The sequence below is a fragment of the Schistocerca gregaria genome, chromosome 2 (genome assembly GCF_023897955.1).
Source record: "Schistocerca gregaria isolate iqSchGreg1 chromosome 2, iqSchGreg1.2, whole genome shotgun sequence".
Classification (NCBI taxonomy): Eukaryota; Metazoa; Arthropoda; class Insecta; order Orthoptera; family Acrididae; genus Schistocerca; species Schistocerca gregaria.
Window position 1 is genome coordinate 758,446,145 of NC_064921.1, and position 144,179 is coordinate 758,590,323.

General features: G+C 40.0%; 1 protein-coding gene and 1 non-coding gene across 2 annotated transcripts; one reads left to right on the forward strand and one right to left on the reverse strand.

Annotated features, from left to right (window-relative positions):
* The first annotated feature begins 45,018 nt into the window (after positions 1–45,018).
* On the forward strand, positions 45,019–45,092 carry Trnat-ugu (transfer RNA threonine (anticodon UGU)). The gene has a single exon. It is a non-coding gene; the product is annotated as a tRNA-Thr (tRNA).
* A 906-nt stretch (positions 45,093–45,998) lies between these two features.
* Positions 45,999–111,190, reverse strand: LOC126334962 (uncharacterized). The gene is made up of 5 exons (XM_049997733.1): positions 110,897–111,190; positions 95,983–98,219; positions 94,578–94,793; positions 82,940–83,165; positions 45,999–56,522 (listed from the first exon to the last, which is right to left on the reverse strand). The coding sequence occupies exons 2-5, from the start codon at positions 98,078–98,080 to the stop codon at positions 56,462–56,464; spliced, it is 2,601 nt and encodes an 866-aa protein (XP_049853690.1). The 5' UTR covers positions 98,081–98,219; positions 110,897–111,190; the 3' UTR covers positions 45,999–56,461.
* Positions 111,191–144,179: the final 32,989 nt, after the last annotated feature.

Below are 144,179 nucleotides of genomic sequence, written 5' to 3' on the forward strand. Positions count from 1 at the left end.
GGACACTGGTGTATCTGAATGGGTTAAACATTAAACTTACGAACTTCACAGCAAAAAATTCCGTACAGAAACACTGGCTGAACTTTAAAAAATATTGGAAATAATGTAAAACAGGGTCGCCCACGGTGGCCGAGCGGTTCTAGGCAGTTCAGTCCGCAACCGCGCGACTGCTACGGTCGCAGGTTCGAATCCCGCCTCGGGCATGGATGTATGAGATGTCCTTAGGTTAGTTATGTTTAAGTAGTTCCAAGTTCTAGGGGACTGATGACCTCAGATTTTAAGTCCCATAATGCTCAGAGCCATTTTGTAAAACAGGATAACAAAAATAGCACTACCTAAGCTAGAGCATTACTAACATTTCTTCAAACAAATACTGGTTGTTCAACGTTTCAATTAGTGGTCTACGACGCTTCGTGCGAGGTTTATCGACAAATGAGTTTCGGACTAGCTTAATGTGAACAATCTCAGTCGACATTATCATGATGCAGATACGTGGTAATGCACAGCAAAGTACGCTGGAACAGAATGCGTGAATAACAATCCTGTGTCAGCTCATAACAGGTCAAATGTGGTTTCATAAAGCAATATTACGACGACTGTATTCTTCAGTATGACAGCAGAAGATGGCTACGATCTATTACGCCAGTGATCTGCTGTTTTCAGAACTGCATACTCAAACGCAGTTAATTCCAAACAGTATTATTATTTCCAGAACAAAACTGCAAACGATTAATTTTCCCCAGGAGACTAGCAGCGCGGTTGTGGGTCCCTGGCACCGCGTCCTGTACCATGTAGTAGTTGGTATCTGTGTAAAGCGTCTCTGACAACAGGCGATAAATATTAGTAAAAATAACTGGTGTGCTAATAGCAGTAGACTTATAATAGTTGCGCTAATGTGTGGTTCAGGTGACAGTCTTCTGGATAACCTAGCTTGTGTAACGTAACCAGAAAAACTTCAAGGGATGTAGAAATCACTGGGTGCACATCACAGTGTTTTGAAGTGTTTGATGCCGGCCGCGGTGGTCTCGCGGTTCTAGGCGCGCAGTCCGGAGCCGTGCGACTGCTACGGTCGCAGGTTCGAATCCTGCCTCGGGCATGGATGTGTGTGATGTCCTTAGGTTAGTTAGGTTTAAGTAGTTCTAAGTTCTAGGGGACTAATGACCACAGCAGTTGAGTCCCATAGTGCTCAGAGCCATTTGAACCATTTTGAAGTCTTTGATGTTGCGGTTTTCAGTCCGAAGACCGGTGTGATACAGATCTCCACGCTAGTCTACGTTGTTCAAGCCTCTTTATCTTTATCCCACATCAGTTTCAAACTGTTGCTTTGGCCTCACTCTACAATTATTTTGACCCCATCACTTTCTTCTTCTGCCAAACTGACGGTTCCTTGTCGGGGCGTGTGCTACTAACTCACCTTTTCTTTTAGTCAAACTGTGCAGTAAATTTCTTTTCTCCCAAGTTTGATTTGGTATTTCCTCACTATAGCAAAACTCATCGACTCCTTTAACCCTTAACGTCCCAAGTGCGGTCATTGTTACTCTCTTGCTAGTGCACAGGGGTGGGGATTACAACATTGTCTAGTTGTTGTTTCACGAAGTGCAGTGCTTACCTTTGTCAGTAGTCACTTGAGTGTGATTTCGATCTATACTATTACTACTTATTTTGTGCTAGCGGTCTCTGAGACCGCATCTGGGACTTTGCGTTATGGATTCAGTAGTCAGGACTTCGTCTGTTGTTTGTATTACGGACCCTCACTTTGAAGATACTGTTTTAAAATGGTTTGAGTAAGTTTAGAAAGCGATTTTGGATCACATCGTGGCAACGGAGTAGAAGTGAATATAATTCAGGATAGGAACAGTGAGGAAGTGAAGATGATTTTTTTTTTTGCCCCTGTGAACTCCTTGAGTGAATCAAGTAATCAATGAGGGGAAGATAGAAGTGTAGGGACTGAAGCTTTAGCTAAAGGTTCTGATATAAATATGTTTAGTCGAAACAAATATCATTGATCCTTGCAGACTCTTCCAACGATGGCCAAGGGCATTTCTTTCCTGCATGCAGGACATAAATAGGACGAATGCGTTTGTCTTTCACAGTCCCTACAAAGCCAATTCTCTGGTCAGTCGTTTTAATTTTCTGAAGAAGCTGGCAGACTCGTCGGTGACACCACAGTCAAAAAACCAAGAGTAGAAATCGTGGTAGAACCATTGGAAAAATGCAAAATATGTTGCACCTGTCACCTGATAAAGAAGAGAAAGACGCCTTGTATTTGCCACTGATACAAGAAGCCAATCTAATTTGAATTCTCTACAAAAATTTCTAGTATGTGCAAGGAAAACATTTGAGAAGGAAACCAAAAACCTGGAAAGTGCCAATATAATTTTCACTTTCTGAATGTTTTATGGCTGTTTTTTTTAATATTTATTATTACACGAATAATAAACAACAAAGTAAAGCAAAAAGTAAAATTTAGAGTTCAGAGTATGTAAGTTTTCATAGCAGTAACATTATCATGCAATATTATGTTAAGTTTGTGCAGTTGTCAGTTTAGATGCGTTTTTTCTTAAAAATAAACTTTGAAATTTATTTAAATATATCTTTGCGTGATATTAATGTAACATTTTACTTAAAAAACAGAACTGTGGTACTGAAATTGCTGAATGGAATGTTTATGGTTATTTAAATATAGCAATCTGTCAGACCGCATCTATGACAGTGGGTGACAAAAAAATGATATGGGAAGCTAAGGATAAGTGTTTCATTTCCTAATCTTATACTCTCAATATGTCTTCGTTTAACTGGACTACATTCCGTTATCCTTGTTTTATAGTTGTTGGTGTTCATCTTTTAACTTATTGTCAAGGCACTACTCACACCATTTAGCTACTGTTTCAAGTCATTTGTTGTCTCTTTGACAGAATTATAACGTCGTCGGCAATGCTTAAGTTTTCATTTCTTATCCCTAAGCTTTAACTCCATTTCCAAATTTCTATTGGCTTTCTTTATTGCTAGCTTAGTGTACAAATTGATAGCATCAGGAAGAAGCTACGACCTTGTGTCCTTTCTTAACCACCGCCTCCCTTTCATGTCCTTTGACCCTTACAACTTAAATCTGGTTCCTGTACAAGTTGCAAATAACTTCTAACTTTCTGTATTTTTAACCTTGCTACCTTTAGTCTCAAAGACAGTATTGCAGTCAATATCGTCAAAAGCTTATTCTAAATTTACAAAAGCTATAAATGTAGGTTTGCCTTTGTTTAACCTATATTTTAAGATAAGTCATAGGGTCACTATTGCCTCATGTGATCCTACATTTTTCTGGGACCCAAATTGTTCTATCCAGATATAGGTTTCTAATAGTCTACCCATTCTTCTGTAAATAATTCGTGTCAATGTTTTGCAATATTGTACTGATAGTTTGTTAATATTCACATCTGCATTCTACTGAGCAATGTGGCGAATGGTTAGCACACTGGACTCGAATTCAGGAGGACGTCGGTTCAATCCCACATGTGACCAGCCTGATTTAGGTTTTCCGTGATTTCCCTAAATTGCTACAGGCAAATGCTGGGATGGTTCCTTTGAAAGGGTGTAAAGTGGTAGCTTGAATGCATGTTAATTAAGCACCTTACATGGGCTTTCATATGTCGTAACAAGTAGATGGATATGTCATTGACATACTTCGGTGGTAGTGAGCAAATTTGCCTATCAAACTGTACAGCAGGTAATACCAAAAGGAATGACACTCGATTCGATGGTATTAATACACCGAACCCAAATCCTGCATGTCAGTGAGCAAAAGGTGAAAAAAAACTGCTGGAAGAAACGTTTTAGTTTGGGGGCAGACGCCAGTTACGGCATCATGGCCCACATACAACGAAAGGCTTCTAACAGGGGCTGGTGACCCACCATAAGAGAGACAACTAACACGCCGGGCGATGCAGCGAGGGGACCAGGTAGCGGTCCAGAGAAAAATGCGTTGGAGAATTTCCAGATGGATACAAACAACCCAGAGACGCAAGTGATCATGTGAAAGGCCAATGGTAAGCTCGTGATGTACGCTTGTAACTTTTAGGCGTCAGGAGCGGTCACAAAATGTCCGATTGGAAGGAGTAAAAGTTGCGATATTTTGACGCAATTTATAGGTAGGCCCTCCATACTACGAAAGGAACGCTCCCATTGGTCTGAAAAAGCTGTGACGTGAAGCACTAAAGGACACGGGTGGGGGACGATTAGCTATGAAAGACACAATACTGAAAATAGAACAGGGCGCATCGTGCTCTGCGCAATGCCAAAAGAGGAATTTTTGTGTGAACACTGCGTTCAGTTTGGCTGACATTGAGGTAGAAATTAGCTGAAGAGTCGTTGAGCTCCGACAGTCGAGAAACGAAACAGCCACATAGTTAATTGTTCTCTTGAGAACTGAGAGGGCGTTGAAGTATACACACTGCTCCATCTATGCACGTGTATATCGCCATATTTTCCAGACTAGGGATGATTGCACGTTTTCTCGCCTAAAGAGAAATATAGGACAGTTTCAGCTAATTAAAATCAGTAAAGATTTTGATCAGCTTTTTATAGGATTTTCAGAGGGCGATAGTAGCCAGACAGCCAACAGCACATCACAGCTAAAGGTAAATGCCGCTGGAAGAGGCGCAAAATTGTTGGATCACCATCGTGTGTCCACTGAGAACATGAGCAACGTTGAGTAATCATACTTGATTGTCATCCTAAATAGTACCGAACTTAGAACCTGAATCGGATGATTTGTCGTAATATTGAATAACACAGACAAGGCTTCACTGTCTAGAAGTAAGAAAAATCTTGTAGAGACCCTTCTATTTAAATCAGACATTGTTGTGTTCAGTGTTATTCCTGCTACACAGTACATAATACGTAATCATGACAACAGTCCTCAAATTGTCATGCCACAATCTATGACCCATGTGCTTCTTTGAGAAAAATAGAGAAATTAAACAAATTTTACAACTAAACACTGATGTGCTCTGTCATAGAATAAGGGTCCAGTCCTAACCCCAAAAAATGTATTCTAGTGACGCTAACGCACTCACAGGGTATTTTTTCTGATGTCTGACGAATGTGAAGAGGAGTGGAGTATCAGAGGGTCATGGCCTATTTCCTTCCCCAACCTACCCCATAGCAAAGCCCCAGCTCTAAATAGCAGTGAACGGTTCAGGTCAATGGGAAATATGGAATCAGTGTCGACAACATACTGTTCCATGACCATGTTGTTTTAGTAAATGTTGTCTCAGATCAACGAGCGCAGTACCAGCCAGACGTGGAGTGCCCCTGATCTGAAGTCCACTGACGAGCTTCATGCTGTATCACACCAACCACTACTGATGGGAGAGTTCATGAACTGCCAGCAGCACTGCAGTACCAGGTGCTGTACTCTCTGAGTGCGGGACAGAAGACGACGACCAGGATTCCTGATGGATCACCGACGGTACGCCTCAGCGCATCTGGTTGCAGGGCCTGCCAGGCGGGCAGTACTGGGTTCAACGCCTTCCATCGTGGATGGGGAGGTCCAGAGAAGAAGAGGCACGGAGTGGGATCGAGTACACTCCCTCAGCCGGCAGCAGCTATCCATGCTGTACCAGGCTGGGCTAAACATCCGTATCGACGCAAGAGGAACGACATTTCGCTAGGACGCAGGCGCAAGGACTGGTGCAGCGTCCGACAACGAGAGTCTTTCAGTGACCAGGGCAGGAGGCAGCTACGGCCAACAGTGCACCACCCTTTGTAAAGTTGTCACAATAAACGATTCATTGAATAATCGTCTTTTCTTAGCGCCATGAGTGCTTCCAAACGATTCCTCACATCGTGCAGAGGCGTCATCCATCCGGCCCCTCTGTAGTGCATTTTGCATTAGCTTGAAACGTCCCCTTAGAAAAATTAATGAATTACTGTGCTGATAAACCTCTTACATTATTTGTTTTACAAACAGCTGAGCAAAACTGAACGTACTCAGACATTACTCACTTTACTTATTCTGATCAACACTAAATTGAAACACAATATTTTTTGGGCAACGCAATCTTTCAAAAATCCCTACAGGAGGCTGGCTCTGACTAACATTAACCTATACGTTTCACAAATCACTTACCTCACAAAAATCTTCGTTACTCGAACTACTGCAATACAGTGAGCGCCACTACTGCCAGCTAAATAAAAGATTCAAACTACTGAAGGCACAGTTAGCAAATGAAAGATTTTGATAGAGAACAAACAATGTATTTACCTTAATAGTGTTCAAAAGCGATAATATATATATCAGTCCATGATATCAAATATTACAAATTTACTATTTCTGATGGACACACGTCCAGATCGTCAGCTCTCAAAATTCCGCCATCTCTCTCCCCACATCCACCACTGCTGGTGGATCACCTCCAACTGCGCTACGCTACATGCTGTTCACATCCAGCTGTCCAACACTACAATGGCAGACAAGAATGCAAACTAGCCACAGACTGCACATAGCACAGCCAGTGATTTTCATACAGAGCGCTACGTGGCGTTACCAATAAGAAAACCTAAACAGCCTACTTACATAGCCCCCATGCTCCCGACACAAAATTTTACAAATTGTTTTGGGCACTGATCAATACATATTTGTTAAATTTTTTCACAATTATAATAACAAAGAAATCAAATGCACACTCTTATTGATACAATGTTGGTCAAAAGCTAAAATTTTCTCACAGTCCATAAAGACAGTCCTGATCATTCATCACAGTAAAATAGCAGTGTTTTTCTCAAAGTCTGAGCAGTAAAAGAAAATGCACACAGAAGTAGTGGATTTCCATACAGTCTTGAAGAAGTAGTGTTTCCTTCCAACGGAAATACAGTACTGACTCTTGACATGCAGACAGGTAATGGGCCACAACAGAGCAAACCCACAGAAGAGTTAGTCAAAGTTTTGAAAAATATTGGTAGGTAGGTCATCACAGAGCAGACCACTGTAGTCCTGGTAGAGAGGATGGTATTGGTGAGTCACCAGAGGTGCAGACCCACTGCAGTCCTTGTAGAAATAATGCTATTGGTGGGTCATCAAAGGTGTAGACCCACTGTAGTCCTTGTAGAGATGGCTAGCAGCCATCCATTGTGACTGTGCAGGTGCACAAGCACCATAGAAGAGTCTGGTGGACAATATAGCAAGTCCATGAAGCACCACTTGTGCACTCACAATTTTTTTTTTTTTTTGAAATCTCCTTAGACCCAGCAATGCTGTTATCCAGTCCTTTGCTGAATTATTAACACACGTGGGAGCACTAACAGTCCTCTTTTTTTCACATATTGTGCATATACTATGACAAACAGAAACGTCTGCAGTGAAATGTAACTTACCTGTTACTTAATTTGATGAACTGGTGTCAATTACAATTTTATAACATAAGAATACAATAACAAAGGTACAAAATACATCATTAAAGAACATAACAATACAGATAACATTTGTAGTAATACAGGCTTTACAAAAGAATCGAACTAACATATACATCAGTGTTACAGGAATTATGACATAAGTAAATACATAAAAGATAAGAATAGCTTTTGAAACATCAACTTCACACATGAGCATTAAAACAAAACAGAATAAATAATGTCTAAACATCTTTACAAAGTAAATAACACATTATTAGAAAAAATATACAACATATCTCTTATCAGATAAACACATAAAGACAGGAAGAACACAAGTACCCAAAGGTACACAAACACATAGTGGGATAACACAAGGAAAGGACAAGGTTTGTTTTACTGCAGTATTTTGGAAACAAAACTTTCTTTACTTCTTGGAGATCTCCCTTCGTTCTCCATTATTTCCAAAAAGTCCTATCTATACCTGTTTTCTGTACTTTTTTCGTATAACTTCTCAATGCATTTCTTCCAATTCATCGCAACTCATTCTCTTATATAGTCTACCCTCTCTTAAGCTAACTTAAATCTACTGAGCTCAGATGCATAAACTAAGGGACGAGGCAGTGAAGCAGCACAAAACAATTAATACAACAGCAATGACAAAAAAATGCAAATTGGCAAAGCAAGCAGCAGTATATCTAAATTAGCAAAGCAAACGCAATATTACAACTAATATAAGGCAATGTGCAGCAAACAAGAAAAAATAAATCAGTAGTAAAACTGGCTTAACAGAGTAATACAAAGTGATATTTAGTAGCACTGTGCCTAGCAAACAGCAGCAGCAAATGCAATAACTAATATCTAAACATGACAGAGCTCAAGCAGAAAAAATAGTACACTACAGACAACAATGCAGATAAGGAAAATGTCTATTCACATTTTAATGTCTATGTCATTAAAGTGGTGCACCACAAAAACTTATTCTACAAAAAATTACCAAGTACTTGAAAAGAAAATTGTGTATTCAGTTACTGTTACTAGTCCCTTCTTATTGTTCTTTCCTTTCCAAGTGCTCCTTTTTCGAAGAATGTGGATCATAAAATTATTATTTAATAGATCTGTTGACAGAAAGTTTTCACATTAGCAAATGCATTTTATTTTATTTTATAAAACCAATGCTGTAACACAGCTGACAGCCAGATATCAAATGTAATAAGCAACTATCTAAAGCGAAGCATTAAAAATATCATTCAATAGTCATGTGGTATTTCATAAGTTAGTATAAATTCTCTCAACTCTCGTAGAAAGAAACTTGTCATAATCAGGTGTGCAGATGTAAGAATATTTCCCAACGGTTCATAAGCACTTCAATAAGTAGCTCAAAGTACAGAATATTTCCAAGTAATGAGCGTCTCGTATTTGCGATGCTTTCTACAAAGGAATGTCAATAGCGATGATATTCCCCTCTTTTTTCTCCACCTAATGGCTGTTTCTCCAGGCGGCTGGCACAGCTGGCCGCTCACAACGCATTACGTCAAGCTCACTTGGCTTTCTTACCGAAATATTTACACAGCAGTTTGCTACAGTGACAGTTTGATACAAATAAAATTTCACAAGTCGAGAAATTACAGTAGAAATGTGTAGAAACAAAATCCTATAAATAAAAAAGTGTCCAAAAACGTTTCGCTGGCATTGTGATACATTCACGCATTTACATATGAAACGTCCCCTTAGAAAAATTAATGAATTACTGTGCTGATAAACCTCTTACAATATTTGTTTTACAAACAGCTGAGCAAAACTGAACGTACTCAGACATTACTCACTTTACTTATTCTGATCAACACTAAATTGACACACAATATTTTTTGGGCAACGCAATCTTTCAAAAATCCCTACAGGAGAATGGCTCTGACTAACATTAACCTATACGTTTCACAAATCATTTACCTCACAAAAATCTTCGTTACACGAACTACTGCAATACAGAGAGCGCCACTACTGCCAGCTAAATAAAAGATTCAGACTACTGAAGGCACTAACTACTGATTGGCACAGTATATATCAGTCCATGATATCCAATATTACAAATTTACTCTTTCTGATAGACACATGTCCAGATCGTCCGCTCTCAAAATTCCACCATCTCTGAGCACTATGGGACTTAACATCTATGGTCATCAGTCCCCTAGAACTTAGAACTACTTAAACCTAACTAACCTAGGGACATTACACAACACTCAGCAGAGAAAATCCCTGACCCCGCCGAGAATCGAACCCGGGAACACGGACGTGGGAAGCGTGAACGCTACCGCACGACCACGAGATACGGGCCCGCCTTCTCTCTCCCCACATCCAACATTGCTGGCGGCTCACCTCCAACTGCGCAACGCTACGCGCTGTTCACATCCAGCTGCCCAACACTACAATGGCAGACAACAATGCAAACTAGCCACAGACTGCACACAGCACAGCCAGTGATTTTCATACAGAGCGCTACGTGGCTTTACCAATAAGAAAACCTAAACAGACTATTTACAAGGGAAGTGGTAGCTGACTGGTCTGTGTTTCCGTGCGAAATCGTGTGCTCATATGTGGTTTCAGTCTGCCGTGGAACGATGTATCCCAGCGGGAAATGGATGAGCGTGGGCCCATGTGTAATGCTACGTCCGTCGGTGTGCGAGAAGGGTGAAAAGACATTCCAAAACGATCTAAAATTATGATATAGAACTCATAGAATTTTTTTTACTTATGTGGCCAACAATAAAGAAACCAGGAATAAGAAAACATTCTGCACAAGTTCATAAAATGACAACAAAACATTGTGGCATTTCTGAATCGACTGCATTCCGTGTTAACACTGTAGTAACATCACATAATCTCTAAATACCTGCACATGTTTAGATTATCCAAGCAAAGGATAGAAATAAAACGGAAATTACGGAATTTGGCGATTTTGACAAAAAGTTAATGCGTAGAACAGTACTTCGAACTACGACATGAGAGAGTATCCGACGACTAGAAATCTAAAGAGTGATTACCGAGAAAAAATTAATTATTCTGGCTCAGAGACCTCCGTTCTTTGTCTTCTCCGCTCACTTGGTTTTTGATTCAGAAAGTGTGATGATGAACAAACCTTTTTAATGGAATGCAGCGACATGGCAGCAGCAAGACGGAAGTTTTGTGTCAAATGCACTTACTGCCTGATGAGGACAACAGTCTTGTAGTATACTTCGTTAAAACTTGGTTTTCACAAAACCGCACGCAAAAGTATGTTTTGCTCGACTTGAACGCAAATATTGGCCTGAAAGTACCAACAGATCTAGCTGCAAATAAATTTTTGGGAGGTAGCGAATATTCTCGGTCCTATCAAGGTGAGCTGTCGGAACTAAAATCCTGGCGGCGTCACATAAAAACTAGCGCGCTGTCGCGCACGGAGTCTCTCGTAAATAAAATGCGTTCACACATGACACGGAACCATGGTGATGTCCCAGATGTAACCAAAATTAATTTCATAGCTTTCTTAACAACTTTCTCGCTGGAAGTTTCTACCGTTTCCAACTAAACGCAAATTCATCAGCGTAGTAGTTTCACACCTCTTAACGGTATTTTGTTTTTTTTTCTTTTTTTTATCTCGGGATACTTTTATGTTTTCATTATAAAATACGTATCACATGCATATAAGAACTTCGAGAATGTTCATACATTATTTTCAGTCTAAATATGTTTGTGGTTCTGTTTTTCCACAGGCTAAAAAAAATCATTTTTTTCAAAATTTCTTGTAATGTTAGTTTTTTTCCCTTACCAGCTGGCAAGAATTTTCTTTTGGAAAGTACTCCCTCATATTCTAGCCTAAAAATAGAGATGTATAATATTTTTTCGGAATTTACACTAACATTTAAAATTATCAGTAACTGGCAGTGTTGTAGGGCAGTGGTATGACCTTCAGGTCCCTTTTTTTAGTGACGGTCACAATAGTAACAGCCGTTTGGGGCACCAAGCTGAAAGGGGCGCCAAATGCAGGATATGTATACGGTGCGTATCACAATTAGTAGCGAAATGTGACACGGGTGAAAGTGCACGAGGGAAATAAGGGTTGAGTGGGGGGTGGGGGGGTGGGGGGGGGGGTGGGGGGGGGGGTAGGGAGCGTAAAATGAAAAAAATGGCTCTGAGCACTATGGGACTCAACTGCTGTGGTCATCAGTCCCCGAGAACTTAGAACTACTTACACCTAATTAACCTAAGGACATCACACACATCCATGCCTGAGGCAGGATTCGAACCTGCGACCGTAGCAGTCGCATGGTTCCGTACTGCGAGCCTAGAACCGCGAGACCACCGCGGCCGGCGCGTAAAATGAAATGTTGTTTGTGTAGAATAATGTTCTTGAACCTGCCCTGATTATTACATGCTTTTTGAAGTCTGACGGTGTGCCTCATGTATCTTGCACACTAGGCGGAATAGTAATGTCATCGCTGGCTCTCGGAAAAATCTCAGTTGTTATGAAGGAATGTCGTCTACTCAACAGCCCTTTTTTCGACGTAGGTGTTTCAGTGCTTTGGCTAACTGTTCTCGTAGTATCGTATCTCCCATCTCATCTTCAGTTACTGCCTCTATTCATCCTACAACAATGTCTTTAAGATTGTTTCCCTAAGATAAACTTGGTACATATTCCTTCCATCTGTCATTCTTCCATTCGTTACTTAGAACTGCGTTATAGCTGCAGTCTGGTTTCTGTACGAGCTATAGATATTTTTTCGCTCCGTCTTTTTTTTATCCTAGAGAGTTTCAGACTTTCAAAGAAGATAACCCAGTTAATATCTTCTAAGATAGGTCGTACGGCCAGTATATTCTCGAATGCTTCTACATTTTTTCCGTGACCCAACTGATTTTCTTCGGATAGGCTTGTACTAGGACTAAGCTGTGCATTGTTCTATAAATAACTGGCGTCAGCGTTTTGCAACTATTACTGATGGTTTGGTGATATTTAGGTACATCTATCATCAACTGTCTTGTTTGGAACAGGAACAGGAATTATTAGGTTCTTCTTGAAGTCAAAACATACTTCGCCTCTCTTGTGTATCTTGTCAGGTAGAATAGTTTTGTTATGCCCCGCTCTCCCAAATATTTAATAGTTACGAAGATTGGCATCTACTCCAAAGAACTTGTTTCGACCTGCGTCTTTCACCGCTCTGTCAAAATTTTCTCTCAGTAGTATCTACCATCGCATCGTCATCTACTACATCTTCTCTCTGTATAACGTATTCGTTTCCCTCGTATATCCCCTCTATATATTCGTTCCACCTTTCAGCGTTCCCTCCTATGTTTGAAAGTGGCTTGACGTCTGAGTTCTTAATATTCGTGCAATTGCTTCTTTTTTCTCGAAAGATCTCTTTAATTTCGTTGTAGTCATCATCTATCTTTTCCTTAGTCATACCTACTCCCTCAATCTTACGTTTCTCGTCCAGCTATTTCTGCTTTGTCATTTTACTCTTTCTGTCAGTCTAATTTTCTAGATGCCTGTATTCCCTTTTGCCTGCTCCGTTTTCTGCATTTTTATATTTTATCCGATCGTCAATTACGATTCAGTATGTCGTGTGTTATAGAAGAATTTTTCCTGGGCTCAGCCTTTTTAACTATTTCTTCTCCGCTGTCTTCACTATTTCATCTCTCAAAGCTACCCATTCATCTTTTATTGCATTCCTTTCCCCTCTTTCTGTCAACCATTACCAGTGCCACCTTTAAAACTCCTAAAGCCTTTTGTCCTTTCAATTTATCAAAGTCACGTTTGGTTAATATCCTAGCTTTATGCAGTTTCTTACCTTTTAATCTACAAATCGTAACGAACAAATTATGGTCAGAGTCCAAGACTGCCTCTGGAAGTGTTTTGCAATTTAATATCTGATTCTGAAATTTTGTCTTATAATTATGTAATCCATCTGAAAACGTCCGATGTCTCTAGGTCTCATCCCCGTATACAGCCTTCTGTCATCTTTCTTAAACCAGCAATGATTAAAGTATGCTCTGCTCAGAATTCTATCAAATGGTTTCGTTCTCATTCTTTTCATACAGTCCATATTCCATTTTTTTCCCTATTTGTTCCTTACTTTTCCTGCTACCGAATTCCAGTCGCGAATCAAAATTTAATTCTCGTCTCCCTTAACTATCTTAATAATTTCCTCCATTTCATCACACACCCTTTCAATGGTCTGATCATCCGCGGAGCAAAGGTGCCATAGGAGACTTTAGCGACAACTGTAGACTCTTTTAAGGTGTCATAGTTATATTTTGTATAGGACGACAGCGCGTGGCGTCATTAAGCTAAGCGTTGTTTACACCATTCCGGAACCTATTAAAGACACTAAAGTTAATTTCGGTATCAAAAGAAGTTTCGACGTAGAAAGCTGACGAGAAAGACCGAGAACGAGGATAAAACGATGTGGCAGAGGCAGCTGACTGCCAGGCGGGGTTTTTAGTTGGCATTTCGTTAACTTTCGCCTGTTCCGGCCTGGTGAATTCAGGCGGGCAGTTTCCCTTCCCAGTATCGGCCACTGCTGAGTCGCCGTGGTTTATTAGACGTCGGGATTTCTAATTCCTTGGCTTCGCAGCGCAGCGCAGCGCAGCATACATGGCGCCTACAACCACAGAAAACTCTGGTTCTACGTAAAATCATCAAGCGGGTCGAATGCCGCTATTCAGTCACTCGTCGGTCAGTCTGTTGTGGCAATATAAGATAGCAAAAGGAAGGCTGAAGTTTTAAATTTCCCGTTTAAAAAAATCATTCATGCAGCAGGGTCGTTCAGTCGGCAAGTGCTGAATTGTCTTTCGGAAGCACACATGAGCGCGACATCGTGTGACACACGATGTTTCGAAGCGCACGCAATCAGTTGGTTTGTCACTTCCGTGCAAAGTGGACGCAGATTGCGGTTTCTGTCTGAAATGTTGACCATCGCTGTTCAGAAACATTTTGTGTATCTCCAACTATGTATCCACACCCCTTGTTGTTTTGCGTGGCGCTATCACAGCACTGGCCTACACTGATGTTTTAAGCACCTTCTTGCTTCCCACTGTTGAAGAGCAATTCGGGGATGGCGATTGCATCTTTCAACACTATTGAGCACCTCTCCACGGCATGTGGCGGAATGGTTACACGACAGTAACATATCTGTAATGGACTGGCCTGAATCCTAGAGAACACCTTTGGGAAGTTCTGGAACGCCGACTTCGTCTCAGGCCTTACCGACCTACATCAATACCTCTCCTCAGTGCAGCACTCCGTGAAGAATGGGCTGCCATTCCGCAAGAAACCTTCCAGCACCTGATTGAACGTATGTCTGCGAGAGTGGAAGCTGTAATCAAGGCTAAGGGTGGGCCAACACTGTATTGAATTCCAGCATTACCGATAGAGGGTGTCACGAACTTGTAAGTCAATTTCAGCCAGGTGTCCGGATAATTTTGATCACTTAGTGTAGATGTAGAATACATTTTGCTCAACTTCAATGAAAATAGTGGCCTGAAAATACAGTACCCAGAGTTACAGTCTGTACAGAATACCATGGCCGGTAGATTTGGAATAAAGACATGTCGCGACTCCTTTCCTCCCAACTATCAACCGATTGTCATGTAAAGCATATTTGTTTAAGGTGTCTGAATTATTTTTCGTCAGACAAGTTATCAGATGCACATCTAGAAGATCTCGCCTCTAAGGACCCGGTAAGTGTTACTATGCCTACTGAGGAAAACACGTTCATACCGTTTAAAAATGCTCACCTCTAGAAGCGACGCCCATTTGTGGCATATGCCGACTTTGTATGCTTCCTCATTCCTGTGACCGGCTGTGAAGAAGACCCTACAGCCTCACAACCACCTTTACAGAAAAAAGCGTACCATATGGGGCAGCATACCAAATTGTCTTATGATTCGAGTCTTAATCACTACAAATCTTATGTCGGCGGTAACCCTGTGGTTTGGCTGCTCACTGAGCTCGGAAAACTTTCATGGGAGGTTGATAAGCTTTACAACGGCAAGGTTCCCATGACCAAGTCGAAGGAGACGGAAGATTTCTATAATAACGCGGTTGACGTCATATTTGTGGGCTGCTGTTAGAAAAGCGGTAAGTCCTCGTAGGGACCAATGTCGTCTTACGGAGAAGTTCTGTTGTGAAGCTCACAATACCTGCTATTTGATATACCAGCTACCAAAGCACATACCCGTTTTCTTCCTTAATTTAGACGGGTATGACACTCACTTTCTAGCTGAGCACTTGGCTGATTTCGGTTACGAGAAAGATCAGGTCAGTGTCCTATCTGAGAGCGTCGAGAAATACATTTTATTCCTCTCCGCTTCCTTCATACGCTACGTTTTATGCAGGCGCCACTCCAGAAACTTGTTGAAACTCTACCTCGGGAGAACATGCACATAACTCGAGCTGCATATCCTGACGAGGAAAAACTTCATCTTGTGGCTAGGAAGGTTTTTTTCCATATGAGCATGTGGATAGTATGGCGAAACTTAAAGAAACCAGACTACCTGACATAACTGCATTCTCAAGCAACCTTACAGGCGATGAATGTAGAGTATGAGCATGCCGTGAATGTCCAGTGGGAATTCAACATCTCCACTTTAGGAGCGTATGCACAGCTTTACATGGACACAGAAGTGCACTTGCCTGTGGACATTTTCGAGAAATTCTGGAGTCTATGCATGAGCACATATTCTACGGATCCCTCCTTTTATTACACGACACCTAGGTTGTCTTGGGACTCAATTCTCAAGAAAACGAAGTGCAGCATTGAATTTTGATCGATGCTGACGTGCTTCTTTTCTTTGAGCGAGGGATCCATGGGGTACTTTGCAAATGTATCCACAGGCACGTGAAGGCAAATAATCGACAGATGAGTGATAGGTTCAACGCATCTCTTGATTCAAGTTACATAATGTACCTGTACGTAAATAACTTATACAGATACGCCATGCAGCAATCACTGTCGATTGGTGAGATTCAGTGGGTGCCCGAAGACAAATGCAAGGGATTAGGAGGAAAAATCATGGGGGATACGGTGGCTGATTCTGATGTAGGATATGTGGTGGTGGTGGAACTCACATTCCCTATTACTTTTTATGATGCGCACGCTGATTTGGAGCTATGTCTAGAGCTTCACTCCAAAACTGACGACAACGCTGGAGAATAAGAGGAGATACGTTATTCATTATCATAATCTCCAGTAGTGTCTCAGCTTGGGGATGGAGCTGATTAGAATTACCCCGGCTATCTCTTTCGAGCAGTCCCCCTGGTTGAAGGAGTATATATATGAGACAGAGAACTTCAGCGACATGTAAATTTGAGATTTTTACAAATTAATGAATAATTCAATTTTCTGTAAAACAATGGAGAATTTTAGGGAACGACGTGAAATTTTGATTAATAGCGAATGAGATGGGCGTTATGGCGTAAGAAAGTTCATTGCCAGACCAAATCTTAAGTGCGTCACCACATTCAATAAGAGCTATGTTGCTGTGGAGGTGGCGAAGACTGCAGTAGAGTTCACGAAACCTATTTATCTGGGGATGTGCATACTAGACCTGTTCAAACTCCACATGTACCGCTTTCATTATGAGCTTGCGAAAACTCATTATGCACTTCTAAATTACGTTATATAGATACAGATAGCTTCATCTATTGGGTGAAGAACTGTGATCCATATGAAATAATGAGGCACCATGGTAACGAATTCGACACGTCCTCATACACGGATGATAATTCTTATGGTATTGTTCCACAGAACAAGAAGGTTATCGACCCTATAAAGGACGAGGCGAATGGATTGCCGATCGTGGAGTTTGTAGGTCTGCGATAAAAAGTGTATGCACATCGCACAATGGAATTTGCCAACCAGAGGCGCACTAAGGATGTGCATCATATGGTATCGAGAGCCCTCTCTGTCGCAGAATATTTGCGGTGCCTGTACAGCAAAGTTCACGGTGCTCAGCTGCCGCACATGGTGTGGCATACTTGTTTGTAATCGATCAATGGGACATGAGGTGTACATTGTGCTGCAGTCTAAAATCGGCCTGTCACCTCATGACGATAAAAGGGTCATTTGCGATGATATGATGGGATTAAAACTCTCCCGTATTCACGCTATTCACTTGTAGCAAGAGAAGGGGTGGGGGACTCTGATTGAGTGAGACAATGAGAGAGAGAGAGAGAGAGTATTCTCGACTAGTGTTACTGTTGTAGTGTGTAAGTTAAAAGTATCTATGCACTGAAATAGCAGAGTCAAATAGTACCTCAAGAATGCTATAGTGTAATCTCAAGAATTGAATTGTAATCTCAATAACTGAATTGTAAACTCAGGAACGGAATTGTATTTGTGTGAACTGAATAACCGAAAAAATTCCTTACCATACGTCTTTGTTGTTATTGTTTACAAAAAAAACTATCCCCTATTGGATTATATGACATTAGTTTTTCTGAAGATGAGTTCTGTTAAGGAGGTGAAGTTTAAAATAGAAGATAACAAAATATATAGAATGGCTGCATGGAATTACGCCTATCGTGCAGAATGAATTGGGTTATAGGAGCAGGAGGCTGACCACGTCTGCTTACAAAGACATATAGGAAACATATCTAAAATTATATCTCCTGTGCTTGAAGAAAACCACAGACGTCGCAGCTGGGTAAAACTGTACACTGTCAAAGCAGGAACTGGGTGAAGAGAAATCATACATATATTATGCTGTAAAAATTCCTTTATTTCTCATTCAACTTAAAAGTAATTTTATATTTTCATAAGCAGACACAGCAGCACTGTTTTCACACCTCTTGTTCTTCCTGAATCGTTGCAGAGCAGGACACATGTTGAATTCCAGCTCTTGAATAGCAGCGAACTCCAAGATTAGATGCATCCCCAATATCTTCTCCTTCCCCTTCACGTAGATGACAGTATCCGTGTGGTCAAATAATCAAAGCGACGCCATTATATCTTTATAGGGTATATCAGGATGATTCTATTAAATTCCATGGTAGAAATATGTTAACCACTTTGCACTCTTCCATGCATTAGCGCACTTCACATCCCTGAAAGATCTAGCTGATGCAATGTTTTTTTGAAAATTTCTTTATTATTCCAGCAGCTTCCGTATATGCTACAAATACAACATTTTTAAATATGAACTGCCTACACTCATCATCGAAGAAACCCTGAGCATCTACAATGATCTTCACATCTTGAGATGCCATTGTGGGATACTCTCGGTATGGCACAGCACCTATTCATTTATACAGCTCGTTGCTATATAAGCAACGAGCCCAGTCCTGTATGGTTTCCAGTGTAGTCCTTTTCCGATGGGTTGCTTTTCCATCATGCGGTTATGTGTTTTTGCCCCTTATAACTACACTTGGGAGTTTTGTGCGTTCGTGACTGTCAGAGCAATAGCCGCAACACCACCAGCTTGTGAACCAACTGCTAAGAGAGCGGAGAGGGCTGGGATGAGGATCGGAAGAAAACCACCTGATGTCTTGGGTATTGGTAGAACTCGAGGTGTTTTAACCGATCCTCTTCTTCTTCTTCCCGCACCTTTCTGCTTCAGAGCACTTTTAGCTGCTTACATCACTATCAAGATACAGTTGTTTACACAACCCTTCTTCTTCTTCATCATTGTCTTCTTCTTCTTCAGTGAATGACGTGTAGCATTCATAACTGGCTTGAAATTCATCGCTCCTAATCCCAACTTAATTTTCCCATGCGTGGTTTTATCAGTTACAAATACTGCAATGCATTGATCTATACCAATATCCTTTGTTCTATATACCAATATCCTTAGTTTTGTGTATCGCCTTAGTCTTATCATCTAAAATCCTGTCTTGGGAGATATTTATTTACAGCGTATGCCATGTCGTTCCATACACGCTTTGTTGAGCAAATTAACCCCTCCTGTCACCTCATGGCAAGAATTTCTAAAGCTTTGTTCCAGGTCCATAGTAGTATATCCCAGAGTGCGTAATTCCATTGGGAGTTTGTCTAGAATACCACCACCTCCTCTAATGTGCCTCTTAGCACGCATATTACGCTACTGTGCCGGTGTGCTCTATGCACCCCATTATATATCAAATCATCAGCGTCAATCCCTGACATGTTATGAATCACTCCAAGAGAAACATTTGGTTCAGAGCTCTTCTGCGTTTCCTCGGCGTAGAAGCAACCTGTAATTTCTTCACCTTTACCACCCTTCAAGACGTTTAGTTCTAGGATTTGTACTTTGCACTTTGGAAACTGTAACTATCTCTGTTGACCAGTTTCTCAAATGCCGCCTTGTGTTTTGAGATACGTACCAAATCACCTACATTAAATTTCTGTTTACGTGTATGGAGCATTTTAATGCGATAGTGTGCCGAACCCATGAATCCATTATCACGAACATCGATTGGTCTCATGTTTATTGTGCTATGTTTGGGTACGATTGTACTGAGAATTATTTCTGGGAGTGTATCTGTTAATTTGCATGAGTCGTGAGGATTAAAACGCATCCACATTTGACCTTTTATTGTTCTGTTCAGATGTTCCACGATACTCGCCTTCAGGTGGGTGAATATTGAGTAGTAATGTATTCCATACCGCAGCATCACGGTCTTGAAATACCTATTGTAAAACTCTCCACCGTGATCGGTTTGGAGTTTGTCCAGCCATCGATTCATTCCTGACTGCAGCAAACGCTCAAACACATCCGCGAGATTTCTTCTCGTTTTGGTTTTAACAGGTAATGCCCAGACAAATTTCGAGTATGTATCAATAACCATTAAAAATTATTTGAATCCATTACTCTCATGTGAATATTCCCTCATATTTACAAGATCAGCCTGCCATAAGTCATCCAAACCTTTAACCATAAAAAGCTTAAGAGGGTATGTTTTGTGTGCTGGTTTGTGAAATTCTCGACTCACTGTCTCCATACTTATTCGATGATACCTCTCTCTCTAAGCTCAGAGATTAATAAACAATCTCCCTCGGAGCAGCTGTATTACCTGCAGCAGTTGATGAGCAGACATAGTCGATCTCTTAGCTCGTTTGGGTCGTCATATACAATGCGGAATTCGATTGTTCACTGCTTTATAGTCAATGTCAATACCATCGCCACTGCCGCTGCTGCTGTTGTTTTCACCATCAAGTATTGGTTTTATAATGGTTTTATATTTCTTGTTGCTCGGGCTTTTTGCGATATTATGTACATCAGTATTTCACCGTTCATTTACCCATTATTAGCTGAATAATTTATGGGTTTTGTCGTGGCTCTTGGAAAAATTAGCCGCATTAAGCCAGGTGTTCTCTGAAACCACTTATCCCCAACCTGTATTGTGTCATCAGTTACATTTATAGGCTACGTATCCATCATGTACAGTCTTCCTCTGCTGACGCCGAATGTCCTGTCTATCTAGCCTGGGACGTGACAATGTACACTAATCAGACGTCCCTGCAGCGTGAGGCTTTATATAGCCGCTCGTCCCCCTTCTCAACAACAAGTGCCTCTGCTTCTAGTTTCCCCGCGGTAGTCTCGACCCTTTCAGTTAAGTTGGATACTTTCTTACCGATTTCATTAACTAACTCATTGATCATTCTGAGACGAGGCCGGTATACGTCTATAGTTCCCTGTGCATACCCCAGCTTTATACACGACAGCCTGAATTTTCGCATCCATGTACAAGCGAATGTTCTGTCTGTGTACAACCACTCTCTTGGGTTGAAAACTAGACATGAGCGCGAGTTTGATGTACTCACCTCTCTTACCGCGCTATAAACACAGAAACTCTTGAAAGTGGTAAATGTGTTTCAAATTCAGATTGTCTTGTTTGAAGGCTATAATGATATTTGCATTATCCCTGACCAGCCGTTTCGGTATTCTAGAATATGTTTGGCTTAGATAAAATACATCAGCACCCATATAACGACCGAAACCGAAATATTTTCCACAGCAACATCGTCAAACATAAACACAATCTTTGGTTTCACTTTTTCAGGTGGGGGGAATATCGCCAATTTCACGGAATGTCGTGTATGTAACGCCTTTTGCACTGTACAGTATCTCCTGTAATAGTTGTTTTTTGGGCTGAAACAGTGTGTTTGAAAATATGCAAACATGTTCAACTCGGACTCCGTCTATGTGTATTAGCAGTATCTTGAGGACATTAGTCTTGCCACAGCTGGATGGACCTACAGTAATTGCTCACGTATTACCAGGAAGCAGTATTCCATTCTTCTTCTTCTTCAGGTCTTCGTTTTCGTCTTCACATGACCAGTAATTGATAACAAAGTCATGATGCTTCACCTACCCTGCTATGATACTGACTACGTCAGGTTTTGATGTGCGATGGGCTTTTATACAAAAAATGAACGCTAGTAATAATAATAATAATAATAATAATAATAATAATAATAATAATAATAATAATGTAGCAACTATAGCGTAATCAACTTACAGAGTGAGCTGCAATAGCTACATCCTACATTATATAATGATGGGGTAGTTAAATAACAAAAACAACAAAGATTTGCGATTATATCTATTTTATTTACTTATCAGCAATGATACACAGCCTGCATTACATGAGCAGCAACAGCAAAAACAACAAAATCATTTTTATGGTATTTCTCGAATAACTGTTTCTTGTTTGCAATAAAATCAGCATGTATTTCTCTCAAGCTGACCGAAGTTTCTTTAGCTTTTGAACCATATTGAAGTACTGTTCTATATCATCTGCATGCACACTATACATACGGAGGTAGTTCATTATGTCTTTAAACACAGTTTGAACACTAGTCAGTCCATAATTCAGTCTTTACAGGACAAGGGATAGTACTGTCCGTAAACCAAACAAGTTTGTAATGGTGGAGTGTTGCAGATAAATGAATCGATCTCCAGATCTCACCATGACTGTCACACTGTTGTACAATGATGTTATATAAGGCGACAGACCCACACAGTAAATATCCAGAGATGGATAATACTCAGAAGTCATCTGCTCATTGATGTGATGTTCTGTACGACTCAGTTCATCCCATTCCCGCTCCATAATCTGCACTTTAACACTTCTTGTCGCATTTTCAAACTCTAACACAACATGCCAGTCGATTTCCATTGATGCTTCTATAATAATACTGGATTTAATGGCTTTATACCGCTAGCTGTTAAATCATAAGCTGAAGTAAAAAGCAGAGGATCACGGGGGGAGGGGGGGGGGAATCGGCAGCTTTTCATCCACCACATCAACACTCTAACACTCTGTCCTTGTAGTAGCATCGAGCACCGGAATGTATGGGATGGTGCACACATCGGAGACCAGTACTGATCTGAATCGTGTGGTGTAGGGCACCCCACACAGTTCTTCTGAGAGTTGGGGAACTGCTGGGTGTCTAAATCAGTGAGCAGGACAGACAATACCAGCTCGTTGTCTTGCTCCATCGTTCATTTTTTGTATAAAAGCCCATCGCACATCAAAACCTGACGTAGTCAGTATCATAGCAGGGTAGGTGAAGCATCATGACTTTGTTATCAATTACTGGTCATGTGAAGACGAAAACGAAGACCTGAAGAAGAAGAAGAATGGTGCTGCTCCCACTGCAGATGCTGATCCTGACAGACCAGAGTTTGCTGCAAGTACCAGCGACGCGATGGTGGTTGCTGCTGGTCCAGGCACCCCAGAGGTTGCTGGACAAAGAAGAAGAAGAAACAATAAGAATCCATGGACAATGCCATAGAGTTGAACAAAGAAAGGGAACTGCTACATGCAGTAATAGCACCGATGACATGTAATGAGTACTTACTTTTACGATTCTTCTGTGATGGAGAGGCAGAAGAGGATCTCGACTGCTGGCGACACTTCATGGTTCTTCTTCTTCCAGAGACTGACAGCAACTGGGAGTGGTGAGCTATCGCACTCGCCTTATATTCCCCCACATCAAGATCACATTACTGGAAATGAATTCTTTATTAAGTTCAGCAGTATTTCTGGAACGATTCACAATGAGAAATTTGTCTTAGAAGGGCGGAATTCTCCCATGCATCAGTATTCCGCAGGCGTTTAGTAGGTGAATGGTGCTTTGTTTGTGGGTCGTCCCAACCGCAACCGACAGCGTGTGCAGGGCCGGCAGGACAAGAGGAGAGACAGAGAAAGAGCACGTGTTTCGACGGGAATTTCACAGATGCTTTTGTTCGAGGATTAGCATGACAGCCGGTCTGTCAGTCGCAGGGCCTGAGCCGTCGCCCCTAGACAGCCTTGGGGCGTGTCGCTTTGCAGAACCCCGAGTGAGCTGTCTGTGAGGTGGCGGGAGCCAGCATGGGGCGCAGCCCAGTGGGCAGTGGACAGTGTGTGCTTAGCGATCGAACGATTTTTAAAAGCATAATTACGCGTGAAGGGTGCTTCATGATGGTATTCCTTGTACGATCAGAATAAAAAAAAAGCAATCGATGTAATTACTTCTTTACTAGACTTGCATCTTTCAAAACAGCAGAGAATGATGAGCTGCAAACTGCATTTTTTAATGATTAAACTGTATACCCTCTGCTATATAAATGAATTTCCTGTCATGAGATCCTCCCTCTCCACCACATAGCCTCCAATATCCAGGTAGGGGAGGGGGACAAGGGAGGGGAGAGTTGGGGAGCTTCCCAGAGGGGGAGAGGTTAATTAATTGATCAATTTAATTAAGTTGCCAATCTAATTGATTAGAATGAGAGGGTTCTATTCGAATAAGTCAAGCCTGGAAGTGTACCTTCTAACAACCCTATCACAACAAAAGTCAAAATTTAATATTGATTGTGGTGTTGCTCACGCTGCTAAATACTGCATTTTCGGACAACAACAAAGTTATTATGTGGCAGGTGTCATTATAGCACAGTTAATAAAGTCATTTAATGTAATAACGAATAAACTAGGCACTCATCTTTTCGTGTTTCCCACGCTGGTCTTGTTGTAAAATCATGGCTCAATCGTCGAAAATCTAGATGGTGATGATTCCAAGCTCGGATGGAAAGAGGCCTAGGTTTTATTCTTCTACATTCAAAAGTTTTATAGATGTGTTTCACAAACCTTTCTTGAAGATTAAACCTTTGAAAGTTAGCACAATGGTGATGTAAAAAAAAAATAATCAGCACTACGAATTGAAGTTACACTTCTTTTTTATTACTTCTGTTGCAATATCATGTAACACACAAAACATCACTTCACAATACAAAACATACTTGAAAACATCTTCCTCACTGTTAAAGTTCACATTTTATAAGCTGACTACAATATGCGTCTTTCCAACATGACGTCCATGACTTGACCTTCTCAAGGTACGACTCTCTAAGTAACTGCTTACGCGCCCAAAAATCAAGAGTTACAAGTACGTCAAAGATCATAGTGACAAAAGAAAGAATTCACATAAGAATAATATCATTGCAATACAAACATATCGATGTAGCAAATTACCTCTGCATTAATGAAATCAAATATGAATGTTGTCTCAGAAATATGTCAACTACTTTACAGAAACACAGTAGAATATTGCTGGTATCGAGAGGTTCAGGTGAGGTGCCGTAATGGTTACATAATTCAACCACCATTACAACCTGTATCAGTGAGAGGGAGGATGGAGGGTTGGAGGTTTTCTGAGGGGTTAGAACGAGGTGGGGGATGGAGTGAGGTGGGAGAACAATAGGTTAAGGACTTGTCAGTCAAAAGGGAGGCTTAACTCCATGGGGTCATAACCCGTCAATCAAAAGGATCGGTTATCCCCAGAGGTCATTACCTGTCAATCAAAAGAGAACAATAGGTTTGCCACTGAGTACATACTTGCCCCTGATGAAGGCAACCTGCACTAACAAAACGTGCAGCTACATAGTTTGCCCTACTACTCGCCTTTTCCTGCATGGACTCTACTTTTGTAAAGCATATGTCGGAGTTTTGGATGATGGATGCAGTGATGAAGAGTGTGTTATAGCTACAAATAAAAGAAATTTCGAGAAATGGGAAACATTCTGGTTTCTATTAAGCGAACCGTCAGAACAGCAATCCTGGCGGCGGCATACATGTATATGCGCGCTACTGTGCACAGAGTGTCAAGTAAACAAATGGCGTTCTTGATACCAAAAGTAATCTTATAGTTTTCTTAACAACTTTCCATCTGCAAGTTTCTACGAGCTCCAACAGAATGCAGGTTCATCAGCGATGGCATTCTTCGTTACGCAGGCGAAACAGTTTCAGACCTCTTATGGTATTTCATTTTTTATCTCGGAATACTTTTATGTTTTCACGACAAAATATGTATCACATACATCTACAAATTTTGATAATGTTCACATATTTTTTTCGGTAAAAAATGTGTTAGTGCTTCTGTTTTTTCCACAGGTTGAATTCAGTATTATTTATCTTAAAAATTTCTTGTAACGTTAGTTTTATTTTATTTTATTACATTTTCGTAACAAGTGACAAAATTTATCATTTCTAGAGTACTCTGTCATTTTATCTAGATTAAAAAAGAGAGATGTCTAATATTTTTTTCGGAATTTTTACTAACATTTGAAATTACCAGTAACTATCAATACTGTAATGTGGTGTGATTATCTTCATCTGCCTATTTTCGTGACGATTCATACACAGATAGGTAACGAGCAGGGACGTACCGAGGGTGTAGCGAGATACGCTCCCGCCAAGGGCTCAGGCACAACGATGGCGCAAAAACTGTCGGAAAAAACAACAAGAAATTAAAACGGTTAAGGACTAACCAGGAGAGGTACGTGAGTTCTGCTACTCGTCGCTTTCCCTTCTTCCGCCCACGAGGAGAAGCCTTTTCTCGGCCTGAGACTCCAAGTAGCATCACAAAGAAGTGACAGCTGTCAGACAGACGTCTCTCATTAACATATCTTTCTGACAATAGTGCGCGTAGTTAATATGATTCGCTGAAGTTTAACACTGGATTTCTTGCTGCTGCTTCGCTAAGGTATTGTACACACACAAAAAAAAGTTTTGAGTCACCTCGGTTCCGAGAGTTCCGGAACCTGTACAGAAAACTGGTACAGAGATCGACATAAACACCATTTCAGCCCTTTTTTATTGCTCATGAAAACCACATATTGCACGTTGTACCACCATACAACAAAACCTTCAGAGGTGGTCGTCCAAATTGCTGCACACACTGGCACCTCTGATACCCAGTAGCACGTCCTCTTGCATTGATACATGCCTGTATTCGTCGTGGCACACTTTCCACAAGTTCATCAAGGTACTGTTGGTCTAGACTGTCCAACTCCTCAACGGCGATTCGTCGTAGATCCCTCAGAGTGGTTGGTGGGTCACATCGTCCATAAACAGCCCTTTTCAATCTGTCCAAGGCATGTTCGATAGGGTTCATGTCTGGGGAACATGCTGATCACTCTAGTCGAGCGATGTCGTTATCCCGAAAGAATTCATTCACAAGATGTGCACGATGGGGGCGCGCATTGTGGTCCAATATGCTGCCGATATGGTTGCACTATCAGTCGGAGGATGGCATTCACGTATCGTACAGCCGTTACGGCGCCTTCCGTGATCACCAGCGGCGTATGGTGGGCCCCACATAATGCCGCCCCAACACAGTAGGGAACCTCCACCTTGCTACACTCGCTGGACAGTGTGTCTAAGGCGTTCGGCCTGACCAGTTTGCCTCCAAACACGTCTCCGACGATTGTCTGGTTGAAGGCATATGCGACACTCATCGGTGAAGAGAACGTGATGCCAATCTTGAGTGGCTCATTCTGCATGTTGTTGGGCCCATCTGTACCGCGCTGCATGGTGTCGTGATTGGAAAGATGGACCCCGCCATGGGCGTCGGGAGTGAAGTTGCACATCATATAACATATTGCGCACAGTTTGAGTGGGAACAAGAAGTTCTGTGGTTGCACGAAAAGCATTATTGAACATGGTGGCGTTGCTGTCAGGGTTCCTCCGAGCCATAATCCGTAGGTAGCGGTCATCCAATGCAGTAGTAGCCCTTGGGCAGCCTGAGTGAGGCATGTCATCGACAGTTCCTGTCTATCTGTATCTCCTCTATGTCCGAACAACATCGCTTTGGTTCTCTCCGAGACGCCCGGACACTTCCCTTGTTGAGAACCCTTCCTGACACAAAGTAACAATGCGGACGCCATCGAACCGCGGTATTGACCGTCTAGGCATGGATGAATTACCTTCCTGGTGGAATGACTGGAACTAATCGGCTGTCGGACCCCCTCCGTTTAATAGGCGTTGCTCATGCATGGTTGTTTACATCTTTTGGCGGGTTTAGTGACATCTCTGAACAGCCAAAAGGACTGTGTCATCCACAGTCAACGTCTGTCTTCAGGAGTTCTGGAAACCGGAGTGATGCAAAACTATTTTTTAATGTGTAAAGTATCTCAAAGTTCGGCGAGCGGATGCAAAATCAAATAAGCTATGGCTTAACGAATGTTTTTCCATACATCGAAATGACTTTGGGGATATCTATGTCAATACCAGTGAAGGCAGCGTCTGGTGAAAGCAGTTTCAGATAATTAAAGATGATAAAAAACCTTACGTATCGATGAAATTTGAACTTGTATCTTGTCGATAAAATTCTACACAGCTACTTGGCTTTAATGACATAATCAATTAGTTTGCTTCGCTCATAGCCTGGAAATACAAAGTAAAATTATAATAGAACTACTAATAATTTATGAAGAGCAAATACAAATTTGATGTTTATTATGCATGTACTAACACCACTGTACAGCAGCTGCCATACGGAATGAGATATATATTTTGCTTTACTTTCGATTTTTGCAGACGTTTATTTCTGAACAACTGGAAATTTAATTGCTACAATGATACATTTAATTTATTGTTTGCAGTATTTTCATCGTTAGCGTAGTTCATCTGTGTTAAATTCTGCAATAATGCTTGATTGTTATTAAACCTGTTTACAAAATTTGCTAAATCTGCGTAGGTAACTTTACAGAAAGATGTTTTTTAGGAAGCCCATGGAAATGGGGTTGAGAGGAGGGGGCGCAACTTCGGTAATTCTGCCAGGGCACAGGGTCACACGGTACCCCTTGCTAATGATGCGCAACAGATAGTGTGGCTTGCACTAACCTGCAGCTTCAATCTAAATGTGTCACCACCGTACAGACGACGAAATATTGAGTACGCAGTTGTATAATTAAATGCCGCATTTGCCATATATCAAATGGAAAAAAACGTTATACCATATTTTCATACGTCGAGAGGTAACGGCAGGGTAAGTTACAGTGTAATATTAGTCATACTTTTAAACATACGAAAAACAACTAAAAAGGAGAATTTAAATCTTTAATATACTGTGGGACTACGTGCATTAGATATACATTTACATCTATGTACAGTGCATACCCCGTAAGCCACAGTACGTTACATGTCGGGGTGTACTTGTACCACTACAAGTTATTCCCTTTTTGTTCAACTCGCGAATAGAGCAAAGGAAAACGTCTCTCTATAGCCCTCCGTGCGAGCCCTAATTTCTCTTATCTTCGTGGTCCTTATACAAAATGAGCGTTGGCTGCACTAGAATCATTCTACAGTCAGCTTCAAATTCCGGTTCTCCGATTCTCTAAACTTTCTTAACGGTGTTGCGCGGAAACAAATTCGTCTTCCCTCCAGGTATTCCCACTCGAGTTTTCGAAGTATCGCCGTAATACTCGCGGATTGATCGAACATACCGGTAACAAATCTAGCAACCCGCCTTTGAATTGCTTAGATGTATTTCTGTACTCCGACCATGTGGGGATCCCACACATTCGAACACTACTCAATAATGGGTTGTACTGGTGTTCTGCAAAGGTGTCTAGATACGTGAATTACGTGACAGTGTCAAGCATTACACCACTAATGCAGTATTCGAACTTTACGGGATCGTTTGCCCATTCATGTGCATTAGCTTGCATTCTGAATAAGCTGCCGTTCATCACACCAACTACAGCTTCTGTAGCCGACCAGCACTGATCATTTTCTTAAGGGAAGATGTGTGCTGCATGAAAAGATCACCGAAACGTGAGTGAACATTCTCGTGTAGGCAACAGACCGAGCCGCTACAATGCGATGCGATAAGGAAAGTACGAGTTCGAGGGCTGTTCGGCAAGTAAGGTCCGATCGGTTGCGAAATGTAAACCAAAAATGTCTTATTTGAAACAGATAGTAAGACCTTCCATCTACTTCTCTACATAGTCGCGTCTCAGAGATTTGTCGTAACGTTGTACCAACTTTCCAATGCCCTCGTCGTTGAAGGTAGCCGCCTGTGCTTTCCGCCAAATCTCTACACTGGTCTACAGCTCGTTGTCTGTGCCAAAATGTCTTCATGGCAAGCAGAATCGAAACTCAGTGGGAGCCAATTACTGAATGTATTGTTGATAATCAAACACTTCCCATCGAAAACGTTGCAGGAGCATCTTCATTGCCCCTACAAAGCGCGGGCGAGAATTGTCATGGAGAAGGAAAAGCATGAGAGTCATGTTATGTGGGCTGAATAGCTTCACGCGAGGTCTCTCGCTCGACCCTCACACGTGGTGGGAGACACTTTTTTCTAGGCATCTATACGTGCTCACTGCGCACTCAAAACTGAAAATAGCGATGCGAAGCAATCGACGGGCATACTAGAGACAATGTCCAACACATCTGTGCGAAGTTTCATCGGATTTTCACTGTCGTTTCGATTTCGCGATCGATCGGACCTTACTTTCCGAATGGCCCTCGCATATAAGCGAGACACAGGCGAAAAGAGAATCATTTTAATGACGATACGGAGCGCAAAATGGGAGAGTCCACTGACATAAGCGACTTTGACAAAGGGCTGTTTGTTATGGCCTGATACATGGGAACGAGCATCTCTGAAATGGCAGAACTCGTACACTGCTGGCGTGCTAATGTCGCGAGAATCTGTGAAGAATACTTTAAGGACGGTAAATCGACGAGTAATCGACAATGTCTTGGACGTCCATACCTCATCACAGAACATGGAGGTCGGAGATCTGTGGAAAATCTGATGACAGACTGCAGTGATGGTGTAATCACAAGTGGCGATAACATATTAGACCCTCTGGTGACAAACAGACCCGAACTACACTCCTGGAAATGGAAAAAAGAACACATTGACACCGGTGTGTCAGACCCACCATACTTGCTCCGGACACTGCGAGAGGGCTGTACAAGCAATGATCACACGCACGGCACAGCGGACACACCAGGAACCGCGGTGTTGGCCGTCGAATGGCGCTAGCTGCGCAGCATTTGTGCACCGCCGCCGTCAGTGTCAGCCAGTTTGCCGTGGCATACGGAGCTCCATCGCAGTCTTTAACACTGGTAGCATGCCGCGACAGCGTGGACGTGAACCGTATGTGCAGTTGACGGACTTTGAGCGAGGGCGTATAGTGGGCATGCGGGAGGCCGGGTGGACGTACCGCCGAATTGCTCAACACGTGGGGCGTGAGGTCTCCACAGTACATCGATGTTGTCGCCAGTGGTCGGCGGAAGGTGCACGTGCCCGTCGACCTGGGAACGGACCGCAGCGACGCACGGATGCACGCCAAGACCGTAGGATCCTACGCAGTGCCGTAGGGGACCGCACCGCCACTTCCCAGCAAATTAGGGACACTGTTGCTCCTGGGGTATCGGCGAGGACCATTCGCAACCGTCTCCATGAAGCTGGGCTACGGTCCCGCACACCGTTAGGCCGTCTTCCGCTCACGCCCCAACATCGTGCAGCCCGCCTACAGTGGTGTCGCGACAGGCGTGAATGGAGAGACGAATGGAGACGTGTCGTCTTCAGCGATGAGAGTCGCTTCTGCCTTGGTGCCAATGATGGTCGTATGCGTGTTTGGCGCCGTGCAGGTGAGCGCCACAATCAGGACTGCATACGACCGAGGCACACAGGGCCAACACCCGGCATCATAGTGTGGGGAGCGATCTCCTACACTGGCCGTACACCTCTGGTGATCGTCGAGGGGACACTGAATAGTGCACGGTACATCCAAACCGTCATCGAACCCATCGTTCTACCATTCCTAGACCGGCAAGGGAACTTGCTGTTCCAACAGGACAATGCACGTCCGCATGTATCCTGTGCCACCCAACGTGCTCTAGAAGGTGTAAGTCAACTACCCTGGCCAGAAAGATCTCCGGATCTGTCCCCCATTGACCATGTTTGGGACTGGATGAAGCGTCGTCTCACGCGGTCTGCACGTCCAGCACGAACGCTGGTCCAACTGAGGCGCCAGGTGGAAATGGCATGGCAAGCCGTTCCACAGGACTACATCCAGCATCTCTACGATCGTCTCCATGGGAGAATAGCAGCCTGCATTGCTGCGAAAGGTGGATATACACTGTACTAGTGCCGACATTGTGCATGCTCTGTTGCCTGTGTCTATGTGCCTGTGGTTCTGTCAGTGTGATCATGTGATGTATCTGACCCCAGGAATGTGTCAATAAAGTTTCCCCTTCCTGGGACAATGAATTCACGGTGTTCTTATTTCAATTTCCAGGAGTGTATTTGAAACAGTTAACGCAGAACAGGGAATCAGAGATCATGAAGCGGTTACTGCATCGATGATTTCAGCCGTAAATAGAAATATTAAAAAAGGTAGGAAGATTTTTCTGTTTAGCAAAAGTGACAAAAAGCAGATTTCAGAGTACTTGACAGCTCAACACAAAATTTTTGTCTCAAGTACAGATAGTGTTGAGGATCAGTGGACAAAGTTCGAAACAATCGTACAATATGCATTAGATGAGTATGTGCAAGCAATACCGTAAGAGATGGAAAAGAGCCACCGTGGTACAGCAACCGAGTTAGAAAACTGCTGCGGAAGGAAAGGGAACTTCACAGCAAACATAAACATAGCCAAAACCTTGCAGACAAACAAAAATTACACGAAGATAAATGTAATGTGAGGTGGGCTATGCGAGAGGCGTTCAATGAATTCGAAAGTAAAGTTCTATCTACTGACTTGGCAGAAAATCCTAAGAAATTTTGGTCTTATGTCAAAGAAGTAGGTGGATCAAAACAAAATGTCCAGACACTCTGTGACCAAAATGGTATTAAAACAAAGGATGACAGACAAAAGGCCGAAATACTAAATGTCTTTTTCAAAGCTGTTTCATAGAGGAAGGCTGCACTGTAGTTCCTTCTCTAGATTGTCGCACAGATGACAAAATGGTAGTTATCGAAATAGATGACAGAGGGATAGAAAAACAATTAAAATCGCTCAAAAGAGGAAAGGCCGCTGGGCCTGTGGGATACCAGTTCGATTTTACACAGAGTACGCGAAGGAACTTGCCCCCTCTTGTAGCGATGTACCGTAGGTCTCTAAGAGATCGTAACATTCCAAAAGATTGGAAAAGGGCACAGGTCATCCCCGTTTTCAAGAAGGGACTTCGAACAGATGTGCAGGACTATAGACCTACATCTCTAACGTCGATCAGTTGTAGAATTTTGGAACACGTATTATGTTCGAGTATAATGACTTTTCTGAAGACTAGAAATCTACTCTGTAGGAATCGGCATGGGTTTCGAAAAAGACGATCGTGTGAAACCCAGCTCGCGCTATTCGTCCACGAGACTCAGAGGGCCATAGACACGGGTTCCCAGGTAGATGCCGTGTTTCTTGACTTCCGCAAGGCGTTTGATACAGTTCCGCACAGTCGTTTAATGAACAAAGTAAGAGCATATGGACTATCAGACCAATTGTGTGATTGGATTGAAGATTTCCTAGATAACAGAACGCAGCATGTCATTCTCAACGGAGAGAAGTCTTCCGAAGTAAGAGTGATTTCAGGTGTACCGCAGGGGAGTGTCGTAGGACCTTTGCTATTCACAATATATATAAATGACCTTGTGGATAACATCGGAAGTTCACTGAGGCTTATTGCGGAAGATGCTGTAGTATATCGAGAGGTTGTGACAATGGAAAATTGTACTGAAATGTAAGAGGATCTGCAACGAATTGACACATGGTGCAAGGAATGGCAACTGAATTTCAATGTAGACAAGTGTATTGTGCTGCGAATACATAGAAAGAAAGATCCTTTATCATTTAGCAACAATATAGCAGGTCAGCAACTTGAACCAGTTAATTCTATAAATTATCAGGGAATAGGCATTAGGAGTGATTTAAAATGGAACAACCATATAAAATTAATCGTCGGTAAAGCAGATGCCAGACTGAGATTTATTAGAAGAATCCTAAGGAAATGCAATCGAAAAACAAAGGTAGTAGGTTACAGTACACTTGTTCGCCCACTGCTTTAATACTACTCACCGGTGTGGAATCCGTGCCAGGTAGGGTTGATAGAAGAGATAGAGAAGATCCAACGGAGAGTAGCGCGCTTCGTTAAAAGATCATTTAGTAATCGCGAAAACGTTACGGAGATGATAGATAGACTCCAGTGGAAGACTGCAAGAGAGACGCTCAATAGCTCGGTACGGGCTGTTGTTGAAGTTTCGAGAACATACCTACACCAAGGAGTCAAGCAGTATATTGCTTCGTCCTACGTATATCTCGCGAAGAGACCATGAGAATAAAATCAGAGAGATTAGAGTCCACACATAGGCATACCGAAAATCTTTCTTTGCACGAACAATACGAGACTGGAATAGAAGGGAGAACCGATGGAGTTACTCAAAGTAACCTCCGCCACACACCGTCAGGTGGCTTGCGGAGTATGGATGTAGATGTGTTTCGGAGTACACCACTCAGTGCACTTCGTTGAACATGGGCTCTGCAGCAGACAAATTCTGTGTATTCCCATGTTGAACCTAGTACGTGTTCAATTATGGTACGACTGCAGACGTCGAGATAGGACCGTGGATCAATGGAAATGTGTCGGCTGCGCAGACGAATCGCGCAGACGGATGGCTGTGTCCAGATTCGTCATGAAGTAGACCAACAGCTGCTCAGAACGTGCACCGCACTACAAGTTGAGGCCAGTAATTATTATGCTATGGGGAACATTCGCCTGAGCTTTCGTGGGACCTGTGAAGGCGCCATGACAGGCGTGGACTGCTTGAACATTATTGTGGACCACCTGCATCCCTTCATACGTGGGGCCTTCCCCAGTGGCAGTGGTATCATCCAGCAAGATAACGCTACACGTCACAAAGCCAGAATCGTACGTATTACATCGGTTTGAGGAGTTTTGTCTTGGCCACGAAATTCATCGCCACCGTATTACGTCCAACGAGGACGTACCCTGGATTTTGTCAAAAAAAGACAGGTGGCGGGGAGTCTGATTTGTTAAAGAGGACGTTAAAAGCGCTCATGTTTTTATCTATTCACAATTCACGTTTATTTATTTTTTACATTTTATATGCATAATCTGCTTTCGGGAGGCCTTCTTACAAATAGTATTTGGCCCATAAAATTAAGCAATAAATGCTTTTCTTTAAAAAATTATAACATATGCTGTCAGAAGAACATAAAAATTCCCCAATTGGACAATTTAATATTTCTTTGTTTGACAATATGATACCTTTACTGCCAAACAAATTACAATTATAATATAATATACTGCCTCTTTGCATTCACTGCTTAGTATCTTCTAATATTAAGGTTCACTATCACCTCTCAGAATCCCAGAAGCGACGTGCTAACGGATGCGGATATCCCCCGGTCAAATAAAACTACAGTCATTTTAAACAAATCATTACCATTTGTGTCATATAATTTTCAAGAGGCAGTCTCAGGATTTTCCAACGCGTATTTGCATAATTTTTCATTTTTATGCTTAATGTGACATATTTTACACTTTAATCCTACGTATTAATCACCTTTTCCTGCCTTTAGTGCGTAATATTATACTATCGTGCGTAATAGGCTTTTTCTCAGTTATGGTCCATAAAATAGACAATTTCCGGAAAGAACGATAAACCATTTTCTTCGACAATGATCTCGGAGTTTTCGGCAGATGCACTGAAGCGCCAAATAAATTGATATACATATTGATATACATATCCAAATACAGAGATATGTAAACAGGCAGAATTTGGCGCTGAGGTCGATAACGCCCATATACAACATATGTGTGGCGCAGTTGTTAGATCGGTTACTGCTGCTACAATGGCAGGTTATCAAGATTTAAGTGAGTTAGAACTTAGTGATATAGTCGGCGCACGAGCGATGAGACAGAGCTTCACAGAGGTGCCGATGATGTGGGGATTTTCCCATACAATCATTTCACGAGTGTACCGTGAATATCAGGAATCCGGTAAAAAATCAAATTTCCGTCATCGCTGCGGCCGGTAAAAGATCCTGCAAGAACGGGACCAACGACGACTGAAGAGAATCATTCAGTGTGACAGAAGCGCAAACCTTCCGCAAATTGCTGCAGATTTCAATGTTGGGCCATCAACAAGTGTCAGCGTATGAACCATTCAACGAAACATCATCGATATGGGCTTCCGGAGCCGAAGGCCCATTCGTGCACCCTTGATGAATGAACAGCACCAAGCTCTACGCCTCATCTGGGCCCGTCAACACCGACATAGAACTGTTGATGACTGGAAACATGTTGCCTGGTCGGACGAATCTCATTTCAAATTGTATCGAGCGGATGCACGTGCACGGATATGGAGACAATCTCATGAATCCATGGACCCTGCATGTCAGCAATGGACTGTTAAAGCTGGTGGAGGCTCTGTAATGGTGTGAGGCGTGTGCAGTTGGAGTGATACGGGACCCTTGATACGTCTAGATACGACTCTGACAGGTGACACGAACGTAAGCATCCTGTCTTATCACCTGCATCCATTCGTCTCCATTGTGCATTCCAACGGACTTGGGCAATTCCAATAGGACAATGCGACTTCCCACCCGTCCAGAATTACTACGGAGTGACTCCAGGAACACTCTTCTGAGTTTAAACACTTCCACTGACCACCAACCTCCGCAGACATTAGCATATCTAGGATGTCTCGCAACGTGCTGTTCAGAAGAGATCTCCACGCCCTTGTACTCTTATGGATTTATGGACAGCGCTGCAGGGTTTATGGTGTCAGTCCCCTCCAGCACTACTTCAGACATTGGACGAGTCCATGCCACGCCGTGTTGCGGCGCTTCTGCGTGCTCGCGGGAGCGCTACACGGTATCAGGCAGGTGTACCACTTTCTGTGGCTCTTCAGTGTATAATCTCGTTCCTTACGAGTGCTGTAATCTGGCAAACAGTTGAGAAGCCGTTCTGCTCTAGTCTTCCTTCGCCGTAAAAGGTTATTTTACACTCTTCTTTCTTCAACATCGATTTGAGTTGAGTAAGAGATTAGGAATCAACGAACGTGATTTTTTTCGAACAACATGGTTACTACCGACAGGGTTGTTGGAATAAACGAATCTGATATATTTACTCATTAAAGTATTCATATGTCTTGTAATAGAGAAAAATCATTTCTGCTGATAAACGGAACAGCCTAAATGAGGAGAATTTTGATTATGTTTTTACCAGGGAAAAATGTTCGTAAAGGAACACAAAAAAAGTGAATATGTTTCTGTTTAAAAGAGTCTGATTGAAAAGTGGAGTATCAGCTGCCATCATTCTACCTCTTTCACCACCTTTAAAAATTTTCTCAAACATTTTGGAACGCGAACATATTCGCGCTCTTTTTAAGATGCAGTCCACCTCTCACTTTAACAGACTTTCCTGTTACTCGCTCACACCCTCTAGCCCATCAATCAATGTCGCTCATACCCATCCACTCCCAATTCCCATTCTCATTGACTCAATCAGCCCAACTCATTGTCATTATCTCTTTATTTGTCACATTGTCACTGTCTCCCATCTCACAGCCACAGTCACTCTCGTTCTATGCTATTACTAGTGTCTCCTCTCAAGGTCCATCTTGTTCTCTCTTACCGCTACCATCTCATTTATCCCTTCCCACTGCTGCTGTCTCCTCTCATTGTCATTATCTCTCTCTTCCTCCGTGTCATTGCCATAGACTCAGTCTCTCATTACCGTTGTCTCTCACCCACTCCCACTTTCTGCGTTTCTTTATTCCTTTCCCCCTAGCAGTGTCTTCTTCACTCGTTGTAGTACTGTTCCATGTGTCGACATATTCCACTCTCACTGTGCCTCTTTCTCTCACACGCCATCGTCTCCATCGCTCTTTCTACACCACAACGACTGTCAACTATCGTCCAGTATTTTATCATTTTTCCGTCTCTCTGCCACTGCCCCTGTCTCCTTCCCTCTCGGCATAAAAAAGCTCGAGTATGTTCGCATACCAAACACTTGGAAAATTTTTCAGTTGTGTCTTCTAAGCATGAGCATATTCAATTTTCCACTGTTAATATTTTGTTCCCTGGTACAGTAGGACACGTCACTCATATGAAAAGATTTGTATGGATCAGTCAAATTTGATCGTTTACGTATGTGAAATTGAAAGAACGCAAAATTCATTTTACATCTCATACCGGATTTTACGTGCACAAAAATTTTTCTTGTCCTTAATTACTACAACATGGAGTTCCCAGAACCATTCTGATGATAACGGAGTCACCTTACAGCATATATCTCAGTGATAAGTCACTTTATAAACTACATTTTCGCCTCACACCGGATTTTACGTGCGTATTCTATGTATACAACTAAGAGAACTTCACATTTTTGTATCTCAAAAATCGATAAAGATATCAAGAAAATTTGCAAAGTAGTTTGAGACCGGGATCTTAGGAGTATACAGTAAAAGTTACACCTACTTGCTGTGCATAAACGTCTTGGATTCTGCTGTTCTCTTTTGGTGCCGAAAAAACATGTTTTTGGGGTATTTCTCGTTAATGGATACTTATGAAAATGGGAAGATGGCACTTCAAGATAAATGCCTAGAGAATATAAAGTTAAAACCTGGCAATTTGCTGCAGTTATTTATCATCTAGATTTCACCTCATACCGGATTTCAGTGCGTATTTTTCTTGAACATGTAAGTAATTTTGAACCTCTGTATCTTGAAAGCTGATAAAGATATCAACAAAATTTCGTAAGAATTTGAGCCATTTGCCCTGCATAGCCGTCTTCGAATCCGCGTCTCGGTTTTGGTACGAAAAAATTGTAAAAAGCCCTTTCGTGGGGATTTCTAAGGAGCCGCGTATGAACTAATCTAATCTATACTACACGGGTACACTGCAAATTACACCTAAGTGACTGACAGAGGGTTCAACGAACCACCTTCACAATATTTCTCTATTATTCCACTCTCAACAGTGCGCGGAAAGAACGAACACCTATATCTTTCCGTGCGGCCTCTGATTTCCGTTACTTTAATATGATGATCGTCCCTCCCTATGTAGTTCGGCATCAACAAAATATTTTCGCTTTCAGCTACCGTAAACCACATCAAATACAAAAAGAGCCACCCCATGTGTTCTATTTGCCTAAGCAAAAGTAAGTGTGTAATATTCATATTTTGACCATGTACTGTAGGGTAGTGACACTAAGATGATCTTTCTGTTGGGTATATAAATGGTCCCTAGCTCAAGGGCTCTACAAAGCATTTGACCCTACCATTCTACCACCAACAGAATCCGAGGTATGAGCCGCGGAAGAATCCCGTTTTTATGCGCGGAGTTTTGGAACATATTAGGTAGCCCCTTGTTGCAAACGTACCAATTTGTAGATTTTTGCGCTGAGAGTCGGCGAAGTGATACTCTGTTCGCCTTTGATGCAGCTCTTTTCATTTAAACAGTGAGGCTACATCTTCAAGAGAAATGGAATCTGCCAGGAAAGAATGGAATTCGAAAGGTATTGGCTGTGGCCTATAGTAAGAAACGAACACCGGCATTCGCCTAGATTGAAAATGAGAAATCCATTTTCAAGGTTGCCGGCGGTTGGATTCGAACTACATCGCCTTCCGAATGGCGAGCTCAGTGCCTCAATGCGCATAGTTTCCCCAGTCGGTTGAGAATTTGAAAAGAAACTAGTTGTTACACATTGTTTTCAAATAAAATAAAATGTACCACAACAAAAGATAGAATTCTGATACTGCAGGTTTGTCTTTAATCGTGCATGTCTAGCCATTTGATAGTGCACGAATGCATGCATATTTTAAGATTTAATGTAATGGTATTTCTGGCTTCCATTATTACAGCATTACAAGAGCACAAATAGATTTTGACGAAATGGATAAGGGGAGATGCAGGGCGCAGTTGGCTCAGAAGAATCCAAACACCCCGCTGAAAAAAATGTTTTAGAAACAAACGAACTATAGATCATATGCTCTCCACAAAGCCCTCCCTATCGTTCCGTAAGGGAACAAGTTGGCACAGATTGGGCGATATTTTGCCATTTGGGATATTAATGACAAAATTTTGAACAAGTTTTTTAAATAAATGCAACCATCGAAGTTTGATCGATATTTTTTTGATCAACGCGATATTTAGGCAACTCGGTCAAATCCAGGTGTATTTTTATACACTGATTTTAATATAATTGGCTCAGTTGTTTGTAACATCTTTTACTGCTCTGCTGTAAGGAGAAATACTGAATTAATGTATCCCAAAGTTCTACCAGTCTCCAAATAACGGCTCCAGCGCTAATATTAAACTGCTGTAGATAGGTAATTAGGCTATTATAGTAGTTTGTACATATTTATAACTTATTGTGATGCAAGTGGACGATTCAAAAACTGTTTTGCTCTTCTTTCTCGTTACAAACTTATCCGAAATTAGAAACTATCATTACAGAGCGCAGCACAAAAACTATAAACGGCAGCACTCACATTTAATTCAATTGCAACTAAGAAATGAAATAATTTACAAAACAGCCATTGAGCTGAAGTAAGGCCAAAATTTGTTAGTTAATTTCAGGTTAAAAAAAATGTTATGGGACTTAGCTGCTAAGGTCATCAGTCCCTAAGCTTACACACTACTTAACCTAAATTATCCTAAGGACAAACACTCACCCATGCCCGAGGGAGGACTCGAACCTCCGCCGGGACCAGCCGCACAGTCCATGACTGCAGCGCCACAGACCGCTCGGCTAAGGAGTGTAACTGATAATTAAGGAAAAGGGTTTGGTGGGGATGGTTAAAATATTTATTTGGATTTTTGGGGATTGACCCATCATTCTTCATTTTCTTAACTTATGTAATTTTCTTCTGTTGATTTTTTTAGTATTTTACTTCATTTCGTTGATGCGAATTTATGGGTTTATACCTGTTTTTTCGTGATGATGTGTTTCTTGTTATGTGATTTTTCTTGTCGTCTGTCAAGGCGAGCTTTGGTTTTTTTGCGGAGGAGTCTGCGTATGGTAAGTTTTTTTATCTTCATGTTGTACAGAATTTGTCTATTTTGATGTATTTCTTTGTCGTATTACATTGTTCTGCGTTAAGTATGTGTTCGTCAGCTGCAGTATGGAATACAAATTTTGCAGTCGTTGCGCTTTTCCCCTTACCTAGTACCAGTATCACTATGATTTTTTCGGTTCTATGTAAGGACTACTGAGGCGAAAAGACCGACAGACGCAAAATTTGTATCCCATACTTCAATAGACGTATACAGGTCAACTGAAGTACAGAATAGACGAAAAAAGCGACCTATGTAACATTGATGTCATTTACCTACATAGGTCAACTAAAGAACAGGATACAAATGTTAGGTATGTAGTTACTTTTCGCCTTCGCTAGCACTAGTATCCTATTCTTCAATTGACGTATATAGGTCAATTGAAATACAGGATACACATGTTATAAATGTTATTTCCCATTCGCTAGTACTACTATCCTATTCTTCAGTTGACTTATATAGATAAACTGTAGAATGGGATACAGATCTTATTGTTATCGGTTTTTTTGTCGTCGCTAGTAAGACCTACACTGGGCAACTGAAGTATAGGGTACAAATTTTTGTGTGTGTCGTTTCTTTCCGCCTTCGCGTAGTTGAACTGAGGTACAGGATGCCAGTGTGACGTTTGTCAAATTCTTCATTTACGTTAGCAACAGTATCCTATTCTTCAGATGACCTATATAGGTCAACTGAAGCATGGGATACAAATATTTTGTGTGTAGGTCTTTTCGCCTTCGCTAGTAATACTATCTACGTAAGAACAGAATGCTAGCAGCAGCAGATGTGAAAGAAACACCACCTTCAAAATTTGCCTCCCTCACTTCAGTTGGGCTATATAGGTGAAGAATAGGATGCTAATACTAACGAAAACGTCGATGTACGTTAAATTTGTATCCCGTACTGCAGCTAAGCTATACAGATGGACAGAAGTTGGAGATACAACTCATGTGTATGTCAACTGAGATATTCCGTGCTACCGTTACTTCTATCACTTTTTTTCCTTCCCTTTTTACAGAAGTACTAGAACTGAAACAAGCGATAGTCTAACATTATGTTCGAAATATTACTGGACGTGATATATGTCCACCGTCTGTTTTCTCTCCTGCACACCTTTGTTTATGAACACTCGTCTTTGTTGTTAAATCTGTCTAATAAATCATCTCAAAGCCGACAGGTTGTATCCCGTTCTTCAGTAGTGCCGTTTTTCCTAAGCTCTGGAGTAAATAATTTTTTGTGGCTTCTTGAAGGACTGCTGATTACCGGTATTTTAAAGCATTTTTGTAGTAGATTTAAAAGCTCTGGGTTATTTTAAGATGACCTTGTTAGAAATGACAGAAACATGTGCAGGAAGGATGAATAAAGCTGTCCTGATCATATTAGGGCCATTGTGGCCTTATTGGGCTCTCAGGTCTGTTTTTCCCTTCCCATGTTTTATTAGTTAAATTTTTATTTATTTTCTTCTTTTTCTATGATTATTGTAGGCATTTTTGCCTGATGAAGCTGACATAGCCTATAGAGTGAAAGTCACTCAACCAACCTCACAAAATCAGTGTGGAACGCCTCCTGACATGGAACAGTCAGCAGCACTTTCATCATCTAGGGGGAGGTTCTTCAGCGACATATTAAGGAAGAAGAACGGCACCCAGAGGAGAAAAGGTTTAAATTATGTGGGAATCAGGGTAACTCAAAGTTTATTTTTTGAAGGTCAACATGAGAACAAAAACTTTGGGGAAAACCTCTCAGGCACAACCCAGGGTCTCAAAACTGGATACCTCTACTACTTGGTATTGTTTCCCCTGGAGTGTGAACTTGGTCGAAGATATGAGTTGTGCTCCTGCTGTGGACCATATGTTCGTGAGCCTTGTGTCTGGATCAACAAGAGAGACACAATTTAGAACTGTTATTTTGTGGCCCTACAATGAAATCTTATGACACAATCTCATTCTGAAAATTTGAATTTTTCTTGTTGCTTTTCTTTTAATGTGTAATAAACTTTTTTGACAGTTTATTCAGCATTTCACTGTCTCCAACCCATCCTTTCCTAGACATGGCCTCATTGAGGTACATGCAGTGGTGTTATTGGGCACACTGTGTACCCAAAGAATACAAATTTACTGCATTTTTTAAATTCTAGTTTAGGACGTACTTGAAATATGTTCAATGACCAGAATTCATTTTTCTTAGTAGCTCAAGACCTATTCTAAAGGTATGCAAAGTTTCAAGTTAATCAACTGAATACATGGCAACGAAAAATCGGCATACATTCAGGTGGAATTATTTGGCACATGTACCTTATCTCGTCACTACAAAAAATTCTAAGTAATCCACATTCCTGCAGCACTGCTTTCTTATGACTCATTGTTGACTATGGAAAAATTGATAGATAACCTCATTCACTGCAGACAACATTCTTGTGCAATACCAAGCACCTGAGTCTCATGATAAGTGCATAGACGCTTAACAGAGATATTAATGCTCAAACATGGTGCTTGAGAGCCACCCAATGTTACAGCACATAGGTTGGCAATAGTTTCAATTATGAACACTTCCTCCTTCTTCTGACAAGTGCCACTTGTTGGTAACATGGTGCAAAAAACACCCCATCATATAACACAATGCTACTTTAAATTAGCTCCAAACAGTTGTCAACCATTGTTTGAGTTTTGAAGGAATAAGCTTCCACCTAGTGACTCGGGAACTGGAAGGGTGACTTTTTTGTTCTATAGGGTATTTCTGAGATGGAACTCCCAAACATGGACATCCTTCTTCATAAGACCATTTACAGATCTGTAGTACTGTTAGCTTGTAAGGTTGCATGGGAACATGAGGGCATGCATAGTCATAGTCTAGGTTCCAGTTGACCATCACAACTGAGGAGTGAAATATTGTGCATGTTGTACTTCGTAACCCTTTGACACCTGACAATAAGTAATGGACTTTCTGCAACATTCTGTGTCATCCAGCACCATTATGTTGGAGAATAGCATCTGCCAGACTAGGGAATTACAGTCCCTTGTGTAGGCTGCCACAACACAAATGGCTGCATCCAGAGTGGAGCCATAACTGGCAAGCACGGACTGCTGATGAATGGTGTCGCATCATTCTCAGCAATGAGTCACAGTTCTGCACTTTCCCGAACGACCACCATCAGCAACTATAGCAGCGACCTGGGGAGAGGTTGCGTTCTTCCAAATGTTTTGGAGAGGCACAGCAGCGTTACTCCTGGCATCATGGTGTGATGAGTCACTGAGTACGAGTTCACATCATGGTCGATAGTGACTGAGGGAACTGCGCGATAACACGACAATACATCACAGACATCCTCATTTGTTAACCTCTCATGTGACAACATTGTGGTGTCATTTCCAACAGGACAATGCTCATTCACAAAAGGGGCATACTCTGTGCAATGTCTGCACGATGCTGAGCTATTGACACGGTCAGTAAGGTACCCAGATCTGTGCTCAATAGAATACGTGTGGGACCAGCGTGTATGTCAACTCTGTCCCTGTGCCAGTATCTAGGATATTAAGGTACAATTACAACAATTGTGACACAGTTTGCCCCACTTTATGACTCCCTTCCCAACTGAATCAGTGTATGCATCCAGGCCTACAAGAGGTAGCAGGAAATGGAAAGTACCTCAAACCACATTATGACGTTTGTTACAAAGCTGCCTGAAGCTAAAGCCATACTGCTTACAACTATGTTAAACCTTAAAAGGTAATGAAAAAAAACCTATGTTACTTATTACTGCACAGCAAGAATGTATTGAAGAAGTAGTTTTTCATAAAGAACTAGTTTTCAGCAGTGAAACAACCTTTCTTGTGATGTAAAGGTGATTAACCGAAAACATTTGTATGAAGGGACCAGAAAACTTCAATTTTTATGTGGATCATGCATATGAATGACACCCCAAGGTCAATGTGTTCTGTGTTGTAGCGAAGAAAAAGGTCTATAGCCGCTTATTCTTCACTGTACAGAGCCAGTATCTGGACTGGCATACATGCAGATGTTTATAGAATTGGTAACAAATTCATCTGCAATTACAATGAAATGAAATAAACACCCTTAGCTGCTTACAGGCGTTGACATACGTCAACGGGGACAGATGAAAATGTGTGCCCCAACCAGGACTCGAACCCGGGATCTCCTGCTTACATGGTAGACACTCTATCCATCTGAGCTACTGAGGACACAGAGGATAGTGCAACTGCAGGGATTTATCTCTGGCACGCCTCTGGGCACAATATGTTGAGAATGTGGGTTTCGCGGGACGCGTGCCAGAGATAAATCCCTGCAGTCGCGCTATTCTTTGTGTCCTCGGTAGCTCAAATGGATAGAGCGTCTGCCATGTAAGCAGGAGATCCCGGGTTCGAGTCCCGGTCGGGGCACACATTTTCATCTGTCCCCGTTGATGTACGTCAATGCCTGTAAGCAGCTAAGGGTGTTCATTTCAATTGTAATTTCATTCTAACGAGCTGCATGGTTACTGATGGTATCTGTTCTTTTGGACATGTCCAAAAGAACAGATACCATCTTAGCATATATTAATTCATCTGCAGTAGGATGACGCATCACCTCATTTTCACAGAGGTCAGAGACTTTCATACCAACAACCAGCACAACTTTGCCCTTTGTGGGATGCTCTTACACTGGCCTCCACATTCACTAAATCTGACACCATTTGATTCTTTGAGTGGAAGTACCTTACATATCAAGTCTTTGTTCCTCCTTTATTGTCATATATGTTAGAACTGAAGTAGCACATCTGAGTTGCCTCCCTAAACATCGTCTTCAACACATTGGGGCTTGTGTGGAAGATACAAACTCTTAATGAGTTGCACTACATAGCAAAATAAGATTCATAATCCTACATTAATTGCACTATGCCCTATGACTTTTTTTAAAATCACTGTGACAATCATTTAGAAGAACCCTGTCTATTATCTGTCACTTATATCTTTGCTCAACAATGGTCATCAGAATACTGCAGTTTGTTTATGTAAGTGCTTACCAGCTGTCCATTTGAGGCAAACCACATTTTTCTTGAGAAATAAAATTGCTCATTTTGGTCTGACGAGTTCAGAAGACAATTGTAGCTGAGCCATACACACTCAAATTTGTTGTTGTAGTGCTAATATGCTTCCATCTCGAGGATCATATTTTGTAAGACCTATACTCTGCCAAACTGATCACATGTGTGGGGGTTCTTTTCGATGATTTCACCTAAATGTCATCTGTAGTAACAAAATAAGTGCAAACAAAAAAAAATACCAGTGGAAAATTTTAAAACCTGCTTAATGCACATGTAAATATCTTTATTGCAGAAACTGCAATAATGCACAAAATAAAAATATATAATGAGTGTATACAATGCACCAGCAGAAACATAAGTCTTGTTGAAACAAATGGTCCCAATAACAGCTTCAATACAATAACTGAATACTACATAGATTATAAATAAACAAATATCACAATAAAAAATACAGACAATGAGAACAAAAACAGATTTTTTTTAGAATTTTCTAACCTTTGTGTGTAATTATGACTAAAGGAAATGGGGAAAATAATAGACACAATTTTGTATTCATCAATCTACATGACTTCATGGGACAGCCAAAATTACTTTCATGCATTTTTTTTTGCTTGTTCATTCTAGAATAGTACAATGAAATAATCTTCTTTCAATAAAAACCACATGTAATATTTCTGTAGTGTAAGGAAAATATTTTATATTATGTTTACATGGTATATTTGAATACTGATATGCACATTTACATACAATCAGACACACTGAGTGTAAGACAAAACAGAAACAAAAAATAAGTAACATGCCTCATCTAATATTCAAGCTTGATATAATCAGTATTATGTACAACCTTTTGTGACAGTCATAATATATTATTAGTGTGTCACAATTGACTTAAAAGAATACATAATAATACATACAGTACATAAAATATGAAACAAGGAAAGTGGACTGTGTGTCATAAATCCAGTCATTTATGTGAAACACTGAAGAAAAATATATTAATATCAAAAGCATACTGATAGTAGAGACACAAAAAATCATTAATGTTATGTATACAACAAGATGGAATAAAGGAAGGGAAAACATCAGATGAGAAGCAACAACTGGTATCTGAGGATCGAAAGTTGCCTAAGCAGAGCTGAAGATTAGTTACTTTTTAAATCTAGGCAATGGTTGTTTGGTTGACTGATTTGGGGGAGGGGACCAAACAGCGCGGTCATCGGTCCCACTGGATGAAGGAAGGATGGGGAAGGCAATTGGCGTGACCTTTCCAATGAACCATCCCAGCATTTGCTTGAATCGATTTACAGAAATCAGGGAAATCTAAATCAGGATAGCTGGAAGAGGGTTTGAACCATCGTCCTTTCGAATGCGAGTCCAGTGTGCTAACCACTGTGCCATCTCGCTTGGTCGCTTGTATGAAAAGTAAAACACTACTAGATGAATACACTTTACAAAAGTACATTCTTCTAACACATGGATTATCAGTTAAAGCAGTATTTCAGAAATTAAATCAGTCGTGTATGCTTTATGAAGTTGGATTTCAATACAATAATTAAAGATTATATTACCTTATATTCTTAAATAAAAACAATTTGTTTATTGAGTTTATTGAACTGAAACCTGAAACTATTTACAAGCTCTTTTCTTACAAGCAGTATATCTGTTTGTATAATACTCAAGTTTAACTACACTAACACAAATGACACTCTGAACTGCCACTTACACAAAACTATGTATCTTTATTCACTAATACTCAAAATAATATTCTCACTGAACAAATGTTGTTTTACAGTACCGGTAACAATAAGAAATACACCGAAGCATCAGAAACATATTCATCTTTTACAAATTTCAGATACATTCTGGAAGATGAATTCAGTTGTGTGTAGTTTATGGACTGCCCCACAACCGCCATTTAACTAACATTATCTGCATTCCTACATAGTTTTATATTTGGAATAACATCATTATATTACATTTAAACAGTACACAGAAACAGTAAATAACACTGATAAACATATATTTGACTATAGATAATTCTAATATTACTTCTGGTTTCATTTTACATGACTGATAGAAGATATGCTTATAGTTGATTATGATTTTTTTTTTCGTTTATGTATACAGAACATGTGCTCAAAGTACATTATGAAGCATACATCTTTTTGCTAAAAGTGTTTGAGTATTATAAAAAATCTCAAGATAGGACATTAAGCATATGTTCCAACATTCATAGATATTCAAACTTATATAAAATATCATAAGCTTTTCAGACTTGAGAATGTGTTTTCTTGTGCCTATAAAGCAAATGAATTCAGAAATAAGTTATACTGGTCATTTGGAAGTTTAAAGTTATTTCTGGAAAACAATTACTATTAATGGTATGTGGACATTTTATGCACACAATCTTAATGAAACAAAGTATAGTTACAGTTTTCTTATATTCTTAAATTTTGTATGTAGTCAAATACAGAAAGACAAACCTCATAATATAGGGGGAAGAAGCCACATGAATGTTTTCATGGTCCCTCTTAATGATGACAATACACTCTTAAAATCTGGTTTAACAGAAAAATACCATTATGAAAGCTAACTGGTAAGCATCAAAACTACTGGGAAGCTTTCTGGTCAAAATGACTGATAAAACCATCTTAGGCTGCCAGCCGGGTGAAAACTCAAAAGTTCGAGCTGCAACACATTTTTTTGAGCTGATACCTAAAGACAGTCCAAATAACAAATAAAAACTCATGCAATAGATCACACATGTCAATACTATTCTTGCTGGAACATGAGTAATTACATAGATACTTTGTTATTTATGTTTTGACTATCTGACTGGTATTTTATTGTCAACCGAAATGAAACTGATGCATAAAAGTAATGGAGATTAAGTAGTTATTTGAACAGCTTAAGTAAAGTACCTATCCATGTTGGTACAGCATATCTCTGAAAGTAATTCTACATAGTATATATCAATACTTCACAGTTTATTTTACAGAAATATCACAGAACAAAAGGAATCATATCTCCTTAAAAATTAACACATGATCTGGTGTATAGCAAATAAAACATATACCATGAATGACAAGTACAGGAAAAACAGAGACACATGTTACTATGATAAGTCACATTTTTTAAAAAAACAAATTTAATATATGAATCATGCAAAAGCTGAAAACTCTGAAAAAATATTTAAATTACAGAGGCAAGAGATTACCTCTTAGAAATACAGGGACTGACCCACCCATATGTGATGGAAGAAAATTTTGGTACCTGAAGTCTGGAGAATTTTTGTAGTAATGAAGATGCCAACAGGAAGGAGCTTCCAAAATTACTGCTACAAGAAACAATCTCCTTTATCAAAGTTCTTCCATATTTAATGGTACCTACTTAGATTCACTAACTAGTCTGCTACATTACACACATTAAATATATATAACATTTTTATATTGACTGCTAATGTGTATGTGGCAAGAATGTTGTAAAGCTCAAAATTACTGGCTGATGAATGATGGCAGACACTGCATACACTTTACTAACAATTACCACAAGATAATCAGATATCATATTGTGGATATTATGGAAGTGTGGATGCATTGTTTGTGAGATCTTGCAGCAAAACCAGTAACTTTACACATATGGACAGACACAGCTACACAAATACACACATGTGAGTGGTGAGTACACACACACACACACACACACACACACACACACACACACACACACACACACACACACACACTCTTCAAATATAAAGCTGATCAAAGAAATTCTTTTGGTAAAACAGCACCAAGGGATGTACTGGAATAAACAAGAATATCCAGAAAATGTGTTGCTAATAACTGATGATGCCAACAAAAGGATGTTTATGATATTGACATTTTGAACAGACGGTCTGGGGAAGCCCTTTGAGACCTGCAGCACTATTACTCTGCAAACTGCTGCTCTGCTTTGGTAGAAATTCGTATACCTGAGTTCATTTTTGTCACCTATACCACACTACTGTATAGCATTCTACATTTTACTTTTCTTTTATCTGATAATTGCATTGTTTGATAATTTTGACTGTGAGATACTCTTCTCTTTTTGGAAACCAATGTCATATGAAAATAAGTTTCCTGTGTGCTACGGCACAAGTGGTTTGTTTTTAACATCACTGTATTATGTTTGTCTTTTCATTTGTCCTCATGTCAATGTGCAAAATGCTCTAATAGTACTTTTACAGTGCTGCGCTATATCAATGATCTATAGCAAAAAGTTTCAGTTTTGTCTGTCCTGACATTTGTGTCATAAGTGAACGCTTGACACACATACACAAACTCAAAATGCATGCTACAGGGAAGATCAGAAATTCATTCCCACCTGCTGCCTTCCACTGTTTGTGTTGTAGGTATTGCTTTTATGTGTATTCCTCAGCTGAATGTTCTGAAAGGCGTTATTCTTCAATTTTTCTTTTCTTTTTTTTCCCCTTGTAACTTTTCACACTTTGCTTCATGATGCTTCCTGCTGCACTTCTCTTGTTAGATGAAACATGACAGTTTGTGATTCTAAAATATTTGACAATAACAGTAAATTTTTATGTGTCAATATTCAACAAAAACAACATGAAACATAGGACTTTAAATGCAGTGCTATTTATATACATTCTTGCAGCTATTTATGATACTGTTCGGTATGCCAATGTCCATACACACAAGTCACAGCAGGTGTAATAATGATGTGGAGGACTGGACAACATAATGATTATTTATCATACATATTAGCATCATCTGCCTCCTAATGATCCCATGTAATAATGTGTTGTTTCTTTACATCAACTTAAATATACCAAAGCTAAAATTACATTTTGTCTGTATTTGCTAACATTTGCTGCTTATCTCAGTATGTCACAAGACTAAACAGAAGCTTTAGATATAGGTCGCAATACTGAGCATGTTGGGGGAAAATATTGCTTTCTGTTTCAAGAGATATGATTAATATGCTTAACAGTTAGTAGTGAAGAGTTATTAACAATAATCAACAGAAAAGCAGAAATAATAATCGCTGATAGACAGAACACAATGAAAACTTATAGCACTGATATCAACTTGTTTACAATTATTGCAAAAAAAAATGCAGATGCATGTCGTGCAGAACCAAATTAAATGGTTGTAATAACAAATACTGCTCTGTCAAAAATGACCAGAACACAAAAGAACTATGACTACATCAATATGTCTGATTAAGCACCTTGCACTGTTCTTATTCCTTCATATTTCAAAATGTTTTCAAAAAGACTAACGACAAACATGCCAAACAATGGCAAATAAATTACTGGTGGCAGATGTTGGCAATACTACAAATCAAAAGTATATCGGCCAATAACAACAATAACAGTACACCAATAAAATCAGGAACACTTTCTTACTTTCCAATCAACTCTCTGTCTGTAGCAAGTCTTCCCAATGGACACCATTTTGGAGATTTAAATATCCAATAATAGTGACTGTGATGTGTGGATGTTGTGTGTACTGTGTGTATTGTTGAAGTTGTTAATACTGAAGGGGAGGATGGAAGTGTAAAATCCTGGGTGTGTATATAAGGGCTAGTATTCTCGAGTAGCCCCAAGGGAGACATTTGAGCTTAACAATCCCATCCAATGGACAGATCACTATCAATACTGCCACATATCCTGACTTCGTGAGAGACCGCAATTTGATATTTAAGCCAGGACAGTGCTGCAAAGTCTATAAATCAGGAACTTTATGCCAAATTCTCTCCTCTTCTTCCTGGCCAACTACTAGTGGTGAAAATTTCTGTCATCGCCAGGACTTGAATCAGCTTAACACAAAGTGAGAGTGCCACACCACATATTAAATGTTTTATTCACTTCACATTATATGAAATCCTAGAACACTCAGTTAAGGAAGTTCACAATGAAATGGAAAAGCCATATGAAATAAGCATTGTTAATTCCATTATAAATATAAATGATTTCAACAAACTACAATAATGACAACCTCATGATTTTACAATGGGAAATAATTTGTCTTTCTATGACATTGCCATAGTGATAATGATACACAAAGCAAAAGCAGTGGTACACAGGATGTATAATGTAATAGATTCAGTACTGAGATCAAGAGAATGAAATTAATGAAAGAAGTGAACAGACAGCAACATTTAATCATTCTTCATCATTCCTCAGCCCACTTGTTATTCTGTTTGTTCACACAGCTCTTTCTAATCAAATTTTCACTTTTTGTTTCCTCTCATTCCAAATGCTGTAGCCAACTGCTCTCATATCTCAATAACTGCTAGAACTTCATACGGGTGCCACATTTACTCACCTGCACTCTCATTTAATTTTTGCTTTCACTTGGTCCATATCCATAACCCCACACACATGGGCCTACCACTTTGATCAATAACGCAGAGATGAAAATGGCAGATATGCATCTGCATATATAGGATGTGAAACACTGAGTTCAAATTTTTATATTCAGTTGGAGAGTGGCAACTACACGAGAGGTACTTGCTTGTGACATTTTCATAAACAAGTGAAGCAACTGAAGAATTATAAACAAACAAGAAACTACAGATGAACAACAAAGAAATGGACATCAATACTATAGAAATAATGAAATTATAATCTTCTACAAAGTATTTGTAGACACTGATACAAAATTTACTGCCTATTTTAATATTCTTGAAATCATAAAAATCAATTTTTGTACAGGAGACTTGACTGATAAATATTTTACATCATTCTCTAGAATAGGTTGACAACACAGTATCAGATTCAATAAGCAGGGTGTTAGATCTATCCAGACAGAAATAGCTTCAAGGGTGACTTATTCTGTTTCATAACAGAGAACCTGATCCTCCTAAAATGTTTAAAGCTGCCTGGGGCCCAGTGCTCCTCGCAGTTCATTTCCAAATATAAAGCACAAATGAAGATCTCTCTACCTTCCTTTCAGTGTCCCTGGTTTAGTATTAAGAAGCTCTATGCCAATGATTATTCTCATTTTAGTTAGAATATTATAAAATACCCCAAAAAAATGTACAAACACATCTATTCAGTCTCAACAGGTTGCACTATTTATGAGAGTAAAAATTAAACTCTCAGTCTTTTGTGTCATTATTCTGTTCAGTGAATTATTGGTTTTACACCTGTTCTATATATCTATTACCTTTTATGATAGTAGAAATCCCAGTACAGTAACAACAAACAAAAATGACACAACCACTCATAATTAATTCTAGATGAGAAAAGAAAAACAGCAACATAGTTAGAACATTCTTTGATACACAGATGGAAGAGTGCCTAACCAAAAAATCTACATATGTACTCCACAAGCTATTATGTTCAGTCTCATCTCCTCACTCCCCAATAATTCCATTTATGGCTGCTACATGGGATGTACATGATAAAGAAATTTCTAGCATGGAAACAGACAGAAATGTCCACATTTTATAGTTTACTTCTATTCTATATCTAAGAAACAAAAAAAAAAAAAAAATGAAGATTTTTCACAGGGCAATAACTACATCACATTTAATTATCTACCACTTTGAGTGAATGTATGTATTCTTTTATGGTGTCCTTTCTCTATTATGCTCAAGACTCCTTTTCATTACTAATAAGAATAGCAAGTACAATGGGCAGATAGAAAACAAAATACAAAATAACACAGAGGAGGAGGAGGAGGAGGAGGAGGAGGAGGAGGAGAAAATATAGGACACTGAATTATTTGGCCACCAGCAGCAGCATTAATGACAGGATGCCATTAGAAGCAGTTACAAATGATGGCATAACTTCTGCAAACTTGTAAAGATCAATAAAGGAATGTAGTATAAGAAGAGGGGAGTACATACAAAAACCTAAATTGACAACTGTGAGGCACTAAATTGCAATTTACATTGACCTCCTGCAGTTTGAGTTTGTTATTTATATTCATCCTTACATCTCCCTGTCCCTTCCATTTTTCTTGTTTAGTATCTTCTTTCTCTTGTTTGTCTTTGCCGAAGCACTGCTTTGGTCTATAAGTAAAGGGTTGCAAAAATCTATTGACTATATTGATTTCATATATTAAAAACAAGATATCATTCAGGGTGTCAGTAAACAGTGACTGGGAGACTATGTTCCCTGATTATGAGACTTTCAAAATAATTAAGCAGCTGACTCGAAGCTCTAATTATAATTAAAATCACCTGTTTTTATCTCAGTCTGTCATACGTAAGACAGCATTATTTCTTTTTTCATAGTAGTCTTCTCGAAATACTACTAAAAATAAGTTCATTGTGCAAAAGAAACACCAGCAATCCTCACAATAATGAATAAGGTACATTGTTGTGGAAAGTGTTTCAGTACAATTGTTCTGGGTTCATGACTGTGTCTGAGAAGGGCATTATAGGACTAATCTCATGCCAGGTTGATGAGTGTGGAGAGGAGGAAGTTGGACCTGTTTTATTGATGGTAATTATTTGCTTTTAGTGGCCAATACTGGCACATCTTAGTAGACCAGTAGCCCACAACTGCTAATAAATGACACTGGTATTAACATTTGTTTGAAACTAACAATAGCCACTGAAGTCAATACTTCTCACTTCTTATACTATTTTTTTAACACTCTTACAATGAAACAATCATACACATTTCTGAATTAAAAGTGCACATAAACTAAATTAAAATAACTTGTGGGGTGAAAGAAACCATTATGGACTTTCTCTCATTTGTACTACCATAGGATATCTTATTACCGAGAACAATCTGACAATATGCATTTTAAGGCCACTCACAAATGCTAACAATTACCTACACTGCAGGGATAGAATAGGTATTTTACACATAACTGCAGCAACCCTAACAGGGCAAAGCATTTTCTCCAAAAGTAAGGATGACACAGTATTCACTGTCAGGTGATGTTTCGAGTGCCTAACACGTTTCATCCTCACTGCGCACTGACGCAAATTTATGAAGTTGGGTCAGAATTTTTAAAATCTAGAAGGAAGGTTAGCTTCCAGTAAAAAAAGTTATGTTTGCAGTGTCCAGTCAATGGCATGGAATGCCTAACTGCTTAAAAATTCCCTAGAAATTTGCTACTACACCACATTTAAACATCACACCATGCTGACAGAATACACAACCACACATTTAAATATGGAGTAATGAAAAGATAATTGAAATAGTGCTATCACAAAGTATGTAAATAAACTACAGCTATGCTTTGCATTATGTAATAATCACAATCTCTAGTCACAAAAGTAAGAGAGAAAAAAAAGAGGTATAAACTTACATTATAAAATATAAAGAGAAATATCACAAAATATATGAGAAACTGCCTCCAAATAAAATGTGGAAGCAAAATCCATGTTCTTCCTCCAAAAGAGAGGACAGATGTATAGTGTTCCAGACAAACAAATTAATGCAAATTAATGTCATGTCTTTCAATTGTAATTTTTACATGATATTTTAAGTAGTACTGCATGAAAAAAACCTGTCAACTTACAATATGTGAAATCACAATAGATCTTCAAGCAGTCTAATAATTACCTGTGCTTGGACATGTAAAACATATAAATTGCAAGACTAAAGAAATACTATTTTACATGTGAAACTTAGTATTTAAAACTATGACACAAGTGGTTTAGACCACTCAAAACGTTGGAACAATAGTTTATATAAATACAATATCTGTAATTTGGCTCAATTGGTGTTAACGTTGACATTTTGGCACTTTGTTGCTTCTGTTTTAATTTTATAAGACTTAACGTGCTAAATACTTACTCAAGCTTGAAAAAAAAAAAAAAAAAAAAAGCCACATATAGTGCATCAAAATTCTCAGCTGAGATAAGAAAGACACATTACCAACTACAGTAAATTAATATTCATACTACTGCCTCACTGACACTAAGGTCTTCACTTCTGAGCAAAATTATTACATGAAAAACGTCACATGTGCTACATGTTTACTAGCTGACAACAATCAAATATTTAGTTTTCAAACAATTACCAATGGCTGAAGAAGAAAATGTGCAAATGACCAGAATACATATTCTCTGTTTTGACAAATACAACAGGCAGAAAGACTCAGCACTACGTTATTGTAGTTACAGCAACAAATGGGAAACCCTCTTAACAATTTACAAATGTGCCCACTTCACGTTTGACGTCTTCAAGCAATGGAAATACATAAAGTATGCGTTTATTTTACTAACAATTGCAGTGCATCAAATTTTGGATATAGACAGAAATATCTGCAGCGTCAAGTTAACCATAATGTTGTGATTCATAATATTTAACATGGAATGTCATGACATTTACCACAAATTATGATAATCAGGAACCAGATATCATGAACAGGAGTTTAAGAGTCATGCACTGGTTTGTGAAATGAATCAACGGTGTCTATTTCGTTCTTTCTTTCAAAAAATAATACCATCGGTACACTAGTATTCAAAGCAAGTTCATACAGCATTCGTAACTAATATAAGATATCAAGCTGTTGCAAGTCTAGAGTAAACAGTTTTCTTTATATATACAAATGTGTGCTGGTTGTGTGCAGTGGAGAGAGAGAGAGAGAGAGAGAGAGAGAGAGAGAGAGAGAGAGAGAGTGTGTGTGTGTGTGTGTGTGTGTGTGTGTGTGCGCGCGCCCGGTTTCACTCCTTCTATCATGCCAAACAAAAAATCAACAAAAATAGCTTCTTTAACAATAAGTAAATTGATACATTACTCTTTGTTTAGATACTCCAAGCCATTACAACTTTCTTGAAGGGTACAAATACTGCTTTGTCAGGATCACTGGAAATAGGACGTCGAAAATTAATAATGTAAAAGCATAATAAATATCCAAAATACATTAGAAGTAATTTTTAAAAATGACTTGTTTTATTGAAATCTATATACACTGATGGGAAAAAATTGCAACAGCAGGAAGGAGTTTTGCAAGAGAAACAAAAGATGGTAGGCGTGTTGCCACTAGAACAAGAGTGGTGATAATAGTGCCACTATGAGAATGTAGATCAGGTTTGTTTTAAATACACACTGTAATCGTCATGAGCATTAGTTACCTTTGAGATTGGGCATGGTGAGCTGACATTAGTCAAGAATGCCTTCAAGGCAATGAAGACACCATTATCAACAACTCACTGAACTTGAATGAGATCATGAACAGAGCTACAAGAAGCTGGATGTTCCTTCTGCAATACTGCAGAAAGACATGGTCAGAATGTAGCCACTGTACATGATTACTGGCAGCACCGGTCACAAGAATGTATAGTCACAAGAAGATTGGGCTCGGTACGGCCACGTGTCACTACCAAGAGGGAAGACGGCTCTGCACTGACAGCAGCAATTTGAATGTCAGTTGGCACCACAGTGCCACAGCGAGCTGTTAAAAATCAGTTACTTCAAGTACAGCTCCGTGTCAGATGCCCTGCAGTGTTTATTCCACTGACTCAAAACCACCACTATTTGTGAATTCAGTGATGTTACTCAAGAGCTCACTGAAGGTGGAGGTCTTGTGTGTATTCTGATGAAAGCTGGTTCAGTCTTGGTACCAGTGATGTCTGTGTGTTGGTTATGAGACGGCCAATTGAGGGTCAGCAACCAACCTGTCTCCATGCAAGACACACTGGACCTACACTTGGTGTTATGGTTTGGGGTGTGATTTCATATGATAGCAGGAGCACTCTCGTAGTTATCCAGCACACCCTGACTGCAAATTTGTAAACATGCTCTACACAGTGTCGACATGTTGCCTTGGCTTGCTTTATCACTATGTCTCTCCAATCAAGCAGATATGGGATGTTATCAGATGACATCTCCAGCATATTCTACAAACAGAATTAACTGTTTCTGTGTTGACTGACCAAGTGCAAAAGGCATGGAACTCCATCCCACAAACTTATATGTGACACCTGTACAATGCAATGCATGCACATCTGCCATGCTTGCATTCAACATTCTGGTGGATTCACCAGTTATTAATGTACCTGCATTTCACATTTGCAATGGCTTATCTCACACTTTTGTTAACCAGTGATCTTGAAATGTTAATCACTTGAATATGTTATCTAGACAAATACATTCCCAAAATTTCATTAATCCATATTATTTAGTTTTCTGTGTTGCAATTTTTTTTTTTTTTTTTTTTTTTTTTTTTTTTTTTTTTTTTTTTTTTTTTTTTTTACATCAGTGTGAATTTCATTCGTATATTATTGAAACATTGAATTCTAAACTGAATTTTAAATGGTTTCACACAAAGTTATGATAATTCTAGAAACACATCAAATCACTGCCAAAACACATGTCATCTGCCTCATGCTTCTTGAACCTGTACTGCTTAAATCACTTACAGGATTCATGTAAATAAACATGTTGTTTTCCATACTTATCCAAAATATAGATAGAATAGCTGGCAACCACTTACCTTTAGGAGAAAAATTTTGGTACTGCCAATACACACATTTAAAAGTGAAGTAACTGTTCACAACTTTTGGAACAATTACTCCCTTCTTCAGAGTTATTCAGCCAAATATTGAATCTACTAGCCTGTTTAGACAATGTTAACACCATGAACAATGAGAGGAAGTACACCAGGCAGACACAAATAATGAAAAAAACAATTCATTTCTGAAAGTATTTCTCAAATATTTTGAAGTCTGCTTCCCTCATATACAAATTAAAATCAGATGGTTCAAATGGCTCTGGGCACTATGGTACTTAACATCTATGGTCATCAGTCCCCTAGAGCTACTTAAACCTAACTAATCTAAGGACATCACACAACACCCAATCATCACAAGGCAGAGAAAATCCCTGACCCCGCCGGGAATCGAACCCGGGCGCGGAAGCGAGAACGCTAACGCACGACCACAAACTGCGGACTTAAAATCAGACCAACTGGTAGTGAGAGGATAGAATTGTTAAGAACTAGCATTAATATATTATGCGCTGAAAAGAGGGATCCGTATACAAAACAGAGGACAAGTACAAAACCAGCAGTGAAATTACATTACAAGAAATACAGCAAAATTATAGTGTGTCATAAGGAAGGCCAAACACATGCATAATGCACAGAAAATTAGCAAGTCAAATAATCAAGTAAAAACTATATGAAACAACATAAAACCTGTGACAAATATGAACCTACAGGGTGTGGCAGAAAGAAATCCCTTATTAGGGAAGCTAAGAAAAATGAAACCAAGTAGGTAACATTTTTATTTTTATTAGCTAAGAACACACATAATGCCATTTAAGAATGCACAGTATTAATGTGTTTCAAACAATATGTCACTTATATGGCTGCTCCACTGTTGCTTCATTTTCCTGAGGGTTTCCAAAGCTCGAGGGCAATGTTACTACATCTTGCACTTGAGATTGCCCCCACAGAAAAAAGTTACAGGTTGTGAGGTCTGATCAGTCTATGGCCAACCAATCTCACCACCCAAAGAAATGACTTGTCCAGGAAACATTTCCCTCACTAATGCCAGAACTGACATGCTTTGTGGACCGTAATGCCATCTCGTTACAACCACACCTTCTCAAGGTCACCAAACAGTTCAACTAATTTATGCTGTAGGAACTCACCGAGTGTAGCACAGTGCCAACTGCTGCTCACAGTAACTCTCTCATCATTTTCTTAAAAAAATGGAGTGGTTGCTGACTGAGTTTTTGGAGGTTGTTTTTGGGCCAGTACCTGCAATTTTGTTTGTTTACTTCACCTGACAGACGAAAATGTACCTCATCTGAAAAAATCACATCTCCTTGGTGAATGTTCAGATGCATGTTATACAGACTTTGTAATCTCTTCCACACAATTCTTGAACTGATACACACTTGTAGGGATCCATTTTCAAATTTCGATGCAAGATTCTTCCCACACTTTTATCAGAGTATCATAATGCTAACACATGCTTTGTTGCATAACATCAACAAGGTTGTTGACCTGAACCTCTCACTGCAGCAACATTTTCTTGGTCTGTAGCACTCTGTCTTCAACCTTGGGATTTACGTTTTAAAGCAGAATCTGTATCAAGAAAATTTGAAAACTACCAATAAATGATTTTCTTATTGGGAACAGAGTCCCCTCAACCAGTTGTGAAGCGAATGCAGAAGGCCCGTTGAGTAGTTATTGGTGATCCACCATTTTTTGAATAAACACTTTATAACAAAAGTGTGATGTTCACCTGACCAAGGCATAGTGTCCACTGAAAATGGCATGTATGTGGCTATTCAAGGACACAGCAAACTGTGGCAGAGTAGAGCAGTGGTACTGGTGGTGGTAGTGGGAGGGGGGTCACACTCCTCTGGTCTGGTAATGTTGTTGTTGTTGTTGTTGTTGTTGTTGTTGTTGTTGTGGTCTTCAGTCCTGAGACTGGTTTGATGCAGCTCTCCATGCTACTCTATCCTACGCAAGCTTCTTCATCTCCCAGTACCTACTGCAACCTACATTCTTCTGAATCTGCTTAGTGTATTCATCTCTTGGTCTCCCTCTATGATTTTTACCCTCCACGCTACCCTCCAATACTAAATTGGTGATCCCTTGATGCCTCAGAACGGGTCCTACCAACTGATCCCTTCTTATGGTCAAGTTGTGCCACAAACTTCTCTTCTCCCCAATCCTATTCAATACTTCTTCATTAGTTATGTGATCTACCCATTTAATCTTCAGCATGGTACAGACAAAAATAGTCCAAAAGTTGCAGCCTCCGATTTCAGTATTTTTTTTCTCACTATAGCTGAAAAAACAGGGAACCATAATGAAAGATCTCTCACAGAAGCCGTACAGCTACTTAATCATGTGCAAATTGCACCAAATGTAGCATTTTATTTCAAAAGCAGAACTCCTAATGAAATTGGATATGATGGTGTATCAAGTGGGATCAGTCACATATTGTGCTATTTATGCAACCAGTCAATGGAAACTGATGTATTTCCAGATAGACTAAAACATGTGATATTGAAGCCAATCCACAAAAGTGAAGTGTGAAGTGAGGAATGTAGTATCCAACTATTGGCCCATCTCTCTGCTGCCAGTATTCTGAAAGGTATTTGAGAGGGTAGAGCATGATGGGGTTTATAACCACAATCTACAAAATGCCTGAGAGACACCTAAATGGTTTGGCTCCCATAAGGGATTCTCCACAGAGAAAGGGCTACATTTAGCAGATGAAATTATAAGAGAACTAAATTTCAGAAGGTATCCAATGGGTACCTTTCGTGATCTTTCTAATGCATTCAACTGTGCAGATCATATCACACTGCTCAAAAAGCTTCCACATTATGGCATCAAAACAAACCTTTGACCTGACAACAGAAAACAAAGAGGGCCCAATGGAGGCAGGTATAAAAATAAATTCAGACTGGGGGCCCCAGGGCTCGGTACTTGGGCCACTGATTTTCTTGATATGCACTAATGAGTACCAATTTCAATTAATGACAGATCAAAAAAGTCATGTTTACTGATGATACAAGTATCCAAAAGGTCCCAACTCCACAATGCAAAATATAGCCCTCATGATCACTAACCAAGAACACAAATGGTTCAACTTGACCTTAGTGACAGGAAGGTAATTGGCGGCATCACTCCGAATGCTAATGATGGGTGCCAAAATATCAGGAAGCAAGCATTGGCCGAGGTGTCACCAGAACATGTGTTTCACTTAAGCGCAAAACGTCGTAACGCTTTTTCCCATGTACAAGCAGAGCTCACAATTTGTTTTGCTTTATTGTAATTCAGTTCCTGACTTGGAATTTAATTAAACATATAATACACAGCAGCTCAAAATGTGCTCTTTTAGGTTATCACTTTCTTCTGAATACCCCTTCAATTCATCCCACTGCATTATCTTATGAAATGGCAAGGAATAATTAAGTCACTGAATATTCAATTAAATCAGTGGTAACTAGTTATTTTATGACTTATGTTAGCACATTGTAATGGTAACCTTAATATTTGTCTATTGACACAATAACTATTTACGTAATTGTGGCACATAAATAAAGAAAACTGTAAATAAATATGCTGGTAATGAGAGAAACAACACACAACTGAGAAGTTGAAAATCATATTTTACTTACAAATGCACTTTTCATTATTTTTGCAATTACAAAAAAAATCCCTTGTACTTGTTCACCTTTGTGGCATCACTCACTATCAGTCTTTCTTTGAGTAGAGAAAGAGTGACTAACTGTGCTTCACTTGCTTCTGGTTTTTCAAGAGGAATCCAATGTGACACTTTCTTCTTCTTGGTGGAAAACATTCTTCTTTGTGGAATAATGTTTTTCTTCGGGGAGAAATTTTTTACTTGGGAGGTTGGCGTGTGCTCGCTTGCTTTCATTGTGCACTGCAGCCATTGTTGCCATTAAAACGCTGTGTGCTTCTTGATGATATTAAGCTCCTCTGTTGTAGTTATGCCATTAATAAACTGAAGTAACTGAGCAGCAATTATGTGACAACGATAAGGAGCTGTTGGATGTTCCTGATGTACTTACTTGGGCTAATATTGCATGATGCTCATTTGCAGTGCAGGTGTCCACACTGTGTACAATCAGATCATCTTTGTAAGGGGAGTCTGCAACAGGTTGCTCATGTAGTTGAAGTTTACATACACAGTGAATATGTTTGCACAGGTTCCGTTTGATGTTGGAGTAGAAACATGGGCGGGAATACCTGTGTATGCATGTATTGCATTTATTACATATCAGTTTATATTGACACTGAGCATCACTTTCTTGTACAAAATATACTCTACTCTTATTTGATGTAAATGCAACCTTCCATCCATATTCTTCCTTTTAAAATCATCATCTCCTCCTTCGCAGCTGAACAATGAATTTCATTTATCTTGCTTGTCAGTTGTCATTTTGTAAGTGCAATGAACCTGTCATAAAGTTTTTCCTTAATGAATGACAGAGTGATTATTGCTTTATCCAGATGTTTCACATTCTTTCCATGGAGATATATGTATTCAACAGTGTGGTGCATCCTCTCTATATGCATGTTTGTATTTATTCCTGCATGCAGTTCATGGCAGCAAGCCCAACATTCAACATTATTAGCATAGTTCTCCTGGAAGTAAATTGCGAACTCTGACATCTCTTTGTCACTCTTTATCCTGTTGAGAGCAGCAGAAAGCATCTTATTAAATGCAGCAGTATTTCTCCCTTCCAACAAAGTTCTGATAATCTTGTAAACATCTGCTTTTCCTTGGCCTGTGACACTACTGTTCATGTTCTTCCTCCATGCTCTGTTCATGTACCATGTGCAATACAGCCTCATTTTTGGAATGTCCATTGTAGATTTACAGGCATTATAGAAGGACTCTGCTATGTCTGCCATAAAGACTTTATGGGAAATCTTCCCAGTCTCCAATTTTATATAGTGAAAAAATATGGACAACACTTGAGCGTCACTCCTGTTAGAAATGAGAAAGACACATGGGAATTCTTGTCTCAAGTCGTCTAATACTAGTAATGTATGAGCTCAAAACCCTAGTTGTTAAGCCTCTGCATTCCTTCGATACAAAGCATATGCATTCCTTCAATACATACACATTCATATCTATACTTCTTCAATATTTCACTTTGAGCAGTGTTCATTACGCAAGATCTCAACTTTGTAACTGTTGGCTCAGTTGTCTTACGGTGTATTGTGGTTGGTAAAACAGGAACAAGGACTATCACTTGAGTTTACTTCTTGGACTCATGCCTCGACACTGGTTCCATTAGTCTGGTGACTGATGGAGGCAGAGCACAGATTATAACACTGTTCAATGTTGTACAGATCCCGAGTTTGAGTCTCGGTCTGCCAGGAAATTTCATATCAGCGCGCACTCCGCTGTAGAGTGAAAATCTCATTCAAGAATACACCTGTTAACAAAGCAAGGTCTGTACAACATTGAACCGTGTTATAATCTGTGCTCTCAAGTTATTTTCCAACTGCTGGGCATTCTTGTTACACTTCAGAACAGAATGGCTGCTAGGCTTAACGACCCAAACAGATTCCACTTCACAGAGTGAAGTAAGGGGTATTATTGACATGGACAGAATTAAGCAAGAACCGAGTAGTATGAAAGTTTTTATCCGGATATGTGCTTGGCACGAATACAGTATGGAGATGAATCGGTGGTAGTATCTCCTAGTCTTGTTTCAGTAGAACATGTGAAAATTAAATCAGTTTTACTTGAGCTGAGCGATTCAGTTCCTACTGGTCCTGTGGTTCTCACAACTGTATCCAGATATTAAGCCTGAAGAGTAAAACGTTTTCTAATTGTCACTGATAGAGACACTGATTAACATAAAGTCCAAACGAAGATATGGACAGCATGTCTGTAAATTCCTGTATGAATAATTGTGACTGCACATTACGTTCAGGACCAAATAATTAAATTTGAAACACAAAATAAAATCAAAATCAAAATTATAGTGTAAAGACTGTAATTGCTAAAGTAAATTGCAAACTAGAGAATGTCTTAACTCATGTGTTGAACGAAATTACAAAGTTGAAATTAGAAGTACTGCAATACACTGAAACGCAGTTTGTTCAGTGTTAAGTACAATTGGACAAACTTGTTAATGTATAGTTGAAAAATGTTTGAAAGGTAGACTCAGAACACATTACTGTATGCAAAATCTGTGAAACACCTGCAAAAGACATTGAGCTATGGATCATAAACAGTTGGAGGTCATCAAAGTCGTCTATTGCACTTTCAGGGAGCAAGTAGAGCTGGTACAAGTTGCACATGAGGTGCTGTGGGTAAAGGACTGAGTAATGTAGTTCACACTATCATGCAAAATTAGCACATAATTTTAGCAAACGTGGAACAAAGATGAACTGTACTCTGGATGCTGAGCGAAAAGTGCATTAGCCATTTCAGAAGGAGGTGCTTGAACTTGATCAAGATGTTGACAATAATTTCTCATGACTGACCAAGAAATTTTGAAGTTGTGTAGAAATGTTGTACAGCAGAAGCAACCTTTATTTTGTGTTTTAAATTTAATTATTTGGTCCTGAATGTAATGTGCAGTGACAATTTTTCATATAGGAATTTACAGACATGCTGTCCATATCTTGGTTGGCAAAGAAACACCTCTCTTTCACAGTAGGCCACTTGCAACAATACACAGTTCACTGGACAAAAGATACCACAAATACATGTGAAAACTTTGAAAGGGTTTCATGACAAATTTTTTTAAGGAATAATGCTCTTCAGAAATTCAATGGAACCTGTTGGTAGATTTCTGAACTATGAAAGATTTCTGCCGTAACAGTACTTTGACTACCGCACCTCTGCCAGTGCAAAGATATGATTTACGATCGTGCATGCAGAAGAGAGCTGTGCCAGCGACAGATTTTTATAAGTAATTTAGATTTTTTTTTTTTACTTTTGCATAGGTGCTTGTTTTTAACAACTGATTCATGACTCTCTTGTCTTCATACGTTTAAGACATATATTTTTTGGCGCTGTGTTAAACAATGAGGAAATTAAAACTATATACAAAACGAAGTTATTTCAGTAGTAATTTGCAATGGTTATCGCCAAATTTATAAATTAATCCTGACAGTGAAAGTGACAACTTCAAGAAATTTTCATCAGACGAAGAACAAGAGGACCAGCAAACAATGAAAACACCTCATCCTACAAGAAAATTAGGAAGTATTCCAGACGCAGCCACGAAGACTATATTATAATAAATACTACGTTTCTGACAGAATTATAAGGTAAATTTCAACTTATTTCTGATGCTATTTCCATACAGTCACTTTTTGTAGTGTTGCCGACCCGGTCTGCCATTCACGGTCAAATTACAGCACTATCTCAATCAGTAATATGAAGTCCACCTTATCCGTAACTTATTCCATCAAAATTCCAAACCCACTCAGATTTTCTCTTTTTTGTATTTTCACGGCAGAACCCTGAGGAAAGGAAACACTACACTGCGAATACTGGTGGAAGAAGATGATGTATATTGATGCAGGGATGGCTGGAGTTTGCATAGAGCATATGTTACTGTTCTATATACAAAGGGAGTTGATTGCAATGCCATGTGGCAATTACAAGAATTACATTAGATTCTTGTCAAGGACAGAAATGTTACAAGAGCAGGGGGTTGGTAACAAGAAAATGCAGCCATGACAAGATGGCAGAAGGCAGGTGCATCTTCTGCATAGTGGCAACAGAAGGCAAAAATCATGCAGTGTTCAACTGAATGGAAGCCACTGTGAGAGGGCAGAATATGGCAATCAGTATATTCCACATGACCCATGAAACAAAACAGTGTCTTGGCATAGCATTGGTCAGAGACAATGAGGTCTGAGGCTCCAACATTTAGAGAAAATTTGGCAGTGAATATCACTGATTTTGAGAAAATGAAGTGCAGAATGGGATCACCACAGCCGACCTTGAGTGCGTGAGACAGGTGCACCTGAGAATAGCTTGTCTGCTGGCTGGCCAGGTAATCCAACTAATATGAAGTTCTAGTGACCTGGTCAGGGAGGAGAGGAATTGGGTCATGCAAGTGGCATAGAACTTGAGAGTCTTGCGACATGACCTCAAGTGTTGCAGTTCACTACACCCTAACATTTTTGATAAGCTTGGATAGGATGATATGTTCAGCATTGGAAGGCGATTTAATGAACAGTGGGTAATAATGAATCATTTAACAGATAGCATGGGAATTATGGATTCTAAAACAGAACTAGGAAGTGAGCAAGGTTGGAAATGCTTCTGAAGTGCAAGCTTGGAAACAGAAATAAGCAAAACAATTAGAAAGCACAGAAGTGCCTGTAGGGGAAAGCAACATTATCTTCAAATTTATATTCAATAGTAATTATGAACATGTACTACCCTTCAGGCTGGAAATAAGAATGATTGCTTTTCAACTCACAGCCCAAGTGGTCCAAAGCACAGCACTTGTGTGAACTATAACTTCATAAGTTTCAGTATCCGCTTTTAGGAAGAATAACATATGAAAATTCCCTGGTTAAACCAGATTTTCACAAAAGCGGTCATTAAAGAACTTATGTGAAGAGCGCCAGTACCAAGTATCAATGGTATTAACTATATTGTAATGGTGGTAGTAGGGGCAATAGAGTATGAGGTACTCATAGACAGCAGCTGAGATTCTGGCAATTTCTCAAGAGTATTTTTAAGCCTTGCCAAGCTAAACACGCATGATAGATATGCCAGAATTGAATGTTAAGATCTTCGAAACAACAGGGAAGTGGTTGAAGCCACCAGCCAAGAAGTTATGTTGTCTGTATAATTTAAGGATGTCATACTAGAATGCAGCTGAGTGTCAGTATGGTTATAGGTGTTGATTTTTTGAATATTTTGTTGCTGCAACATGAATTCTGAGATGTTTCATTTGCAACTGCATGGAAGTAAAAGCCTCTGGTTCCTTTATAAAACAAAGTGATGAAGGTATGGCAACCTCCCAACTTCAGTTTGCAGGAGAACTGCCTGGTGAGTATAGCGTACAGAAGATTAAACTGTATTGACCGAAAAGTAAGAGAGAACCACGCAGAATAGTGATAAGCCGTCCTCTGGAGAAGGAACTATGAAAACACAGGTTCAAGCTAGCAGAATGGATTTCAGTTCAGAAAGATGGATTTTAGTAAAAGATTAAGTGTGGGGGTTTCCTTGTCTTTACGAAACTTCACAGTTGAGCAGTTGTGTGCTCTCACACAGTTTACAACAATTCTTCTGGTCCTAATTGAATTCTTTTTCTTCTTCTATTTCTATTGTGTATTAGTGTTTGGTTAATGTGGAGTGTTACTTGAAGTATTTTTTTAAGTGTGGACACATAGATGGCAAGAGAATGTGCTATTTAAACAGAATTGTGGTATCAAGTGCTTTGCCTATAAGAGGTAGAAAATAAAATGGCCTAAGCAACTGTAAGGGTTTGTAACAAGTAAGGGGATACCACAAACTAAAGGTGAATGGGTGATTTAAAATGACAATAGCAACAACAAAGCACTTTTTGATACGAGTAGTTTTGGAAAAGTTTAAGTTAGAAAGTTGGGTTATAATATTCTCAAGTAAGAAAACATCACTAACAGACAACTGAACAAGTATTAAATAGTACTAAATAAGCTTGGAAAGCAAAGACAGTATGCATCCTGGAGTGCTAGGAAGAACTAAACTTAAAGATATAACCAGAAGAGACTATGCAGCCACTAGCATTACAAATAGAGATATAATCTTAGATATGCAGGGTGAATTTTAAGGATAAAAAAAATAACAAAAAAAAAATAGTAAATGGATCTACATACATATACGTAGAGATGAAGAGAATGAATAAGCAAAACAAAGGCTAAAATTTTTTATTACAAAGATATGAATGAATAAAGTTTATAGAATTTATATTTATATTTACGTTCATTTTAGGAGAAAACTTGGTAAGTGGTGGTTAAAAGATTCCAAAGTTTTCATGATGTCAACAAGTAGGATTGCAACATCCAGGCAAAGCAGTCACAGCAAATACAACAACCCACATGCCATGCAGATAGACAATTGGTGGCATTAAGGCACTGCAGAAAGGCCAAATTCTGAGGCTTATGGGTAGCAGCAGACTTTGTCAGTAATGAGGCAGGAGACATTGTCATTGCACCTATTCTTCAAGCAGTATAACCCTCCAGTGTCCCATATCTTTCAGCACACCTGACTACAGGAGGAAGTAGTCCAGATGGAGACCCAAAAGACCCTCCCCAACTGCCTCTAAACACTGTAACCACAGCTACAAGTGTGAAAAGCTGTGTTGTTAAGAAGTGTTGTGTCATGTGTTTTAGATACTATGAAAATAGTGAGTAGATTAGATTAGATTAGATTACTTTTTAGTTCCATAGATCCATGCTGAGGAGATCCTCGTGGATGTGGAACATGTTAATTTTTTTTATGTATGAGTATATACAATACATCATTTGTTTCTATTAAAAAATTCGTCAATGGAGTAGAAGGAGTTGGCCACTAGTAAGTCTTTCAGACTCCTTTTAAACTGATCTTTATTTGTATTTTTTTATGTGTGCTGGCAAATTATTGAAGATGAGTGTTCCTGAGTAGTGGACCCCTTTTTGAACTAAAGTAAGTGCTTTTAAGTCCTTGTGCAGATAATTTTTGTTCCTGGTATTGTATGTGTGAACTGAGCTGTTTGTTGGAAAAAGAGATATATTATCTAAGATCAATTTCATTAAGGAGTAAATATACTGAGAGGCAGTAGTTAGTATACCCAGTTCTTTGAATTGGTTTCTACAGGACTTCCGTGAATTTACTCCACAAATAATACGTATTACATGCTTTTGGACTCTGAAAACTTTTGTTTGACTTGAAAAGTTACCCCACAGTATTATACCATATGACATTATGGAATGAAAGTAGGTAAAGTATGCAAGCTTTTTCATTTTTATGTCGCCTATGTGTGCTAACACTCGAATTGCAAATACAGATTTGTTAAGGCGTTTCTGCAATTGTATGGTGTGCTCCTCCAAACTGAATTTATTATCAAGTTATAATCCCAGGAATTTAATACTGTCAACCTCTTCTATCTGCTCTTCTTCATACTTTATGCATATGCTGGGTGGAAACTTCTTACAGGTTCTGAATTACATATAGTGAGTCTTTTCAAAGTTTAATGTCAGCGAGTTGGCTTTAAACCATTTATTAATATCCGTGAAAATATCATTAGCAGATCTTTCTAGAACTACACTTGACACACTATTTATTGCAATACTTGTGTCATCCACAAACAAAACAAACTCTGCTTCTGGCTGTGTAACTGATGAGAGATCATTAATGTATACAACAAAGAGCAATGGCCCTAAGATGGATCCTTGTGGGACACCACATGTAATTACTTCCCATTCTGATGATGACTGATGACTTAATTCACTAGTCCCTTGCACTGACACCCTTTGTTTCCTGTTAGCGAGGCATGACTTGAACCATTTTGCAGCATTGCCCGTGACACCATAGAAATATAATTTATTTAAAAGGATGTTGTGGCTCACACAATCGAATGACTTTGACAAATCACAGAAAATACCTGCTGCTTGTAATCTGTTATTTAATGAATTAAGTACATTTTCACTGTAGGTGTAAATAGCCTTCTTGATATCAGAACCCTTCAGAAATCCAAACTGTGTTCTTGAGAATACGTTATTTGTGGGTCAGATGGTTAAGAAGCTGCCTATACATTACATTTTCTAAAATTTTCGAGAATGGTGGCAAAAGTGAAATTGGTCTGTAGTTTGATGGTATTTCTTTATCCCCTTTCTTGAATAGAGGCTTAACATCTACATATTTTAGCCAGTCAGGAAATGTCCCAGTTATAATTGACTGATTACACAAGTAACTTAGAATTGTACTAAACTCACAAGAACATGTCTTAATTAACTTTGTTGATAGTTCATTGTAACCACTAGAATGCTTTGTTTTTAAAGATTTTATTATGGAAGTTATTTCTTTTGGTGAAGTGAGTGACATATTCATGTACCTGAAGCTGTATAGTAATCCAATTATGTGAGATGGAAATTGTTCACAAAAAGAGTTGCTATTAAAAGGCCAGCTAGATCCAATCAAAATATAAATCTATTAGATGTAGAGAATTTGTAGTTAAAAGCGAATAGATAATGGGAATAAAAGTCTGAAGTTGCATCAGAAAACAATGTTCCAGGTATTGATTTACGAAACTTTTGGGGTATTAAAACCAGTGTAGTTGACGTACATTGTGCCAGTACTCTGCTATCGTTTATTGAGCACGCTCTTTTCCAATTTCTTAATTTTTGTAATCATTTTGTAATCATCAATTAAGGTAAGAAAGAATGGTACATCATAACACGTATGTACGCTTTCTTTCATTTAGAATTGGTTGATATAAACCACTCCTTGGTCCAATCTTTGGACCACGAGATATTAAAATTTTAATACAGTACTGGAATTAGAATTTGCTGTAGCACACACTGGCTGAATGTGACCTTTGTTGCTCAGTACAATGCCGAGCACATGGTAACATGAAAGTTATCATGGCGGGGTACAGAGTGTTGTGTCAGTAAGTTTCTGAAACCTTGGCACAAGGGTACAACAAGAAAGAACTAAAAGTTGGCTGCCTATCCCATAGGCTATCTGTCCTATCCTCTTAAAGCCTGTTATGTATGTTGTGTGTTATTTTTGGCCTACTAATTGGCAGTGTATTACACTCACAAAACCTACATCAATAAATAAATAAATGAAAAAGCCAGGGAAAAGAAAACTAGGCCATAAAAATACTTTTAAGAAGTTAGCATGACTATAAAAGTATTTCAAGAAGTGTTTCAAAAGTGTCTCCATGCTGGAGGAACCAGAGTAGGACAAAATATTATCAACAATGTACATTAATACAGTTACCTGCCTGACAGCACAGTAGGCCATAAAGTTATAAATATAATGTATTAGTTATGCTGGCTGCTGTACCTGAGAAGAGGCACCACACATGTCTGGGTTATGTCTCTCTCTTCAGTTCCAATGCCTATTTTATTCATGATGGCTTCATACTTTATGAGAATAATTTTGTGCAGGAAGATAGAGGGCTTATTTATTTACCCTTACAGAGATTTTAAAGACATTATATATTGAAAAGTCGACTGTTTGTTACCTGAAGATGTGACTGTAGTGTCATGAAACTAGTCATGATTAATAAATGATTTTGATGCAGCTCTTGAAACAAATAGGAGTGACAGACAATTATGCGTGGGAGAACGTGTCAGATGTTGGCTGAGGTAAGACCTGGGTCAAATGGCAGTTCCACCTCAGTTGTGCAACACACTTTGCAACTGTTCTTTTTACCTTGTCTGAGGCTTAAAAAAGTAAAGTTATGTAGTCGAGGCTTTTAACTGGTATTTTGAAATTATATTTCTATGGTGACAATACCAACAAGCTTGGATGTTAATAGCATAATTGAACAAAGCATATATTGCCTCACTGCAAGTCACTGTCTGTAAGGTGGATGATGCTTATTAAATAGTTGTACTATTTCTCAGTGTTGTAAATAGATCACTGCTGAAGACCTTCTGGTGGTGACTGCAGGGGGCGAATATTTTTTGCCTCAGAGAATATACTGCAACTTACTGCTGAACAGATTCAGAAATATTAAGGCATTTCCTTTTCATGTCATGAGTGGCAGCAGCATTATTATTGTAATTTTCTACAGGAGTTGCTATTTAGTTAAAGGTAGAAGTGTATTGTCAGTTCGAATTTGCCTCTGTTATGTAGGTTCTGTGAGGACTGACTAGTGTCAGTTTTAGATTTGCATATATGTTGTAATAAATGCACACCAAATAAACTGGAGGACACAGAACCTCTAAAATGTACACTACTGGTCATTAAAATTGCTACACCACGAAGATGATGTGCTACACATGTGAAATTTAACCAACAGGAAGAAGATGCTGTGATATGCAAATGATTAGCTTTTCAGAGCATTCACACAAGGCTGGCATCGGAGGTGACACCTACAACGTGCTGACATGAGGAAAGTTTCCAAACGATTTCTCATACACAAACAGCAGTTGACCAGTGTTGCCTGGTGAAATGATGTTGTGATGCCTTGTGTAAGGAGGAGAAATGTGTACCATCAGGTTTCCGACTTTGATAAAGGTCGGATTGTAGCCTATCTTCATTGTGGTTTATCGTATTGCAACATTGCTGCTCACGTTGGTCGAGATCCAATGACTGTTAGCAGAATATGGAATTGGAGGGTTCAGGAGGGTAATATGGAATGCTGTGCTGGATTCCAACAGCCTTGTATCACTAGCAGTCAAGATGACAGGCATCTTATCCCCATGGCTGTAAAGGATCGTGCAGCCACGTCTCGATTCCTGAGTCAACAGATGGCGACGTTTGCAAGACAACAACCATCTGCATGAACAGTTCGACAATGTTTGCAGGAGCATGAACTATCAGCTTGGAGACAATCGCTGTGGTTACCCTTGACGCTGCATCACGGACAGGAGCACCTGCGATGCTGTACTCAACAATGAACCTGGGTGCACAAATGGCAAAACGTCATTTTTTTGAATGAATCCAGGTTCTGTTTACAGCATCATGATGGTCACATCCATGTTTGGCGACATCACAGTGAACACACGCTGGAAGCACGTATTCGTCATTGCCATACTGGCGTATCACCCGGCGTGATGGTATGGGGTGCCATTGGTTACATGTCTCGGTCACCACTTGTTCGCATTGACAGCACTTTGAACAGTGGACGTTACATTTCAGATGTGTTACGACCCATGGCTCTACCCTTCATTCGATCCCTGTGAAACCCTACATTTCAGCAGGATAATGCACAACCCCATTTTTCAGGTCCTGTACGGGCCTTTCTGGATTCCGAACATGTTCAACTGCTGCTCTGGCCAGCACATTCTCCAGATCTCTCGCCAACTGAAAACGTCTGGTCAATGATAGCCAAGCAACTGGCTCATCACAATACACGTCACTACTCGTGATGAACTGTGGTATTGTGTTGAAGCTGCATGGGCAGCTGTACCTGTACACGCCATCCAAGCTTTGTTTGACTCAATGCCCAGGCGTATCAAGGCCGTTATTAGTGCCAGAGGTGGTTGTTCTGGGTACTGATTTCTCAGAATATATTAACCCAAATTGCGTGAAAATGTAATCACATGTCAGTTCTAGTATAATATATTTGTCCAATGAATACCCGTTTATCATCTGCATTTCTTCTTGGTGTAGCAATTTTAATGGCCAGTAGTGTATTATGATTATCTTGTTATTTATTTTAGGGTGTACAAACCTCTCCTGGAGTTATGTTGAGTTGCTGCAGAGGTTAATCAAGTCATTCAAATGGGAGCACAGCTTACAAATGATTGCATAGTACTTACGGCTAACAGGATGAATAGGTACAGATGAACTTTGAGCACGCAGCACAAAAATATAGGACTGTGTTAACTCTCTGCTTTACCACTCCTGTTCATGTTCCACTTACTGTGCTAGCCAGTTTGTTCTATCCTACATCACAGGAGGGTTTTCTGAACGTTTTAGTTTCACTCCCTACTATGGGTTCACAGGTAACCATTTTGCGAACTGCTGATTATGGCAGGTCTTATTTTGAGAATGATGTATAAATGCTAAAAAATTCACAGGGGGAATTTAAAATGTTGCAAGCAATACCTCCTAAGTGTTCTCTGAAAACTAAGTTCATAAGTGATATAAACCTGAATGTATAACTAGATTCATGGGTTTACAAAATGCAGAATGCAGCATATTAGCCTTGATGTAGAGTCACAAACATTTACAAAATTAGCTGCTCTGAATACTTAGAAATTTGCCCAGTCACATTTGTAATCATGGACCTCTCATTGATTATGAAGCATTTATGCAAAAGATAGCTTGCTACTCACCCTAAAGATAGCACTGAACTACGGCCAAAGCCTTCTTCACTCAAGTAGCACACCTCGTGCACACATGGCTGCTATCTCCAGCCACTCAGGGCAGTGATAGCAGAAATAGCGGTCATGGGTACATGATGTATGCCTGTTTGTGTGTGTGTGTGTGTGTGTGTGTGTGTGTGTGTGTGTGTGTGTGTGTGTGTGTGTGTGTGTTTTCCTTTCTTTTCTGATGAGCGCTTTGGACAAAAGCTCACTGTGTAACAGTGTTTGTAACGGATATACAGGGTTTGTATAAAAAGTATTGGAAAAAGTTTCAGGAAATTAGATTTGTTGAGATACTGTTACACTGCATCAAAATTATTCAATGTACAGTCCCTGAGTGTCAACACACATTTGCAGCAGCTTTCATATGACTTGAAGCCTCCCTGATATGAGGAATCTGGAAGATCCTTAAGCGTACATGTGCAGCTTCTTTGATGGCACTGTGGGTCCCAAGGTGGGACTGCAAGGGGTTTGGGGAATGGTCAAGATGCTGTTTATCATCAAGTAGTCGATGACCTTGGAGTTGGTGTGGTAGGTTCATTGTCATGATGCAACTTCCAGTTTTCGGCGATGGTTGGCCTCACCTGGTTTACCCTTCTCTTCAGTCTTCTTAGCACTTCTTGGTAAAAAACACCATTTCCTGCTTGTCCTTCTGATACAAATTTGTAGTGGACCATCCCCTTGGATTTAGAACTTTGCTGCTTTGTTTCTAGATCATATTCAAATATCCAAGTTTTTTCTCCCATAATTAAATTTTCTACTAAGCCAATATCTTCCCAATGCAAAGCAGAAGGTTTTTGCAGTGGACAATCGCCACTGCTTTTGGTCATCCGTCAAGGCTTTCATGATAAGTTTTGTGCAGATGTATCGTATCACAAAATCTTCAGTGAAAATGGTGTGCACTGTCATCTCATCAATTCTAGTTGCATCTATGCACACACTTAACTAACAGTCTGAATTCAGCACATATTGCTTTCTGTCATCGGTTCTTGGTGCCAACAGCACTCCAATGTGAGATTTCTCCTCAACACACTCTCGGCCACTCTTGACGAGCCTGTGCCACTTACAAACTGCAGTTCATGACAGGTTTTCATCCTTGAATACTTGGAAAATCACAGCCAGTGTCTCAGGGTTAGACTAAATACACAATCTTGCCAGAACAAATGCTTGCAGGTGACTGGCACTTGACATGTACTGAAGGTCGCAAAATCACTGTTAAGCATACATGGTGTGAGTGTGCTGTGATGTACAGTCATGTCAGGAGACTTTTAATACAGAGTCTTTATGTCAAGATTTAGAATGAAAAATTAAATAATACAGGATTTTTACATTATTTTATGTACATTCCTGTGACATGGAACACAATAATCACTATAGTTTTCATAGTCTACAGAAAAACATACAAATCCCTTGTTCAAACTGCAAAGTCATCACCTGTGAATTCTTCAGTAAAGTAGTACCACTTTTCTACCAGGAGAATAAAGAGGAATAATTTCAGTCAACTGAGCTCCTTGTTGAGTATATTTCTATCTCTTAGTTTATTTAAATGTTTAACCCCCATACAATCTGGTGTCTGATCAGAAACTTCTGAATGCTGTCTAGGAAGTTTAAAATCCCCCCTGTGATCAGTAATGTAATTGAGCTAAAAATGGAAGTTTTGAGTGTACATTACTTTTCCTATAGAAAATCAAAAGCTCATAAATATATGGGGAGGAAATGGATAGTACTTCCAAATTTTTTAACAATGGAAAACATTATACCCTTTGTTTGGTGATACACGTACTCTCGATAATTTTCTGACTGCCTCAATATATTTGTTGAATTTCCCCGGCATAATATGTAACCATCTCAATGTAACAGTGATATGCTCTCTCTTGTGTTAATCATGTTCATGATAACTGACAAATGCAGAGCTAAGCTATTTATTTATTTATTTCCTATGTGGTCTATGTGTACCTTCCAATGTAAATTTTTGTTAAGAAGCAGGTCTAAAAACTTTACGTAGTTTGTTTATGTGAATTACATACACAATATTAAAACTAATACTAAATAAAATTTGTCAGAAAATCACCAATAATGTTTCATGCATATGATACACATAATAGACAATACAATGCAAGGACAGCCTAGAAAATGGTAGAAGTTGAAGGATAAACCTAGGCAGAGCTGGGGAGAGATCTAACACTGCAACCCAAAGGCTGTAAAACTACATCTCACATGGTTAAAAACAACACTATGTTAAATGGAGAAAATGGATCCATGTTAGAGGATCATACCACATGGTGTGATTGGATAATATTGCAGATTCATAAAAAAATACAACTACTGGTTGTACATATAAAAAATCACAATTATAAACTTGGAACATATTAAATTGTAGTTACCTTCAACTTCAGGTCACACAAACACATGAGGTAACAATGTCATGATCATAAAGGTACATTTCTAGAAAAAGTTTTCAGATGCCTTTAAAGTTAAATAACAAGCTACTAGAAAACGATTAAATTTTTACTTATCTGTATTGGGCTTTCAGGCACTGTAGTGTAGGAAACTGAGAAAAAAGGATGTCTCTTGGGTAATCTTTCATGTGCTTTGTTCAGATTTCTAATACTATTTTCATTTTATTTTATGTTTAGTAATACAAACAATTACTTTTTTTACATGAGCTGTATTTTAATCAACTACAGATTCCTCATGTATTGTTACAGAGTCATTCTGAAGTTTCTCAAAAGTGCTATATGTTGCATATCTTTTCCAGAAAAACTGGTAAGTATTGGAACATTTCCTATTTCATTTTCACAATCAGCATATATGATTTAGTACTTTCATCTCAGGGCAAGACATGAAGTTCAGATTTGTGGCACTGTGTCAATATCGTTTCAAGTGCTGGGACTTATTACAAAATTTGGTTCCATTTTGAGAAAACTATCATTCGTCTAGTCATAGTTGAGTATTCAACATGGAGAGCCATGGCTATCTTCTGGATGAGGTTGCATTTCATTTCATAGAATTGCAAAAGCCAAATTACGGTCATGGTTGATCCACCATAATGTCCTTCCACGATTATTAGAATGCCCCAGATGCCATGCACTGTGTAATTTTTTGCTGAATTAGGATTGATTCTGTTGCTGGCACCAACAGAAGATGTGAAAGGGCAATCACATGGTCAATGTGTGGTGCGCATTCAAGCACAGTGCCCAGAATGGTGCTTGGTTCGATGAGGCACGCTGCAAATGATGGTCCAAAAAAATCTCAGACTTCTGTGCCATGCAGGTCTCCAAGTGTTATCTGAAGACAGGGAGACTTGTCACAAATTTCACTTTGTTTATGTGTACAAAGACTAACTGGGCTTCCTTTTGCTGTGAAGTGAGAGTCAAGTGGGCAATAAACAGTTCACAACTGTTAAGAGGGACCAGCAGTTGTCACTGAAATAGACGAGGTGAAATTTGGTAAAAGGAGACAACAGAGGCCATAAAATCCATGGAAATTGTGCATTCAGTGGAATTCTGTGATGGTTGAAAAAATGCTTCCTTTAGCTTGTCGAATTTCAGGCTAAGGAAGTCTTGTTCAGATCCCTCGGATGATGATCATTAGCAACTGCTTCAGATCACAAAACACTCTACGTACTGAAGGTTTATAACACCTAAGAGTGAACCATAGCCTGAAATTTGTAGCTCTCAAAAGGCTGTGCTGAACAGTATAATCTCAATTCACAGTTTCCGAAGCTATCATGCTGTATTTGGTGGATTTCACATTTATAATCGTTTATTGTGCAAATATCCAGTGTCAATGCTGCAATGCACTAAAGAGCCATCCAAGAGACATTCTTTTTTCTCAGTCTGTTGTGCTACCGTGGCTGTAAGTCCGATACCAATACATAAAAATGCTACCTAGGAAAATACACTTCTTGTGCAAGAAGCATTCCTTATAAAGGATTCATATGAACTATGCTGGGATGCTGCTGAAGCAATTGAGAAACATGAGGTTGCATTAATAGAGACTATTTAGCACATACACAGAGGGACAGCATGAGTGATCACAGGTTACATGAAAGGAGTATAGCACAAGGGTATAGACAGGGAGATACTAAATGAAATACAATCGGATGTCAGAGGAGCAATACATGAAGCCTTCAATCATTACCATACAAAAATATTATCAAAAGACCCCTCACAAAACCCAAAGAATTAGGGTACCTACAGAAAAGCACAAATGCTTAACTCTGTTTTTAGTATTCCTTTATAAAGGGTGATACAGTTTAATTTTAATTCTCACATCGCTGAAAAGATGAGTAAGTAGATATTGGTGGGAGCAGTGTTGAGAAATAGCTGAAATTCTTAAAATTAAATAAGATCCAGGGCCTGATAGCATCCTTATCAGATTCTATACAAAATTTGTGACTATGTTAACCTCTGTTTTTACCAGAATATATCTACACTCCAAAAAAACACTTTGCCCACTGATTGGAATAAATTGAGCATCACATTCATTTTATAGAACAGTGGTAGAAGTGATCCACAAAACAATATCTAATATCATTACATCCATCTGTTGTAGAATTTCAGAACATATTCTGAGCTTGAATACTATGGAGTGTCTCAAACAGAATTGCTTCCTCTATACTAACCAGTGCAGATTCCTAAAACAACAACCACAGGAAACCCAACTTTTGGTTTTTCTCTCATTATGTCTTAAAAGCAGTGGATCAAGGCAATAAAAACATCTGACTCAATGCCACTTCAATGTTCATTTAAAAAAGTTCAATTGTATAGGGTATCAAACAAAATTTGTGACTATACTGAGGGTCCCATTGTAAGGACAATGCAGTTTGTTAATTTTGGATGAAGAGTCATCACCAGGCTTAATGACATGACAAACAACATAAATAAAATGAAAGTATTTGGTTCCAGAGACCTTTTCAAGTCTTAAGACATCTATGATGTATATATGCAGAGTGAAGCAAAAATTAAAATTTGTGTCAAGTGAGGGATTCGAACCTGGGTCTTCTGCTCACTAGGCAGGTGTGCTAATCACTACACCATGCTTGCACAGTGGCTTTGTGTAACTGCACTGACTACCCCAGTGTGACTCCATCCTCAATCAAAATTCCCACTCATGCCTCAGCCCACATGGTATTCCCCCTAAACTTGCAGATACTTGCAATACAGTTGGAGAGCCTCTGCAGTGCTGTTTCAGTTTAGGGGGAATATCAAGTGGGGTGAGGCATGAGTGGAAATTTGGACGGAGGAGGGAGGCATGCTACGGTAGTCCATGCGACTGCGCAAAGCCGCTGTGCCAGGTTGGTGAACGGGTTAGTGCATCCACCTAGTGAGCAGGTCTGGGCTATCTGGGTTCGAATCCCAGCCTTGGTACAAATTTTCATTTGTCACTTCAATCTGCATACATACACAACATGAATAGTTAACTCAGGCTTTCTGTAGATGACACATTTATCTAGGTACAACCTGGAAAGTGCTACACAATTATTTAGGAAGGTTCTGATAAGATTTCAAAGTAGTGCAAAGATTGGCAACTTGCTTTAAATGTTCAGAAATATAATATTGTGAACTTCATAAAATATAAAGTCATACTACTACTATGATTACAATATCAATGAGTCACAATTGAAATCAGTTAACACATACAAATACCTGGCAGTAACAATTTGTGGAGATAGAAAATGGAACACTCAAATAGGCTCGATCAGACGTAAAGTAGCTCATTGGTAGCATACTGGGAAAATTCAGTCAGTCAACAAATAAAATTTCTAAAAAACACTCCTGTGACTCTTCACAAAATACTGATCAAGTGTTTGGGAGAATACCAAATGCAACTAAAAGACTAAAAGAGGTAACAGAACACACACAAAGAAGGGTACTAAGAATGTTCACAGGTTTGCTTCACTCAATGGACAAGCCCCAAAACGCAGGAAACCTTGAACTGGCAGATGCTTGAAGACATATGCCAACCATCCCACAAACACTACTAAGAAATTTCCAAGAACCAGTATTAAGTAAAGAATCTTGGGACATATTACAGTTAACTGCATGTCACTCCAATAGAGACAAGGCAAGACAACATTAAAATAATTTTAGTGCATCCAAAACCATTCAAGCACTCATTCTTCGCACGATACATAAATTAATGGAATGGTAAGAAACACTAATACGTGGTTACATGTGAAGCACCATTTGCCACGTACTTCACAATAGTTTGCAGTGTAAGAATGTTGATGCAGATATGCTAAGAAATATGATCTAACAAATTTTCATAGTAAGAACACTCCAATGGAGAAATCTAGGATATCCTGCTGCATTCTGCTTGTTTAAGGATTAGAAAGATTACTAACACATCAGAGAGAGGTGAAGAAATAACCAGTCATTCTTGTCTCTCCTCATGTATGATCTGAATAAGAAGAACCCTCAATGTAATGCATGATGAAAAATACTTTCTGCCATTCATTCATTCATTCATTGTGTGCTGTAGATCCCACATGAAGAATGTCCAGGGCCACAGAATGAGAGAAACAGCTTTTAGAAAGTAAATGTGCATTAACAGTAAACTATCACTACACTGATTTATATAGTTAGTGATTGCACTGGTTGAAATTAATGTAGTAATATTAACATTTTTTTAAAGTATAGTCAGTATACACCTTACAGTGTTATGCAGTATATGTGGATGTGAATATTATCAGGATATATACTTATCAAGATCACATTTGAAAATATTGAAATCTGAAGTATTAATGTAAGAAAAAATATTTTTACAACTTCACGATACAGCATAAATACCCACTGATAACAGATTCCTCCTAACTACCAGCTTTGCCTTTTACTGCTCTACTCTTCCACACATTTCTCTATGCTAATCTCAGAAACTGCTGTAGGTATTTTGATTCAGCTTTCATTTATATATACACGTACTCCAGAGGGAGGTGTTTGTATGTAACTGATAAATATACCACGCAAGTTGCTCAATTATGATGAATTGAAATAAAGAAGTGAAAACAATGCCACTACCAGCTACCAAACAGCTGTGATAACTGGAGAGACTAATAGTGCCATGAAGTAGCATTAAATGTGGCCAAATTAACACCTGATGCGATGGTCTAGGAGATAGTGCATTTGACTAGACACTGCAAATTTCTAGGACCGAATTCCCAATAGGTTAATCTTCTTCTTCCTTCCCCCCAACCCCCACCCCCTGCCTTTTAACCTACCATTCAGCTCTCAATGGTGTGGATGTGGCTCTATTCCACATTAAATTGCAGCTTCCCTTTTCCTGGTTTTGTAACAGGTTAGGGTCATGCATGTCATCTAAGTAACATCCAACTGATTTCAGTTGCTTCACAACAACTGCATAGTGAAAAAAACTTATGAGTGCAAAACCCATTGTTTTTATTTTTATACATACAGTATAATGGAGGATAGGATGCAGCTTTACTTCATTTATATAAAGCAAGTTTTGCAGCAGCACAGCAGATGACTCAACTGTAAGTTTTCTTTTTTCCTTGAGTCAAACGTATATGTGAACATCATTCTCTGTGTGGTGGGGTGAAAGATATTATTTGTTTGGGCATTTTCAAACTGTACAGAAGACTGGTAAATGAATCTCTGCTGGTGCAAAATAGATTTAGGAATTTTAAAGATCAGAAAACATGAGCATGATGTTCTTGAAAGGGATTCAGAAATTTCTTGTGGATGAATATATGAGATCTTGAAATATTTCTGCAGATGGTTGAGGTATGAATATGATGACAATTCCAGACTGCCAGTTTCTGCCTCCTTCAGATTCCTGATTACAATTCACACTCTTAATTCACTGCAAATTCTTCAAACAACAGACAGTGAGTTACTCAATTTTGAAGTATCATTAACATCACTAACAATGAAAAGATAACAACCTCATCATCAGCTCGTTATGCATGACTTACAATTTGAAATAATAAAATATTTTTAACCAACCTGCAATCATTTGAGAACAACTTTACAGTAAAAAACATGTGAAACAAAAAATATGGTGTTTTATTTTTTATGCTTCAAGTAAAACATTTTCCGATAAAGTACTTCAGTAACTTTGCTCCATTTACATGCAATACATTCTTTCTGTGGTGCAGCACATGAGTGAACCTTCGATTTCCTCCTTTCCTTGAATCAAATCTAGATGTGGACACAATTATCTGCTGGCATGGCAAAGAAGTCTGCCACAAAGAGCACACAACAAAGAATTATGGCAATGAATCTTAACAATGAATCACAATGCATACTAGTCTACACAAGAAGAGTGATGAAACATGGAGCGAATCATGTCAATCACGTATGTTTTTCTTATTTTTTCTTTTATTTGTGCCACCTCAGCCTCCAATTTGTATGGATTCATACACACACACACGCGCACACACACACACACACACGATTCACATACAGTATTTACATTGGTTGTAAACATATTACTTACATCACAATGTGACTTGTCTCTCCAAACACCAATTCTGTATAGAGCAGACAACATTCATGCCTCTGGATAACTGCCTCAGTGTGCACTGCTTTTTGCATCATGTAAGTTATATGAAAGTGGTGGTATTCACTAAATTAATGCTGCTCTTTTAAATTTTACTCGTGGCCCAGAAACAAAATACACTAAGCCAGTGAAGTTGTCTGGCCATTGATACTTCATGCTTCCCAAGCAAAGCCATGCCTGGTTGCTAGTTTCCCCACATAAAAAACATTTGCCATAATTTACATATGATGAATGAAACAAGAAAATTAAGCAAAATAAATCTCACCTATCAAAGAACCGACGTCCTTCAAATGATCCATCTGAATTTCCAGCATCCTGAGGCAATTCTACTCCAACATATGGTTCATCCTTTGTGGGCACTGAGCCAACATACCGCACCCTTCCGACCATCACTCGCCCTTCATTTGTAATCACTTTCACAAAGTAATCCAGCTTCAGATCACGGGGAATTTTTGGAAGGAAAGGATGAGCTGATTTTGGTGGTCTGAACTCTGCAAACATGGAAGTCATTTGCATATAAGTAACACAATGAGTGTCGAGAGATAGATAGATAGATAGATAGATAGATAGATAGATAGAGAGAGAGAGAGAGAGAGAGAGAGAGAGAGAGAGAGTTAAACATCGTGTTCCTTACAGCTCACCCTAAATGGCGAACTTCCCAGGATGTGCAAAAAATTAAATTACACATCAACGCACACAAGCAGCCACTAGAGGCTATTTCAGTAAGGTATGTTTACTAAGAACAAATTATGACCAGTGTTAATCTACTGACACTGATAATTATGGGAAGTGCTTTTAAATTATTTTATAAAGGGTGTTTCTCCTAAGAGTGTCCAGGTGCAGTTCTTGTGGTATTTTGACAGATATTCACAATTTCTGTTTTTGCAATATTTAAATGGAGTCAGTCCAAACAAATACTGCTCATTACATCTTTCATGTGATGGCCATTGTCAACAGAAAGTGTTGGTTTGTTTCCCAGACAAACGAAATGATTTTTAAAGTGAGATTTTACATCTCATTCGATAGAGCTGTCTCAGATTAGTCTACTGTGGTATTCATACTATCAATATTTATTAACAGGGACCGAAAAAACAGAGAATAACCAGTATTCCAGCAGCAACTTTTGCTACCCTCGCCCCTGCCGACTGCTACTGCCATTCAGAAGCACTGTTGATGAGCAGTATTTTTTGGGCTGATTCCAGCAAAATGTTGCAAATATTACATTGCAACTATCTGCTGAAACATATATTACAATACACCTAACCACTGTTAGGAGAGACATCTGGTACATTTAATCTATTTTTACTGTGTATATTAGGTAAAAAGCACATCTATTTTTTAAAAAATCACAGCTCCAACTTTTGTACTGTTATACTTTTTCTATCCAATACTTCAAACAAAGCATTTATGTAACTTAACTCAGACCACTATCAGCTGTCTATATATTGTCCAAGTCAAGATCTGTAACATTATTTATGTGAAATATATTTCCCCAAATCCAATTATTCTGAAAAAATTTAAGAGTAGCAGGTATTCTTTTACTTTATTTTTGAACATCTGGGCATTTTCAATTTCCTGTCCGAGATCTACACGCACATATGTATATCCACTTCTATGCTCTGAAAAATATTGTGAAGTGCATGGCAGAGGATACTTCCCAATGTACCACATCTTAACTGTAGCAATATCAACGCATTTTCCATAATGCGCGTCACCAAGGGGGAGGGGGTATGTGTACTTTATGCGTAGTATCATAGCATATCAATACCATGCAGGGGGCAATTGTTCAAGTTAAGGGGTTGGCGGAAGTTCTGCAGTTAACTGGCAGTGGCAGCGACAAGCACCTGCCAACCACTTGCGGCACGAGTGCTAAGTCCCCTGTGTCATGAGTATGAAATGACTGCCCGACTGCAATACTGCCCAATTATTATGGAGTGGTAAATGAGTTCTTGCTGAGCTGTTGTGTAGCTCCAGCCTAGATCAGTCTAGCACCAACACGGTGTAGCTGCAACTTTTTTTGTGAAAGTAATATTTTAGGATTGGCCTCAAGATTTACATTTATGTTTTCGTTGTTGACAGATGAAGTATTTGACTTACCCTGGCTTTGTCAAGGACTTGTACTGTATATGGAATTCATCAAGGAGTCCCTGTATTCAAGTTAAGTACGAGGCTGACTCAAATGAAAACCTTCAAATGAAAGCCATTAAGAGCAAGGTCTGGTGAATTAGGAGTATGTACCAGACACTCAAATTTAATTTCCTGAAGAGCCTCAACTGTCTTGTGGGCTGTATGTGCTTCAGTGTTGTCACCCCATAGCAACACTCTGAAATCCGAAGTCCTTGTCCTTTACTCCTGATTACAGGGCAAAGTTGATTTTTGAGAATGTCTGTATAAGAAGCACTGATACCGTCACTCCCCTATCCACGTAATGCTCCAAAATTACTCAATTTGCATTTCAGAAGAGACAGAGCATGACTTTTCCAGCAGATGGTTGAGTACAGAAGATTTTTGGTTTTGTCAGTGAGATCTGGTGCCATTCCTTGTCTGACCTTTCGTTTCTGGTTGGTGACAGTGGACCCAAGTCGCATCGGCTGTAACAATTTTTCCAAGAAATGTATCACTTTTGGGGTGAAAATGATGCAAAAGCTCTTCACAGGCACCAACACAATGCTCTTTCAATTTGACTGTCAACTGACATGGCAGCCATCTTGTAGACACCTTCTTGAAGTGCAGTACATTGTAAACAATATTCTGCGCTGAACCAATACAATTCTTCAAAATTGTGGCTGTTTTGTTCAGAGGAACACCTCTGTTCTGCTTTACAAGATCCTCCACTAACACAATGTACACAGTGAGTCTGACCTGGTCTTGGGAAATCTTTCACAGAAGTTGCACTGCTTTCAAACTTCCTACACCACACATACACTTGCTGCAATGACAAACATAATCACCATATTGCAGTGTCATTCTGTGATGAATGCCGATTGATTTGATGCTTCCACTACACAGAAAACATTACAGATCACTACTCATTGCGGTGCATATTGACAGCCAGGCAGCCATCTTGTTGTGGATGCTGATGCCTTCTGCTGCATTACAGCATTACTGTGCCACTTGTCAGTCACTTTCTGAACTTCAAGGAACATTACTGCCACCTACCAACTCCAATACACAACTTTTCAAAATATTATGGACCTTTTAAGGTTTTCATTTGAATCACCCATGTACATTATATCAAATTCTCAAAGCTTGTGTTCTCTCATTCCTTTCGTTATGTCCCAGAACCCATGCACCATCCCAACAGAACACAAGTAATTTTGGCAACGCGATCACCTGATTGCTTCATTATCACCACCCAAAAAAAAAAAAAAAAAGATCGTTAATTGTCATGGACTTACATAACTACAAACTTCTTTAAGTGATACTGATGAGTAAGTGGAATTCAGAACCTGAAAATACACTGAAGAGCCAAAGAAACTGGTACACCTGCCTAATATCGGGTAGGGCCCTCGCAAGCACGCAGAAGTGCCGCAACATGACATGGTATGGACTTGACTAATGTCTGAAGTAGTGTTGGAGGGAACTGACACCATGAATCCTGCAGTGCTGTCCATAAATCCATAAGAGTATGAGGGGGTGGAGATCTCTTCTCAACAGCACATTACAAGGCATCCCAGATATGCTCATGTCTGGGGAGTTTGGTGGTCAGTGGAAGCCTTTAAACTCAGAAGAGTGTTCCTGGAGCCACTCTGTAGCAATTCTGGGCGGGTGGGAAGTCGCAGTGTCCTATTGGAATTGCCCAAGTCCGTTGGAATGCACAATGGTGACGAATAGATGCAGGTTCAGGTGATCAGATAGGATGCTTACATACGTGTCACCTGTCAGAGTCGTATCTAGACGTATCAAGGGTCTCGTATCACCCCAACTGCCCACGCCTCACACCATTACAGAGCCTCCACCAGCTTGAACAGTCCCCTGCTGATATGCAGGGTCCATGGATTCATGAGATTGTCTCCATACCCGTGCATGTCCATCCGCTCGATACAATTTGAAATGAGATTCGTCCGACCAGGCAACATGTTTCCAGTCATCAACAGTCCAATGTCGGTGTTGACGGGCCCAGACGAGGTGTAAAGCTTCGTGTCGTGTAGTCATCAAGGGTACATGAATGGGCCTTGGGCTCCAAAAGCCCATATCATTGATGTTTCGTTGAATGGTTTGGACACTGGCACTTCTTGATGGCCCAGCATTGAAATCTGCAGTGGAAGGGTTGCACTTATGTCACAATGAACGATTCTCTTCAGTTGTCACTGGTCCTGTTCTTGCAGTATTTTTTTCTGGCTGCAGTGATATCAGAGATTTGATATTTTACCAGATTCTTGATATTCATGGTACACTCATGAAATTGTCATACACGAAAATCCTGACTTCATCACTACCTCGGAGATGCTGTGTCCCTTCGCTCATATGCCAACTATATCACCATGTTCAAACTCACTTAAATCTTGATAACCTGCCATTGTAGCAGCAGTATCTGTTCTAACAACTACTTGTTGTCTTATATAGGTGTTGCCTGTTTACTTTTATTTATTTATTTATTTCATTTCATGTTCCACAGATCCTGGTAGTGAATGAATCACAAGGATATGGAACATGTCAGATTCTACATAGTTCAAATATAGCTTGTATAAATACAATAAAAAGATACAATGTACATAAAAATCAGCTAAACAACAGCACAATTAACAGAAAATTGTGTTTCACATGTTAAGGATGAGTAATATATTTATGATATGGAATGTGTCAGATTGTACACAGTTGAAATATATCTTACATAAATAAAAGATACAATGTAAATAAGATACCAGCTATACAACAGTACATTCAGTTAACAGAACTTTTTTGTTTCACATGTTGAGGATAAACTAAATATTCCAAAGGAAATACAGAAATACCAATAAATAATTGTCATATGCCTATGATAGAACTCAAAATAAAATTCATTATACATTATACTTACAAATTATACATTATACTTACAAATTATACATTATACTTACAAATTTAGTGATTATATACTTTTCTTTCACATATTCATCAACTGTATAAAAATAATTCTCTATCAGGTACTCCTTGAGAGTTCGTCTGAATCATTTACATACCTCTATCATTTACATACCTACCAATTATTTACATACTTACCAATCGTGTCTACATGTATGATGTTACATTAACATTTAACCATGGTTTCTGGGTACTTCACTTTCTTGTTGGGCACTATATAAAATGTGTGTACTATATCTATGTGCTGCAGATCCACATTAAAGGATAAATTTTGGTCTGGGGATGTGATGGGGTTGCGTCGGGTGAGTAGAAGAATGAAGGAAGGCAGGTCACTGAAATGTGGGCAAACATTTTCCTCCTTTGTGCATCTGCTAAGAGTCCCCACTCTCTCTAGCCCAAAATGTCACAACCAGCAGCTAAATGTGGTTCCATGATTATAACAAGCCTTTTGCAGTATGCCTTATAAACCAGCAGCAATGCAATGTGCAGACACACCCATGGTGAGTTTACTTCCCATAAACCCCATTAACATCACACAGAATACAGATATTAGTTACTAATAATAGTAATGCAAAGAAGAATGTACAGAGAGAACTTATGTAAATCTACACGCGGTGCTAGATGGGAAATGGATCATTAGTCATTGGGAATGGCAGCTGTAGTATTCTGTTTGGGAAATGCCGCTTTCCCCATCATGAGTGATGCTCACTTTTCATTTACAGACAGAGTATACCTCTCCAGCAGTTCCCACCAATTTCTCTTATGTGAGTAGACAAAGTAACTTCACTGTGCTCATATTTATATATATGGAGTTATTTTTGGTTCATTAAGTGAGTACTTATTTGCAGTTATTAAGTGAGTTTTTATATAAAATACATTTGTACCAATGACGTTTGAGAAGTGTTTCATTTGTAAGTGCAATGTTGTCTGTGACTTACGTTAACGGCAGTGGGAAAGGGATTGGGTTGGTAAATGTAGAAGATGCTGGCTATAATTGACAGCCTGTTGTAAATCCTTGTACACTATAGTGAATTAATAAATTGTAGCATTAATTTTGTTGCTAGTAGGCTGCATTAATCTCTTCCACTCAGGAATTACTGGCACTTTTACAGCGAGCTGAGCTGGATGGGGCCACTGGCCACACATCCACAATACATCTTGCTAGGTGGGTATCATTATGTCAGATGAGATAGGACTGAGCACATTCAAGTCTAGAACAGTAATCTGTTGCAAATCATTGCTTGTTTGATGTTCAATTATTCATTCACCTTTACTTTATGAGTACCACAAAGCAGAATTGTGACAGAGATGGAAGTAACAGTACCACATGACAAAGTTAATAAACACTACCACAGTTAAGGATACCTGCTCAGTAAAAAGAAGGAATATTAGGGTTTAATATCCCTCCAGTGACTAGGTCATTAAACATAGAATACAAAGATTGGTTTGAGAGGGGGGGGGGGGGGGGTGGAGAAGAAAATTGGCTGTGTCCTTTTGAAATGATCCGTCTAGATGTTTCCCTTCATAAATTTTGAGAAACCCACATAAATCATTAATCAGGATGGCTAGACAAGGAACTGAACCTTGGTCCTCCCCAAGTGTAAGTCCAGTTTCAGTGTCTTAAGCACTGGACCATTTGCTCAGCAAATCCATCTGAATTGGCAGTGAAGATGAGTCGAACCTACTCAGAGTGGCATTATTGCTGTTGTTTAACACTATCTTATTAATGAAATAGACTTTTCTGAAGAAAACAAAACACACAGAACACTTTAAAGGAAAATAAAGTATTGATCACTGCAGTTCAAAAATGACTGCCTGGAATTGCACTGATACTGTGGAGGCCAGACAACACAGTGTGACATTGATGGTGGAGAATGATCTACATCTACATCTACATGACTACTCTGCAATTCACATTTAAGTGCTTGGCAGAGGGTTCATCGAACCACAATCATACTATCTCTCTACCATTCCACTACCGAACAGCGCGCGGGAAAAACAAACACCTAAACCTTTCTGTTCGAGCTCTGATTTCTCTTATTTTATTTTGATTATCATTCCTACCTATGTAGGTTGGGCTAAACAAAATATTTTCGCATTCGGAAGAGAAAAATGGTGACTGAAATTTCGTAAATAGATCTCGACGCGACGAAAAACGTCTTTGCTTTAATGACTTCCATCCCAACTTGCATATATTATCTGCCACACTCTCTCCCCTATTACTCGATAAAACAAAACGAGCTACCCTTTTTTGCACTCTTTCAATGTCCTCCGTCAATCCCACCTAGTAAGGATCCCACACCATGCAGCAATATTCTAACAGAGGACGAATGAGTGTGGTGTAAGCTGTCTCTTTAGTGGACTTGTTGCATCTTCTAAGTGTCCTGCCAATGAAACGCAACCTTTGGCTCGCCTTCCCCACAATATTATCTATGTGGTCTTTCCAACTGAAGTTGTTCGTAATTTTAACACCCAGGTACTTAGTTGAATTGACAGCCTTGAGAATTGTACTATTTATCGAGTAATCGAATTCCAACATGTTTCTTTTGGAACTCATGTGGATCACCTAACACTTTTCGTTATTTAGCATCTACTGCCACCTGCCACACCATACAGCAATCTTTTCTAAATCGCTTTGCAACTGATACTGATCTCCGGATGACCTTACTAGACGGTAAATGTGAATGAGTGCTGCAATGTACACCTTGCCTTACAGTTAGAAGACACAACTTGTCAAGATTTCCTTCAAAAGAGAGGGAAGGGTGCAATGAAAATTAGAGAGTGGCTTTTTGTCTGTACCTACTTCAGAATAACAAAATGATCAACACTTATGTGTAATTGAATATGCAATGATGACACTGTGTCTTTCAATAATTGCCTGCATAAGCAGTCTGGTGGCACCATCAGCAGCAGCAGCAATAGATGCCCAGTCCCCTACCGAAAACATTTACATAGTTCCTGTTGCCACGCTGAACTGAGTTCACTTTACTGGATTGTAACAGCTTTTATCACTTCTCTCCACTGCTTTACTGACCATGTGCTGAATAAATACGTCCCACAGAGAAGCACTGTACACAAAAATTAAGTTACCTGTCACAAGTGTCATCTGAAAATGACTGTGGTGATCAGGAACTGAAGTATTAGAGCATCTTGATAACATCTGGGAGAACAGACAGCATAAGAAATGCATTATCTAATTAGACACTGTTATGACAGCTAGTGCATTAACATCTAGTGACTAATTACTTATTTAAATTGATCCAGCTGAAGCACTAGTTCAGCTTCGTGCCATCTTACTGGTGCCATGCCACTGCTAGAATGACAACTCATATTATTAGTTACAGTGCTTTTGAGTCTAGATATGTTTACAACTAATACAAAAAATACATTTTACAAAAAAGATTCTTCTATAACACTGTAGTTTCATGGTATGTTAATAGCACACCATGCAGTACAAGTGCATCTACACAGTTTTAGGTGGCAGTTATCTCTGTAAGACAAATGTGTGCTGTGGCCTTGCATTCCTCTAATGCATAAGTCCACTGCAACAATATATATATTAACTAGGATGGATCTCTCTCTATCAAATTATGAAAAGTATTTCTGGATCAAGCCCGATTCTCCTTCACAGCAACATTTGGAGATTTCATTATTTATAGTACTGTTGTTTACAAAGCTATGTAGTAGAAAATGTAATCACACTCTGATACATGTCAAGATACAAGTAAACAAAAATGTAATTTTTTTTTTATTCAACTTTTTAAATTTCCGGAAGTTCTTCACCAATTGCTTTCAAATTTTGACACAATTTTGCACTCAAATACGGGCATGTTTCTATATACCTACAGGAGTGCCATGTAGTATATTAATATAATATATATTGTTATCAAAAATCTCATCTTTGTTTTTTTAAATATTAAATCTCTGAAAGGTCTACAATGTTTACTTTGAAAATTTGACACAAAGTTGCATGCAAACAGGCATATGTTTTTATGTACATATTTTTTAATTATGTAAGGGTATAATATACAAAGGGGAATGTAGTGTCCATTTTGCAATATTCACTCTTTTCGAGGTGAAACATAAATAAAAATGACTGTATGTGACCCAAAATGAACTGCAAACATCGATTTATCTGCGAAAGGTAATAACACTAACTGTAAAAATATACAATATAGATAGATAAATGCAGAAAAGACATTATTTTTATTGTACGAGATTATAATGTGATTATCTTTGTAAGAGTATAAAATACAATGCAATGCTCATTCTTCTGTCTAGTCTGTTTTGTTCTGTTCATTCTGGTGTTAGCTGGAATAAGGTACGCAAGCTATTGTGCTGCGCTAGCATTTGTTTCTGTTGTAATTGCAAATATTTAATGGTGTAAACTGTGTCCTAGTAAGAATATATTAGTATAAAGTGATCTCCGTGTGTTATTTCAAGAACCTACATCACATTTGTCTTATGAAAAGAATATTTAATGAAAATTATTTAGCATGTTTCCAGCTGCTGCGGAGCGAGTAACTGTGATCTCTGACTGTAAACAATTAGCCGCAATTACGCGGTGCATTTAAAAATATTTTTTCATAGCACAATGTCGGATAGCCGGAGCGGAAGAAATTACGTTAAAATATTCAGCGAGGTTAATTGAAGGAATCCAGTGAAATAATTTTATTAAAACTTGTCTATTTTCTGTGATAGTAATAATTTCAGAGCTGAGTAATACTACGCTATTGCATTTACAGTAATTTGTAGGGAGCCTGGCACTTGGTAAAACAAGATACAATACATAATTGGCAACCTTCGAAATTCATTATTTTGCTTATTATATCTCTTTTGTATTTTTTTGGAAGCTAAACATAAAAACTGACTTCACTAAAAATCAGTAACAGATCACGATAAATCAAAGGACAAACAGATTTACTAGAAGAGTGTTTCCTCTAAATAAATAGTTACATTGTAAATAAAACAGAAAGAAACTTCCACATGGGAAAAATATATTAAAAATAAAGATTCCAAGACTTACCAAGCGGGAAAGCGCCGGCAGACAGGCACATGAACAAAACACACACACACACACACAGAATTACAAGCTTTCGCAACTGGCAGTTGCTTCGTCAGGAAGGAAGGAAGGAGAGGGAAAAATGAAAGGGTGTGGGTTTTAAGGGAGAGGGTAAGGAGTCATTCCAATCCCGGGAGCGGAAAGACTTCCCTTAGGGGAAAAAAAAGGACAGGTATACACTCGCACACACACACACACATATCCATCCGCACATACACAGACACAAGCAGACATATTTAAAGGCAAAGAGTTAAGGGCAGAGATTTCAGTCGAGGCGGAAGTACAGAGGCAAAGAAGTTGTTGAAAGACAGGTGAGGTATGAGCGGCGGCAACTTGAAATTAGCGGAGGTTGAGGCCTGGCGGATATCGAGAAGAGAGGATATACTGAAGGGCGAGTTCCCATCTCCGGAGTTCGGATAGGTTGGTGTTGGTGGGAAGTATCCAGATAACTCGGACGGTGTAACACTGTGCCAAGATGTGCTGGCCGTGCATCAAGGCATGTTTAGCCACAGGGTGATCCTCATTACCAACAAACACTGTCTGCCTGTGTCCATTCATGCGAATGGACAGTTTGTTGCTGGTCATTCCCACATAGAAAGCATCACAGTGCAGGCAGGTCAGTTGGTAAATCACGTGGGTGCTTTCACATGTGGCTCTCCCTTTGATTGTGTACACCTTCCGGGTTACAGGACTGGAGTAGGTGGTGGTGGGAGGGTGCATAGGACAGGTTTTACACCGGGGGCGGTTGCAAGGGTAGGAGCCAGAGGGTAGGGGGGGTGGTTTGGGGATTTCATAGGGATGAACCAAGAGGTTACGAAGGTTAGGTGGACGGCGGAAAGACACTCTTGGTGGAGTGGGGAGGATTTCATGAAGGATGGATCTCATTTCGGGGCAGGATTTTAGGAAGTCGTATCCCTGCTGGAGAGCCACATTCAAGGTCTGATCCAGTCCTGGGAAGTATTCTGTTACAAGTGGGGCACTTTTGGGGTTCTTCTGTGAGAGGTTCTGGGTTTGAGGGGATGAGGAAGTGGCTCTGGTTATCTGCTTCTGTACCAGGTTGGGAGGGTAGTTGCGGGATGCGAAAGCTGTTTTCAGGTTGTTGGTGTAATGGTCGAGGGATTCAGGACTGGAGCAGATTCGTTTGCCACGAAGGCCTAGGCTGTAGGGAAGGGACCGTTTGATATGGAATGGGTGGCAGCTGTCATAATGGAGGTACTGTTGCTTGTTGGTGGGTTTGATGTGGACGGATGTGTGCAGCTGGCCATTGGACATGTGTGTGTGTGTGTGCGAGTGTATACCTGTCCTTTTTTTTCCCCTAAGGGAAGTCTTTCCGCTCCCGGGATTGGAATGACTCCTTACCCTCTCCCTTAAAACCCACACCCTTTCATTTTTCCCTCTCCTTCCTTCCTTCCTGACGAAGCAACTGCCAGTTGCGAAAGCTTGTAATTCTGTGTGTGTGTGTGTGTGTGTTTTGTTCATGTGCCTGTCTGCCGGCGCTTTCCCGCTTGGTAAGTCTTGGAATCTTTATTTTTAATATAAATAGTTACATTTTTTTAAGAGATATAACAGGAAAAATTTTTGCCAAAAATCTGAATAATTACTTTACTTATTTACTTCAGATTTTTAGACATTACTATAACAAACATTTGGACTTAACCCGATGATGAAAAAAAGTGTTAAATAATGTTTTTAAGACATCTAAATTAAAGAATCCCCCCATCCACAACACACACAGGCATGCACACATATTATATACACCTTATTAATGTTGACATACCTCTTATTGGATCGGGCTCTGATACACGTCGGACCTGCCTGCGCTTTACAGTCCTACTCCAGTCTGTACCAGTCAACATTGAGTCAATTGATCGCCTCAAATATTCTTCTGCTTCATCAATAAGAGAATCCGTCGAGTCCCCACTCTCCAGTTCCATGTCTGCCCGTAGATCAGGCAGTGACTGGCCAGGGTGTCCTCGATGGTGCAATGGAGCATCTGTAGCCATTAAGATGTAATATGACTGTAATTAGTGTGATTGGAACTTTACTGTATGCCTTTAATGAAAATTTCAACAAATAAAATATAAAAGGCATCTAATTCTAAAAAAAATTTGTGCTCGTTTTTTAATAATTTTGCACCAGCAGTTCAAAATATTGCTCTATTCTAGAAAGAAACTTTGAATTTTCAATAGAATGTCCATGTAAACTGAACATTCATGGCTAATTCAAAAGTGTGTGGCAAATTGGGACTCAAACTCAAAATATTTCCTCGATGTTTGCAGTGTTTTGACAAAAACAGTCATCCCACAACAAGCTCACAGCCTGAATCTGCACTAGTGTTCCAGTTTGATACAAATTTTAATTGACAGAAAACTAATTTCATTTAAATTCTTAGAGTGAAACTTGTTTTCTGAAATGTGGAGCACAGGCTGTGGCTAACTCATTATCCAAAACATCCCTTCTATAAGATGTGCTAGTACAGAAAGGTGTCAAAGAAAGCCTCCCAGGAGCTTGGAAAAATAGACTAGAATAAAGGCAATTAAAACTTTTAGTAGGTCTAATGAGCTTGGATAGTACAGGTGCTAGACCACTGTACATTAACGACAAAGATGTGGGCTTCTGTCCCTGCCTGGCACACAGCTCTAATTGGCCTTGGAAGTTCATCTTTGCATTAAAAACACACATTGTTGCATTAAATTCCAAAAGCCAAAGGAGAAGCAAGGTATTAACTATAAATTCTTTGTAACTGTATGACACTAGCACATATAGGACTTAACCATTTTAGGACATTTAGAATGACACGTTTTCATATAGCATAAAAGTAATGCACAATCCTGAATTGATATTAGTTCACAAACCTGCACGGATACCTTGATACTAACTGAATACATATAGCAATACTGGACTGTAAAAGGCTCTACTCCCATGGCCAGTTTTTCAATGCTTACTCATTTCAAAGAGACACAAACACAAATGACTTTTATCAAACGTGAAAGCAACTCATTTCTTCTAGCATTTGATTTTCCAGGGTGAATATAATAGTCTATAAAATAGTCTATAAAATAATCTATAAAAGGGATTGAAAGAAATGGATGCCTTTTATAACAGACACAAAATATTGTAAAAGTAACTAGTTTTGAAAAAAGATATTTTGATACTACACAAATATTTTACATTTTTCTTACCAAAGAAAGTAACTCTGTTTCTCGTTCTTGCTTTTGACAATCTTGCTTGGGGCTGTTTTGCAGACCAATATGATGGAGTATACAAGTCTGCTTCAGACTGTGGAGTAGCATAGGAAGGTGCAAATGGAGTAACGTGACCCCACCGGCAACGTGTTGGTGATGAGGGAACAGAACCCCATGTCGGCTTCTGCGGCACACCTGCTTTGTGATAGGAATCTGGAGAAGGTCTCCACGAGTATCTCCTTTTGGATTCAGGATATTCGTATGATGACTGATGGGTTATGGATGTCAGTGACCCACGATAACGAGTACTCCCTGGTACACTGTCCCATCCGAGCCTGTTTTGAGAACTACCATAGCTTATTGGGCCACTCTGTGAACAATCACAGGATGGAGACCAAGCATCCTTCCCATAATCACGAAAATGAGAATAGCCTGGAGATATCAGACTAGATCCTGTGTGCCCATCATGTCCTCCATTCACATTCTTCATATATGCATGAGCATGAGGGTAATTCCTACAGAGAGCAGGACCAACCACTCCAGTGCAACCTCCTTCAACTTCATCCTGGCAAAGATGATCTGCACTGCGTGAAAGCTCTGGTACCATACTTGTGAAGTTGATGTCAGACAGTAACGTTCTGCGTGCCTCTCGAGTTTTTTCAGAGAGTCGTAGGGAATACTTGTTTGGCAGTTGTTGCACTGGGAGTGTGAATTTTGATGGTAAGGTTGTAAAGTTGTGCGCCACCTTATGTGCTAAGTAGCTTTCAGATTTCCAGTGAGATGGTAATGCAGTGATATCAGTTTGTGCTTCAGACTCTCTTTTTATGGCATTCTTTTCTGAAAGAATGGGTCTCACTGGAGACTGTTTGCATTCAGAACCACTTGTTTTACTCACCACTGGTGAAAATTTTACAGTGGCGCTTCTTGGACTGGCAGAAAACAAAACTGTGCCATGGCCTCGGCTACCGGGCAGTGGGTCACGCACTATTGGCTGGTGGATAAGGGGATTTGGTAGAGTGTTTCTTCTGGACACACGTCCCTGTTGCTCAATTTCATCAACAACTCCACACTTTGATATGTCTGTTTCCACTAGTACAGATTGTGTCCATACTTTCGTCAGGTTAGATTCTTTTGACGCATCTTTAGCATCTTCTATTGATCCCCTGTCCTCACCATCTGTCTCTTGTGCCTCTTCAGGTAGTTCATCAAAATGGTCAGCATCAGAAAATTTCACCAAGACACTGCCCGGCTGCCAATTCTCTGCTTCAGTTATTGATACGAGGTCTTCCTGCAGCATGCCCAACTCTTTTGTTTCCTCTGTCGTAAATATGAGTTCGATGTCATCCACCTCTTCAGACTCGTTGTCAGACTCGCCGGCGTTCTTGCCACCCTGTGGGGATACCTGCTCCTGCTCACTGCATGCTGATTTGTCTCCACTGCTCTCTGACAGTGACTTGATGACTTGCACTTGTTCACCTTTGTGTGTCTTCGTCTCATCTGAATCCAGTTTAACAGCATCTCTATTGCCTTTATAAGCAACACTATTCTCAGTATTCTCTGTAATTTGATTTGCATTTTTTATAGCTGGAGAAATAGTTTGGAGATTATGTGCAGCTTGTGTAGTAGCTTCAGCACCTTTTACTGGCACAGATGAAGTAGTTATTCTTGCCTCTATATTATCCTGCACAGCTTCAACGGAGCTTCCTGTTTTACCTGGTAGATCCTTTCCTTCAACAATCAATTCTGAACTTTCTTTCAGTTTTTTGTTTGTGGAAGACTCCATGTGTTCAGTAGCTTGCTCTACTGCAGACTGCTCCTCACGTGGGTGTAATACATTACCCACGGTTTCTGGAACATTTTTTACATCCAAAATTCGCTGCCGCAAAATGTGGTTTTCCAGTGAGAGTTTTTCAATTGTGTCTGTGTAAACAGCACTCGATCGCACTTTAAGTCGCAGTGCTTCCAATTCTGTACGTGACTTATCGAGGGCCACACGTAAGGCAACAACTGTCTGATGCAGTGCCCTCACTGTCTCCAGGTGCTGTGTGTCAGGGGCCAATGGAGCAAACATTTCCCCACATTCTGTGCTTTCCATTCAGCTTCTACTGTCATGACTATACCCTTATATCACTCAGACAATGACTTTTTGAAGCAATAATCCAAGATTTCTCACTCCCCTCAAAAGTAATTATGAATACTGCTCAGAGTGCCACAGGAGGACTACCTTCAACAATCTGAAACAAAAAGAGCAGATTGTAATATTATAACAATTGTCCATATTGTGGCAAGATACAAATGCTAGGTAATGATGAGAGAATCAAAGCAATATTCAAATGAGTATTTGATTGAGGAGCAACAATGTCAAAATTGTTTGCCAAGCTTCTGAAACATTTACTGAATTAACAGCTGAGTAAGCTAAGGTAGACTAAAGTTATCTTCACTTGTTGTGCATTAGTAATTATTTAAATATTACCAGTTATACAACTAAATCTTAATAAAAAGTAACTTGACACCATTGCAGAAAATATATACGCTTGCGAAAATTCTAACGCAAGGAAATCACTTGGAAAGTATTAAATATTGACAGCAGTGTAAAAAAATAACAACAATAATTTTCAGACTGTCATGTTGTTATCTGATGTGAATGTGTCTGTATTTATAATCCAAGACAGACTGATCTGTCATCATCAGTGCACATACATACATTGAATGTAATCAGTGATCCTGCTTTCAACAATGTAGTATACTGTTTATCCGATGATTAGCCTATTATAGCTTTTTCAACAAATCAAAATTGTCACTTCCTCAGCCTCACACACAACAGTAATTGAACAGGTAATATGGAGAAACTGAGAAAGCTTTAAATAAAATTGTCGTAGCACATGTCTAAATCGATAAGATTTTTCATAACAGAAAATATTGAACAACAGTCACTCAACAACTGCCCCAAGGCAGAGCAGTGGGGAGGCAGGGGAGGGGATAATTGAAAGGCCTCCACAGTTCACCTGACAAACAGCTTTCAGGTGCTGTCTGTGTCTGCTAAAGATCCTGAGCCATATGCAATCGGTTGCCCCATTTCCCAGGAAGCTTCTCAGCCTGCAAGATATGATCATTCACAGATAGTGAGGTTACTAGTAGCTCAGAGCTCCAATGTCAAGCACAAATGCGGCTCCTTAGGGATATTGCTACCAAGGAGAGGAAGAAGACCAGTGTGCAGTCTACAAGCATTCTGGAGGGGGCAGGGGGGCGGTGAGTCATCCCAGATGTGGAGAGGGTGCTTCCAGATGCCATGAAAAGCACAGGGTGCAGCCAACTGCAAGTGGTGGCTCACGTTCGTTATAATGATATGTGTTGCTTGGGATTGGAAGAGATTCTCTCTGGTTTCAGACAGCTCTCCAAAGTAGGAGAGACTGCCAGTCTTGCTTGCAAGATGAAGGTAGAGCTCACTATCTGTAGATCATCGATAGGATCAATTGCTGTCCTTTAGTAAGAGTCAAGTGGAAGGTCTGAAGCAGAAACTTAAACGGTTCCGTGATTGTGTATGTTGCAGATTCCTCAACTTTTGTGGTAGGATTGTGGTGCTTCAGGTTCCAGTTAATAGGCAGGGGTCCATTTCACACAGAAGGCAGGCAGACAGATAGTGCAGGCTGTATGGAGTGGACTTCGTGATTTAAGTCAAAGTTTCTTGGAAAATTACAAAAAGGACTTCATTCTCAAAGGGTTCATGCCAAACAAAGGATATTAATACATCTAGTAAAAATTGGTGTTATAGTTTTAAGCTGTTGTAGTTGTGTTGGGAAAGAACCAGAGCTCCACGCCCTTGAAGAAAGCACTGAAGCCCAAATTGTTATATGTACTAGAAGCTGACTGAAGCCAGGGATAAGTTTTGCCAAAATTTTAACGAAAGACTTAACAATGTTCTGAAAGGACAGATTAAATACAGTTGGTGGTGGCTTGTTTGTTGTTGTTAGCAGGAGTTTGTCTCGTAGAGAAGTTGAATGTGAGTTAGTGTGGGTAAAAGTCATACTTGACAACTGGAATAAATTAATAATTGATTGCTTTTACCGACTCCTTGACTCAGATGATACAGTTGCTGAACAGTCCAAAGAGAAGCTAAGTCTTGTTTCAAACAGGCACCCCACTATAATTATAGATAGTGGTGACTTCGATCTACCCTCAATATGTTGGGAAAAGCACATTTGCTGGTAAACAAAAATAATTGTCCCAAATCGTACTAAATGAAAATTATTTCAAACATTTAGTTCAGGAGCCCATTCAGAGTGTAAAAGGTTGTAAAAATATACTTGAGCTCTTATCCTGAGCAAAAAGGGAGCATCATGACAGATACAGGGATTAGTGACTGCAAGATCATCATAATGAGGCAAAATACCATAACATCCAAGTCCACCAAAAATTAAAGCACATAAAAATTAACTTATTGCCTTCCTAAAAGACAGGCTTCACTCCTTTCAAACTATCTATATAAACACAGACAAGGTGTGACTTAAATTCAAAGAAATAGTATCAACAGCAATTGACAGATTTATACAAATCAAACTAATAAGAGACAGAACTTACCCCCTTGGTACACAAAACAGGTCAGAGCACTGTTGCAGAAGTACCCAAAAAACCATGCCAAATTTGAAAGAAAGCAAAATCTCCAAGATTAGCAATGTTCTACAGAAGCTCGAAATTTAACACTGATATTTTTACTAATTTCAAAAATAGAATTCTGTCTCAAAACCTCGTAGAAAATCCAAAGAGATTCTGGTCATACATAAACTGCACCAGGGGCAAGATAGTCAATACTTTAATTGTGTGATTGCTATGGTAATGTTATTGATGACACTGCTGCTAAAGCAGGGTTACTAACACAATTTTCCGAAATTCCATCATGAAAGAAGACACAGTAAATATTCCAAAATTTGAATCAAGAATACCTGCAACATGAGTAAGAAGTACATATCCTTGGTGAACTGAAGCAGCTGAAATCACTTAATAAAGGCAAGTCTTTTGGTCCAGATTGTGCGCCAATTAGGTTCCTTTCAAAGTACGCTGACATAACAGCTCTATATTTAGCAATTACGTAAGATTGTTCACACATCAGAGGATCTGTACCTAAAGACTGGAAAGTTGCACGGGCCATCCCAATAACCAAGAAAGGAAACAGGAGTAATCGCCTCAAATTACAGACCCTGTATCACTGATGTCAAGTAGCAGTAGAATTTTGGAAGATATGTTGTGTTCGAAAATCACGGATTACAATGAAGAAAGTGGTTCATTGACACACAATCAGTATGGATTCACAAAATATTGTTCTTCTGAAGCACAACCACCTCTTTATTTGCACAAAGTAATGACTGTTATCGACAGAGGATCTCAAATTGATTCCAAATTTCTAGATTTCCAGAAGCCTTTTGTCATTGCTGCTCAGAAGCAACTTATATAGAGTATCATCTCAGTTGTGTGACTGGATTTCTGATTTCCTTTCAGAGAGGTAACAGTTCATTGTAACTGACAGAAAATCATCAAGTAAAACAGAAGTGATATCCTATTTTCCCCAAGAAGATCAAAAACAATGGTAAAATGATTTTGACAAGATATCTCAACTTAAATTGGAATTATCACACAGATAATATTGTGGGGAAGGTGAACCAAAATACATTTGGCAGATGCAGCAGGTCTGCTAAAGAGACTGCCTACATTATGCTCATCTGTCTGTCTTCTGGAGTACTTGCTGCATGGTATGGGATCCTTACCAGATAGGACTGATGGCAGAGATCAAAAATCTCCAAAGAGGGGTAGCTCACTTCATATTATCACAAAAAGGAGAGAGAGTGTCATGGAAATGATATGTGAGTTGGGGGTGGCAATTGTTAAAACAAAGGCATTTTTCATTGCGATGATATCCTCATGAAATTTAAGTCACCAACTTTCTCCTCTCAATGTGAAAATATTTTGTTGACTACTCTATGTTGGAAGAAATCATCATAGTAAAATAAGACAAATAGGAGATGGCACAGAAAGATTTAAGTGTTTGTCTTATATGCTGTTCACAAGTGGAATGGTAGTGAAATAGTCTAAAGATGTTGCTGAACACACTACCAGCCATTTAAGTGTCAGTTCCAGAATAGTCACGAAGGTGTAGATGTAGGAGTTGGTGACTGCATATCATGTAGGAGCCTCTTCTCAAGCTGGGATACTTACATTCATATGATGTTATTCATAATAAGTAACAAGAGACCGATGGCCTTTGTAGTCTGGTCCCTTCAGCCCCCACAAACCAACCATAATAAGCAACAGAAATCTTTTTGAAACAAGCTACAGTATCCATAAATGTGACACAAGACACAAACACAATTTGCACATAGAGACAGAGATCATTGTAAAAGGGAAAAAGATTATGATGGATGTAATGAACATCCTCAATATCAAACAACATATCAATAATATGCATAAATATGTCTCTGAAAGATGTCACAACATAACATTTATATTAACAGTTTTAGTTAAGAGTTTAGTTTAGTTTGATCAATTAAAGATTATCTCTAGAGCTACAAGAAAAACGGACATTAATGAGTAATCCTTTGAGCAGATAACACAGACTGAAAATATTTTAAAAATTTAAAACTGTGCGGTTACAAATCTTGTCTACAGCTATTCCTCTGTCTTTGCAGCTTTTGAGTAAGTTCTTTTACAAAGAAATTTGACTTTTGACAACCTGGGATTAATCAGATATAATTTTAAAACTTTTAAAATATTTTCAGTCTATGTTACCTATTCAGATACTTATTCAAATTAATGATGATGTAAATAAAATAAAAAGAAACTTCCACATGGGAAAATTATATTAAAAACAGAGATTCTAAGACTTACCAAGCGGGAAAGTGCTGGCAGACAGGCACAATGAACAAAACACACACACACACACACACACACACACACACACACACACACACACACACAGATTCTAAGACATACACAGACACAAGCGCTGTGTGTGTGTGTGTGTGTGTGTGTGTGTGTGTGTGTGTGTGTGTGTGTGTGTGCGCGCGCGCGAGTGTACACCTGTCTTTTTTTTTCCCCTAAGGGAAGTCTTTCCACTCCCGGGATTGTAATGACTCCTTACCCTCTCCCTTAAAACCCACATCCTTTCGTCTTTCCCTCTCCTTCCTGAAGAAGCAACCATCGGTTGCGAAAGCTAGTAATTCTGTGTGTGTGTTTGTGTGTTTTGTTCATTGTGCCTGTCTGCCGGCACTTTCCCGCTTGGTAGCTCTTAGAATCTTTGTTTCAGATACGTATTCAGGTTTACATATGTTTATAGATCTGAAGATGATCATTAATTGATCATAACTAGTAGTCAATTGTGAAAATTTGCAATTGAGACTGTTAAAGTAAACATTTGAAAAGATTTTGAAACCACTCATTACTGAACATGTATATTATAAACTTCTCTTTCTTTCTCATCCCATCTGGTAAGTCTCCCCGACCTGGGCTCCTGGGTGACGTTACCAAACTCTACCCCTTTTTCGAAACCTCTCCAGTCCATTTCCTTCACCCCTCTTCCATTCCCTTCAACCCTTCTACCAGAAGAAGGAGCCATTGGCTCCAAAAACTTGCATATGTAAAACCTCTTTTTGTGTGTTGTCCTGCTGCCACTTGGTGAGTAGATTTTTTATCTATACAATTACATTATATTATAAACTTCATGATTTTTACATACAACTCAGAAAAATCGCACATTAAAAGTCAGATAACTTCATATGGACATAGTGTGGGACCCATACATGATCAGACAAATGACTGGGTCGATCTAAGTGCGTGTGTTTAGGCAAATGACTGGGTCAATCTAAGAAAATTATGGGAAACTTACACCTGGACCCCATTCCTCCTGACAGAAGTCCCGTGTCCTAATAAGTGTGTCAGCCCAGTCCCCTATGAACCAGCCTACTTCAAATTTGTCTATGGCCTGTTTTCCAATATGGCTAATTTTGGACAAATGTGCTGACTGATTAAACTTGTAATATGTGAAGAAGAAGAACAACAACATAACGCTTAACATTCGGGAGGACGACGGTTCAATCCCGTCTCCAGCCATCCTGATTTAGGTTTTCCGTGATTTTCATAAAACGTTTCAGGCAAATGCCGGGATGGTTCCTTTGAAAGGGCACGGCCGATTTCCTTCCCAATCCTTCCCTAACCCAAGCTTGCGCTCCGTCTCTAATGACCTCATTGTCGACGGGACGTTAAACACTAACCATCACCAGCACCATAACCTTTAATGTTTACAAACCTGAAAAGATAGTTTCAAAACAAGACAAATGAACAATATCTCCCAATGAAGGTATCCTCATTGTGTGAGTTTTTTTTAGTTATTTCACAATTTCTCTAAATGGGGTATTTGTAGTCTTACAAAATACTACAATACAATCAAATGCATAACACCAGAGACCGCAACCTGTGTCTTATTATTCATTCAGCTCTCTATCATTCTTATTTGGTCATAAATGCCCCCCCCCCCCCCTCCAGATTCAAAAAGATGAAGCTGAAATGCAAATGGGGGCAGCAATGTATGAAATTACGCCCTAATCGTTATGAGACATGCGGCAATAATAACAGTAATAAGCTCATGAAGATTATGGCAGAGAAAAGTGGACAGTTTGGTCACTAACGGTTTTGTTGAAACAAGAGTACCTGGTTCGATCACTTCTGAAACTTCTGCCCTTCAAAATCCTCCTCTGCCTTGTGTTATATTAAGATGAATGAAAATGTAATTCCATACTCAAGGAAATTTCAATATTTATGTCATCACTCTCTAATATAATATGTTCAGAAATGGTCCGAACTCTCATGTGGCAACACTGTAGTTGAAAATTGACACTAAAATTACACATACCCTCCAGCAGAAAATGTTTGAAAATAGTAAATGCATTTATAGTATTTTTAAGCAAGTGTGAGTAAAATCTTGTGCTAGATATGTGTTCAAAATTTGTGTCTCCAACAAACATAGCAATGTCTTATCATGATGATCTTCAATCAAATTCTTGTGCAGGTGTGGCAATGTCTACATTTGTTTTCTGCTCCTTCAATAATAAGAAGCAGTACATATTTGATCACAGTATTGGCAGCAGGTTTTGATCTTCCACCTACCTTATCCATATTCAGGTGGAACTATACAGGCAATATCGATTAGGAGAATAGAGATGACATAACATTCATTCACATGTAACAGCATGTAGACTAGTGCACACAAACTATATGCTTTGTAATATCTCTCAAGTATCAGAAAGATCCAATTACATGACTAGTTTTTCATCTTGTTTTGTGAGACTTAGTATCAGACCATCAGAGAGGTCATTCAGGATAAAGTATCTGCTTCAATGGAGAAGAAAAAGGCCATATACTCCTTTGAAGAACAAGTCTAGAACAGGTCTGAAACAACCAAGAAAAATCGCCGTAAACAGAATTCAAGATAAGTGAACATAGATTTTAGTATAATTGGTCCAATAGTGATCTGTCACTGGCAGTCATTACTACATTGTCTCAAGGAGGTGAAAGGTGGGGATGTTGAAATACTATGCGAAGACTGTTAGTTTGTTCCCATTCATTCCAGTGCTTCATATTCTACACCATATCATTGCAGTAAAAACACACAGCATCAAAACTAGTTACTTTCCATAAATATTCTGAATATTATTCGACCAGAAGGCTGATTGTGGGACCTCCCAAACACTGCAATTCTCATTTCCAATACGGGAAGAGAGAAACAGAGATTTAATTAGGTAATGATTCAATATTGATACTTATATCGAACACAAAAAACAATTAAGAAAATAAATTTGGAAAATAATTATACAGAGACCAAATGGATAGCAAACAATTACCACCAGAAGATGTAATTCCTAGTATACCTGAAAAAAACTTAGTTAGGATGTCTGGTTCAATGTAAGAAAAGGCCAGCAGGCTCTAAGCTCACCAGGTGAAATAAATGCATAAATAAATAAAATAAAGTATGGTATGTTTCTATCAGTAATACTATGAATTAATTGTACCATCTGGAGATAGGAACTGGCCAGGCATTTTGCCTCTGTAATATCTCTCACATGGGATTCATGTCCAGGTATGTGTGGATCCTACTAGACATGATATCCTTATTTAAATTAATTTATGGTAGTTGTATAATGCTGTATATTTACCAATATTTGAAATACTCATTTTTTTACATTCTGTGATCTGTATAGGCACTGATTTTATATTAAACAATTAATTAAAAACATGCAAAAGTAATCATCTGGTGATACCCTCCCACCACATCACCAAAAAGGCAAAAATCATACACAGGAGTGAAAAAGACAATGTTAAATTAAAATCATCCGCCCCTAAATTTAATGAATTCTTTTCAACAATAAGTCAAGATGCAAGGAAAAACATCAAAAGTAGAGCCGTTAGACTTATTTAGATAGATATCATCAAAAAATGCGAAGTACAGAACAGATAACAACAATGTTACGCAAGCCTGTGTGAATGTGTATTTGCTACTTCAGAAGAAGGGCTTTTGACCAAAAGATTAAACATAAAGCAGTCTTTTTTTGTGATTCTACATCTACTCTATATGGTGAATAGCAATCTATACTTTTCACAGTATTGTCGTTAGGCAGGCATTACACACTATACCACCATATACCAGTTATGCCAGAACAGAACAACGGCAGATTTTTTTGTGTCTGTATTATATTTTGGAAAGCTGTTTTTGTGACAGACTGATCTGCAGCATAGACCAAGGTACAGATTAGGCTAAAAATGGCAATATGATTGTGAGTTGGAAAAGCCGAAGAGTGTGAATACAAAAAATAAGTTAGTGGTGAAATGACCAACATAGGGGAGTTTATTACATTGTAGTTTCAATATTTACAGAGATATATACATGAGTGTTTTTTTAAGCCTCTGCTGTAAATGTTGTCCTGCATGACAGGTGTTTTGTATGGGAATAGCATCAACCTGCCTTATCGACCTACTATGCAGCGCAGCCTACTAGTCAGATGCAAGAAACAGTTTTCCAGCCCTCAAAGTGTAGGTTTCCCAGCATGGCAGGTGTGATGTGTTGAAGTAGCATCTGCCTGCTTTGATGGAAACTTACATGTCATCGGATAAAAACTGTTTCCAGGCCCTTGGTATATGGACTGTGCAGCATGGGAGGCATGTCGTAGGAGTAATACCTGTCTGCATTACTTGTCTCTTTTTGCAGTGGATGCATGTGGAGATGAGCATGCCTGCGGGGGAGGGGGGGGGGGGGAGAGAGATGACATGCAAAGAGGAGAGATTAGGTCAGGAGGGGATGAATAGGGAGATAGGGGGCAGGAGGGAGGAAGGGGAAGGAGGAGATGAATAGAGATGGAAAGAAAGAGGGGAAGGAATGGACAGAGAGGATGAGAGGGGCAGATAGGGAGGCGAGGAGACAATAGGCATAGAGAGAGAGGAGAGGAGGAGATGGACCAGGAGCTGTGCGCATTATATGTGACATACATGAATGCAGATGAAGCTGCAGGGTGAAGCATATATAATAACATGTGTAATAAAGGAAAGAGAAAGAGTGGATAAGTTAACAGAAATTAAGTCCACGAGACTTTCAGGATGGAAGAATTTATCGGACAGCAGGTCCCTTGAGTAATGCTGCACATCATGTTCAGAATTTGCCTGTTAGTAAGCTGCAGGATATTTTTTTCCCTACACTGAAGGCACATCTTCATTGATTAGACTTGTGGAGTATTACGTGAGAATCAGTCTCACTGGCAGCAGCTGCTGCAGAACAGAATTTCTAGCTTTGTTATTTCACAGAGGCATTGAAAGAATAACTATTACATTTTAAATGACTTGATTGTAGGTTCTTGGAGAAACACTGTAATTATTGCAAAAGAAAACCTATTGTTTGCCTACCCACAAATTTTTATTTTAGACAACCTAAGTTTCAGGTTTTGTATAACACTAAAAATGGGGCTTATAAGCTGTCATGTATGTAGTGTAAAATAAAATGCTGTAAATAAATTACATGAAAGGTGTGTTTTATTGTGTAATATTATTTGAGTGTCCACTACAACAATCCTCAAGAAAGTATCACCAATTTAGTACTGGAGGGCAGCATGGAGGGTAAAAATCATAGAGGGAGACCAAGAGATGACTACACTAAGCAGATTCAGAAGGATGTAGGCTGCAGTAGGTGCTGGGAGATGAAGAAGCTTGCACAGGATAGAGTAGCATGGAGAGCTGCACTCAAACCAGTCTTAGGACTGAAGACAACAACAACAACTAAACTATAGGTAGAAGAGATGTAGGAGAACCAGCAAGGAGATAAGGAGATGGACTGAGACCATAACAGGCCAGTTGGCCTAATACTGGATAGGAAGTGGAAGAAGAAATTATGAACTGAAGGATCTATGAAAAGGAAGCAACAAAAAACAACTGTGAAAAATCATTTAACAGCATCAGAAGACAAGACAAGATGCATATCAGGATCAAACGAGAAGATCAGGTAAGGGTATTTAATATGCAACACGAAGTATCAAATTGTTTTATATTACTTATTGTTGTCAAGGTATTGTTAATATAATTTAATTAATTTTATTTCTCATTTAAATTATGCTACATTATACTCATGCTAGACAACATGAGTAGTTAAGTCTAATTCTTATAAAAAACTTTACCATCATTGCCTGTCTCGAGATAACCTGTACTTGTTAAGTGAAATACAATATTTTGACTCCACTGAGAAGATGATAATCTCTTACTACTAACTACTTTGCTGTTTGTGTATTGTGTTTTCTTATACAGAAATTGAGGACTAGTCCAGTACTTGCTTAAACAGGTATGAGAAGCTACCCGAACACCACACTCAGTCTGGCTGGTACAGCCAACAGTCATTAATCCACCACGTGGATTCAATGGGTGTAATTAGCTTTCCTTTCTCAGAGGAAATACACTGTATGTTAAGCTGTAGAAGCCGGTGTGAACGAAGCATCAAAATAAAACCAAACATGGGCCAATTGCTAGATCACAACCAGGGCAATTTTCATATTGCCATTTACAGCCAGTTTCGGCAATCAACTGATACATCAAACACTTGATGACATCTACACAATGGATGTTGTTCTATGGATGAATAAACAAATAAATCAATCAATCAAAAAATCACAAAGTTATTTGTCAGAATGTATTGGTAAGCCACAGCTAACTGGACTGAATAAATATTTGGGCTACCATATTTCTCTTCCAGTCATTATGTCAAAAACTATGGGAGACAATTCCTTTGTCTTACTACTTACTCAGAGTAATAAATAAGAGTATATAACAGTCAACACTACATTTATTATTATTATTTTTTTTTAATAACTGAGTCATCCTCCATTTCACCAGTGACGAGGACAGGGCTGGAGAAAATTGGCTATACAAGGACTAGTTACAAAAGTCACATATTATCTTTGATCACATAAAAGAGAACTGGGAGGAATGACAGGGAAATCAATACACTTCCATTCCATTTCACTTCTCTCATTTGCCAGATAGCTGAACTTCTAGTTCCAAAATATAGTGTTTGTTTCAGTTTTTGTCCATTATATTAGTGTGATGCAAGTGGCTAAATTCCCTTCCTATGTTTATACTCAATCTCTTCCATATTTTAAGGGATTACATAGTTACACATGGTGACTTCATAAAAAAACATGTATGCACACAAAATGATGAAACCATTTGCATTTAAATACTTAAAAGTTGGATAGTAAATAACTATTATGAATTAATTTGGTACTTTTAGTTCTACAGTACCACTCAAAATGATGTGAGCCCTCAGTTTAGAAAGCGGTTTTCATAATAGTTCTAGGAGTCCAACCACAAATTAGCCTGAATTAAGAGGGTGGAACAGAAATAGTCAAATTATATAAACTGAACGAAGTTATTTGGATAGGGAACTGATATCCTACATGCCTCAGGTAGTTTCTCTTTTCTTTCACTTCTCCATAGGATAGGAGTTACTTTGCACATTACAACAACATTCATATCATTGTCTTTGTGTTTCTTTGTCTTCAGATGTCACAACAGATGTAAATGACACGAGAATACATATTTATATTCGACATATTTAATTGTTCACATGCAAGCAACTACTTCACCCATGCGGATATATGGGGCATTCGTATAGTAAGTAGTGCTATACCGAACATATGACGTACAAAGTAACACCTTTGTTACTACATACTTAAGCATGAGTCCGCCCGCTCTCTCTTCTCTTTCACCACTCAGTACATATTATTGTGTTCTTTAGTGTGTCCACAATTTCCAGTTCTTTTCGCCCTCACAAAATCAAATGATAATCTGTGGCTGATTCACTGCATTCAAATGACGGTCAGCAGTTACAAAATATCTAATAAACGCGTGTAGAAGTCAAGGATTAAGTAATGTGTGTGTATGTGTGTTGAGAGGTAAAATTCATTTTCTCACATTATGCTGGAATGGTTGAAATTAATTTTCAGACCATAACTTGTTTTAGGAATTGTATTGGTTCAACAATCCTTTTTCATTGCTACTTTATCGTAATGGGGATCGCCGAATCCTCACAAGGTGTTTCTACTATTGTCACAAGCCTCCTTGTGCGATATGTGTCACGATACATTGAAATAGCATGCAGTTCTCGCACCTTTAAAAGTGGTTATAAAAGAGTGGTGACATGGTAATTACTATTACTGTTCGATATTGATTAAAAGAAATCGCATTTAATTAAGAATAGCAATGGTATATACCATTAAAGCTTTAGCAGTGTGTTCTTTAATCACTGTACGTATTATTATTTCTCGCATAGCATTTACAACTTTGTTTTTGCGTTATGCACTCACTGGAATATTGCAGTGCTTAGTGTGATACTAACCAACTTCAGTCGTACACACAGCTGGTCAGTTTAATAACAAACACGGCTACTTTGACAGTTTTGACAGCTGAAGACGATCTTGACAGATGGCTTAACACATACCAGGAGACTTTAAACTATATTCACCAAAAAGGAAGTGCATCGGATTGGCTGTTAATAATGAAGTGAATTTATATTTACATTCGTAAAATAGCAATTCTACGACAATTACAACGTCGTAATGGTAACTACTTCTGAAGTAATACCACACAGCAAACAAAACTATTGAAAATGTGATATAGGTCATGTAAAATCGATGTTTATAATCGATCAATGCATATCGATTATAAAGTGGCTGATTTCATGCGTTCACTAATTTACGGTACTGCAAATATCAAGATTCGAAAGAAAATATTCAAGAGTTCAACACAACGAACTCATTCAGCAATATAATTGAAGCCTAGAAGTATTCAATCAGCATATCACACAATAATTTCATTGCTTGCGCTGTAGATTGTGAATCAGGATAGAACTAACTACAAAATGATACAAACAATACCCGACAAAGCCAGGCGCGACCTTTAAACAACTTTATTGGATTCAACCATGACTGTCGTAGACTTTCATAATTGTCAGACAGTGTGTCAAGTAGTCGCACTATTAATGATGGATAATCAGGTTTCACAGTTGAGTTGCCGCATTTGAAGAAGTTTTAGAAACGAGCGAATGTGTCACCCTGTCATCACCAGAACTCATGTGAAGTTAGTTAGATACGTATTCCATGGATCATTTTGCACAACAGATCGGAATGGTATGGAATGAGTCATTTTACATTCACATTGCTAAATAATTTGTACATGCTTGCATTCTGAAGTATATATATATATATATATATATATATATATATATATATATATATATATATATATATATATATTGCAACTAACTCATTTCATTTCTCCCTCCGATAAGCACGACGACTTTCATAAGATATTAATACATCCAATAAATGTTTTAAATCTTACCCACCATGACTGTCGTAGACTTTCATAATTGTCAGACATTGTGTCAAGTATTCGCACTACTAATGATGGATAATCATTAATTTTACATTCACATTGCTAAATAATGTGTACATGCTTGCATTCTGAACTATATATAGTTCTATATATAGTTCAGAATGCAAGCATTGCTAAATAATGTGTACATGCTTGCATTCTGAACTATATATATATGTATGTATATGTATATGTGAATGTATGTATATGTGATATATATATATATCACATATATATATATATATGTGTGATATGTATGTATATGTGAATGTAAAATTAATGATTATCCATTCTGAACTATATATAGTTCAGAATGCAAGCATGTACACATTATTTAGCAATGTGAATGTAAAATTAATGATTATCCATCATTAATAGTGCGACTACTTGACACAATATCTGACAATTATGAAAGTCTACAACAGTCATGGTGGGCAAGATTTAAAACATTTAATGGATGTATTAATATCTTATGAAAGTCGTCGTGCTTATCGGTGGGAGAAACGAGATGAGTTAGTTGCACTGTTCGCTACAAAAGCATGACAATAAACAGAAAATGCTGTCACATCACTGGCAAAAATGTTACTTCATCAAATAAATACGAAAAGTCGACAAACAATAAGAAGCTGAAATTTTTAGATTGTTTAAATGTCAGACACAAACAAAAAACTGTCGTCAGCCAAAATGAACTACCTGACCAGAATTTCACTGCTGAAGTATGGAGGACGAATCACTTGGCCAAGAAAGCTGAGTGGTACACAACGTTTACTAAGTTTGCATAACCACTGCAGACACGTATGGGCAATGAGTCATTTGCGAATGCACTAGGGAAAGGGACTATTTATTTTGAAGCTTTTGTCGATGGATAATGGAAGTTATGCCATATGGATAATGTTTTGAATACTCCAAAAGGGCGAAGAAATATCTTTTCTGTATCATCTGCTAACTATAATGGCTTAGATTTTTATTCGTCGAAAGACAAGAGTAAATTCCGAAACGATGGGGTTGTAAAAGTGTGTGACATACTATGTTACAACTTATTGAAGATACTGATTCAAGCAACAAAACAAATTCGTTCTCACAAACCTGAGGTGCCAAAGGCCTTGCCACAGTGGTAACATCGGTTGCCGCCAGATTACCGAAGTTAAGCGCTATCGGGCTGGAATAGCATTTGGATGGGTGACCACCCAGCCTGCCGAGCACTGTTGGCAAGCAGGGTGCACTCAGCCCTTGTGAGACAAACTGAGGAGCTACTTATAAAGAAGTAGTGTCGGGCTGGGCTAGGACTTGGATGGGTGACCATCCAGTCTGCTTAGCACTGTTCGCAAGCACAGTGCATTCAGCCCTTTGAAGCAAACTGAGGTGTTACTTGATTGAAAAGTAGCGCCTCCAGGCTCAGAAACTGACATACAGCCGGGAGAGCGGTGTGCTGACCACATGCCTTCCATATCCGCATCCGGTGACGCCTGTGGGCTGAGGATGACACGGCGGCCGCTCAGTGCCGTTAGGACCTTCATTGAGTTTAGTTTTTTTTAGTAATCCTGATGTAAAACTTGCGTTAAGGGAATCTCTGTAAATTTTGCGTGAACGTTTGAGTTATCTGAGCAAACGTCATGTCCAGTAATTCCTGAAACAACGTGGTGATAAAGTTGAATCCTTTGGTGAGGAATTTTGTGAGACATATATTAAGGGGAAGCAGCATCAGAGCAGTTTTCAGTCATGGCAGCAGTGTGCCACACAACTTGGAAAAAAGGTTCATGCTGATCTGTGTGGAACTGTGCAGTGTAAATCAAGGAAGGAGCAGTATACTTTCTCTGCTTTTTTGTGATTTTCCAAGATTATGCATGGTATATTTTCTCAAGCAGAAATATGAGGCTGCAGAGAAGATTGTGGAAATGGTGTGTAGTGTTGCGACTTCTTGTGGTCAACTACTAGAAGCATTTAAGTGTGATGGCAGAGAGGAATTTGATAATAATCAAGTTAAAGATGTGCCGAAATTAAATTGTATACAACTCGTCATCATAAATCTTTACAGTCCAGAGCTGAATGGATGTGTTGAGCTTACCAACAGAACTGTGGCTGAACTGGCTCAAATCATGTTGCTAGCTCAGAGTCTGCTAAGTTTTTGTTGGCAAAAGTAGTAAACACAGTTGCTTATGTGTTAAATAGAACTGGTACAAGCCATGTGAACGGCAGAACAACCTATAATGTATTCGCTGGAAACACGGTACAGCTGAATTGACTTAATAATTTTGGGGCAAAGAGTTTTTTCATATTCTAAAGGAAAAGCGAAATATATCGTTTACAACTGAAAACCAGGAATCTTTTTCAGTTATTCTGATGGTGTTGATGGATTTTGAGTGTGGTTTGAATCAGAAAACAGCATTATTCAGAGTAAGGATGTTGTTTTGAACCTGAGAATACTGGAAGGACAATGATAGTATTTCAATGTGAAATGGGCGATGAGTAGTCATCATGAGGATGATGCAAGTGTGTTTAAAAACCTGCAGAAGCAAGTTCTAGTGAAAGAGAATTGACATATAGGCAACAACTGAAGAAACCAGACCATCTTATTGAAATGATGCTCCCCAAAATAAATGAGCCTAAGAATTATATAGAGGCTACTAATTCTGTAGAACATTAACACTGGAGAGTAGTAATTGAGGAAGAAATGTTTGTTGGAGAAAAATGTACACTGACTTTGGAACCTCTGTCACCAGATCATAAGCCCATTACAAACCATTGGGTTTATAGGATTAAGTGCGAAGGTGATGATAAAATTGATCACTACAAAGAACGAGTAGTTATTCATGGATTTAGTCAATAAGGAGGTATTGACTATAATGAAACATTCAGTCCTCTTGCTACATACAATATAATTAGGACAATTTTGTGTGTTGCTCCTAGCAAGCATCTCCAAGTACCACAGTTGGATGTAAAAGCTGCTTTTCTGAACGGGTTCTTAAGAGAAGAGATGTATAGGGCGAATCATCTACAACTTACACCACAAATATTGTGGAAATGGAACATGCTATTGATGTGCAGTTTTCACAGAATGCATTGGTAGTCACAGGCTTGTATTGTTAGCCATTATGCAGATTGTAATAATATTTAGAAATTGTATTTTTTTGTGTAGACATACATGTTTAAATGGAATAATGCCTATTGACATTAAAAAGCTAATAGCAGGGTAAGTTAGAATGTAATTGGTGTTTGTTGCTGGATTCTACTGCAAGTGTTTTACGAGATATTGGAATTTGAAAGGCTCCCACGGTGACACTTGTTTATCTCATTCAACCTGCTAAGCTGCTTGGTACGATGTTTTTATGTTTGCTTACAGTGTGCTTGAGTGTTTCTTGAGCGCATTGCGACTTTTTAGTCAGTTAGTGAGTGACAGTCCAAGCAGTTGCTTGTGAGTGGACAATGGGATCTACCAATGCAGAAGAAGCCATCATGTTCATGGTGTATGGAGAGTGTAGGAAGAACGCAGTTCGTTCTTGTATGGTGTATGCAGCAAGATATCCCAGTAGACGTCGACCATTTGGCAATTATTTATCAACCTCTTCTACCAGTTCTGTGAAAGTGGTAGTATAACACCCAGACAACATAGTACAGATGGAATCAGTTGACAACAGGAGAGGGGGAAATTAATGTCCTTATTGCTGTTGCAGTTGACCCACATGTTAGCTCCCGTGCAATTGCATGAGGTAGTGACATGTGTCAGGCAAATCTTCTACACATTTTCCACAGACATAGGCTCCATCCTTATCACATCTCTGTGCATCAAGAGGTGCATGATACGATTATGAGAATATTGTTAGCTTTTGTACATGGGCATTAAGACAGGATACTCTAGATATGTAAATATATCTTATTTAGTGATGAAGCCACAGTTACCACTCAAGATCAGGTAACCTTCGAAACATGCACTATTGGTCTATTGACAATCTCCATAGGCATGGTCAGGTGGAACTGCACCATCTGTGGAGTGTAAACATGTGGTATGGTATGTGGGATAGTGAGACATTATTTCTCATAGACAGAACACTGAATGTGTGCAAGTATCACAGCCTTCTAACAGACCATCTTCCATGGCTGCTAAAAACATTCCTCTGCAAATTAGGAGGAACCAGCTGTACCAACATGATGGCTGTCCACCCTGTCATGCACGAACTACCACAAAATGTCTTCATGAATTGTTTCCAAATCGCTTGATTGGACACATGGGACCTGTATCTTGGCCAGCCTGTTCCCTCAATTTGATGCCTATATACTTTTTCTGTGGGGAATGCTGAAAGACACTTCCTACAAGAATGTACCAACTACAACCAGTGGCATGCGATGACATATTACTGTAGCCTGCTTGTACACTACTGCTGAAATGCTAGCATGTGTGCTGCAGTCGTTCCATACCAGACTGGAAGCATGTATTGCTGGTACCGGTGGTCATTTTGAATACAATCTGTGATGGTCAGTTTTCTTGTTACTGGTCAGAATTCACATAACTAGTGTACACATTTGTGTTCTTCTTTATTGTGTGCTGCCACAGGTTTTGTGCAGGTGACACTATGGGAACGTTTCAAAATATACTACATCATAAATGACTTGCACTGAGATCCTGCAACAAACACCAACAACATTCTAATTCACCCCATTTTTAGTAGTTCCATCATGTGTGTTTGGCAGTGTGTGTGAAGAATGTTACTGTTACTAGAATCTCATGGTATGATTTCATTATTCTGATTCAATAAGTGCCTTTGACAAACGAATTAATAAATCGAGAGCTGCATGCTACTTTGTTGTACTTTCTGGCTTCATCTATCACATTGAAATGATATTAATTAAGGAGCAATTGATTATCAATAAGGGGAAGTGTCAATCCTCAACAAACAGAAGCAAGTGATGCCTCACAGCTGGTGAATTTTAGAAATAAGAGACCACATGCTATCCTTGATATTGAATGCTTACAGTGGTGATACCGCCAGAAGTGTAGGAGATAACAAGATACAGGACAATACGACCACAGATGTTGAGTATGGGTGCAAATCAGGAATCCCACTAAGTAATAGTAACTGAAATAGTGAAAATGATGAACCTGGGGAAACTGTACCTGTTGTGGTTGGCAGGAGAGCCAACACTGTGTTACTAGAGAAGGCCGAAATGCACGTGTTTTAGCTCACGCAGGCTGGTGTGAGGTCTGGAACAGGACGAGGAAATTAGAATTTAGAAAAACGGACGTAGCTGGTGGAATACTTAACTTTAATCCATTAATGATGAACGTCGCTCTTGACGGTACATGATTCACAATATCAATAGTAACTGAATATGGCGCCTTGCTAGGTCGTAGCAAATGACGTAGCTGAAGGCTATGCTAAACTATCGTCTCCGCAAATGAGAGAGTATTTTGTCAGTGAACCCTCGCTAGCAAAGTCGGTTGTACAACTGGGTGAGTGCTAGGAAGTCTCTCTAGACCTGCCGTGTGGCGGCGCTCGGTCTGCAATCACTGATAGTGGCGACTTGCGGGTCCGACGTATACTACCGGTCCGCGGCCGATTTAAAGGCTACCACCTAGCAAGTGTGGTGTCTGGCGGTGCCACCACAGTACCCACCTCATCATTCAAGGTTATCACATCCAACAGTTAGCGATGGATCAGTAAGGGTGCGATTGAATGAATTATTTGTTTCTACCGAGGCATTGAATAATGATCTTAGACTGCAAATGATATTACTTTTCATATGGAGGATCACGTCAAAAGCAGTGAAGGAGACTTTTGTACATCTTTAGACTTTTGCCTCTAGCCAGCCCCGTAATAGAAGTTTGATATATTTTCTTTCTCCAGTTTTAAATGGTGGCATTCAGTTTTTATGTGCTGCAGTCTTTTTTTCTAATTTGCACAAATTATTCTGGAAAATTAAGTTTTTCCCAAGTCTGAACATATTCGAAATTACAACATGTATCGAGAGACAAGTATTAGACAGAAATTTAAAAGCATTGCAGTCGAGAAAATCTAGTAAGTTCTGTAAGTCTGTCTGTTATATTATCAATCTACTGTACACCAATAAGCAGTAAGTGATATCAAATTAAACTGAGTAATTATCTAAAACCATTTACAAGTTAAATACATTCTGCAATAAAAACGAATGGAAATGAACACAAATTTCCATTCCCAACAGTGGTAAAATAGTTAAGATATAAACAAACTCAGTTCATTTGCAATTATCGTATGTTCTGTGCTTAAACCCTTCTTTTGTTTCAAGGTGCAAGATGGTGCAGGAAGTATGGCTTAATTGTGCCAGACGTTAGAGAAATATTTCTGAAAATATATGTAGCATGTTACTCACCATAAAATTTTATACTTGAAGAATTAACTATAAATTCCAAATAGCTTTAATATATTAACAGTACTTAAATATGTAGAAGGTAGAAATTTATAAATGTTGTGCAAAACAGATGAATCAGTCAATCAGCCAGACACAGCCTCACTTGTAACAACAGCAACAAAATGGCGGAAACTGCTTTTGGATGTCTCTAGTGCATGTTACTTCATGTGATTCTAAAATCAGTCATCCGACTGAAGTACCAACCAAAATATATCATGTGTTTCTATCCTCTAGGTACAACACTCTTCCCCACACAAGAATTTCCAAAAGCATTTTATTTATTTACTTTTGTTGTGCTCCCTGCCACCGTTGGATAAGCAGCTGCAGCAGCAAGTCGTATAACCCTAGCTTACTTATTTGTTAGATAGTTTAATTAGTTTCTTTGCATGTTATTGGGTACTTGCATTGCTTAATTCATATATTTCGGGCGTATTATAGTATTTGAGGGTTGTAGCATCGCGCCTTAGTACATGAATAGTGTCAATTCGCGTAGTCGTCTGTCTTCTGTTTTTGTTTTGAACAGCCAGTGTCGGTTGGTCACAGCCATTGTGCTCCCTGCCGCCGTTGGATAAGCAGCTGCAGCAGCAAGTCGTATAACCCTAGCTTACTTATTTGTTAGATAGTTTAATTAATTTCTTTGCGTGTTTTTGGGTACTTGCATTGTTTAATTCATGTATTTCGGGCGTATTATAGTATTTGAGGGTTGTAGCATCGTGCCTTAGTACCTGAATAGTGTAAATTCGCGTAGTCGTCTGTCTTCTGTTTTTGTTTTGAACAGCCAGTGTCGGTTGGTCACAGCCATTGTGCTCCCTGCCGCCGTTGGATAAGCAGCTGCAGCAGCAAGTCGTATAACCCTAGCTTACTTATTTGTTAGATAGTTTAATTAATTTCTTTGCGTGTTTTTGGGTACTTGCATTGTTTAATTTATATATTTCAGGCGTATTATAGTATTTGACAGTTGTAGCCTCGCGCTTTAGTCTTTACTTGGTAGATTCTTATTTAAATTGCGTGCGAGTTTCGTATAGGAGGTGCAATTTTGAGTTTTAGTTACTGTAATAGTAAATTCAGCAGATTGTAGCGCAGTCGTTAGGCATTTGTACAGGTTAATTGATACATTCTTTGTGTGTTTCGCTTGCATTATCTAGGCATGGACTCGTGTTTCAGTAACTGTTGTTCAATATCGATTAGAATGGACAGGGACTGCGATTGCTGTGTTCGGATGAGGGCTGACTTGGCATCCCTTCGCTCAAAGCTGCAATCGGCGCTGACTTCGGTCGCGCAGCTTGAGGCTGTTGCCAATGGGCACCACTGTGGGGAGCCGGACTTGGGTATCACGGGGATGTCAACCTCGTCCCGTCTGTCCCCAGATCGGTCTGCCGCTGTGGTTGCCCCGGTTGCTGCCCGCAGTGGGGCTGAGCCCTCGCCTGTGGTTGATTGGGAGGTCGTTCCAAGGCGGGGCAGGAAGCGAAAGGCGTCCCCGGAGGCTGATCAGAAAGCCTCCCCGGTGCGTCTGACAAACCGGTTCCAGGCACTGTCTCTGGCTGAGCCAGATGCAGCTGCCTGCCCTGTTTCAGAGGATCATTCTCAGCCTTCAAGGTCCGGGCAATCGCAGAGGGTGGGCTTACTGGTAGTTGGGAGCTCCAATGTTAGGTGCGTAATGGGGCCCCTTAGGGATACGGCGGCTAAGGAGGGGAAGAAATCCAGTGTGCACTCCGTGTGCATTCCGGGAGGAGTCATTCCTGATGTGGAAAGGGTCCTTCCGGATGCCATGAAGAGCACAGGGTGCAGCCAGCTGCAGGTGGTGGCACATGTCGGCACTAATGACGTGTGTCGCTTTGGATCTGAGGAAATTCTCTCTGGATTCCAGCGGCTATCTGATTTGGTGAAGGCTGCTGGTCTTGCTTACGAGATGAAGGCAGAGCTCACCATCTGCAGCATCGTTGACAGAACCGACTGCGGACCTTTGGTGCAGAGCCGGGTGGAGGGTCTGAATCAGAGGCTCAGACGGTTTTGCGACCATGTTGGCTGCAGATTCCTTGACTTGCGCCATAGGGTGGTGGGGTTTCGGGTTCCGCTGAATAGGTCAGGAGTTCACTACACTCAGCTGGCGGATACATGGGTAGCGGAGGCTGTGTGGCGTGGACTAGGCCTCGGGAAAGTACAGGGTGGGCTGCAATGTCAAAGGGTGCATGGCAATTACAGGACGTGCTTGGATCAAGGAACAGTCGGAATTATAGTTGTAAATTGTTGTAGTTGCGCTGGAAAAGTCCCTGAGCTTCAAGCGCTAATAGAAAGCACAGAAGCTGATATAGTTATAGGTACAGAAAGCTGGCTAAAGCCTGAAATAAGTTCTGCAGAAATTTTTACGAAGTCTCAGACGGTGTTCAGGAAAGATAGATTAGGCAGAATTGGTGGTGGAGTGTTTGTGTCTGTCAGTAGTGGTTTATCTTGAAGTGAAGTCGAAGTAGATACTCCGTGCGAATTGGTGTGGGTGGAGGTTATACTTAACAGCCGAATTAAGTTAATAATTGGCTCCTTCTACCGACCCCCAGACTCCGATGATACAGTTGCGGAACAGTTTAGAGAAAGTTTGAGTCTCGTAACAAATAAATACCCCACTCATACGGTTATAGTTGGTGGGGACTTCAACCTACCCTCGGTATGTTGGCAAAAATACTTGTTCAAAACCGGTGGTAGGCAGAAAACGTCTTCCGAGATTGTCCTAAATGCTTTCTCCGAAAATTATTTCGAGCAGTTAGTCCACGAACCCACGCGAATTGTAAATGGTTGCGAAAACACACTTGACCTCTTAGCCACAAACAATCCAGAGCTGATAGAGAGCATCATGACTGATACAGGGATTAGTGATCACAAGGTCGTTGTAGCTAGGCTCAATACCATTTCTTCCAAATCCATCAGAAACAAACGCAAAATAATTTTATTTAAAAAAGCGGATAAAGTGCCACTAGAAGCCTTCCTAAAAGACAATTTCCATTCCTTCCGAACTGACTATGCGAATGTAGACGAGATGTGGCTCAAATTCAAAGATATAGTAGCAACAGCAATTGAGATATTCATACCTCATAAATTGGTAAGAGATGGAACGGATCCCCCGTGGTACACAAAAAAGGTCCGAACGCTGTTGCAGAGGCAACGGAAAAAGCATGCGAAGTTCAGAAGAACGCGAAATCCCGAAGATGGGCTAAAATTTACAGACGCGCGAAATTTGGTACGTACTTCGATGCGAGATGCCTTTAATAGGTTCCACAACGAAACATTGTCTCGAAATATGGTAGAAAATTCGAAGAAATTCTGGTCGTATGTAAAGTACACAAGCGGCAGGACGCAGTCAATACCTTCGCTGCGCAGTGCCGATGGTACTGTTACCGACGACTGTGCCTCTAAAGCGGAGTTATTGAACGCAGTTTTCCGAAATTCCTTCACCAGGGAAGACGAATGGAATATTCCAGAATTTGAAACACGAATATCTGCTAGCATGAGTTTCTTAGAAGTAGATACCTTAGAGGTTGGGAAGCAACTCAAATCGCTTGATACGGGCAAGTCTTCAGGTCCAGATTGTATACCGATTAGGTTCCTTTCAGATTACGCTGATACAATAGCTCCCTACTTAGCACTCATATACAACCGCTCGCTCACCGATAGATCTGTACCTACAGATTGGAAAATTGCGCAGGTCGCACCAGTGTTCAAGAAGGGTAGTAGGAGTAATCCATTTAACTACAGACCTATATCATTGACGTCGGTTTGCCGTAGGGTTTTGGAGCATATACTGTATTCAAACATTATGAATCACCTCGAAGGGAACGATCTATTGATACGTAATCAGCATGGCTGCAGAAAACATCGCTCTTGTGCAACGCAGCTAGCTCTTTATTCGTATGAAGTAATGGCCGCTATCGACAGGGGATCTCAAGTTGATTCCGTATTTCTAGATTTCCGGAAAGCTTTTGACACCGTTCCTCACAAGCGACTTCTAATCAAGCTGCGGAGCTATGGGGTATCTTCTCAGTTGTGCGACTGGATTCGTGATTTCCTGTCAGGAAGGTCACAGTTCGTAGTAATAGACGGCAAATCATCGAGTAAAACTGAAGTGATATCAGGTGTTCCCCAGGGAAGCGTCCTGGGACCTCTGCTGTTCCTGATCTATATAAATGACCTGGGTGACAATCTGAGCAGTTCTCTTAGATTGTTCGCAGATGATGCTGTAATTTACCGTCTAGTAAGGTCATCCAAAGACCAGTAGCAGTTGCAAAGCGATTTAGAAAAGATTGCTGTATGGTGTGTCAGGTGACAGTTGACGCTAAATAACGAAAAGTGTGAGATGATCCACATGAGTTCCAAAAGAAATCCGTTGGAATTCGATTACTCGATAAATAGTACAATTCTCAAGGCTGTCAATTCAACTAAGTACCTGGGTGTTAAAATTACGAACAACTTCGGTTGGAAGGACCACATTGATAATATTGTCGGGAAGGCGAGCCAAAGGTTGCGTTTCATTGGCAGGCCACTTAGAAGATGTAACAAGTCCACTAAAGAGACAGCTTACACTACACTAGTTCGTCCTCTGTTAGAATATTGCTGCGCGGTGTGGGATCCTTACCAGGTGGGATTGACGGAGGACATCGAAAGGGTGCAAAAAAGGGCAGCTCGTTTTGTATTATCTCGTTATAGGGGAGAGAGTGTGGCAGATATGATACACGAGTTGGGATGGAAGTCATTACAGCATAGACGTTTTTCGTCGCGGCGAGACCTTTTTACGAAATTTCAGTCACCATTTTTCTCTTCCGAATGCGAAAATATTTTGTTGAGCCCAACCTACATAGGTAGGAATGATCATCAAAATAAAATAAGAGAAATCAGAGCTCGAACAGAAAGGTTTAGGTGTTCGTCTTTCCCCCTCGCTGTTCGGGAGTGGAATAGTAGAGAGATAGTATGATTGTGGTTCGATGAACCCTCTGCCAAGCACTTAAATGTGAATTGCAGAGTAGTCATGTAGATGTAGATGTAGATTTGAGGTATATATATTATACCTTAGATGTTGGCCAAAAATTTCATTTATCTAAACTTGTTACATCGAGTATTATTCGTTAGGGTCATTTTATGCTGATTGTATAAGCGTATTTTACAAAAGAGAAAATCTTTACAGTGGCATTTTGCTTAATTTTCTTTTGATAATTGGGGTATGTTTAACATAAAATACAATGTAATATAATAAACACAATGCAATTTAGCACTTTTGAATCCCCTTTTTTACAGTACTTGAATACACATATTTTCCAGGACAGAGCTTCTTAGCATCAGATGTACAGTAACTTTACAAAATTCATTTTGCAAGATACAGTGATGCTGAGTAAGACATAGTTTTAAAGATTTTACAGCAGAGAAAATAATTTGGGTAATTACAAAAGGAATCGTTGATATGTTCAGAAGAAAGCAGTTAGTGTCGGGGACTCGCACTGCACAGGCCGTCCACGCTCTTACAGGTCCATAGCATGACCGACAACTACGATTTTTGAATAAGAGGAACCATGAACTGGGTGCTCCAGAATGGAACTGTCGTTCGAAGAGGCTACAGGACGTCGTGTATCACATAAAAGTATTAGGAGACGATTACACGATGTGAATCTCCATTCACGACAACCATGGTGAGCACCGGGCGTGCAAGACAAATCATGGACGGCAGTACAGATAGGCAAGAAATGATGCAAAATGGACACTCCAGGATTGACGTTGGGTGTTGTTCACAGACGAAGCTCGGGTATGTTTGCACCCTAATAATCGCAGACAATGTGTTTGGGGACAACCCGAAAATAAAAACGCCTCCCACACTGTGTCTCACATTTGCAACAAGTCGGTGATGGAGTGATGTTCTTGGATGGCATTACATGGGACCGCCATACATCACTCATGGTTATTGAGGTCACCCTCACAGCGTTACAGTTGGGGGACGACTTTCTGCAACCAATAGTAGGACGCTATTGCCGACATATTGATGACAGTTTCATCTTGATGGATGATAACTCACCTTCTCGTGAACAAGTACCATTAGTATACTGGTATCACCAGAATGGAGTGGTGGGCCTGTTCCACAGACATGAAGTCATTCTAACACTGAGGATTCATTGAAATGAGCTGCTTTTTGACGTCTATAACGACCAAATACTATGCGCGACTTGCGTAGAATCGCTACTGAAGAGTGGGGCAATTTGGAACAGAATATGTCACGGCAGAATCCAACCTGTATCCTAGTAAGGGGATGCGCCCCAACGTATTGGCGTTGCTCACAATCTCTATGAACCCCCACTTCCCCTGTGGGAATGTTTGTTTGTTTGATCTGGGTGGTCTGGACACACTGCAAATGTGTATATACACATGCCTCAGAGCAAAATTTTTGTTGATGTATGTACATGATGAAATGAGAAAGGCGTACACAAAGAAATGAACATTATACAAGAAATATTCGCTACTCACTGAGTGGAGATACATTTTGTCCTATGAATTAAGTAGGAATTTAGATTATTTTTTGAATAGTTTTCAAATTCTTTGAAGTGTAAAAAACCTTTTCTTTCAGCCATTCAGTGTTTTATTTCGAAAAACATTTAGTGAGAATTTATGTGCCTCTAAAAGTAGTGTACGAGTATTACATAGCTTTATACCAAGATTATCATACTACAATGTCTATATCAAGCTTTAAATCTGTATTCTGCGAACCATTGTGAAGTGCATGGCAAAGGGTACACTGTGTTGTATCAGTTATCTGGGCTATTTCCCTTGCCAGTTACATATGAAGTGTCAGAAGAATGATTGTTTTAATGCCTGTGTGCATGTTGTAACTATTCTAACCCTGTGCTCATGATCCCTAAGGGAGTGACACACAGGGGAGGGTAGTGTTCTTGGAGTCAACATCTAATGCCAGTTCTGCTAACTTTGTAAGTAGGCTTTCTTGGAATAGCTTACGTCTATCTTCAAGAGTGTGCCAGTTCAGTTCTTTCAGCATCTCTGTGACGTTCTTTGATGGATCGAACTAACTTGTGACCATTCTTGTTGCCTATGCCTTTATACATTCAATATCTCCCGTTAGTCCAATTTAGTAGGAAGTTTATTTTGAAAATGCACTGAAGTATTTGTAACCATGTATTCACAGTTTGTGGAAACATAAGAGGCAACAATTCCAATTCGTTTGCAAGATCCGGCGAATTTATGTCTGCCGAATGCATTACAGTAGGTGGACGACTTTCTACGACGAACCATGGACCTTGCCGTTGGTGGGGAGGCTTGCGTGCCTCAACGATGCAGATAGCCGTACCGTAGGTTCAACCACAACGGAGGGTTATCTGTTAAGAGGCCAGACAAACGTGTGGTTCCTGAAGAGGGGCAGCAGCCTTTTCAGTCGTTGCAGGGGCAACAGTCTGCATGATTGACTGATCTGGCCTTGTAACACTAACCAAAATGGCCTTGCTTTTCTGGTACTGCGAACGGCTGAAAGCAAGGGGAAACTACAGCTGTAATTTTTCCCAAGGGCATGCAGCTTTACTGTATGATTAAATGATGATGGCGTCCTCTTGGGTAAAATATTCCGGAGGTAAAATAGTCCCTCATTTGGAACTCCGGGCGGGGAATACTCAAGAGGACGTTGTTATCAGGAGAAAGAAAACTGGCATTCTACGGATCGGAGCGTGGAATATCAGATCCCTCACCCGGACAGGTAGGTTAGAAAATTTAAAAAGGGAAATGGATAGGTTAAAGTTAGATGTAGTGGGAATTAGTGAAGTTCGGTGGCAGGAGGAACAAGACTTTCGGTCAGGTGAATACAGGGTTATAAATACAAAATGAAATAGGGGTAATGCAGGAGTATGTTTAATAATGAATAAAAAAATAGGTATACGCGTAAACTACTACAAACAGCATAGTGAACGCATTCTTGTGGCCAACATAGGCATGAAGCCCACGCCTACTACAGTAGTACAAGTTTATATGCCGACTAGCTCTGCAGATGATGAAGAAATTGATGAAACGTATGATGAGATAAAAGAAATTATTCAGGTAGTGAAGGGAGACGAAAATTTAATAGTCATGGGTGACTGGAATTCGTCAGTAGGAAAAGGGAGAGAAGGAAACACAGTAGTTGAATATGGATTGGGGCTAAGAAATGAAAGAGGAAGCCGCCTGGTAGAATTTTGCACAGGGCATAACTTAATCATAGCTAACACTTGGTTTAAGAATCATGAAAGAAGGTTGTATACATGGAAGAAACCTGGAGATACTAAAAGGTATCAGATAGATTATATAATGGTTAGACAGAGATTTAGGAACCAGGTTTTAAATTGTAAGACATTTCCAGGGGAAGATGTGGACTTTGACCACAATCTATTGCTTATGAACTCTAGATTAAATCTGAATAAACAGCAAAAAGGTGGGGATTTAAGGAGATGGTACGTGAATAAACTGAAAGAACCAGAGATTGTACAGAGTTTCAGGGAGAGCATAAGGGAACAATTGACAGGAATGGGGGAAAGGAATACAGTAGAAGAAGAATGGGTAGCTTTGAGGGATGAAATAGTGAAGGCAGCAGGGGATCAAATAGGTAAAAAGACAAGGGCTAGTAGAAACCCTTGGGTAACAGAACAAATATTGAATTTAATTGATGAAAGGAGAAAATATAAAAAAATGCAGTAAATGAAGCAGGCAAAAAGGAATACAAATGTCTCAACAATGATATCGACAGGAAGTGCAAAATGACTAAGCAGGGATGACTAGAGGACAAATGTAAGGATGTAGAGGTTTATCTCACTAGGGGTAAGACAGATACTGCCTACAGGAAAATTAAAGAGACCTTTGGAGAAAGGAGAACCACTTGCATGAATATTAAGAGCTTTGATGGAAACCCAGTTCTAAGCAAAGAAGGGAAAAACAGAAAGGTGGAAGGAGTATATAGAGGGCTTATACAAGGGCGATTTACTTGAGGACAATATTACTGAAATGGAAGATGATGTAGATGAAGATGAAATGGGAGATATGATACTGGGTGAAGAGTTTGACAGAGCACTGAAAAACCTGAGTCGAAACAAGGCCCCGGAGTAGACAACATTCCGTTAGAACTACTGACAACCTTGGGAGAGCCAGTCCTGACAAAACTCTACCAGCTGGTGAGCAAGATGTGACAGGCGAAATACCCTCAGACTTCAAGAAGAGTATAATAATTCCAATACCAAAGAAAGAAGGTGTTTACAAATGTGAAAATTACCGAACTATCAGTTTAATAAGTCACAGGTGCAAAATAGTAACGCGAATTCCTTACAGACGAATGGAAAAACTGATAGAAGCCGACCTCGGGGAAGATCAGTTAGGATTCCGTAGAAATGTTGGAACACGTCAGGCAATACTGACCCTACAACTTATCTTAGAAGAAAGATTAAGGAAAGGCAATCCTACGTTTCTAGCATTTGTAGACTTAGAGAAAGCTTTTGACAATGTTGATTGGAATACTCTCTTTCAAATTCTGAAGGTGGCAGGGGTAAAATACAGAGAGCGAAAGGCTATTTACAATTTGTACAGAAAGCAGATGGCAGTCATACGAGTCGAGGGGTATGAAAGGGAAGCAGTGGTTGGGAAGGGAGTGAGACAGGGTTGTAGCCTATCCTCGACGTTATTCAATCTGTATATTGAGCAAGCAGTAAAGGAAACAAAAGAAAAATTCGGAGTAGGTATTAAAACCCACGGAGAAGAAATAAAAACTTTCAGGTTCGCCGATGACATTGTAATTCTGTCAGACACAGCGAAGGACTTGGAAGAGCAATTGAACGGAATGGACAGTGTCTTGAAAGGAGGGTATAAGATGAACATCAACAAAAGCAAAACGAGGATAATGGAATGAAGTCGAATTAAGTCGGGTGATGCTGAGGAGTTAGATTAGGAAATGAGAGTCGTGCGGTAGCGTTCTCGCTTCCCGCGCCCGGGTTCCCGGGTTCGATTCCCGGCGGGGTCAGGGATTTTCTCTGCCTCGTGATGGCTGGGTGTTGTGTGTTGTCCTTAGGTTAGTTAGTTTTAAGTAGTTCTAAGTTCTAGGGTACTGATGACCATAGATGTTAAGTCTCATAGTGCTCAGAGCCATTTTTTGAGGAAATGAGACACTTAAAGTGGTAAAGGAGTTTTGCTATTTGGGGAAGCAAAACAACTGATGATGGTCGAAGTAGAGAGGATATAAAATGTAGACTGGCAATGGCAAGGAAAGCGTTTCTGAAGAAGAAAAATTTGTTAACATCGAGTATAGATTTAAATGTCAGGAAGTCATTTCTGAAAGTATTTGTTTGGAGTGTAGTCATGTATGGAAGTGAAACGTGGACGATAAATAGCTTAGACAAGAAAAGAATAGAAGCTTTCGAAACGTGGTGCTACAGAAGAATGCTGAAGATTAGATGGGTAGATCACATAACTAATGAGGAGGTATTGAATAGAATTGGGGAGAAGAGGAGCTTGTGGCACAACTTGACTAAAAGAAGGGATCGGTTGGTAGGACATGTTCTGAGACATCGAGGGATCACCAATTTAGTATTGGAGGGCAGCATGGAGGTTAAAAATCGTAGAGGGAGACCAAAAGATGAATACACTAAGCAAATTCAGAAGGATGTAGGCTGCAGTAGGTACTGGGAGATGAAGGAGCTTGCACAGGATAGAGTAGCATGGAGAGCTGCATCAAACCAGTCTCATGACTGAAGACCACAATAACAACGAATGCATTTTAGGGCCTCTTCAAAGCTTGTGCAAGATTTCTACATCCTCTGTTGAGACCGTTTTTCTTTGTTGCCAAGTTCTTAATGTCAAAATTAACACTGAACACGTCACAGCAGTTACTTAGCTCCTGAAATCTCTACTTCAAAGGCATAACAGCGGTGTCTGCCACAACAGAAAAAAAGTTTACTCTTAAGCTGTTCTGATTGAGGAGAAGGAGTGTAGTGTTTAAGTTCCACCGACAACGAGGTCATTAAAGACGGAGCACAAGCTCGGATTTGGGAAGGATGAAGAAGGAAAGCTGCCATGCCCTTTCGAAGGAACATCTTGGCATTTTCCTTAAGTTATTTAGGGAAATTACGGAAAACCTAAATCGCAATGACCGGTCGCGGGTTTGAACCGTCGTCCTCCCAAGTGCGAGCCCAGGGTGCTAACCCGTGGGCTACCCCCCTCGGTTTAAGCGGTTCTTATCTCATGGAATGGGTTCATCCTTACTTTCGCAAGAAAACTGCCTTTTAACTGTTGCTGCTCTGGATTCTATTAACTCAGCAACATTTCCTGAAGATGCAACCAATTCTTCTGCTTCTTTCTTAGCCTTCTCAAAACAGTTGTCTCTATATTACGCAATAAGACTAGGTGCTGAATTTATTGTAGTGACTAATTGCATAACTTCTTGCTGAACTCTTTCATTGTCTCCGTTGACATGGCAAACGACATTATGCCATATCACAGAACACAAAGAAAACTTAAATATTGAGATTTCTTTCACGAGACTAGATACTTCACTGAAACACATTGGATCATTTTAGTATGTGTTCTTTAACTCTGTTAATGCTATTGTTATGTCATTAATCTCAGATTTTACAACCTGAACGCCTTCAATCCTAGCCTCCCATCTTGGATCACATGGTGAATTCAGAGCCAGGTTTATGTGATTCTTGGGTGCTTCCCAAGGTTTCACAGAAGCAGAAAATAGTGTGGACAATCTCTGAACTACACAAAAAATGTAGGGCAGTTGTAGATAAAACAGCTGCATCATTTACAACTGATTCAAGCTATGAGCGCAGCAAGGTATATAATGAGCTCTTGGATTTTCTTTGCTGGTATGAGCCTGAGTACAGCTCTTCTTGCTCTTCATGTTGCTCCCTTTGTCGTAAGATTGTCCCTACAATCTGGAAGCGGTATGCTAATATTATTTAGTATCTAAAGTAACTATTCTGTAAGACCTTTTCCTGTAGTATCGCTCGCTTTGGAAACTATATCTAGCACTCTTAAAACCTCCCTTAATTGTTCCTTGTGACTTAAATCTGGTGTACAGTGCAATATTATTGAATAATTTTTATTTCTGAGTATGGTATCCTTAATGATAGATACAGTCTCATCAGAAATTATGGTAATGACTTCGTTTTGTATGTCCTTTCTTCAGTAAGTAGTCAATATTCCAGGTTTAGCTACGCAAATAATATGATCATGTTACACAGAATCGAACATGGCCATTAAGTCTACTTGCTCTAAAACGTTTCCATTACTTAGATTTCCCAGCATTTCATGGTCGTTACTTAATGGAAGATATCTTTCAGCAAGAAAACACATATGGAAAAATAACCTTAACAAAACCGATCTCCGCATCTTTTCTTCCTTATCAGTTTGATCTTGAGGTGCCTGATCAATTAGTTTCGAGTTTTTAATTCTATGCAAAAGTTCTTTCCAATTGCACATTTCAGTAATATGATTGTGGGATAATTCATGGCTAGAAAGAACTTTTGACATGCTTTGCCAGTCTCTTAAACCATTTCTTGTGATAACGCCAGCATTCGAATTGAACAACTTACAACGAAAGCAGTAAACTGCATTTTCTGTCCGAGAATATACAAGTCACGTTCGCTTAACTTTTTCATTTGTAAGATGATGGAAGCAATGAAAAACAGTAGAACACCTTGTCTCGTTATCCACAGGAAATGTGACGTTTTTTCACTAATGTCTTGTAGACCTTCTTTAATTGCTCCACAGGCGGCCTTCGTACTTCACAGTTGACTGAATTGCTGAACAAAGATATAGGAATCATTAGCGCCCTTTATTCGAACATCCACCCACCTGGATATCAGTCAAATCCCAGACCACTTGCTGGCCTACACGGCGCACTTTGTCTGCCAGGTAAGCCGTGCATTGCCGGCCTGTGACATGAAACGTTTCTGGTATTTCCGCACAGGCCGGCGACCGGCTATTGTAGGACAGAAGTGAGGTATTTTCGTCGGTTCACTGGCAGAACGACTGCCCTGATAGTTAGTGAAGCTGTCCGTTTTAAGAAAAAATAGAATCAACAATGAAGGTACTCTCGACAGAAGGACTAGCGTAAATGGAGGCCGTTAACATTTTAAATTTGAAAAACTTTTTTTTTTTTCATTTAACAGGAAACCAGCCATTACTAAGTAAAAATAAATATATAAAGGGTTCATGGTGGGGCTTCCCCGAGGTCAGGGCCCTCTCTACTGCAATGATCGTGATAGCCTTAAACCGGCCGAGCTGGTACCGAAGGCAATAATGAGAAATTCTTTACGAGATCAGCACTGCAAGAGCTATCATTTGATAAGTCATGTTGAAGGCTGCATTGCCGTCTGTGTGTTTTCAACCGCTGATTTCTTTTCTTTTTTTCAGAAATCGTTTATAACGGTTTGGGGATCAGCTTTGTTTCTCGGACTGGATTCTGCCGTTTTGGCTAAACTACGCCGATAAAATCATTCAAGTACAGAAAAGTCATACAAATCCATCACTACCTTTCGAATTGGAGCCATATTTGAGTAAACTGACCCGAATTGCAACGCTAGATTACTCTGTGTTGTTGTATGAAGTCCACGCTGCTGCTGCTAGTGGCTCGCCATGGAGATATGGCGGGAACTCGGAAATCCTCAGTTCACACATCGCTGCACATCCTCAGAACTATAGAATTTCCGTAATTGATCCCCATGCTGACACCACTTCTATAATGACCTATGACTTTTGTACCCTCCGATGTGGACGTTCCATGCTACATGTCAGGCTTATGCAGCATTGGGTCCGTGAGGTGCAGAAATAAGCGAACGCCGGGTTATTAACCTTCACCACTTTATTTCCTGGAGAACAGGTACAATAACGCGCTCGCTACCCTGACACGTCACAACTGTGTCTGACGTCCTAGCACCGAATACGAGTAATGCGGACCTATCAAGACTCCGATGTGAGCCAAAAGACATATATTCCGCTTCGAAACCACGTGCGTTGAAAACATGTCTGCCCAAGCAGGCAGCTAGAGACGCAACTAGACTGCTACTGTGTGTGGCGGCGCTCTGCAGCCGGCGTATGCTGACACCGTAGTAGCCGACATTCCAAGACTGCGCGGTCACGCTTCTGTACTCAAGAGACGGCTGCGTCCAAGCCTGCAACCTTTAAATCCATGTACCTTCACGATATCTTAATAGTAAACGTGTATGCCCCCACTGGCAGTAATGGACACAGACAACGTAGTGCGTTCCATTGAGACGAAAACGTTAATCTTTTTATCAGACTTTATCGTAAAATTATTATGGGCAGCGTCTTTCATTGTGTTCTTGACAAGGCAGACCAGAGTCCCAGTTTTAATGTTTGCCACAAGCTTCAGATTTTAGTCGACAGACTGAAGTTAGAAGGTTATGGATACATAGACGAAGGCAAGAATGTGGTTTTACATGTTTCACTCCCAACTCGAAGGCTAGACTTGATACGTCTTATGTCGGCAAGGACGTCGTACCACAAATTTCTGACTGAAAAATACGGCCGCTTACTTTTTAGACCACTCTGAGTACCACATTTCAGTAAAACTTGCAAAGCAAAAACTCTTTCTGGTTAGAGGCGCATGGCAGATCAGCCTGACGATTTTAAGAGATCCGAGGCTCATTCAGGCCAGTGAAAAAGTTTCGAAACAATTCATTCGGTAACTTTCTTGCTACATATGACACAATGATTGCTGGACACGATTCCTGAAACCACGACTTTGTCAGTGTGCTGCGCAGGTCACAAAAGACAATGCTTGCAGGAGGAAGCAGAAAGAAGGAATATTACTTTGCCCTTCTGTGTGGCCTATACAGGGTGTTACAAAAAGGTACGGTTTACTTTCAGGAAACTTTCTTCACACACAAAGACAGAAAATATGTTATGTGGACATGTGTCCGGAGACGCTTACTTTCAATGTTAGAGCTCATTTTATTACTTCTCTTCAAATCACATTAATCATGGAATGGAAACACACAACAACAGAACGTACCAGCGTGACTTGAAACACTTTGTTACAGGATATGTTCAAAATGTCCTCCGTTAGCGAGGATACATACATCTACCCTCCGTCGCATGGAATCCCTGATGCGCTGATGCAGCCCTGGAGAATGTCGTATTGTATCACAGCCGTCCACAATACGAGCACGAAGAGTCTCTACATTTGGTACCGGGGTTGCGTAGACAAGAGCTTTTCAGGAGAGCGTGGAGGCCATGGAATTGGTCCAACTCTACCAATCCATCGGTCACCGAATCTGTTGTTGAGAAGCGTACGAACACTTCGACTGAAATGTGCAGGAGCTCCATCGTGCATAAACCACATGTTGTGTCGTACTTGTAAAGGCACATGTTCTAGCAGCACAGGAGCACGTTATCATCATAATTTCATACGTTATACTCTAGATGATAACGTGCTCCATTGAGCGTAGGTGGAAGAACATGGGGCCCAATCAAGACATCACCAACAATGCCTGCCCAAACGTTCACAGAAAATCTGTGTTGATGACGTTATTGCACAATTGCGTGCGGATTCTCGTCAGCCCACACATGTTGATTGTGAAAACTTACAATTTGATCACGTTGGAATGAAGCCTCAACCGTAAAGAGGACATTTGCACCGAAATGAGGATCGACACTTTGTTGGATGAACCATGCGCAGAAGTGTACCCGTGGAGGCCAATCAGCTGCTGATAGTGCCTGCACAAGCTGTACATGATACGGAAACAACTGGTTCTCCCGTAGCACTCTCCATACAGTAACGTGGTCAACGTTACCTTGCACAGCAGCAACTTCTCTGACGCTGACATTAGGGTTATCGTCAACTGCACGAAGAATTGCCTCGTCCATTGCAGGTGTCCTCGTCGTTCTAGGTCTTCCCCAGTCGCCTATCATAGGCTGGAATGCTCCGTGCTCCCTAAGACGCCGATCAATTGCTTCGAACGTCTTCCTGTCGGGACACCTTCGTTCTGGAAATCTGTCTCGATACAAACGTACCGCGCCACGGCTATTGACACGTGCTAATCCATACATCAAATGGGCATCAGCCAACTCCGCATTTGTAAACATTGCACTGACTGCAAAACCACTTTCGTGATGAACACTAACCTGTTGATGTACTGTAGAGTAATGAGTCGCATGTCAACACAAGCATCGAAGTCAACATTACCTTCCTTCAAACGGGCCAACTGGAGGTGAATCGAGGAAGTACAGTACATACTGACAAAACTAAAATGAGCTCATGGAAATTAAGCGTTTCCGGACACATGTGCACATAACATCTTTTCTTTATTTGTGTGTGCGAAATGTTTCCTGAAAGTTTTGCCGTACCTTTTTGTAACACCCTGTATATAAGGCAACGACTATGAATTCACCTCACTTTATATTAAAATAACAAAAGTCAAAACAATAACACAGACAGAAACGAAGGTTAGGGCACGCAACATGACTGACGTTGATCGAGAAAAATTCTCCGGGACTCAGGTTATTAGAGAATCGAAAAGGGCTAGACAAAAATTAATTACCGCGTTGAGAGATTCACGGGGGAATGTTTACGACACCCACGCCACAAAAATAGTTAAATGGCTCTGAGCACTACGGGACTTAACATCGGAGGTCATTAGTCCCCTAGAACTTAGAACTACTTAAACCTAACTAACCTAAGGACATCACACACATCCGAGGCAGGATTCGAACCTGCGACAGTAGCGGTCGCGCGGTTCCAAACTGAAGCGCCTAGAACCGCTCGGCCCTCGCCACAGACAGCATGTTACTAGTTATTTTGTAGACTTATACGCCGAAACAGAAATTGGTGGAACAATGCCGTAACGACTCTCACTCCTCTCTTGATTAATGTGCACTGAAGAGCCAAAGGAAATGGTACACCTGCCTAATATCGTGTAGGACCCCCGCGAGCTCGCAGAAGTGCAGGCACGGACTCAACGAATGTCTGAAGTAGTACTAGAAGGAACTGACATCATGAATTCTGCAGGGCTGTCCATAAATCCGTATGAGTACGAGGGGGTCGAGATCTCTTCTGAACAGCCCGTTGCAAGGTATCCCAGATATGCTCAATAATGTTCATGTCTGTGGAGTTCACTGGCCAGCAGAAGTGTTTAAACTCAGAAGAGTGTTACTGGAGCCACTCTGTAGCAATTCTGCACGTGTGGGGTGTCGCATTGCTCTGCTGGTATTGCCCAAGTCGGAATGCACAATGGACATGAATGCATGCAGATGACAGACAGGATGCCTACGTACGTGTCACCTGTCAGAGTCGTATCTAGACGTATCAGGGGTCCCATATCACTCCAACTCCACACGCCCCACACCACTACAGAGCCGCCACCAACTTGAACAGTCCCTTGCTGAGATCCAGGGCCAGTGGATTCTTGAGGTTGTCTCCATATCCGTACACGTCCATCCTCTCGATACAATTTGAAACGAGACTCGTCCGGAAAGGCAACATGTTTCCAATCATCAACAGTCCAATGCCGGTGTAACGACAAGCACCGGCACAAAGATCAAGAACGATAGAGCAGACAGGACTGTCAGACGTCACCACGACAGGAGCGGCCTCTACATGAAGAGAATAAAAGCGACGTGCAGCCTAGCCTCGGCCGCACTAGAGAACTGACTAGGAGACGGGCACTAGAAGAGCCGCACTAGAAGGTAGCAGTGCATTATAAACTTGTGTTATTAGATTGCATGTAAATTGCATACTTCGAAGGACACTGATTATTTGAATGCCGCCTATTGCTTGCGTCACCACTTTGTACATACTCCAGTTAAGTATTGTCAATTCAATTCCTGTAATAATCTCCAGTAATATGATTTGCTTGTATGTTGCCTAGCTATCCGAGAAAACAACTTCCTAGGTACCCTGTAAGACACGAGATGGGCAGGATTCCGCAATGGGTCCAGGCGAGGTGTAAAGTTTTGTGTCGTGTAGTCATCAAGGGTACACGGGTGGATCTTCGGCTCCGAAAGCAGATATCGATGATGTTTCGTTGAATGGTTTGGACGCTGACACCGGTTGACGGTCGAGCATTGAGATCTGCAACAATTTGCGGAAGAGCCGCCTTCTGTCGCGTTGAACGATTCTCTTCAGTCGTCTTTGGTCCCGGTCGTGCAGGATCTTTTTCCGGCCACAGTTATGTCGGAGATTTGAAATTTTACCGAATTTCTGAAATTCGCGGTACACTCGTGAAACGGTCGTACGGGAAAATCCCCACTTCATCGCTACCTCGGAGGTGCTGTGTCCCATCGCTCATACGCCAACTATAACACCACGTTCAAATTCACTTAAATCTTGATAACCTGGCATTGTAGCAGCAGTAACTGACCTAAAAACTGCACCAGACACTTGTCTTATCCAGGCGTTGCCGACTGCATCTCCATATTCTGCCTCTTTACATATCTGTCTATTTGAATATGCATACCTTTACCATTTTCTTCGGCGCTTCAGCGTACTTTTTTTACTGTATTTTTTGCGGCTGTCGGACTGTTGGACTCAAGTATGGGAGCTTTGCATGGAGATAGCGCTTCGTTACGAAAATAGCTTGACAATGTGCCTAAAACCAACACGTGTCTCTTATACTTTTCACCTATTAAAGTTGTTCAATTAAAGGATGAAAAATTTTACTTTGAAATAATAATTGTACTAGTCACATTAATTGGGTTTACTTTTCGTTATGCATGTAACACGCATCCCTAACAATGCCTCCATCCATATTTGCTGCAGTGCATTTTCACCTTAGTTAAACAGGTAATCACTGATTATGAAAGCCCATTTATGTTACGTTCTATGTTCTTCTCTCAATGTGTTCTTCCACAACAATAAGTGATCCTACAACGTGGCAGTGTACCTACCACAAATCTCTTAATTAATCCTGGGCGCCCTTTCGCGAAATAACTGAATTGCTTTTATTCTATAAACCTACATAACACTTTTAATTATTAATTCCACTTTTTACCACTTTTGCACATTACTCATCTGTGGCACTGCAGCACGCGACCACTCTCCACTCCAACATGCTCATGATCACAGTAGTGGGACAAGGTGGGCATCAGCGCATTTTATTAGTGCGGGTTGCCTACATCGGGGGTAGGGCAAACCTATTGTTCTCCTTTGAATGACAGACACTTAACCTATTGTTCTACTAAAAGCATCCTTCCTTTTGATTGACAGGCACTTAACCTATTGTTCCCCTTACCTCTCCCCCACCTCCTCCCTCCCTCATTGCTACAGGTACTCTTTGAGGACTGAGTTATTGGAATAGCTCCTCTCACTCTTATCGGTCTGACTGACTACTTAATTAAATTTGTCAATGAATTAACCTCTTTGTGGTTCATGGTGTGGGTTCCTGTAGTCATGTCCTAGTTCATGAACCACGGGCAATGTATGAGTGGCCAAGTAAGTGGTCCCGACAGTCGGGATACCAGTTACTTTATAATAAGGCAGGGCATCTCGGACATATTCTGAGTCGTTGTCACCTTTGTGCTCATACGGCAAAGACTACCAAATCCACCGGTTAGTCCCTCAACCGTTAGGGGTAATACCCAATGGGACTTGGGGCAAGTAAGGCTAGCAACCTGCTTCCCTGGTACTTTAAATATGATGCTGGCTACAATCAGAGCAAAAAGCCTCGGACCTTTGGAGGTGACGGAGTCCCACCTCTAACTGACAAACCAGGGACTCCTAAGATACGACTTGGCAAACAAATGGTAATGAGATGGGGAGCTATTAATATCAATGGGGGCTACTCTGGGAAGAAGGTAGAGCTGACAGAGGCTGTAAGTAAGATGGGGCTGGACGTTTTAGCTATTAGTGACATTCTCGTAAGGGGTGAAAAAGAAGAGGAAGTGGGAGAATACAAGGTCTACCTGTCAGGGGTCAAAGCAGGAATAGCACAATGCGGTATAGGGCTTTACATCAGGAAAGAAATGGAACCCAGCGTAGTTTCAGTAAGGTATGTAAACGAACGACTGATGTGGATAGATTTGACAGTGTCTAGCAAGAAAATAGTGTGTAAAAGTAGGATGAAGCAAACAGCTTGGTGGAATGACACAGTCAAGGCAGCCTGTAAAAGGACAAAGAAGGCGTATCAAAAATGGCTACATACTAGAACTCGGGTAGACAGAGAAAGTTATGTTGAAGAAAGAAACAAAGCCAAACAGATAATTGCAGCATCCAAGAAGAAATCTTGGGAAGACTTTGGAAAGAGGTTGGAGACTCAGGGTCAAGCTGCTGGAAAACCATTCTGGAGTGTAATTAGCAGTCTTCAAAAGGGGGGTAAGAAGGAAATGACAAGTGTTTTGGACAGGTCAGGAAAACTGCTGGTGAATCCTGTGGATGCCTTGGGCAGATGGAGGGAATATTTTGAAGAGTTGCTCAATGTAGGTGAAAAGACGATCAGTAATGTTTCAGATATCGAGGTAGAATGGGATAGGAATGATGATGGAAATAGGATCACATTTGAGGAAGTGGAGAAAATGGTCAATAGATTGCAGTGCAATAAAGCAGCTGGGGCGGATGAAATTAAGTCGGAACTCATCAAATACAGTGGAATGTCAGGTCTTAAATGGCTACACAGAATAACTGAAATGGCCTGGAAGTCGGGACAGGTTCCATCAGACTGGATAAAAGCAGTAATCACACCAATCTATAAACATGAAAACAGGAAAGATTGTAACAACTACAGAGGTATCTCTTTAATCAGCGTTGTGGGTAAAATCTTCTCAGGTATTCTTGAAAGGAAAGTGCGAATATTAGTTGAGGACCAATTGGATGAAAATCAGTGTGGGTTTAGGCCTCTTAGAGGTTGTCAGGACCAGATCTTTAGCTTATGGCAAATAATGGAGAAGTGTTATGAGTGGAACAGGGAATTGTATCTATGCTTTATAGATCTAGAAAAGGCATATGACCGGGTTCTTAGGAGGAAGTTATTGTCTGTTCTACGAGATTATGGAATAGGAGGCAAACTTTTGCAAGCAATTAAAGGTCTTTACATGGATAGTCAGGCAGCAGTTAGAGTTGACAGTAATTGAGTTCATGGTTCAGAGTAGTTTCAGGGGTAAGACAAGGCTGCAACCTGTCTCCACTGTTGTTCATACTATTTATGGATCATATGTTGAAAACAATAGACTGGCTTGGTGAGATTAAGATATGTGAACACAAAATAAGCAGTCTTGCATATGCGGATGATTTAGTTGTGATGGCAGATTCGATTGAAAGTTTGCAAAGTAATATTTCACAGCTAGATCAGAAATGTAAGGACTGTGGTATGAAGATTAGCATCTCCAAAAGGAAAGTATTGTCAGTGGGAAAGAAATATAAACGGATTGAGTGCCAAATAGGAGGAACAAAGTTAGAACAGGTGGACGGTTTCAAGTACTTAGGATGCATATTCTCACTGGATGGCAACATAGTGAAAGAACTAGAAGTGAGGTGTAGCAGTGAGCGCTCAGCTACGATCTACTCTCTTCTGCAAGAAGGAAGTCAGTACCAAGACTAAGTTATCTGTGCACCATTCAATCTTTCGACCAACTTTGTTGTATGGGAGCGAAAGCTGGGTGGATTCAGGTTACCTTATCAACAAGGTTGAGGTTACGGATATGAAAGTAGCTAGGATGATTGCAGGTACTAGTACATGGGAACAATGGCAGGAGGGTGTCCACAATGAGGAAATCAAAGAAAAACTGGGAATGAACTCTATAGATGTAGCTGTCAGGGCTAAGAGGCTCAGATGGTGAGGTCATGTTACACGCATGGGAGAAACAAGGTTACTCAAGAGACTCATGAGTTCAGCAGTAGAGGGTAGGAGGAGTCGCGGCAGACCAAGGAGAAGGTACCTGGATGCGGTTAAGAATGATTTTGAAGTAATAGGTTTAACAACAGAAGAGGCACCAATGTTAGCACTGAATAGGGGATCGTGGAGGAATTTTATAAGGGGGCTATGCTCCAGACTGAACGCTGAAAGGCACAATCAGTCTTAAATGATGATGATGATGATGATAATGATTAACCTTTTCCCCTCTGGTAAATCCCCTCCCCTCCTCCAGAAAATGGTAGGAAGTTCAAATTCCATCAGGACAATGCAACATACCACGGCTATCTCCACTAACCTAATAAAATAGTGGGAAAATGGGTATTTGGGCTACCTCCACTAACCTAATTTATGCAACTGCCACCTCTTCCTATGAATTGGCTGAAAAAGGACTCAGACTGTGCTGAATAGGATGGATGTAAGCCTCGTTTTCGGTCTGTATTTAAGTTATTAGAGGCAATACCGCCTTCAAGTGTGTTCACCCTGAGATCTAGAGTCCAACTGACATAGTACACAGTACTGCCATCAGAGAGTGCGGTCGTCCCTTCCGTGACTTTATCCAAGATGGCGGTCTGGTGGTGGAGGGGAAGGATCTCATAATAGGAAATTCAGGGGTCTATTGTTTATTTAGAAAAAAATTCAGTTTGTGGGGGTTGGATTTCTCTTGCTCATCATTCTCTGCTGTTCAGAAATATGTAGGTCTTGTAAAAAGTAATTACGTGGGGCAAACATGTTGCATAACCTAATGTTTGGCACTGTACTCTGGGTGTCTTAACCTAATGTTTGGGCCTTTATCAGCAGTTACCCCATTCTTCTATTAAGTGGTTTTCCATGTCACCCCCGGTTCCTTAAACTACTATACCGCCTTTGATACCAAATTAAATAATGAGTTATGTCTTCCCACCCTCTTCTGGTACACTTCTAGAATTTCACATGCTTTTGAACGCCATTTCTGGCGCATTCTCCGTTGTCATCCACCCTTTTAAACTATTGTACTGCATTTTACATAAAAATTATACAGATTAACATAGTGTTCTACACTTAACCTGCTGTTCTGCCCCATGTCACCGTCTCACACACATCCTCCCCTTAACTATTGTATCACTACACTGAGTTGTTATAAAAAATTTATGCTAGTTAATTAAATCGATATTTTTCACCTGTATGGAGTAATTTTTTAAATTTGCAGCATCCTACTGGTCGGTGAAATCGAAGGAATACATTTTAAACAAAAGATCGCTAATGAAAAACACATACCGTCACTTGACGCCCCAACACCGCCGCTGTTGCCGCCACTGACTCTGGTCCCCGACACTGCCCCAGCCACACACGCCACAGCATTGCTCTGGTGTCCATGGGCCGCCCTTCCTCAGGCTAGCGGGTTAGGGCTGCAGCAACCAGGCTGCTCTCAGGGGCCCGATTCTGCATCATCTCCTCCTCTGCTGTCACAACCTCGCTGATCACGTGAGACCTTGCTACAGAAGTCCGAGGCGCACTCACACCAATCCCCATACGCAAAACGCCTCTGGGCAGCACGTGTGCTATGCTTGTGGATACTGACAACACAGATTGCAATATAGAAATCTGTTCCACAATAGCACAGGCTGCTTTCGCCCTAGCAATCCTAATGGGACATATGAGCTGCATCCAGCAATGCTTACCTGTTCCAGTGGGACAGAGACAGCGCCACGAAACGTCCGAGTGGCAACTCACCATCTAAAAGGTTCTCAATGTTGTACTAATGTCACATCATTCGTATAGCTATCAACCACCAAACACTCGTGCATATGCCGCAAAGACAGACAGCACTGTATATACTCCTTGCAGCACTAGTTATTTTCCCACAGCGACGGCCACAAGTAATGTAAAATTGGCGATTTTTGTATGGCTCAGGATACAAATTGTATGTTTACTACATCGACACTGTACGCAGTGTTATAATGCTGGGTTGGAGATCGGTTCCACGTTTTAATATTCAAGCTCCTGTCCTCAGTTGGATAGCAGTGTAGTTGAGTAAGAGCCTTTCCATATCTGACGATATGTAGAGCACTTTGCAAAATTTAATTGTGGGTGCAATATGGCTATCTGTATAAAATAGTTGTATGCGGCTGAAAGTCTCATAGTCAGAAAGAAAAAAAGATGTGGACGGTTCTTCCACACCGGCAGCATCAGTAATTTGGCGGGTAAATTCGATAAGAGCCAGTCATATTGCTCGATCCACTCACAAGACACCCTTTGTGCTGGGATATAGGAATCTCCACATAGCGGTGAGAACGTTTGTGTAAGCTGAAAGCGGAAGGGTAAGACGTGATGGATGGTGTGCCACATTGCGACCATCAGGAGGAATGCATTCGGCGTTGTTCCGCGCTATTTTCGTAAACAGGTTCTGTTCGGACAAGAATTTCCATGAGGACAAGGTGAGGCATAAAAGCTCCTACAAAAGCGACCATTAACTATTTCTGCTACACAATACAATTTCCGAAAAGTTGACTTGGCTCTTATTTTACATAGCCATGTGACGTCAGAATAACATTGAGAACCTTCTAAATGGTGAGTTGCCACACGGACGTTACCTGGCAATGGATCAGTCACACTGTAGCAGGTACGCACGGCTGGACACAGCTCATATGACGTGTTAGGATCACTAGGGAGAAAGCAGCCTGTGCTATTCTGGAACAGATTTCTACAGTGCAATCTGGGTTGTCAGTATCCACAGGCATAGCATCATCAATGGTAAACACACATGCTGCCCAGAGGCATTTCAAGTATGGGGGTCAGTGTAAGTGCGCCTTGGAGTTCTGTGGTGAGGTCGGACGGGGTGGGGGGGGGTGGGGGGGGGGGGAGGGAGTGTGGTGTTCCTCAAGTGATCAGCGAGCATGTGATGGCGGAGAAGGAGATGCTGTGGAATCGGGCTGCTGCAAGCACCCAGGTTGCTGCAGCCATAACCTGCTAACCTGTTGGAGGGCAGCCCATGGACCCCACAGCAATGCTGTGTCGGCTTCGGCCAGGGCTGGACCAGGGCCACCGGCGGTAACAGGGGGGGGGGGGGGGGGGAGGGAGTGTGGTGTTCCTCAAGTGATCAGCGAGCATGTGATGGCGGAGAAGGAGATGCTGTGGAATCGGGCTGCTGCAAGCACCCAGGTTGCTGCAGCCATAACCTGCTAACCTGTTGGAGGGCAGCCCATGGACCCCACAGCAATGCTGTGTCGGCTTCGGCCAGGGCTGGACCAGGGCCACCGGCGGTAACAGGGGGGGGGGGGGGGGGGAGGGGCGACGGCAGCTCCTTTGGGGCGACGATGGGCCAGATGTGTATTTTATTAGTGATCTTTTGTTTAAACTGTATTCCTTCGATTTCACCGACCAATAGGATGCTGCAAATTTAAAAAAAATATTCCATGCATGTGAAAAATATCGATTTAATTAACTAGCATAAATTTTTTTATATCAACACTGTGTTATGGTACAGTAGTTAAGGGGAGGGTGTGTGTGAGGGGGTGCATGGAGCAGAACAGCAGGTTAAGTGCAGAACACTATGTTACTCTGCATAATTTTTATGTAAAACACAGTACAATAGTTTAATAGGGTGGACGACAAAGGAGAATGCGCCAGAAATGGCGTTCAAAAGCATGTGAAATTCTAGAAGTGTACCAGAAGAGAGTGGGAAGACATAACTAATTATTTAATTTGGTATCAAAGGTGCTACAATAGTTTAAGGAAAATGAGGGTGACATGGAAAACCACTTAATAGAAGAATAGGGTAACTGCTGACAAAGGCCCAAACATTAGGTTAAGACACCCAGAGTACAGTGCCAAACATTAGGTTATGCAACATGTTTGCCCCATGTAATTACTTCTTACAAGACCTACATGCTTCTGAACAGTAGAGAATGACGACCGAGAGAAATCCAACCCCCACAAACTGATTTTTTTAAAAAATAGACAATAGACCCCTGAATTTCCTGTTATGAGATCCTTCCTCTCCACCACCAGACCGCCATCTTGGATAAAGTC

Coding starts and splice junctions, on each gene's coding strand:
- LOC126334962 (XM_049997733.1), bottom strand. CDS start 98,080: ATGGAAAGCACAGAATGTGGGGAAATGTTTGCTCCATTGGCCCCTGAC. Junction 83,166..94,577: donor AGAGCCCGATCCAATAAGAG/GTATGTCAACAT, acceptor CCATGTTTGCAG/AGTTCAGACCACCAAAATCA. Junction 56,523..82,939: donor GGACGTCGGTTCTTTGATAG/GTGAGATTTATT, acceptor TCCTATTTCCAG/TGATCCTGACAAAGCAGTAT.